Here is a 124,587-nt window from a genome sequence, read left to right as displayed (position 1 = left end):
CACTCTTTTACCATTCAAATCAATGAAAACTGTGATCTCAAAGTGCATTACACGTAGAAAAGTTAGCATTTTTGCTCTGACTTTAAATCAATATTTGAATGAAATTTTCAGCAAAGAGAGGCAGAAGTATGGCAAACAGAAAATGTAAGAGCTGAGAAAACAATTTTATAACAATTTGGCTAAATTAACCCCTTAACTGGCAAGGGCCCTGTGACGGGCCGTTTGTAGTCCCTTTTATATGGCAGGCTAGACCCTCCCATTTTTATTGACACGTCATTCGGCCAATCATGTAACTGGCTGCACCAAATCACCTGACAAAGCTACGTGACGCCCTCTGAGTATTATTGGCTCTGGGAAACCCATTTCTTAACATGATTGGCCGAATGAGGTGTCAGTAAAAATGGGCGGGTCTAGCCTGCCATATAAATGCACTTCATTCGGCCGGCGGACCAGACGCAGCCAGTTAATAGGCTATGAAATGGGTTGTTCAGAGCCAATAATAACCAGAGGGTGTTATGTAGTTGTTTCAGGTGATTTTATTTGCTGCCAGTTAAGGGGTTAACTGACTATTTTTTTTCATTTGTTGATTGCATTGGCCGAGATGGACTGTCGCTTTGACAATAGACATTTTCCTTACGTTATTTAACTACTTTCTGATCAAGAAAACTTGATGAAACTTTAACAGTTTTAAGTTTAAACATAAAATTACACGTCCATATACTTTAAATTGTTGTCCATATGTGCCATCAGTGTTTTGACACGTTAACTTTGGCAAGGTTTTTGAAAAACAACCGTTCAATACGAAAGACTTGACAGAAAGAAAAAATTTGAAAAAGAGGCTGTCCAGAGGGAGCCCCCCTACATTATAGCAAAAAATCACGGAAAATACACACCTTCATTTGATCAGAAACCCGGTTTTTGGCAGACCGCTTCAGCGTATTAGCCGCAGCTACAAACAGGTTAGCGCGGACCGTTTTGCTAGGCTCATGCAGTGATTGTAACATACCTAATTTTTGCATATAATCCAGAAGAGTTACACTTATATATCATCATTTAATGTGTCCCAGAGTGCCGTTTCCTTCCACTAATGGCTTTGCAGAAATCACGTAAAAAGCACACACACACAAATGTATATATATATATATATATATATATATATATATATATATATATATATATATATATATATAATCGAGCTTTTATCGATCAGTTTTCTTTTTTTTTTTTAAGCCTGTCATGTCTGGCAGTTTTCGCACTCAGAATATGATCCGAATACGCTGGTGTACCAAACATATTTGCTTTTCCATGAATAGCTCTTTAAGTTTTTCAATAGGCTACTCTTGTTAGCATGTATTTAGTTTGTATTTTTATTTTATTTTATTTATTTATACCAGGCGTGACAGGCAGAAAGGAAAGGGTATGAAAAGGAGTGAGAAAGAAAAAGAAAAACAAAACAAAGGTGAGAAAAGAATAATCAAAGAATGATATCCACATATCTACACATGCACATACATACGCATACACACATACACACACAATCCTGCTGTTGCTTGCAAGTAATGTGTGTACAGTATGTGCATATCGATCAGTTTTCTATCAATTACTCCATCAATTAATCAAGTAATTGGATAAGATAACTTTTCATATTAACAGTTCATCAGCACATTTTAACTTCCATTGGAATAAATAAAACTACAATTAACAGGAAGAGCCTATAGAAAACTTATAGAGCTCTTCTTGTAAAAGCAAATATGTAAAACTGACAGACATGACAGGCTCTAAAAAATCTCCATTGGAGGCAGTTTAAAGCCAGATTAAATAAATCTATGATGATGGGGTGTATTAATAAAATACAAGATCAACTTTAATGATTCCACAACGGGGACATTTGGATATTACAGCAGCTAAAGTACAGAGAAGGATGAAGTAAAATAAAATAGAAAACACTATTATTAGGATGGCAGGAATCCTTCGTGTCCCCCCGGGTTCGTTGATAAAAGGCAGTAAAGGTCAGACTTTCAGTTTCGTTATTAAAGTTATTAAAACACACTCAGAATACAAAAATAGTAATAATAATAATGCAGATTCATATTTATGTTACAAGCATGCTTGGAGACCACATTAAGCTTTCCTTACCGCTCTCTAAGCGTCTCTCTCTCAGTCTGCCATGTGGTCTGTCTGTGTCTGTCTCCCCCTCAGCTCTTGTACCCCTAAGTTGCTTACCATATAAGGAGTTCTTTCCCTCCAAGGCCTCCTTCTCTATCTGTCCCTGCTTTCCATCAAGCCACACCCTCACTGTCACTGACCTATGCAGCTCTGATCCTACCTTATACTTCATAATATGATTATATAATTCTTAAACATTTCCTTCTGTTCACAGGACAACATACATTTTCTGTAATGAGCATACAATAAAACAAATATCAAAACAGTCCTTATAATATTTTCACCTCTCACTATAAACAAAATTACACACATATACATCTTAACTATATACAGTATAGTATAGAGCAGGGGTATTCAAATAAAATTTAAAGAGGTCCAATCAGAAAAAATTTCATGAGGCCAAGGTCCGGAAGTCCAACATTTAATGTGATTTTATATATATAAATAAAAGTGACTATTGTGTAATAATAAGACAAAAGATACCGTTTCAAAAATTTCAAAAACTGTTCACAAAATTGCAGCATTACGTATTTAATGTGTGTAATATTAAGGAAACACATGAACATCAACAAGGAGAAACATAAAGAACAACATGAACTCCAAAACTGAATAAACTCTCCAACAAACTGCAGCGTCAGTGCAGAACACGTGGTGTAAAACATCAGAACACAGCGAATGTTGGACACAAACAAACTGACCTTTTGAAGGAGTCAAAGCTCAAATCCAGCTGCATCCTGATGTTCTCACCACTTCTGGTTTGGAGCTGCTCGGAGAGCTCGCTTTGCAGCCTCTGTACACAACCTACTTAAGTGGCCGACCATTTACACTTGTGTAGCTGGATTGTGTGTGTTAATTACCTTGTGGTCGCGTGCTGGTGTTTTATATGCGGCTCCCGCTGGGACTTTTTTGGTCCTCGCTCTTTGTGCTCAGTTTTTTGGCTGCAAACATATCTGTCCCTGTTTGTCCACTTTCATCCATTCAGATAGTTCCAGCGTCTCCCTCCAGGAGACAGTTGCTGACATTTGTGAGTCCTTATATTGATGCTTTGATTATTATTCCTGATTGTTATTCTCTCACTGATAAATTCAAACACTGCAGCAAAAAGTAGCCAGAAACGCACAAGGACTGAACAGGTTAATCACAGCCTTGTGGGCCGTGTGGACCCGACCTGTAGTTTGATTTCTCCGGAGGCGCAGGTCAGGTTATGTTGAAGGATCAGTGCAGTTTCTCGGCAGACCGCTGCCATTACTTTGCGGACCGATGTGGTGAACACGCACACGCACACAGTTGCCCGAGGGCGCTCCCAGCTTAAACTGTTAGAGCAGAAAAAAATGATTTCATATCAATCCACAAGGGGTTTAAATAAAATTACGAAAACAAAGGTCATTTTATCTATAATTTCTGTTAGTTAGTTTTGTAAACTCACAATAATGTTTTTTGTTTTTTAATTATAGATTTTTAATATCAGTTAATGAAAATGTTTTTTCAGTTTCAGTTTTCATTTAGTTCGTTTTCGTTAACTATAATAACCCTGTTTGTTACAAAGTTTACCAGCCGGCAGGAACCAGCTTGGTGGTATCACGTGGTATAGCCAAACTCGCATGCAATTGGTCAATGGGTTTCCTTGGACGCTTCACTACTACCGTAAGGACTGTAAAAGCTGCGCCGGTAAACCAGAAAGCGCTCAACAAGATTTTAATTAAGTGGTTATTTCTGTTTTGGTTAGGTTCAGGTCCGCTTGAGACATCATTTCGGTCCGGATCCGGACCGAGGTCCGCGTATTGGTGATGGCTGGTATAGAGACAGTGTGTGGTGTGGAAATGCAAAAAAAAAAACTGCCAGTGTTGGTCTGAGGCGATTCTTTCTTTCTGGTATAACTTTCAGAGCCCTAGAAAACACAGAAGCCTGAAGAAGCAGAAAGTGAAGCTCTGATTGGTCCAGGGGCTTCTGATTCTGCTGCTAACGATACCATACGGGCCTCGACACAGGCTTCATTTGGACCCTTTGGCTCGGTACAGGCCTCAGGGCTTTGGTACAAGACGTAACATCACTGCTCCAGGAATGGAGGCATTTGGAGGCTGAAATCGGCTCTCTGGGACACTTTTTGTAGTGAACTGATGAAAGCTGTGTCTCACATGGAGTGGATGTTAGTCCAACACATCAGACATGAGCTCTGCAGCTGTCAGTTGATGTGAGCATCAATGATTTGTGTTTCCTCTGCAGGTGAAGGTAGAAAGTGTGTGTGAGCTGATGTGAATTGAGCAGCATGGATCAGTGTGAGGACAGAGAGGAGGGAGTCCCTCCCTCTAAAACCACTCTGTGTGGGGAACATGAGAGCCAGACCAAAGCTCAGAGGTGAGATGACCATCTCTAACTGTCCATGACTCTTCTCCATGTCACAGCTCAGCACTCACATCACTGCTGCATCATTATTCACAGGAAAAGACGAGGAACTAAACGTAAACACGAACCAGGACCTGGACCTGGACCTGGACCTGGACCTGGACCTGGACTGGACCCAGCTGTGTGTCCTTAAAGAGTGACGGGTCTAAAGAGGACCTCATTGATTTTAAAGGTCAGCGTGCGTCTGCTGCAGAGAGGTGAGCTGTCAGTAACATGAACTCTTTGATTTAACTGCTTGATGTTGTTGGATAGAAACTGCAGTGCAAACACGTCGTTCCTTCAATCCCATTGAAACTGTCTCTGAAAAACAAGCCTTTGGTTTCTAAAGAGCTGAAAATCCACTTCAGCAAACAGGAAGTGAAACCTGTTCCAGGTGGGCGGTCCCACCACCTGTCAGTCTCAGCAGACATCAGTCAGTTTAAGGCTCAGAGTCCAAACACTCTGTGCAGGAAGTGTTGGACTCTAACAGGAAGTGTGTGAGATGCCTCTGAGGGGCTTTGCTTGGTAAGGAAACACTTCACATCACAAATATTAATGGTGCAGAAAATCCACAGATCTGAGAACAGAAACATGTGAGATTGAGCCGCTCATTAAATGGAGACATTAACCTTCAAATGTGAACATTACAATAGTAGAAACAGATGTGAATCTGGTTTAAATGTGTGTAAACAGCAGCGTGAGTGAACATGAATGAATGAATGTGACTGAGAGTTCAGCTTCGTACCTGCCTGTTCATTTATGAAGCTACGAGGAGTTTTTGGTGCCAGTTTTCCTCCAATAAACTGTGATGATGATTTCAAAGGATTCATATGAAATCAGGGACGGCTGTGCTGGACTTCAGGAGGCGTTCCCAACAAACAGGAAGTAAAGACTGAGCTGAATATTTGCTCTGTAAAATCATTTCTTTGTTGTTGTTCTCTAACAGCACACAGCAGTCTGCTGTTGTGTTGTTGTTGGCACACAAAGCACCTGTGAGTTTACCTGCTGAGGCTCCAACACTAAAGAAGGATGCAGGTGGCCGCACTGATGCCTGTTCATCATTTCACCAACATGAATCTGTGCAGGAAATGTTCTTGTTGCTCTTCTTCTTCTTCCACACGCTCTGATGTGATTGGAGGACGGTCAGCCAATCACAGCTGCAGCAGGTCACATGTTCCACGCAGACACAGATCATGTGGGAGCATCATGTGATCCTAAAGTGTGTGAGTGTCCATCAAAGAGCTTGAGGATAGTTTGACAGTGAGGTTGGAGTTTGCACTGAGCTGACTGCATCACACTCAGAGGGTTTCTAATATCCTGAGAAGATTTCCTGCTCTTTGTGTTTGTTATTGTGAGCTCTGAAATGTCAGAGTCAGCAGGTGGAATCAGGTTTCTCTGATCCCTGATGTGGATCATGGTGACCTGGTTTCTAGTTTCCAGCTCAGAGATCAGCTCAGTGGACAAAGAGACTGTAACTCAGTTCCTGCTGTTAATGTGAACTCACTGAGTGTTTGTGGTTTCCCTCTCAGACTGACTCAGGAGGAAGAGGAGGACAGAGCAGAGCCTGCAGGATCCAGCTGTCCGTCCATGAGGAGTGACCGGTCCAAACATCGACCTCCAAACTTCAGTGATGGACCAACAGAGTAAGAGAACTGTGATGAGCTCCTTCACATGTTTCTGTGTTCCTGATAAATATGAGCTGAAACATCCTCAGATTGTTCCACAAGTCCTGAAGTTTGATTGAAAGAAACCAAAGAAGGAAACAATCTTAGACTCAGTCATTAGTGTTTGAGCAGAGCGATGCTCATATCTGTGGGAGCCTGTTTTTATTGAAAGATCAGAGCTGCTCTGTCTCTCATTCTCATGTCTTTGTGTGCCATCTTTGAGAGTGAGCTGTTAAAGAGTCTGGGGGGGTCACACAGGGACCCAGGGTAACGTCTCAGCAGCTAAAGGCCTGGATCATATTGGGGAGTGTTACTGAGACCACCATCAGGAGAACACTGAGCAGCAGTGGTGTTCATGGCAGGGCTGCACTCCAAAAACACCGCCTACAGCTAAATGTCATGTGGACGAGTCACATGACAGGAAGTGAGGATGAACTGAGCAGAAAGAATCCAGAGTTTGTCTCTCTGTGAAACATGGTGGAGGTGGTTGGGCCTGTTTGCTGTTCCAGAAAGGCTCACCATCATTAATGCAGCAATGAAGTCTCAGTTATAGCAGCAACTCAGAGCAGCTGGATGTGAACTGAGTCTCAGGAGGAAGCAGAGCAGGAAACTGTGAAGGTTGTAGAGGAGGAGGGCAGACATGTCAATCATCTGTCAGAGGGAGCATGTGGGAGGACATGATGACCTCTGAGTGAGGCTAGCCAACAGCTAATGTAGCTCATGCTCACTGCTGTCTGTGTGAGTCTGTAACTGTGCAGCCTGCATGTTGTGTGCTTCTTGAAGGGTTAAGTTGTACTGATACGTTGCAGCCATGTTGTAGCTGACTGACCCAGTTTAGGTAAAAAGCAGGAAGCCTGACCTGTGGACCTGATTGTGTACAGTACCAACTCCTACTGCTGATGAAGAGGAGATGCCACGCTCCTCTGAGAGTCCTGACTCACAGTTTAAACTATTGACCCTCAGTGGCTTTGTAGCAGCTCACAGTCTGATCCAGGTCACATTTTGTGTTGCTCTTATCCAATGAAACCTTTGTGAGTGGTAATGCTTTAATACAGGGATGTGAAATCTCCTGATTGGTTGGTTTGGTCACAGGAGGGGAGAAGTCTGATCCTGGCAGTGACCTTGATGGTAAAAAGGTGTTCCTACACCCAGAGCATCAGACAGCTCTGTGGGGTCTGAACCAGGTAATCATATGGATTCAGCCTCTGTAGTGTAGCTGCCTCTGTCATGACAAACAGCTGAGACTTGAAGCTCTCACATACCTGCATGGTTTACTATCAGGAAACAGCTGAATCAGAGCTAGTTAGCAGCTCTGTAGTCGAGTCCTGAAGGGCAGATGATGAAGTTTGGGAGCTAAAATCATCTCATTGATCTGAGGATGTTGAGCTGAGGAGGAACTAATCACATCTCAGAGGGCTGAGTCTTCCTGAGCTCAGGGGTGCAGCTATATACTTTCTGAGGTGTATGCGGACACACTTTTATTTTATGTCGCATTTTACAGATGCTCAATCACAAACAAAAGAAAATGTATAACAATGTAATAAAATGTAACACTGTGGCACCCAGTGCTCAACAAATTTACTGTAGTGGAAATATGAAGTTATGAAATCGGAACAACAGCCTGGACCCCGGGGACATTTTTCAACATTAAATTGTTACATTTCGTGCCTTTGCACTTGCCCATTTGTCAAGGATGGCATCATATGAAATAGACCGTGCCACTCTGTTTTCAACAGAGATCACTGCTAACTGAGTCAAGCGATCATTGCTCATACTCGAACGAAGGTATGTTTTGATAAGCTTCAGCTTGCTAAAAGATCTCTCGGCAGATGCAGCTGTCAAAGGCGTGGTCAGAATACTCTAAGGGCTACTGTCAAATTTGGAAAAACCAAATCAAGGTTTTCCTGTATGAGGAAATTTAACTTCTCTAGAGCCTTGTAACCCTTCAGTAGACGGCTTGCTGGGTATATTTCTTGAATGATATCTCTGGAAACATCACTGGTAGTCAGGGCGTATGCAGTCACTGACTCCTCCAGCTCAGCTTTTGTCATGTGCTCCATTTTAGTGATGAACTTAAATTTCTCAGACACTGGCTGAAGATTGGAAAACCTCTCAGACAGCTCTTGCAGGATTGTGTCAACAATGACATTGAAAACCATACACCTAAAGTGCCTTTCAGGTTCCTTTTCATGATAAGCAGTGCAGGAATTGTCATCTTGGAACCTCTTTTGCTTCCTAAAACGTTTCTCTTTAAATTTTGGAGAAGCATCCATTTCAATGGCTATCCTGCCTGCAATGTCAAGTGACTTCTGAAATCCCTCTTCTCTGTACTTGAGCAAAAACTCTTTCAGAGAATCGATTAACCTAATGGCAGTGTCCAGTGAGACATCTGCTGTTGTAGTGCCTTGCTTGCAAAGTTGATTTCTTATAACAGGTCACACCAAACTAAGAGGCACACAAGGAACTCCATACTAACAATCTCGTCAGCTAGGGACTTTGCCTCTGAGACAATTTTGCCATCTCCTGTCACTTCTTCAAGCTTTTCAAGTGCATCTAGAATCCCACCAGGTGTCACTCAGAGGCTTCAGTGTGATGTCAACAAACTCTGTGAGAATATCCCACCTCTTCACAGAAGATGAAAAGATGGTGAACAATCTTTGAATAGTGCCAAAGAAGGTTAGACACTCTTTGTTGGATGCAGCTGCATCACATAACAAAAGGTTCAGGCTGTGGCTACAGCAAGGGATGAACAGAGCCTCAGGACATCGCTGCTGTATCAAAGCTTGGACACCCTTGTTTATTCCCCTCATATTGGAGCCATTATCATAACTTTGCCCCCTACAATTAGCCAGGTCCAACCCCAGACCATCCAGCACCCCTGTCAGTGTATCTGTGAGGCCTTTCCCAGTTGTGTCCTTCACAGCAGTGAACCCCACAAAAGACCCAGCAATAGTGACCTCCTTCTTCTCATCTGTATGAATATACCGAATGATAACTGAGGCCTGCTCTTGTTTTGAAATATCGGGTGTGCAGTCCAATTCCACTGCAAAGTACTTGGAGGCTTTGATTTGGGCAGTGATTTTACCTAAAACACATTCTGATATTGAATTTAAAAATTCATTTTGAGTGCACCAAGACAAATATCCGGTGGCTTTTTTTTAAGACAGCCTTTCTAAGATGCTCTGCCAGTGTGACATCATACCTTGCTATGAGCTCAAGGATTCCCAGAAAATTTCCATTTTTAGGATTTCCTAACTGTGCATTTTTCCCCCTCAGTGGCAAGTTTCTCTCTGCAAGGAAGAGTATGCAGTCGATCACTCGAGTCAACACACTTCTCCAGTGTGCCTTTTCTGTGGCCATGGCTCTCTGCAATTCGCTATCAATAGTTTTACCGAGGCGTAAGCGGGATGCCAATTCTTTCCACATCAGATAAGCATTTATGTGAGAACCACTGGTTTCATGGTGCGTCAGAGTTTTTGAAAGGCACTGCCAGTTATTATACCCCACCACAAGGCGTGTGTCAGCAACTTTAGCTTCACCAAATAGCTTACATGCAAAACAATAGACTCTGTTACTACTTTTGGAGTACAGTAACCAATCACGTTCCACTTTCTTCCATTAGACAGTAAATGAAAACAGTATGCTTTGGAAAAACACCTTTCACTCTTATCTGATCTTGGATATGGCCCATCAGAACATTTCTGTGGGCCATTCTCAACCATGTACTGCCTAAATGAGCTCCCTATTTCATGGGGTGAAGGCCATTCAGCTGGATCTTCTGAGTAAGGCCTTGCACCAGCACTCTCTGCTGCATCTGTCTGTTTCTTTCTCTCTTCATCATCATCTGGACCTCTCTGCTCCTCTCCCTCATCTGCAACTCCCTGTTCCACATTCTTCCCTGTGCTGATTGACTTGCCAGGTCTGTCTGCACTAATTTTCCCAAAAAGGACACAGTGAAAAGTAAAATCACAAATTGAAACAATACTGGGTTTTTGTGGCCTCTAATTTAATTATTCCTACCTGATGTCATCACTGGTCTCCTCTATAGCAGATACCATCATCGACCTCATGTCTGTCTCCTTCACACCTTGTCTGTGTTCTTCTCCACTAGGTCACATGGTCAAAAAACCATTACATATTAGATTTAAACTAATTACAGATCTTACAAATGCACTTTTAAAACTAAATTTTTAAATGAATCACATGGGATTAAGTGGCTTTTCCTACACTTCTATTTAATATTAGACCAAGCTGTTGCCTTACCCTGTCTGTCCTGATTCTTTGTCTCTCTTCCTCTCTTCTTTCTCTCCATCCTCACAGCTGAATGACATGAACTTTGTGTTCAGTATTTTTTTAAAATACAGCAGTCAAACCACATATAAAAAACATATTTTAATTTTAAATTATATCCTTTTGGATAACAGTTACTGACAGGATGCTGCATCTAATCTTATCAAAGGCACTTATCAGATACATTACAACAGCATTGTAGTGTTATATTGAGTGAAGACATTTAAACCCAAGTGTTTCACTGCCAAGTTCTTTAATTTATGTTTTATGATTCACCATCTAGAGAAACAAATTATTACAAGTTCTTTTATTTTTCTTGTTATTATCTGTTATATTGTAACTGCTGCACACAGTTGCAGAACAGTGACCTGTTATTTTACAAGTAGTAATTTAAGCTTACCTGATTTAAACCTATTTAAAAGCCTCCTCTTGATACACTGATAACTTACCGACTGTCTTTAAACCATTTTGTAAACCTTTGTTTCATCCCAACTACATTTTTATCCCGCTCTCTCTTCCGTTTTCTGTTTTGGGCACCGGAGAGCTTTCTTCTTTGCCTCTCCATCTCCAACAGTCGCGATCAAGCGCGTTCTCGAACGCACACGCACCTCAGCGCCTTTTGTGTCTGTGTGTGTGTGTGTGTGGTGTGTGTGTGTGTTGTGTTGTGTGTGGTGTGTCGGGGGGACAGGAGGAGGGGAGGTGAAGGAGCACAGGGGCGCCTAATCAGCGCCATGCCTCTGTTATTGATCAATCATATGCACAGCTGTTAAAAATAGAAAATGCCGACTCGAGAAATAATTTCCCCGCATCGCTTTGGCCCCCCCCTTGTTCGGCGCCCCTATGCATTGCATATAGTGCATACCCCCTTTTTGCGCCACTGCCTGAGCTAAATGATTTCCAGCTGTTGATCCTAAAGAGGACCTGTTAGCACTTCATTTGGGCTTTTCCTCATTCATAACTGGGCTTTTGCTCCCAATGATCCTGATTGGAATTCAGCTTTATGTCAAAGGTATTCCATCAAGTGCTCGAGGTTCTGTCTGTAAAACATCAGGTTTCCAACATGAGATTTTGAAGCTTTTGGCTCAGAAGTTGTTGATGCTCAGCAGAGCTCTGAGACTCAAAGCAGCACACTAAGCTGAGCTGTTGGTTCTCAGTGGGATCAGCTGGATGAAGAACATTTACAGCTACAGGGAGTCACTGAGTCACTGTTTCTGTCCAAATATCACTGACTGCATCTTTACCCTGTGCTTGAACTCATTCTTGATGGTTCCTCCACAGAGTGGACCAGCAGAGCTCAGAGGGTCCCAGTGGTCAGTCTGCCCAGCAGCATCAAACACAGCTGGACTCCATATTTCAGGTCTGTACATGTACAACAACTACTGTTACATCTATTCTGCTCACAGTCATCTCCATGCTGCTCTTTGGAGACCAGTGGACTGTCAGTGTGTCCAACATGGATCTGATGTTTGGCTCCATGATTTCAGTCTGATTGGCTCATTCATAAAGTCTGTTCCAGCTGCTGGAGGACAACATCATCACTTTTGTGAAGGACGAGCTGAAGAAGATCCAGAAGATCCTGAGTCCAGATTACCCAGAATGCTTAGAGAGGGAGGATGAAGAGCAGAGGAGGAGCAGCAGAGAGGCATTAGTGAAGATCACAGTGGACTTCCTGAGGAGAATGAAGCAGGAGGAGCTGGCTGAGCGTCTGCAGAGCAGTAAGAGGATTTCTCTAAAGATTGAAGCTGCTGGATGAATGAGACATTTACTGAAGTTTAAAGAGATTAAACAGCATGGATTCAAACAGGCATTCTTTATGGAGATGAAATAGTCACATCTATTTGGTAAAACATTAACCGATGTTCTTTATTCATTCAGAAACGTTTGCTGCAGTTTGTGGACGTGAACTTAAATCTGCGCTGAAGAAGAAGTTCCAGTGTGTGTTTGAGGGCATCGCTAAAGCAGGAAACCCAACCCTCCTGAATCAGATCTACACAGAGCTCTACATCACAGAGGGAGGGGCTGCAGAGGTCAATGAGGAACATGAGGTCAGACAGATTGAAACAGCATCCAGGAAACCAGACAGAGCAGAAACACAATCAGACAAGAAGACATCTTTAAAGGCTCACCTGGAAGAGATGAACCAATCAGAACAGTGCTGACAAAGGGAGTGGCTGGCATTGGGAAAACAGTCCTAACACAGAAATACACCCTCGACTGGGCTGAAGACAAAGCCAACCAGGACATCCAGTTGATGTTTCCATTGACTTTCAGAGAGCTGAATGTGCTGAAAGAGGAAAAGTTCAGCTTGGTGGAACTTGTTCATCACTTCTTCACTGAAACCAAAGAAGCAGGAATCTGCAGCTTTGAACACTTCCAGGTTGTGTTCATCTTTGATGGTCTGGATGAGTGTCGACTTCCTCTGGACTTCCACAAAACTACAATCCTGACTGACCCTAGAAAGTCCACCTCAGTGGATGTGCTGCTGACAAACCTCATCAGGGGGAACCTGCTTCCCTCTGCTCACCTCTGGATAACCACACGACCTGCAGCAGCCAATCAGATCCCTCCTCATTGTGTTAGCAGGGTGACAGAGGTCAGAGGGTTCACTGACCCTCAGAAGGAGGAGTACTTCAGGAAGAGATTCAGAGATGAGGAGCAGGCCAGCAGGATCATCTCCCACATCAAGACTCACGAAGCCTCCACATCATGTGCCACATCCCAGTCTTCTGCTGGATCACTGCTACAGTTCTGGAGGATGTGCTGAAAACCAGAGAGGAGAGGAGAGCTGCCCAAGACCCTGACTGAGATGTACATCCACTTCCTGGTGGTTCAGGCCAAAGTGAAGAAGGTCAAGTATGATGGAGGAGCTGAGACAGATCCACACTGGAGTAAAAGAGCAGGAAGATGATTGAGTCTCTGGGAAAACTGGCTTTGGATCAGCTGCAGAAAGGAAACCTGATCTTCTATGAATCAGACCTGACAGAGTGTGGCATCGATATGAGAGCAGCCTCAGTGTACTCAGGAGTGTTCACACAGATCTTTAAAGAGGAGAGAGGGCTGTACCAGGACAAGGTGTTCTGCTTCATCCATCTGAGTGTTCAGGAGTTTCTGGCTGCTCTTCATGTCCATCTGACCTTCATCAAGTCTGGACTCAATCTGCTGGAAGAACAACAAACAACCTCAAAGGTCAAAATTATTTAAAAACAAAGCTACAAGCTCTCCATCAGAGTGCTGTGAACAAGGCCTTACAGAGTCCAAATGGACACCTGGACTTGTTCCTCCGCTTCCTCCTGGGTCTTTCACTGCAGACCAATCAGAGTCTCCTACGAGGCCTGCTGACACAGACAGGAAGTAGCTCACAGCCAATCAGGAAACAGTCCATACATCAAGAAGAAGCTCAATGAGAATCTGTCTGCAGAGAAAAGCATCAATCTGTTCCACTGTCTGAATGAACTGAATGATGGTTCTCTAGTGGAGGAGATCCAACAGTCCCTGAGATCAGGAAGTCTCTCCACAGATAAACTGTCTCCTGCTCAGTGGTCAGCTCTGGTCTTCATCTTACTGTCATCAGAAGAAGATCTGGATGTGTTTGACCTGCAGAAATACTCTGCTTCAGAGGAGGCTCTGCTGAGGCTGCTGCCAGTGGTCAAAGCCTCCAACAAAGCTCTGTGAGTAAATATGTCATCATCCTTTATTTCTATCATAAACAGTGTGATGGGTGCTGTTCTTTTAAAAACTTAAGAATATGAATTCAATGATCATCAGCTATAATCAAGCTTATGATACTTTTAATGTCCCAAAGCAGCAGAAAGTGTTTGAGACATTTGTGTGTCTAACTCTTATCAAAGTACCATCCAGACCCATAGGTCATTAACTCCCATCATTAATCTCTCAAAAAAAAAACCCATAATAAGAAAAATCTGTGGCATGTTCTGTTCATCCCAAAGGATCCAATCAATGTTCTTTCTGTACTGTTCTCTCTTCAGTTCTCAGTAACTCTGTATCATATACCCAGGCTCTGCAGCTGCTGCTGAACTCAATCTTATTCCTTATGTTGTTTGTAGCTTCATGTTGTCAAATCTCAGTCACTGGTTCATAAAAATGTCCTTGTCCACCCACTCAGTAGTAGATGACCTTCGGTTTGTCAGGCCCTCTGGCAGCTTTACTGGCCTCAGGTTGTTCACAGCAGACTGTAACTACATCTTCTTCTGATGTTGCTAATCCAAGCTCTGGCTTGTGTCCCACCTTCAGTGCAGTCCCTTATTTCCTCTGTAATCTCTGCTATGGCTGCTCTAATTGCATCCAGCATGGAGGACAAACTGGCTCCACTAAGGTTCCTGTTAGTTGTCAGAAAGCATGTCTTACTGTAAGGCTGCCATAACCAGAGTTCCCACAGAATTACATTTGACTCACAGCTTTATCTTTGGGATTTCCTGAGTCAGCATTTCAGCTCATCTCCTTCACAGACACCTTTAACAGTGTTCGTGTTTTTATTTGTGAAGGAAGACACCTCAAACACTTTAATTTAAAATGAAAACATTTAATATATTAAAGAATCAGAAGTTATCAGCATGTACATGGGCCACTGGTTCAGGCAGACACAGACCATCCCAGCAGTCTGGCTGTGGCTCCCCTCCCCACAGAGCAAAGTCTCTCGGCTAAACATAACTATTTTATACACTGTTAAAAAGTGACTGTAGAATTACAGTAATCTACTGGCAGCAGGGTTGCCAGCCAGTTACTGTAATTTTTACAGTAACCTTACTGTAATTTAATTACAGTTTTACTGTAATTTAATTACAATTTGGCTGTAATTTACAATTTTACTGTAATTCTCTTACAGTTTTACTGTAATTTTGTTTTACAATTTTACTGTAATTTCATTACAATTTACTGTGATTTTATCACAATTTTACAGTAATTATATTACATGGTTACTGTTACTTCATTTTTTTCCTGTGATAGAATTACAGTAAAAGTTATTTCATTTTACAGTAGTGTAAGAGGCACCCTAAATATTAATTTCAACAGGAATTAAACTCTGCATACTTTGGCTATTGCTAGCTGTTAAAAGTTAAAATGTCAACTTGCAGTTTGCAATTCACCAAACTCTCAATAAATGTTAGCAATGTTTCTAATTTCAAGCAAATAAAAAAATATATATTTTAAAATTAATTTATTTCATTGTCAATTTAAAACCAACAAACTGAAACATAACAAAACATGACGCTTTGCAAAGGCAACTTTTTACATACAAGTCAAAAAGTATAGAAACCAAAGTGTAAAAATACACTGACATGAACTGACCAAAAAACATTATGAACTGATACATTTTTAAATGCATAACCCCCCATGGTAATATTACATCACATACAAGTTAAATAACCTTTAAAAGAAAAGTTCCAAAGGGTCAAAATCTCTAAAAAACAAACAAACTGTCAAACAACTGGATCCCTTCCTTTTGAAGGAAGGAATCCAGCACTGTCAAATATTGAAGTTACATATTTTTGAACACTTTATAGGAACCCTAACAGTAACATCTTTAACATTTGAGCTAGTTTAAAACTTCGTGAACAGCCAAACCAAACCAACATGAATGAGTGCTGAGTGGGGCTTAGTCCTGAACGCCTCATCAAAGGGTGGCTGGAAGATAAAGAAAGGAAAATGTTTCATTTAACACATGAAATATACACATTTCACATTAAACTACATTTATGTCAGTTAAAGACAGACAGGAAGACGAGGACAGATTTGGTGGACACTTCTCTGACCTTCCCTCATTGTAGCTGTCCTCCTGTCTGTCTGTTAGAAATGGATAGGACAGATACAGAGAGACAGAGAAAGAGAGGGAGAGACAGACACGTCCATGGACAGGAGGACAGATAAAGAAAAAAAGCAAAGAGCACATACAGAGAGCAGTAAATGTGTAATCTTACCATTTTAGAAGTTCCTCTGGTAGTCCATGAAGAGGACAGTGGAGACATGTTTGTTCACTGCTGTCTTTTTCTTTTGCACGAGTCGTCCTGTCATTTTTGATGTTACTTTTCCTTTTGCAGCCTTTGTTCCCCTTTCAGGGTTGAGGCCTGTGAATCACCTAAAACAGATGGAGACATATAGCTCAGTGTTCAAAACCACCCTTTTCTTTACTGTAAGTTACATATTGACCTTTTAGATTAGATGCTTGTGAACTACCAAATATGTTTAACAAAGGCATCACTGAATTAGATCTCACCTTTGAAAAACCTCCAGTGTGCATGCTGCCTCCTCTGGATACTCAAGGTTAAAAACGTAGAAGGTGGCAAAAAGTGCTGCGAGACCAGCCTGGAACGTAGGTTGAACGCCCTCAAACAATTTCACCCTCGATGCTGATCATCCATGATGAAGGGTAATGTTGTCTCCTGAAAAAATAACAATATTAACTGATATTAGAGGGGAGGCAGATACATCCCTGTCTCAGTGACAGAGGGATGTATCTGCCTCCCCTCTGTCTGTAGACCTAGGGATGCAGAGACAGTAAGATGGCAATATCCCACTGTATCTTCCACCCATTTGTCTATAGACAGGGGGATGGGAGATACAGTGAGACACCCTGAAGACTACATTGTGCATATGTTGTACTTACTGAGGGCAATGAGTTGTGGACTTGGCGGCAGGTTGTGTGTCCCTTTAAGACCTGCAGCTGTAGCACACCTCTGTAGCACATCACAACATAAGATTACCTAAGAAAAAACGTTGGATTTGATTTTTCATTCTTCCTCATTTGGTTGCTGAAGGACCTCCAGCTGTTTCCCAGTAAAGGTTTTAAGCTGGTTACAGGTAAAAGCTGCTGCTGCTTTGGACACTAGAATAACGTCTCCTTTCTCTCCACCTGAGCTCAGGTCTCAGTAGCGGCTCCGCCTTTTTCTGCTTGCTGCGCATGTGCAGACAGACTGCAGTAAAACAGCTGCTGCTGTGTTTTAGTTGAAAAACTGGGGGCTGCATGAGTTTAATGCTGTAATGCTTTTTATTCACAAGCATCCTCCAAATTACGTTTCTACTGCAGCTCTATTTTTAGTCGCTAATCAGGGTTTAAAGCATAAAAACCTTTAGACGAGCCCCTCGTACTGAAGGGGGGGTGTTCAGCACCAAACGATGCTAATGCTAATAGCTAACTGTGGTTATAGCAGCCGTCCTGGTGGCTGCAGCTGAAGTAAAGACTGACATTCTCTCACACACACACACACACACACACACACACACACACACACACACACACGCACACAGCACAGAGCAGTGGGGGCGTGGAAAAACTTGTCAGGATGATCCACTCGTGTAAAGCGTGGTTTTTTCCAAATGATGGAAATCCTCCACAGCGACAGTCCTTTAATGTCGCTAACGTGGATGAAATGCTCGCATGGAGACACCTGAGCTGCAGAGTTAAAAACATCGAAGCAACAAATTTGTGTCGAGGATTTTTAATAGAAGAACTATTTGAGTTATTCTTTGCAGCCCTAAAATTTGTATTCAATTCAATTTGTGTCTCAAAATACATGAAGGTTGTTATCTACCTTTCATGTTGGGACTCTTTTTGTTAAATTAGAAGCCTGAAATTTCCATTTGATCTTCATTTTTCCTCTTACTTCTCCTCCGTTCATGCCGGCTGTCATTTCCATTTCTGTAGCCGTGAAATCAAGAGCAGCAGGACCACAGTGAGAACAAATGTGCACATTGTTAATCAAACTGCTCTGTGCTAGATTGTAAACTGTGGTGAAATAATAGCAGCCTCAGCAAGGCGCAGCGCCCGGCGACCAACTGCTAGCTAGAAGACTGTGACAGAAGCGAGAGTAGCTCACCACATCCAATATTTGTTTGCCCACTAACAGACACAAAACTGCAATAAAAATGTTAAAAAAGTACTTACCCGGTGAAAATCCTCCTTGGTCCCGCTCTCTAGCCCGCGAACATTCGCCTCCAGCCGGTAAATATCCCACAATGCAACTGTACATTTAAAATTTACAGCACAGCTATGCACGTGATCCAGCGGTCCAATTAAATTCCATATTCTTTTCAGAGGCATTTCAGTTCACAGCAAAGAGCTGTATTTCCAAACTACAGCCGCCTTACTGTATGATCATGCTGCAGTTTTTACAGCCATTCGTTACAGTGTACTACAAGCACTATCAATTCAAAAACAGATGGAGAGAGCCGTGGTTTAGACTTGGCCTTCTCAGATTGGTTCGTCAGTGGCTGGCTCTCACTGCTCAGATTTCTTCCATCAGTGATAAAGGCCCTGTAAAAGAAACACATCTCCCTGCCCTGATATGTCCCTAATCATGACAGAGCAGTTTGATCCAACTTACTAACAGGACACAGTGACATTTACTCCTGTGCACCTAATGTACATATGGCAAAACCTTCAAAGATAAGATAAACATATTTTCCTCTGAGATTGGGAAAGCCATGAATAAGATAAACATATCTCCTAAAGGTAGTCTGGCTCTATCTGTCTGTCTGCTCTCTGTCTAATCTATTTATTTAATTTCTATTATTTGCTTCAGCCACTATTTAGTTATTTTTTATTCAAACACTATTTTGATCATTTTAATTCAACTACTGATTATACATTATTTGATTCAAGTAATAATTTATCAAGCACTTTTCCACTCAGTCTGAGCACTCAAAGCACTTACACAACACATTTACCTGTAGGTGACCTGCTCTACCTACTGAGCTACAGCCACCCCACCTCACATTAATGAATGAATGAAGGTTCTATTGCCATGTGGGTGAACAGGTTCACACATTGGAAATTGCAGTTAACAGAGCACCCATCCAAGAATATGTCACAGGCTGGCTCACGGCCCGTAACAAAGAATGAGGGGAGGCAAAGGTGTAGGCCAATAAATTAGTTTTATTGAAACTTAAGCAAAACAAAAAGAAAGATAAATATGAGATGTGAGTATGTCATTATGTCCAGTGTATGCAATGTATGAGTGCGTGGACATGTATGTGGAAACCTGAGTGAATATTGCAACTGAAAAACCAGAACAAAAGACAAACCAATATTACTTGGAGGAGCAGAGAGGGCAGAATAATTAGTGGAGCCCTGCTTATATTAGTGAGCCCAGGTGGCTCCAATTACTCAAGGCCCACCTCTGCCTGCAGGAAGCACCGCCCCTGCAGATCAGAGGAGGGGCCGTGACAAATACAACAAACACAAACACGGGGGGACAGGTGTCCGAGGTCATGCAGCCGACTTGCAGCGCTACCTTTAGCAGAACAGAAAGAGATACACTGGGATAGGTAGGTTCAAAAAAATCATCTCGTACTGTATTCATTAAAACACCGTACGAGGTTCCAAAAAACACCTCAGCAAAAGCATATTTGCACATTTAAAGCCAGGATAGCAATATGGTGGGTAAGGTCAGGGTCAGGAGGGGATGCAGACAGAGACGAGAGGGTGGGGGCATTGTGGAGCCCAGATACCAGCTCCTAGCCAAAACAGTTCACTGATAGTGGTGGAAGTTCATCAGCGGCGTGGTACACCAGATCCAGCTTCACAAATCACAGAGAGGGCTGAGGGGGGAGAGCGACCGTCACACATAGGCCTGGAGAGATATGATTGCCAGCCCAAGGCCGGCTAGGGAGCCGAATTCCTGATAATGCAGATGTTGTTTTGGAACAGGCTGCTTGTTTCCCTGTTGGAACAGGTAATGAGGGGAATACTTCCCAAACAGAGACGTCCTGCTGTAATCTTTGTTGCTGTGGATGTTCCTGTTTCCACTGTCATATTCCAGAATCAGGCTCTAAAATGTACAGATGGATCTGAGAGGATTTGATTCCCAATCATGAGACAGAAATCATTTTTGGTAGGTTTACAGTTTGTTTTCAGAATTCCTAAACCAGAAGGTGGAGGAGGTGGAGCTCACAATGACTGCTGCTCTTCAGCAGGCTTCATGAAAGTAGCCAATCAAAAGAAAGTGATACATAAACTTTACACTTTAACAACATTGTTTTTTTGTGTTGTCTCTTGCTCCAGCCTCTGACGGGGCGGTCGCATTCTATCTCTCTCCCTGCCCTCCCTATCTTTCCTGCTTGCTGCTTGCGTGAGAGCGTCTCTTGCACACTGTTCGAATAAGAATAAGATTAATATGGATTTGGCAAACTGGGCCTTCAAGACCATCGATCGAATTTTTTCCACTATGAGATCTGGGAAAGGGGAGCCTGCGTGTCCGAGTGGAACAGACCCGGTTGGATACGTCATCGACTCTTGGAGCTCGTGGAGACCTGTGTGCTTCTCGGCCCTCGAGGTGGAAGACGTGGAAGACGCTTACATGTTTGGCTATCTGGTAGCGGTATCTTTTCTGTTTGGGCTTGGAGGATACCTGATTTACCGAGAAATCAAGAAAACCTGGACGGCAGTTCGACATCTGCAGAGGCTGCCAACCCAGGTGGATGGGCTGACCAGAATGGTACAGACTCAGACTCAAAGCCTGATGAACCTGAGCCGTAGACCTGGGGAGTAGCAGGTGAGAGGGGTTCGATCTGGAGATAAGGTACGGTTCTGCACAGTGAGGACGGTAACTAATGAATTTGGATTATTGGATTTATTGAATGGTTTCCCAGTGAGACTGAAGGCTGTTGAAAAAACAAGCAGCCTGTTCCAAAACAACATCTGCATTATCAGAATTCGGCTCCCTAGCCGGCCTTGGCTGGCAATCATATCTCTCCAAAACTATGTGTGAAGGCCGCTATCCCCCTCAGCCCTCTCTGTGATTTGTGAAGCTGGATCTGGTGTACCAAGGCCGCTGATGAACTTCCATCACTATCAGCGAACTGTTTGGCTGGGAGCTGGCATCTGGGCTCCACAATGCCCCCACCCTCTCGTCTCCGTCTGCATCCCCTCCTGACCCTGACCCTACCCACCATACTGCTATCCCGGCTTTATATGTGCAATATGCTTTTTTGCTGAGGTGTTTTTTGGAACCTCGTAAGGTGTTCTTTATGAACACAGTATGAGATGATTTTTTGAACCTAACTATCCCAATGTATCTCTTTCTGTCTCTCTGCTAAAGGTAGCGCCGTTGTGAAACGGTTGCATGACCTCAGACATCTGCCCCCCCCCCCCCCCCCCCCTGTCTGTGTTATGTTTTGTTTTGGATGGATGTTCTGTTAACTGCAATTTCCCCATTTGTGGGACTAATAAAGGCATTCTTGATTCTTGATTCTTGATTCTTAATTTTCAGATTGAATGTCGATGAACTCTCAGAGAGAGGCTGTGAAGCTCTGTCCTCAGTCCTCAGCTCCCCAGTCCTCTAGCCTGAGAGAGCTGGACCTGAGTATCAACAACCTGCAGGATTCAGCACTGAAGCTTCTGTCTGCAGGACTGCAGAGTCTCACTTACAAACTGAATACTCTGAGGTCAGATCAAGTGATATTTGTTTTTTCTTTTCTCTCAAAATTAACCAGTTAAAGATTTTAGCCATTAAAGTTTAATGTTGTTGTAATCTTCTGAGGAATTAATTAGTCCTTTAAACAGACATGATTAAATATTGATAAATCAACTAACTCCTCACCTCACTGCACCCTAATTGGACTTAAACAGCAGTGTTTGTTTTGGTGTTCATCTTTTATTTTCAGACTGAGTCACTGTAACCTCTCAGAGAGAAACTATGAAGCTCTGTCCTCAGTTCTCAGCTCCCAGTCCTCTAGTCTGAGAGAGCTGGACCTGAGTAACAATGACCTGCAGGATTCAGGAGTGAAGCTTCTGTCTGCTGCAGTGAAGAATCCACACTGGAAACTGGAAACTCTCAGGTCAGCATTCAGACTTTTCCACTGATTCATATTATTGTACAAATGACTAACCTTTAAGGAATTATCAAGGGGATATTTTTAATTTTCCTTTTGATGGATTATTAGAATCTGAATTACTTACAGTTTGCATCCATAACATATAGTTTCCTTTCATACTGGTAGGATAAAATATAATAGTCTAAATAGATGAACAAACTAAATTCAAAGATGCTTCACTAAAAGTATAAAATGTAGAAAAAGGTGAAAAGTTTTAAAGAAATTTGAAGGTATTTCCAAACTAATTTTAAACCTACATTGAAAAACTGAGCTCACAGTAAACAGCTGGAGAGGCTGCAGAGCCTGAAGCAGGTGTAGACACATGACTCAGTGAAGGGGCCAACTACAGTTTGGGCACACAGGTGTACCTAATAAAATGACGTGTGAGTGTGCTGTTGTGTGTCTCTGAGCCCTGGTCAGAGTCGTATTAGCGGTGTTGAAATAAATGCAGTACGAGAGAAACAGACCTGAAAAAGTCAGTTTGAATCCACAAATGAAAAGCAGCTCATTTCTGATTGGTCGCTGTTTTTACCATCAACCCCCTCCCCCACCCACACACCCACACACATACACGCAGACTGGGTGAAAGTGTGTGTCTTGTGTGGCAAATTAAAATAATCAGATATTTGAGGAAGGCTGGGAATTGAACCTGCAACCACACATTAGCAGACTGAAGTGTTAGTAATAGAACCAACACTGCTGGTAGGCTGTGCCATGTACATTCACAACTGGGTGAATGGGTGAATTAGCAGAAAATCCTCCTGACCTGCCCATAAACAACAGCCTGCCACACAAACACTGTGGATCCCACTCAGAAGGTTTTCCCACTGTGAGCACCAGGAGACGTTCCTGAGGCAGGACGTGTGTTTTTATCTCTGTACCACTAAAACTGAGGGAGAAATGGCAGTTTAAAAAGTGCCTCTGTATGTGGCTGTGGCCCCAAAGAGAGGAGAAAAGTTACCATTGGAGTGAATGTGGAGGCTCCTCCTGACACTCTCAGGCTGGGGTGGGTTTGAAGAGGATTTCCAACTTTCTGCATTTATTTCAAATGGCAACAAAAAAGATCATAAAAAGCTAAAATTTAAAAATGATCAAAGTTACAAAAATAAAAGTAATAGCATAATTCTCCAGAAAAAGCTGAACGTTTTGATACCAAAAAGGTTTCTATTGCTCAAAGCATGAGGAAGGAGTTAGACTGAAAAATGCAGAGAAGGATAATAATGTGAATGTTTAACAGCATCATATTAATAATACAAAAATAACTGAAGAACTTTAATTTATCCCAAAGTTGGGAAATCACTGTTCCAGCTGCCAGAACACCAAAAACAACCTAAAATTGACCCTCAGAGGTCGATCATCTTGTTAAAGTGTTGCTGCATCAATATTGTGGCATCATCATTTAGAAGACCTTTATGAAGCATATTTTTACTGTGTTTTACTATTGTATGAAAAAAGCTAAAGCTGTTCACTGCTGGGCACTGATAGAGGAACACAGGAACACCCCAGGTTTCTGTCAGCTCTGTAGCCGGGCTGGCAAAGAGTCACAGCTCTGTTGAGCCCTGTATTCCTTTAGCTTTAAGTAGTAATAACTTCATGAACACCTTCAAAAATAACATTTTAACCATCCGTAAAAACTGGCAGCACAGTGGTGAACTGGTTAGACTGGTTAGCACTGATGATAGGTTTTACTTCCTGTTTGTATTTGTGAGTTTATTTAGTTCCTCACTGCTCCTCTTCCTCTCTTTGCTAAGGTCACTCAGGTTTCTGTGTTTTAGTCATGCTTCCTCTTTTTTTGGTAGGTATCATCTCTGGTCTTAGGTTTAGTTTGACTTCCTCTCCTGTAGTTGTCTAATTATTTTCAGCTGTGTCTCGTTACCTGCTGTGTTCAGTTTCCTGATTACCTCAGGTGTATAAATATCCCGTCCTTCCTCTCAGTCAGTGAGTGCTTCCCAATGATCCATTTTGCTGAGGAGGTTCCTCACTGAGAGAAGTGGCCCAGAAATCTCTGCATGGAGGCCATAATAAGAGCAGTTTGAATTCTCCTGATAGTAAGGAAAGGAGCTTCCATGCTTCCTTTATTGCCTCCTTTAGCATAGGAGACACTGGGACCATCCTTTATAACAGTGTTTCGCAAACTGGGGGGCGGGGTCATGACAGGTGGGGGATGAAGGACCTGGGAGAAAAGTGATGAAGAACAAATGTTGAACCTCAGATTGATTCTCTGTTATTGCAGATGTTGGTTTTGGTCTGATACCAAGTAAATCCAGGGCCAGTATTGGTGATACTGATACAGGCAGCTTATGTTGGGGAGAGCCGTGTGTCAGGATTTATGAGATGAAACACTTTGACAAACACATTTTAATGAGCACTGACTCACTGTCATGTTTCCTCTCCACAATAATGAGTTAACACAATAAAACATCTTTGAGCTTTTTATGGACTCTGAAACTGGACTTTTTTGGAGACCAGGGCCCTGCACTACGAAGCAGCTCAGCATACCCAGGGTCTCTTTGGGGGATCTGGGTTCACTGAGCCTAACACTGGTGATCAGGATAAACCGTGGTTATCAGGTTAAGTTAACCCAGGGTTTCTGCTGCAGGGTCACATGAAAGGGGCGGGGCTGGCAGCATCTAACCAATCTAACAGAGGCTTTTCACAGGTCACATGACTCGTCTTCCACAGACAATGATCCCTATGAGTGCCGCCTGCTCCTGAGACATTATCACATAAATGAGATAAAAAAATCCCAGTAAAGTGGAACACTGCTGTGAAAAAGGACCCAGATTAATGCAGAGCAAATCATTAATGTGCTGATTCAGTGCACAGAGGCTAACATCAACATTTTTTTGCTCTTAATGATTGTATTAGTGAGTGCACTCTGAGTGCTGCTGAACATCAGAGCTGTGAAACTTTAAAGGGCAGCATTGACTGTGACCTCTGACCTCTGTGCTGGGTCTGGGGTCAGTGCCGCTGAGTCACGTGACTGCAGACAGCTAATCAGAGCAGAGCAGGAGGAGGGGGTGGAGCAAAGAAGGCGGTACGGCCAGTGTTTGCACAGGACATGCCTGCTTTCTGATGAAGGGGAGAAACGCTCTGAACTTCCAGGAGACAAACAAACTGAAGCATCGATCTTATCGCGCTAGCATTGATCTGATATGATCGATATTTAGATCGATCCGCACACCACTGTAATTCTGACGGTGGAACAAGGAAATGTTTGCACATACGTGAGCACACAGCGACTAGCCAAACTCTCCACCATCACCGTCTGCTGGGTACATAGAGCAGCTGTACCCCCACTTCACCACGATGGGGACACCCCCACCCTCCAACGTCACTTCGCGTGGGGCATGAAAACATTTGACCCGGTGAAGTGGGGCATGATGGGAAAAGTTTGAGAACCAGTGCTTTATGAAAGGAGAGGAAAATAATTGTGCTTCAATTATTTGTAAATATTTAAATGGAATCCCTTTAAAATGGTTCAGTGTGTTAAATCAGTTTAAAAGAGTCTTTAAATTATATATGGTTCATGTTTACAAGCTTCCTGTTTTATTGTGAAGGGCTCATGATTGTAACAGGAAGTAGTTTTCATGATGAGTGATGCTGCTCTGCTATTGGTTGGAGAAGAAGGAAGTGTGTGTGTGTGTGTGTGTGTGTGTGTGTGTGTGTGTGTGTGTGTGTGTGTGTGTGTGTGTGTGTGTGTGTGAGCTCATTAGCTTGCTGTATGTTAGCATTCATTAGCAGAGTGAATGGACTCATAGCCACTGTTTAGCTCCCTCAGCTGACATTATAGGCTGTAGTTGATGTTACTGATGAGGAAGACTGTGAAGCTCCATCAGCTGGAGCTACAGAGTTACCACGGAGACGGCACCATCTCGGGATCATTCCTCGGCTGACTGAGCGACTCCAGCAGAGATGAGCTGGAGGTGCAGAGACTTGTGCATCAGCAGAGATCTTCATCAGCCTGCTCTCCTCCTCCTCCTGCTCCTCCCAGACTGTAAATGTGCAGCTTCAGCATTATAAGGAGCAGATTTTCTTTTTGCTCCTGGAGTGAAACGGCCGACCAGTTTGTGCCACAGAGCTCCCGAGCATCACTTCAGGCCTGCAGCAGCTTTCATTGGTGTTCCAGTTGGTTTATTGGAAGAATATCTGCTGGCTGGAGTGTGTGTGCAGAGAGAGTGTGGGCCCACCTTTGCTTCATGGAGCCTCATTGAGACTTTTGTCATTGAGCAAACTTAAAGGGACATTTCAGAGAAATTCTAATCTTTCATTTCATTGTTAAACATTTCCAAATCATTTCAGTTCATTGTGTTCTGCAGCTGCTTTGAGTGCTGTTTGCTTCTTCCTCTTATTTCCTGCTAATAAGTTCAGAGGATTTGGTGACTCCGTGTTACACTGAGCATTTGTGAGTGGCTAACTTTGCTGCCCACACTGCACAGTTTGCAGTGCAGCTATTCTAGTGTTCTTCTAGTTCATCTGAAGGGAAGAACAAGACTCAGGACACTAATCTTCTTGGAAGTCCTCGTGTTTCATGAAGGCTGTTTGCTTTAAAGAACCCAGGGCCCTTACCTGCCACAGTGAGCACAGGTGGGCTGCAGGTATCATTGACTTAGTGAGCTTTGTTGTTGTGTTGCAGGATTCTCATTGGTTTGGACTTCAGCTCAGCTGGGATCAGAGATGGATGGAGGGAATAATGTCAGTCCTAGAAATCCTAAACAAGAGCAGGAAAGGCGTTTGAGGATCAGCAGGAACATAGAACATGGGATTTTTCAATAGCACATTGCAGCATTCAGGCATGAATCTAACACACTCACACAGATTGATGGAGAGCTGCATTGTCACAGCTTTGATTGGTCACAGATTGAGCAGAGAGAAGTGGCTCTCTGTGTGCGCACTGCTGAGAAAAAGCAGCTCAGTTCATTTGTGCTCTGTTTCAGTCAGATCAGCATTACTGAGGAGCAGGAAGTGGAGCTCAGCTCTAAACACTCAGCGTGAGGACTGAGTGAAGAGTTTGAGGACAGAGTTTTGGAGCTGCGCTCACAGCTTTGAGCCGTCCATGCAGAGTGCTCATTCTGATAACATGTCCCCTCCTAAAAACACTCCTCTGAGCATCCATCACAACCACAGCAGGTAGAAGATGGCTTTGTTTCTCTCACTGATGTTTGTGGGATTCATTGAAATCTTCTCCTCCTCAAAGTCAAACTCCTCCAAATCCAGATGCCATCAGGACAGCAGCAAAAATCCTGGTGTCCACAACTTTGAGTCCCAAACTGACTCTGAGCCTCTTTAGTGAATCCAGCAGCTTTTGAACTTCCAAAGAAGTCTTTGAGCTGCAGACGTCAGGAAATCTGAGCCCAAATGTTCCTTTTTCTTTCAGATTCCACCTTTGGAATGAAGCTTTTCACAGGCTGCTCTCCTTTAAATGAGCTGCATCAAACAGCAGGGGAAGACACACTGTGCTGAAGGAAGATGTGGGTTTTGTAGTCCATCTTCTGCACATTGTAGTTCCAACACATCCAGCATCACGTTGTTAAGGAGAGACGAGTGTGAAGCGGTTCAGATTCTCAGCGCTCTTCTCTTTTCCTGAGTCCTTATTAATTCTCCTGCCACCTCCCAGCTTAGGAAAAGGAGATAGGAGACACTTTTAGGATGTCCACTTTGTCTCAGGCTCAGTTTGTCCTCCTCAGGTGCTACCTGCCTCTCTGGATCCTCCTTCTAGTTTTTCATGGCTTTTTCTTCTGCACTTTGTTTCCATCAAACTAATCAAAGGTTCAGTCTGCTTCTGCATCTGGATTTGGCTCCTCTCCTCCTCAACACTCCAGGACATGACAGGATACCAAGGCCAGATGTTCTTGTGCAGCACAAACACTTTTTCAAAGCTTTTTCCAAATGTTGAACTTGCTGTGGAAGCAGCTCCCAGTTTGAGTCCAGGAGACAGACCCTCTCTGCTTTAAGATCAGCTTCAAACTTTCCTTTTGGATCAAGCTTCTAGTTGGAGCTGGATCAGGTGACCCTGAAGCCTCCCTTAGTTCTGCTGCTATAGGCTCAGGCTGCTGCTGGACTTCCCATGATGCATTTCTTCTGCACTCCCCTCTTTTCCCTCCTGATGCTTTGATCTGCCACTACTGCAGCTCCTTAACTTTGCTCTTCTCTCTCCTTAGTTTGTGTTTGGTTCTTGTCTCTCTGAGCTCATCTCTGCTCTCTTCTCTTTGCCCTCACACTGAAACCAGTCATGGTCCGAGCTCCTCCTGGAGCCTGTTTTCATTGGAAGCATCTTTCTGTCAGAGGGAGTTCTTCCTTCCCACCATCACCAAGTGCTGCTCACAGTGGATTGTCTGATGGTTGGGGCTTTCTCTCTAAGATTGGAGGCTGTTACCTTACACTGTTACACAACCTGAGATGATGCTGTTGTCTGTTGGCAATTGTCACTTACAAATAAAGCTACATTAAATTGAATGGATGGAAATGGATCGATGTTATTGTATGTGACAAACAGGAAATGATTGCTCACAGATGGATTGTTGTTTTGTGTGTCTGCAGTCTGTCAGGCTGTCTGATCACAGAGGAAGGCTGTACTTCTCTGGCCTCAGCTCTGAGCTCCAACCCCTCCCATCTGAGAGAGCTGGACCTGAGCTACAATCATCCAGGAGACTCAGGAATGAAGCTGCTGTCGGCCGCACTGAAGGATCCACGCTGGAGACTGGACACTCTCAGGTATGGAGAGGATGTCTGATAGAGGAGGAAGAGCTGGAAGCATTTCCTGTGTCCTTCACTCACTTCCTGTTTGTTTCATGCACATGTGACATCAACAATCACACATGCAGGAACATTTTTCCTTTGCTCACAACAAAAACACTCTTGGAAGTGAACAATAAGGGATATTAATGTAGGGGGTCTCCAAGGAGAACGTCTCCAGGAACAAGTTGTAGATATCTCAGGATATTTAACAGTGCAGGATTTTGGGAAAACTCATTTTTCCCTCTGAGCCTGATTCAGATCAGATGAATGTGTGCACAGAGAGGCCGAGGACATATTGATCCAGCTTCCTACAAACACTGGAAGCAGGAAACTGTTAGCCTAGCTTGATCCAAAGAAGAACAAACTGATCAAGTTTCTAATCAGAGCTGTGGTAGAAGCTGACAGCTACAGGGAGATGTTTTCATTTAAAGGCAGCAGCCCTGCACAAATGCATTTCTGCATTTCTTTCAGAGACAAAGGTCACAGTGTGCTTTGAAAAGCCAACACACTATAAAATAATGGAAGTGACAACAATGCAATAAATCAGTGCATTTAGAGAGGAGCCAGGTGCAGATCCAGAGGCAGGAAGGAAGTGAGAAAAAGGAGCGTTTATTGGGCCAAATGCAAAAGTCCAAAATGAGGAAACACAAAGTCCATCAAAGAGAAATCCAAAGCAGGCAGGAAAAGAGGACAGGATATCCACTGGGAGCTACCTGCAAACCAGAGACAGGTGGGAGCAAAGCACAGGTGCAGACGCTGAGAGACGAGCTGATTGGACGGTGTGTCCGTGTCAGGATTGGTGGGCTTTTGGAATTCTTCCTGGATGCTGTTGCTGCTGTCGCTTGTTCTTGGATGAAGGATTACACACTTGGGACTGTGAAGGAACGGTGGGAGGGGTCCTGACCCACAGCCTGGATAGGCCCGCTCTGGTACCCTTACCTGTTTCTGGAAGCTTCTGACCAGGGCCGCTGCTAGGCTCTGAAACATTGGGGGCGGAGCCTAAAAGCTTTTGCTATCCGCCCCTGAGCTCCGCCCCTGAGCTCCACAGAGGAAGTTGTTCTTCTTGGTGTGATTATTCTGCGTGATGTAGTCTCAGATTTCAGAGCCAGTTTTCCATTTTGAGCTCATTTCCAGCTTCAAGTCTTTTAACAACCTTGTGCAGTTTGCAGAACTTCTAAGTTCTCAGCTGGAAGACAAAAGCTGCAAATTCCCTTCAATGAGTCATTTTGAATTGATGTTCAAATGAAGATTCAAATGTTGTTCCAGTGTGAAAACAATGTGTAACTGGAAGATCCTGTGAAGCACTGCTGAAAGACAAAGAGCCCAACACGTGGACATCCTCTGTTCTAACATCATTTCAGCTGTTGGGTTAAATCCTCTTGACTTTTGTGCCTTTCTGACTGTATAAAGGACACTTTGAGACAAAAACAGGAAAACAATCTGATGGTGCTGCAGACTAATCCACAGGATCTGATCTCCTTGATCCGTGGATCATTTTCCTATACTTGTCATATTCAAAGGTCAGACATCTTCAAGTGTGTGTGTGCCTCTGAAGCACAGCTGTGACTCTGTCACTTCTTTTCCTCTACTTAATGATGGAGAAGAAGTTTGATGAGACCAGTGCTGCATTTGAATGCTTTCTTTCTCATCAACAACATCCAGACTGAAAGCTTCAAAGAATGAACTCCAAAGTGTTCAAACAGGCTCCCACTGGCCATCACTGCCTCTGCCTGTAGCCGGGTCAGACCTGCAGCTGCAGGGTTTTGATGCTGATCTGAGAACAGTTCAATGATGCGGTCATCCCTCGTGGTGCTCGCAGCTTCACTTTCATCGGCCCTAAAGGGAAATTAGCCGTGCGGCCGAGCCAGAACAAAAACATGTAGAAAACAGAGACGCAGACGCTCAGAGGAAGACAGGAAATAACCTCTGACCCCCCTCCTCCTTTCAGGGCGGAGCCTGCTGGAGTGCGATGGCTGAGCCCAGGTCTGAGGAAGTGTAAGTGTGTTTTTAATGTGATTGATGAAAACAAAGCAGCACACATTCAACCATCTTCAAACTGTCACATCACTCATTCACATCTCTGATGTCAGGAGTCATCATCAAAGTGTCAATCAATGAACAGATGATGGATCAATAACTGCAGCTGGATTGTGTTTGTTCTCTCCATCAGATTCCTGTCAACTCACAATCGACACAAACACAGTGAACACAAGCTACAACTGTCTGACAACAACAGGAAGGTGACACATGTGGAGGAGGTTCAGTCATATCCTGATCATCCAGACAGGTTTGATGTTTATCCTCAGCTGCTGTGTAGAAATGGTCTGACTGGTCGCTGTTACTGGGAGGTCGAGTGGAGAGGAACGTTTTATATCAGTGAGTTACAGAAGAATCAGAAGGAAAGGAGGCAGTAATGACTGTTGTTTGGAGGAATGATCAGTCCTGGAGTCTGAGGTGCTATGATGGTCGTCCTCAGTTGTCATTCACAATAAGAGAACACATCCATCTCCTCCTCCTCCTCCTCCTCCTCCTCCTCCTCCTCCTCTGTCTCTAACAGAGTAGCAGTGTATGTGGACTGTCCTGCTGGCACTCTGTCCTTCTACAGAGTCTCCTCTAACACTCTGATCCACCTCCACACCTTCAACACCACATTCACTGAACCTCTTTATCCTGGGTTTATGTTCTGGTCTCCTGGTTCCTCAGTGTGTGTGTGCTGAGCTGAGTGTAAAGAGCGTCCTCCTGTTAGAGAAACACTCTGACTGTTGAACAGATAGTTCAGTCTGTACATGTCTGTCTCTTTCACTCACAAACACGTTTTCACATTCATGGATTCAATCAGTTGATGTTTGAAACTGTTCTCAATGATTCCTTGTAAACTTCTTCCTCTTCAGTCCTTTAAAGATGGAAGCTGCCATTATTCCAGGACCCACATGTTGTTTTTCTGTCTTTTTCCACTCAAAGCTTCACAGTGAATATCAGGATGTTGTGTTTCTCTGAAGCTCACTTCACAACCAGCTCCTCTGCATTTTCAACAAGTCTGAGCTCATTCAAATCCATCCAGATCTTTGATTTCTCTTTCTTAATGCCATTTTTCCAACCTCTCCACATGCTCTTACTGTTGGACTCATTTTTGGAAGCTGTGATGGAAGCAGGACAGGAAGGAAGCTGTCAGCAGGAGCACCTTTTCACAATAAGAGCACATTTGCATGCTTTGTGCTTTTGAACTGATCCAATGACAGAAACATGAACTTCCATATTGATCAGATGTTGATGTGCAGCTCTGATGTCACTAACATCTCCTTGAAGTCTTCATTGATGGTGATTTGTGGCCCTCTGCTGGTGAGAAGATGAACTGCATGAAGTGTTTGAAATGAGCTTTTTCTAATTGGACTGCTGACTGCTGTTAACCACACTGAGACCAACACTGATGTCTTCAACACAAACACTGATGTGGATGAACAGTCACTAAAGACTATTAATGTCTATTTGTGTCTTTAACATGTTTGTGTTTGTCACAGAGAAACTCTGGATTGGATTTCTGGATCTTTGCTCTTTTCCCTGCAGTTCGTTCCCACAATGACTCCATGATGGAAATCTCTAATAAACTCATCAAATGAACAGCATGTCTCCCAGTGTTTGTGTGTCCTTTGTGCTCTTCTCCTTGTATCCAGTCTCTGCTGCTGTGTGCTGTGCTGCACTCACTCACAGATCAGAGTACATGTACAGTTATCCCAGCGACACCAGGAGGAGACAAATGTTTGGCTTCATTTACAAACAACAATCTCAGCTATGGATTCAAACAGCAGCAAATATGCAAATGAATCCTATTCAGGCTCCACCTTTGACCTTTTCTTTTCCTTCCAAAGGTCAGAGCACTGGGAAGCGTCATGTTGGCTTTCCAAATCAGAAGCTTGAAGCTGTCAGGGGGAGTCTCAGGGTCAGGGTGCTGTCTCACTGCAGAGTCTTCAGGCTCAATCCTCCTGAGCTCACACACACAATTATTTCTAGATTAGATTTAGCTGATATTTCACAAACAAAGCTCCATTGGAGTGAACAGAGATGAGGCCACTCTGACTGTTGGAGCTCTCTGCAGGTTATTCTAGTGAACCAAAACCAAGCAACTAACAAAGAGTCCAAAACATTTTGCTTCACTGAAATCAATCAAAATGAGCAAAGGAAAAAAGTGGAACTAACTAAAACTCTATAGTTGGTTTACAAACTAAGTTCAAGTCAAACTGTGGATAAAATGAGCTTCGTTTTCCTGTTTGTCACTTCAGCTGGATGGATGTTAGGAACACAGGATATTTGAGCTGCACAAATCATTTGGAAGAACTCAGAGACGTGAAAGCTTCCTGTTACCTGTGGCTTCTTCTGAGTCAAAGCTACATGTCCCAGATGTCTCACACACACTTTTATTAACATTCAGCTGTAGATGTACAGGAGAAACTGCTCAAAAATAAACCACTGGCATATTTAAATAATAATGCTCCTCAAATAAATTCATGCTTTTTTCCTCCATAACAAAAGACTTGCAGCCGTGTGAAGGAAGGGGTGTAAATATGCTGCAACGTAGACACACCATTAATATAACAATCTAAATAGAAATACAGCATCAAGTAGCAAATCACAGCATTAATCTTCACAACAAGGTGAAGGTGTTGGAATAACTGCACAGCAGACAGAAATCAGACTGCATAGCAGAGAAACAACAAAATCACATGCTGATGATTTCCTGGAAAAGAATGTGTGTTTTGGTCTGATGTTTTGTGTCTACAGGATCCAGATGAGTCCGTTAACAGGCGACAGTGAAGGGCACAGAAGAAGGAACTGATAAGCTGCTACATGCTTGCATATTTCAGTAACTGTGTCTAAGTCTGTGTATCAAAGTTGAACTAAGGTAGAGAGCAGGGTCAGACTTGTGTGAAGCTGCACTGACTGCATCAGGCAGCTCCAACAATTCTGAACCAGATTAATCTGTAAACTGTTTGAAATGGTTTTATTAAATTTAATAATTGGATCCTTATTCCTGTTTGTGTCATTGCTGTTTGATAAACGAACACGCAGAAACCTAAAGGCTTAAACAGCAGAGACACACACTTATTTAACTTCCTCCAGCATGTATACAAAGTATGAGATGATTTTTTATGTGTTCACTATTGTTTCTCTTTTTTTAATGGCAGCGCCTCCAGAAGGGGGGGGGGGGGGGGGGGGGGGGGTATGGCCACAGTTCAGCTATCTCCCCATGTTTGTGTGTTTGTCTTCTTGGATGTGTTCTGTTAACTGTAATTTCCCCATTGTGGGATCAATAAAGGTATTCATTCATTCATTACCGTCACACCATCAGGTTTCATCAGTAAGTAGTATAAGACGCCGGCAGTTCACACCTAGGTGTGAAAAAAGCATTGCGCGTGCATGTGAGGTGCGTGTGTGTCCGTGTGTGTTTGCGCTGACGTGTGATAATGACGTACACGTGTCCGATCAAAACAATGGAGCTCATTGTCTCTTTTTTTTTTTATTAAAGCCTTTATTCAAAATTATTTGGCAAACAAACAGCCACATCACTACAAACACAAACAGCATAAATTCATATTACATAATCATCGTTACATTTGTTGTACATTGTTTTTTATATCTTTAAAATATTCCAGGGAAGGGGGGTGTTATTCATCTGTCCAATAGCTTTCCTCCTCCTCAGATCCACGATAATATTTCTAAAAACAACATCACTGTTAATCATTTTTTGTTCAATGACTGACTTGGCCCTTGTTTTCCAAATGTGGGTGTTGATAATGCACATAATTAACCAGAACAACTTTCTTTTGCTGTCGAGCATTTTTTCCTTAAATAATCCATAAATTACAGATCTCTCATTAATATCTACATCAAACCCGACATCAACCATTCTGCTTCTTATTTCTGTTGTTCGCTAACATCCAGGAGGAAATGCTGCAGGGTTTCATCTTCATCACAATTATTAGGACATTTCTTTGTGGTCACATAACAGCTCCACTGTACAATCGCTCTAACAGGAAGTCTGCCAGCAGAAATGAGCCACACAGGATCTTCTGAAATTACTTTTTCATTTACATTTTTAATCATTTGAGAGATTTCATCATTATTTGCATATTTATATTTTATTGGTCCCCCATTGTTCTTTTCATTAATTATATTATAGATTTGCTTTGTACTTGAAGTATTCCAGTTTATATTTAAACAGTTTGCCATAAAATCTCCAAACATGAGTTTATAGAAGGGAACACCAGATCTTTGCTCTTCCTCTCAATTTATTCCACTGATTTTCAGTTCCTTTAATCCAAAATGCTCTTCTGTTCATTGCATTACAGATGTTTTTAATAAAAGGGATTTTAAGTACAATACTCAGATCTGTTGCTCCCAAACCACCATTTCTTTTATTTTTATATATCGTCATTCTTTGTGTTACCTCACGGTTTGTTCCCCATATCAGTTTTAAACACAATTTATTGAGTGTCATGATGACTTTCTGTGGGGGAGGAAACACAGTGGGAAGAAAAAGAAGTTTAGAAATGATGTGGGTTTTAACAATTTTAATGCGTGCTTTATAATTAGTGTTTTTATTTTCCCATTTTAAGACTTCTTCTTTAACCTCGCACTCCTTCTTTGACCAATTTGTGTGGCAACTATCATTACCGGTAATCCATATTCCTAAACCTTTGATTTCATTCCTAACCTGGATGTCTATGGTGGGCCTGTTTAAGCTTCGTCCTATCCACACACCTGCAGTTTTGTCCTTGTTCAGCATGGCTCCAGATGCTGATTCGTACAGTTTGAGGAATCCATTTAATCTCTCTAGTTCTTCTTGATTTTTTATAATTACAGTGACATCATCTGCATAAGCCATGGCAATCACTTTATGTGTCTCATCAAGCATACAACCTTTAAAATGAGGATCTTTATGAATTATTTTTAGTAAAGGACTGATGGCTAATACATATAATGCTGCACTAAAGGCCACCCTTGCTTCACTCCACGGGAAATCTCAAAGGTTCACTCAAGGTCCCGTTAACCTTTATTTGCACTATAGACCTTTTATATAACAGTTGGAGCATTTTAACAAAACCTTCAGGGATCCCATATTTCCTCATCACTGCCCACAGATATGTGTGTGAGACAAAGTCAAAGGCTTTCCTTTGGTCCAGACCGAGGATGTAAAAGTCTGTGTCTTTACTGGCGTATACAACCTCTCTCAAGGTGCACAAGTTATCCCACATTTGACGACCTCTAATGCCACAAGTTTGCTCTTTATCAATTATTTTATCTAATATATCATTGAATCTATTCATTATAATTTTTGCCAATATTTTATAATCGACCTTCATTAAAGTTAGTTGTCTATAATTATTTAAATCACATTTATCCCCTTTCTTATATAATAAACACATAATTCCTTGATAAAAGGAATCACTTAATTTTTCTTTTGCAAACCATCGTTTAGTGCTGAGGTTAAAGGTTAATTACGTCTTCCAGATGTAGTTTATAAAAGTCAGCAGGGAGGCCATCAGGGCCTGGAGATTTATTGATATTTAATTGATTAATGGCCGCTATAACTTCATCCTTCTTAATTTCTCCTATCAATGGAGAAAAGATTGTATCATCAAAGGGGGTGACCACTTCAAGCAAGGATTCAAAGGTTTTTTTAATCCGAGGGTAGTTCTGAAAACATGGACACACAGCTCTCCCTGATACTTTTATCATTTTCTTCATAAAATATTTTACCTGTAAGATCTTTAATAGCTGTGATAAAATTGCTGCTACGCCTCTTCTGACTAGAGGAAATTACATAATTAATGTTACAATTTTCATTACATGAGTTAAAAAACTTAGTTTTAGCCCCTACAAAATTAAACATCAGACTGTAACTTTAAATCACACGCAGACTGCAGGCATGGGGGGGGGGGGGTGTGATGGGGGACTTGTGATGTGGGGTAGCTGCTGATCGTGTGGATGAGGTTTTTCTGAGTTATCTCCTTCAGTCTGTGGGATTTTGCACTGCTTAGAATCCATTTTTGCTTAATCTGTAAACTTTATTGGTACAAAGCTTGTAAAGTGTGTATAAGGACACTGAACCAATAATGTTTTCAGAGCGCTGAATGTTTTATTGGATACATAAACATCACAACCTTGTGTGATGGTATTACTTTCACCTCATAGTTTTAAGTAATATAATTCAGTACAAATGATTTTACTCATAAAACAAAGCCTGGTAGTTAATCCTAACTGTATTCACCGTTTCATAGTAGCTGTGCACGGTGAGTAAACTTTGAGCTTTTCTTTAAAGTGTGCTGCTAGAATATAGTTGCTGCTTTTCTCTCTCTTATACAGCTGCTTTAAACTGAAACCACAATAGGAGTGATATACAAAACTGTGAGATAAACAAAATACTTTGTGTGTCCTACACGTTCACTAGTCCTGCGTGTCCAACATGGAGTTTGTGAAATGCTTGGTGTGATATATGAACATATAAAGTCTTTATGGATCAATCAGCAGTTGAATAGGTGGGTAATTATCTTAAGAATAATGTTGATAACAGCTGTGCTGAAGTACAAAGATGCTTTAACACCTTTAGGGTTTATGAGCAGAGTTGTGTGGGACTTTTTTTTTTCCTTTGAAGCTCAAGGACCCGACTGTAACACACGCTTGAAACACAAAAACATATAATACATTATGTTTTGGTCTTTGTAGCATGGATCATAACTATACGATCCATCGAGTGTCTGATCAATACTCAGACAGGAGACAGTGTGCAGATTTGTGTATAAAAACGCTGCTGTGTCTCATCAGTACTTGCATTACAAACTTTTATTTCAAACATCTTGTTGCAGACTTTGTGCATCAACAAACAGTGATATGATACTATGAAAAAATACTTAAGTCCACTATAGTGATATCAACTAAGGAGATTAAAAATCTCTTATTTTCATGGGTGTTCAGACTAAGATAATCAGCAGCAGAATATAATCATGTAAAACAGAAATACAAACGTCACATAGTTACATGTTTATAGACATAAAATAATTACAATTTTATAACATAAATTAAGTAAATCAAGTACAAACAATGGAATCAGCCAGAAAGTCTGCAGTTTTGATTTAAATGCACACAATGAAGTTAAATCCACAGATGATGCTTCTGGTTTATCACCTGGTCAACAGATGATCGTTTGACTCCGATAACGCTGTCCTCAAATTCAAAAAGCGCAACGTTCATATCTTTGACCTCTCTTAACTCGTGGAGATAAGCCTCCGTTGCCCCCATAAGCCTGTGTGTGTCCGGGTGAAACCTTCCAAATGGAGAATTTGCATCAATATAGGGATAAAATGTCCATTCCAAAATCTTTTTGATAGGTGATCATAATACTTGAAAAAAGTAGTGGCCTCTCTAAAGGAGATATATATATATATATATATATATATATATATATATATATATATATATATATATATATATATATATATATATATATATACTATATATATATATATATATATATATTTCTATTAGGGGTGGGACTTGATTAAAAAAATTAATCGAATTAATTACAAGCTTTGTAATTAATTAATCGAAATTAATCACATTTTAATTGCATTTCAATATTTAACATGATAAATATTGATTTAAGTTTGGTTGATGAATGAATCAATATACATAAGCTTAAACTTCAAAATGTTGATTATTTTCCCACCAGTCTACTACACAGACCAACGAAGGGTGGAAGTGCTCCTGTGATAAACTCCTGAAGTTAAAGTTAAGCATCATAACTGGATAGTTTTATTCAACATTAATGTCTCACTTGTTATAGTTGGAATGAATCATTCTCTCAGCTGTATTCCTTGATGTTGAAATGTGTTATGCTTGTTTTAACAGCTTATTTTGAATTAAAGACTTAAAATTAAACCACAAAAAGGAGAAAAAGTTTGTTCTCCGTTTAACAGCTGCTTTTACACAGCTGTGCTTCACACTCACGTTGCTAGGCGACATGAGCTACGCAGAGGTGACGGCAGCTGATATGAAGGCTAGCCGCTCACTTCCGGCCTTTGTGGTGTTCGTGGGCTGCGAAAGACGTGGGCCCGGGTCCTTCGCAGGATGCAGCCCCTAATTTGGACATTGTGCATCGATATAATCTGTATGTCGGGAACTCGTGCACTGAGAAACGTTCCACGGTGCAAAGTGCGATTAAAATGCGTTAAAATTTTAACGCGTTAAGTTCCCCGTAATTAATTAATCGAAATTAACGCGTTAAAGTCCCAGCCCTAATATATATATATATATATATATATATATATATATTAGGGCTGGGACTTGATTAAAAAATAAATCTAATTAATTAGGGGCTTTGTAATTAATTAATCGAAATTAATCGCATTTTAATCGCATTTCAGTATTTAACATGAGAAATACTGATTTAAGTTTGGTTGATGAATGAATTAATATACATAGCAACCAGGGGCTGGCTGGGGTTAAAGTTCAGCCCGGGAGCTTGGTTTGGAGAGGCAAACCGACAAACCATAATTTTAAGACAAGAGAACTTTATTGCAGGTGTGGACTGCACCTGTTGGCCACGAGAGCTGCAGCTGCTGTGCTTAATTGGGTAAAAAAAAAAAAATCTGATCACTGGCCGTTCGGGAAACCTCCCGATGGCCACCACGCCCCTGTCTGAATGAGTTATATCTGTGTTTAACTTCCACTCAGCGGCGAAAACCAGCGGGAGGCTGAAAATGATGTGACCGCAGTCGGACGTTCTGTCCGGGTAAAGCGAACCTCGATAGCCCGGTCAGCTGACAGCTAGCGAGGCGAGCTGCTGGTAGAACAGCGGCAACGGACACCTCCGAAAACAGTGGAGCACTTTTTACGGTGGCCGGGAGGTGCAAACCAAAATTACAAAATCTGAAACACTTTTACAAGTGGCAAAACAAATTTACATTTTAGAAACAAAATCACATTTTAGAAAACAAATTAACAATACGAGAAACACTTTTACAAGTTCAGAAGAAATTAACATTTCAGAAAACAAATTAACATTTCAGAAAACAAATTAACATCACTCGAAACACTTTTACAAGTGGCAAAATCAACCGGAAAGGGTAGGTACTAATTCCAAGGCTGACCCGGAAGTGATAACGGAAGCGGGCATTTCAACCCAAGCTGGACAGCAGTTCAGTGGCGTTTTGCCCGTTTTGCGGGGCACATATGAGTAGATTAACGCGGTTTTGTTTTCTTGTGGACGGTCCTTAGAGTTTTTAAATGGGACAGAACAGACGGAAGGTCCAGAGGCACAGGGGATATGTCAACAGCCGGATAATGCTAAACAAAGTAAGTGCAGCATAGCGCTCGCTATCTGAAGTAGCCAATACGAATGAAAGCTATTAGTGTCATTGGTTAGCTCATTTTGTTTTTTGAGACAGAGCTTTGTTAATTTCAGCAGAAAAAAACCTTGCCCGTCATATAAACAGTTCCTGGAATACCGAAGCTCGAAGTCCAAAGAGCGTCAGTCTTTTAACTACGGGCCTAGAGGAAGACACCGGGCTAAAGAACAAAAACACGTCCAGGTAAGTTGTATAGTACTGATCGTGTAATCAGTACTGGACTGTCTGATTCGGCTCACTGTGAAACTGTGGTGGCACAAATTAGCTATTGAAGCTATTAGAAACTGCTGATAAATTTATGCACTTTCCTCACAGGTTTTTGAACTCCCAAAGATAAGTCTGAAAATGAAAGGTAAGTAGATTTTTGCATCTAGCCTTTTTCACAGAGAGAGAACCTTTCTAATGATTTATCAACCAAGAGGAATCTGTCATGTACTTGTTTACATTCTTATATGACTATTGTGGTAATCATTTTATTATTTTCATTGTGTTTAAGAGATGCACTGGGACATCAAGCTACAATTCAGCCAGGACAGGTAATGTCATTTTCAGACGTTCATCATATTCTGAAAACTGTGACATGCTGGTCAGATTTACCGATGATGCAGGTGTTTATGAGGAAGGGATTGACACAGGTGGTCCAAGATGAGAATTTTTTAACTCTGCTAATGAAGCACCTGAAAGACCGGCCAATTTTTGATGGACCAGAGGGACATCGGTTCTTGGTCTATAATGCAAATGGTATGCATAGGGTTAGATATGTGCTATACTAATGGATGGTTATTAGTAACAGATATGTGACACAGAATATGTTTTTTTTTTTTTTTTTTTTTTCCCCCCAATATCTTAAAGTAAATAATGTATGTTTTCATTTTACAATATGAATTCATTCACAGCTGTTAGGGAGGATGAATACTTCCTGGCAGGACAGATGATTGCAGTTTCAGTTGTACATGGAGGTCCGGGACCCCATTTCCTGTCAGAAGATCTTGTACAGTATCTTGCTGGCCAGCCTTCATTCAAACCAACAGTTAATTTAATAACTGATGAAGAAATAGGGAAAGCTTTGCGAGAGGTGGGGATAACATAAATCCAGTGTGGTAGGACAGAGTTTAACATAGTTCCTGCACTGTTCAATGATGATGTTTAGTTCCCACACATATACATTTGCAGAATTATGAATTTATGATATTGTAGGGTTACAGCATGCTATATATGTCACTAAATAAAAATGGTCAAGATTAACACATAGTTATTTAATGTGTTGGGTATGTCTCTTTGTCTTTCAGATTGAGAATGCTGCTACATTGGATGCTCTACAAGAATTATCATGAGACACAGCACAATGTTGCAGACAGCAGGCTGTCTTAGACATGTGGCTGCTGTGGACGAAAAGACAGAAATTGTGGCCAACTACCTCCAGTGGTATATTTTTGACCGCAACTCATCTGTAATTGACAGGTAAGATATTTTAATGATGTAATTTTCTTTTTTTTTTTAATGTAGGAATGTTTAGTTTGTAATGCTCCATGGCACGTGTATCTGTTATCAGTCACTGTGACAAACAATTTTGCCTTAGTGTGCAACATCTACATATCTGTGTAACAGTGTGTTCACTTTGTAGATTCAAAGATGGTCTTTCAGCTCTTCAGTTCCTGACTGCACTACAGCAACACCCTACTTTGCTGACCCCTGTCCTGTGCCACTGTGAAAGCGACTGACTGCCTTTGAGCTTGAGAGACTCTTCAAACCTCACTCAGCCCTTCAGGGAGTAATAGGAGACTGAAAGAAAGCCAAACCTTGGCCTGCTGGGCAGACTATCTCCTTGATTGTGAAGGTTTGTAAGGTTTTATTTGTACCTACTTGGAAAACCACGTTAGCCTGGTATATTTGAACATTTATTTCTTTGCAGAAGGCGAGGCTGCTGTGTCTGTGGAAGACATTTTGATGTTTGCAACTGGGCTGACATCACTTCCCCCATCTGGCTTGGAACCACTGCCACAAATAGAGTTCCTGGATGACGTTCCACTCCCAATGGCAAATACATGTTCAAACTTGTTGAAATTACCATTTCTGGATTCATATAGTGTGTTTAAGTCACAAATGGACTTTGGAATTCAAAATAGTCCAGGATTTGGTTGTCTATAAACTATATAGCTAGATAACAATTAGAGTAGTGTTTTTCAAACCTGGTCATCCAGGCACAATGCCCTGCACGTTTTAGATCAGAGATCCTAATCCTGAATAACTGATTAACAGGCTTTTTTTTTTTTTTTAAACTGCAATCATCTGAATCAGGTATGTTAAAGCAGGAAAACTTGGACTCAAAATGTTTTTTGTTCTTTGTTGGTATTATGTGCATTTAAAGGTGCAGTTACTTTTGTTAAAATACTTTAAAATTGCGGTAAGCAAGCATGTCTTTTTTTCCCCTCAGACAGCATTTTGACAATTGTTTTTCATTCATTTATTTCCAAATTTTAAATACTGAAACTGTGGGTGACAAGTTGTGTACATGTTCCACCATCATTACAATAAACTTCCCTTCAATTCATAGCTGAGCAATTTCTTTTATTTTCAGATATAGTTCAGTTGAAGACTGCCACTGTTCTGGCTTCTGTAAATGATTGTGCTCCACTGCAAAGTCCAAGTATTCTTGCATGTTTGGGTCCCCACATGGAGCTCTTGTCAGATGAACGTCAGGAAAGGCATCCAGTTCAGTCATTTGGATTTTAAATCCACAGTCTCTGGAGCCAAACCTATATTACAGAGAAGATATGATTACATTTAAATTTATGATAAAATGGAAAATACCATCTATCACCAAAGTATTACCTGTGTGGTAAGTAGTAGAGCTCATTTGGCACTCCTCCTGGACATGATGCTGTTCTGGAGGGGCGGATCCTGTGACTGTTCCACAGTCTCATACACTCATCCAAGTCCCTCTGAATAACATCACCAAAGCAATATCTCAGCAGACACTGATGCTCGTGACTCCCATTTAAGTATCCAGCTTCTCTAAGGTCTGCAAATAGCTCCATCCAGAACTGACACCTATAAAAATCAGTAATATAGTGTTATAATTTTCATATCCATGTTTAAACGATGGTCACTCAAAATGAATTTAAAGTATGAATACCACTTACCTTCCCTTTCTGAATATGGACCACCAGAACTCAATCCTCTGGTTGGTGTGGATGAGCCATACATGTGGCTGGACGCTCCAGAGTAGTAGTCATTGTGGTGGTGGCGTAGCGTGCACTGAATTGCGGCCATGGTCCCGTTCTCCGTGCCGCAATCGGTTCTCAGTCTCATGGGGATGACACCGAGGTTTCGCACACATGACAGGAAATAGTGAGCGATCACAGATGGGTCATTATTTGTTGCGCCACATATAAGCCACAGTACTTTACGGGAAAATCCATCGATGCACCCTGAAAGTGCCAGACCGAATGGCTTGAGTTTATCATAACCATCCACGTGCCACATATAGTTCGGTCCCATGGAGTGGTAGGTTCTTCTTATAAACCTTCTGCGTGCTCTCCTCTCGCACCCTTGAGGATTAAGCTCCCGGAGCAAATTCATTACATGATCCCTCCTCACTTGCAGATTGTACTTTTGTCTGAGTACCTGCCACATCATGCGGTAGCCAAACAGCTGTCCAGGTCCACGAAGTTCCACTCGTATTGCCCTAGTTATGACGTCGGTAGAGGACAAATCCTTTCTGCGATATAACCCGGCATCATTCAGTTTGCTTTTCAGCGACCTTAAGCTGATGTGTACACCGTGTAAACATGCCATCATGTCTACGATTACAGCGTATGAGTGACCCTCATTAAAATATCGTATGCACTGCTGCAGCATATCTGGTCGTTCTGTCTGTTCTGTGCCGTTTAAAAACTCTAAGGACCGTCCACAAGAAAAACAAAACCGCGTTAATCTACTCATATGTGCCCCGCAAAACGGGCAAAACGCCACTCGACTGCTGTCCATCTTGGGTTGAAATGCCCGCTTCCGTTATCACTTCCGGGTCAGCCTTGGAGTTAGTACCTACCCTTTCCGGTTGATTTTGCCACTTGTAAAAGTGTTTCGAGTGATGTTAATTTGTTTTCTGAAATGTTAATTTGTTTTCTGAAATGTTAATTTCTTCTGAACTTGTAAAAGTGTTTCTCGTATTGTTAATTTGTTTTCTAAAATGTGATTTTGTTTCTAAATGTAAATTTGTTTTGCCACTTGTAAAAGTGTTTCAGATTTTGTAATTTTGATTTGCACCTCCCGGCCACCGTACTTTTTGCAAATAAGCGACATGAATTTGGACGCAGCTCATCACGCTCATCACATTGTGTGTCGATATAATCTGTATGCCTGGAACTCCTGCAGTGAGAAATGTTCCACGGTGCAAAGTGAGATTAAAATGTGTTGAATTTTTTAATTCGTTATTTTCCCTGTAATTAATTAATCGTAATTAACGTGTTAAACTCCCACCCCAATATATATAAAGTCTCAATCACATTAAATAGTTGGACTTCTGGACCTAGGCCTCATAAAATTTTGTCTGACTGGACCTCTTTAAATGTTATTTGCTCTGCTCTAAACGCTTCCTGTAGCTTCAGTGAGAGTCTGGATTCTGGATGAAGGTATTTTGGACCATTCTTCTTCTCTCCAGAACATCTCCAGTTCAGTCAGGTTTGATGGTTTCATGGTCAGCCCGCTTTAAATCCCACCACAGATGTTCAGTAATATTCAGGTCTGGGACTGAGATGGCCGTTCCAGAACGTTGTTCTTGTTCCTCTGCATGAAGGTCTCAGTAGATTCTGAGCAGTGTTTGGGGTCGTTGTCTTGCCTCTGCCTATCTGAGGTTTTTCTTGGCCTGCCACTTCGGGCCTTAACTAGAACTGTGCCTGTGGTCTTCCATTTCCTCACTATGTTCCTCACAGTGGAAACTGACAGCTGAAATCTCTGAGAGCTTTTTGGATCCTTCCTCTAAACCAGGATGTTGAACAATCTTTGTCTTCAGCTCATCTGAGAGTTATTTGAGGCTCCATGTTGCTGCTCTTCAGAGAAGATGCAAAGAGGAGAAACACTTGCAGTTGGCCACCTTAACCCTTTCTCATAATTGGACTCACCTGTGTATGTAGGTCAAAGGTCAATGAGCTTACAGAACAAATTTAGTGTTCCAATAATTAGTGCTAAAGGTATTCAAATCAATAAAACAACAAAGGGTGCCCAAAATTATGCACCTGCCTAATTTAGTTTAAATAATTATTGCACACTTTCTGTAAATCCTATAAACTTCATTTCACTTCTCAAATATCACTGAGTTCATCTGCTGTATGATAGATTTAACTGAAACTGCTCTGAGAAATGTCCAAATGTAAAAGTGAGGATGGAGTTCAGTCTGGTCTCAGCGTCCTTTCAATAATCACTGATCACAGAGCGGGAGGACGGAGGGCTGCGTGGAGTCAGGCCACTTCAGGAGGAGCTGAGCGGGAACTTCCTCCTAGACGGGGCAGCAAAGATCCTGATATGTGTTTAGAGCAGAAGTAACAAAGTACAAATACTTCATTACTGTACTTAAGGAGATTTTTCAGGTATCTGTACTTATTGATTTTTCTGACCACAGTTTACTTTTACTGCTACATTTTTACACAAGTATCTGTACTTTCTACTTCTTCCATGGTTAAAAGGAGCTCGTTACTTTAGCTTTAACTCGTTAGCATTTCCAGTCAGTGCGCCTCAAACATCAACGATCTGAGCCTAAACGGAGGAACAATAACATATAAGAGACAGTCGTACAGGCGTGTCCTCCATCACCGGGCTCATCACATACAAAGACATTAAAGAGGCCAAACCGTATAATTAATGTATCATTTATAGCTATAATGAGGGGTTATAGCGGCCGCACTGAGGGCAGATGTTCATAGTTGTGCTACAGAGGAGCAAAAATAAAGACAGTAACGTGTGTCAGGTAAATGCAACATTTCTAAATGCTCAACAAATATCAGCAAACACACAAAGTGTGTGCAGTTTGTCACACAGTGTGTCTGCGAGCTAAAAGAAGAGCTGCTGTATTTCAGGGAGAGCAAAGAATGAGCGATAACTTCACTCAGATGGAGAAAGATGGAAGAAAGAGGAAGCAGAGAGCAGCAGGTCAGCTGATCACAGCCTGCACACCAACATCATTTATTGCAGCTACAATAGAAAGTTGTGATTCTTCTCCCCATGCAGAGCCACTACAGCTGATCTTAGGGTTCCTCCACCTTCTGAATCCCACTGGAACCCCTGAGGATCCTCATGTTGGTGTTTAGGTGGAGGCACAGTCACCCTCTACTATGGAGGACACAGAGAACAGAGCTGGGTTTAAATTCCCTTTCACAGTTTGTGTCCTACAGAACAGATTCAAGCTGAGTGCATTCATTAGGATTCAAATTTAGATTGAATAATGTTTCTATGCTCATCTTTATATTATTACAATAAGCAAAGCCTCTTCCGCCTTTTGGGAAGTCTGACCACACCTCTGTCCTTCTCATGCCGAAATACAAACAACGGCTCAGGCAGGAACCCCCTGCTGTGAGAGAAGTGACACGGTGGTCTGATCAAACAGAGGCCGCTCTGCAGGGTGCGTTGGATTCAACCGACTGGGACATGTTTCGCAGCAGCGCGGGCGGAGACATCGAGGAGTTTACGGAAACTGTTGTGGGATTTATTGGGAAAGTTGTTGAAGACACTTCACTTAGGAGGACCATCAGGACTTTTCCCAACCAGAAGCCGTGGGTGGATAAATCTGTCCGCGACGCCCTGAGGTCCCGCACCGTTGCCTACAACTCCGGCCTCGCCTCTGGGAACATGGAGGACTACAAGGTTGCATCATACAACGTCCGCAGAGCGGTGAAAGAGGCTAAACATCGCTACGGCCGCAGACTGGAACAGCAACTACAACAGTCTGACTCCAGGGGACTGTGGCAGGGACTACGCACCATCACGGACTACAAAGCACCACACACACACCCGGTGAGTGCCGACGCTTCTCTGGCTGATGAACTCAACAACTTCTTTGCGCGCTTTGAGTCGGGAAGCCGACAGCCCGCTGCGCTCCCGGCCGGAGGGGCGGAGACACTCACTGTGACGGAGCGCGACGTGAGGAGGGCGTTAGACGTGTAAACACCAGGAAAGCGGCTGGACCAGACGGTATTAGTGGACGTGTCCTTAAGACCTGCGCTGACCAGCTGGCACCTGTGTTTACACTGATATTCAACCTCTCACTGAAACTGTGTGTGATTCCCACCTGCTTTAAAAAGTCCATCATAGTCCCTGTCCCAAAGAAACCACACCCCAGCAGCCCCAATGACTTCAGGCCCATAGCGCTCACCTCTGTGGTGATGAAGTGTTTTGAGAGACTCATCAAGACATTCATCACCTCCTCACTGCCCACCACCCTCGACCCACTACAGTTTGCATACCGGCCAGACAGATCCACAGATGACGCCATATCCTTCCTCCTCCACAAGACCCTTTCACACATAGACACTGGTAAGGGGAACTATGTGAGAGTGCTGTTTGTAGATTACAGCTCAGCATTCAACACCATAGTTCCCTCCAGGCTGGTCTCTAAGCTGCTGGACCTGGGCCTGGGCCCATCCCTGTGCAGGTGGGTTCACAGCTTCCTGACCAGCAGACCACAGGTGGTACGAGTGGGTCACCTCACCTCATCCTCCCTCACCCTCAACACTGGATCCCCCCAAGGCTGTGTGCTCAGCCCTCTGCTGTACTCACTGTACACCCATGACTGCGAGGCCACGTCAGAGTCCAACGTCATCATCAAGTTTGCTGACGACACTGCTGTTGTGGGACTAATCTCTCACAATGAGGAGACAGCCTACAGGAGAGAGGTCTCCCGCCTGGAGAACTGGTGCCAGGAGAACCACCTCCTGCTCAACGTCAGCAAAACAAAGGAACTGATCGTGGACTTCAGCAGGAAGCAGCAGAGGGACTACCATCCACTTGTCATCAGTGGTGCTGAGGTGGAAAGAGTGGACACTTTCAAATACCTGGGAGTGACCATCTCACAGGACCTGTCCTGGACTCATCACATAAACATCACTGTGAAGAAGGCCAGACAGCGTCTCTACCTCCTCAGGCGGCTGAGAGACTTCAAGCTCCCACTCAAGGTGCTCAGGAACTTTTACACCTGCACCATCGAGAGCATCATGCGTGGGAGCATCACCACCTGGATGGGAAACTGCACCAAGCAGGACTTCATGGCCCTAAAAAGGGTGGTTCGTTCAGCTGAACGGACCATCAGAACCACCCTCCCCAACCTGCAGGACATTTACACCAAGCAGTGCAGGCTGAGGGCCATGAAGATCCTAAAACAGCCCAGCCACCCTGGACACTCTCTCTTCTCCCTGCTCCCATCAGGCCGGCGTTACCGCTGCCTGAGGGCTAAGACTGAAAGGTTGAAGAAGAGTTTTACCCACAAGCCATCTGTCTGCTCAACTCTGAGCCCTAACTGGACCATTATTGCACAATGTAAATATTATAATTTAAAAAGTGTGTATAGTGTATAGTATTTAGAGTATAGTGTATAGTGTGAATTACTTTTTTTTTATTTTTATTCTTCTTATTTATATGTGTGTGTATATATGGTTGCAGGTACAAAATACATTTCACTGTGCATTGTACTGTGTATAACTGTGCATGTGACAAATAAACACTATCTTATCTTATCTTATCTTATCTTAATATATAATGAGCTTCAGTCAGCTTTACACAACAATATCAGGTAGAAACGTCCTCCAAAGAACTACTTTTACTTTCTTACTCTGAGTACATTTCAGAGCCTGTACTTTTTTACTTTTACTGCAGTAAAGAAGTTGAACCAGTACTTTGACTTTTACCAAAGTATTTTTAACACAAGTACTTGTACTTCTACTTAACTATAGAATGTCAGTACTTTTGCCACCTCTGGTTTAGAGCAGCTGAAACAATCAAAGTTCTCCAAACTCAGATCAGTTCCTGTTTCCTGTTTGATTCCCATCAGCACTGTTTCCTCTCAGAGGGACTGTTTACCTGGACACAACTCACCTGTGCTCATTCCTCATGTTTAATGAGCATCATTTGTTACATTTTAGTGTTTCTGATCTCATAAAGTTACGAGTCCTCTTTAAACCCAGTTCTTGTGGCCCACCTGCACCACCTCCAAGGCCCAGCAGGGGCCGCGGGCCACCCTTTGGGCGTCCCTGGTCTGTAGTATTAATGTGATGAAGCTGAGCTGACTCTGAGGAAGAAGCTGTGCTCTCTTCACAGCTTTGGGATGAACAGAAGTGGCTGTAAAAGTGCAGAGCTGCTGCAGCTGTTCATGGAGGTCTTTCAGAGAGCGAGGCTCTCCTGGAGCTCCTCCTCAGCAGAAGCTCAGAGGTGCTTCTCCTCCTGGAAACAATGAAGACCTGAACAATGATCAGAGTCACAGACTGATGGGCTGAAGTCTGAGAACAGGAAGTCTTCATGCTCTGATTCAGTGTTACAGCCACAGATATCAGAGATGCTCACAGTGAGCTCGTTATATTCACTGACTGACAGATCAGTCACCTTCCACATCAGCATCACAGAGCACAGTGTTACCTGTACAGGTGCTTTTCACAGCATCAGCAGCTACAGATGCTTTATCAGCCATGCTAGCGCCTCCTCCCGGTTAGAAAGAAGCTGTTTCCAGCTCACAGAGTGGATCCATGTTCACAAAGACGCTGTTGCTGTTCCAGCATGCACTGCGCGTCCTGGATGGATTCAAGCCTCTACAACAGGGATCTTCAATTCCAGGCCTCGAGGTCTGGTGTCCTGCAGGTTTTAGATGTGTCCCTGATCCACCACACCTGAATCAAATGGCTGAATTACCTCCTCAGTATGCAGTCAGGTTCTTCAGAGTCCTGCTGATGATTCTATATTTGACTCAGGTGTGTTGAAGCAGAGACACATCTAAAACCTGCAGGACACCAGACCTCGAGGCCTGGATTTGAGGATCCCTGCTGTACAAGCAAGAAGGGGGAAACTGAGGGTAAAAACTACAAGTCCCAGCTTCCTCATTCCTGTCAGCTGGTTTCCTGTAAACGGAGGGAGGAGAAGTGAAAGTGAAAGTGAGTCTGTTAGTCGGTGTTGGAAACTTAGCGCCTTTCTCCGTAGAGTTTGTAGAGTTTGTGGAGTTTTGTGGAGTTCTCCCGGAAAGCCGTCCCCGTGTTGTGTGTCCACGCAGCTCTCCGCAGGTCCGGCACCGAGGGGGACCCCCTTTAGACCGCAGAGAGCCCACAGCGAGTCTGTGACAGAAAGGTTGCAGCAGGCCGTTAGCTGAGCCTCCACTTTCCTTCAGAGAGCAGGAGGAGGAAAGAGGAGCTGAGGCGGGGTGAGTGTAACACAACATTGTTGTTGTTGTCTCTGAGTGTGTGACTGTAGAGGAAGAAGAAGAGTCCCAGCTCAGCAGTGTGAGTCTCTTCTTTGACTTTTACAGCTGCTGCTGCTTCCTTCTATAACAGTGTAGCATCACTCTTTTATTTGCTGTGTCCAAATTCAGGGGCCGCATCCTTCGAAGGCCGCATTTGTAGGCCGATTACGTCACAACGAGGCGACGAAAGGTGTCCAAATTCGAAGGATCCTCCAAATGCGTCCTTCTTTTCTTGAATTTGAAGGATGGGTCCGGTGTATCCTTCGTGGCCTACCATATCCCATGATTCATTGCGCATCAATACGCAAACACAAAAACGGTGGAGAATAGCGGACAAAAAGTTTGAAAAATGACTGTTTCTGTGACACAAAATGAACTTTTAAAATGTTTTCAGGTGAGAATGTAAACGTGTAAACCTCAAATATCAGCTCGTTTTATCAAGATATCGCTTAATTACAAAAAGTGCTCCGCTGTTTTCGGAGCTGTCCGTTGCTGCTGCTCTACCAGCAGCTCGCCTCGCTAGCTGTCAGCTGACCGGGCCATCGAGGCTCGCTGCCAGCACATCCTTTTCAAACCCCCGCTGGCTTTCTCCGCTGAGTGGAAGTTAAGCACAGTTATAATTCAGTCAGATGATCTCTAACGGCTGATGTTTGGTTTGTTTCAGTGTTTCATTTGTTCCTCAGCAAATCAGTTTGCCTGAAATTAAAGTTAAGCATCATAACTGGATAGTTTTATTCAACATTAATGTCTCACTTAATATAGTTGGAAATTAATCATTCACTCAGCTGTATTCCTTGATGTTGAAATGTGTTATGCTTGTTTTAACCAATTATTTTGAATTAAGGATTTAAAATTAAACCACAAAAAGGAGCAAAGGTTTGTTCTCTGTTTAACCAGCTGCTTTTACACAGCTGTGCTTCCACTGTCATACTTGGTAGGCGACATGAGCTACGCAGATGTGAGGACAGGTGACGCAGATACGAAGGTTAGACCGTCCAATTTCACAGCCGCGCACCTCCGGCCTTTGCAGTCTTCGTGGGCCGCGAAGGACCTGGTCTATGGAGGACGGGTCCTTCGAAGGATGCGGCCCCTGAATTTGGACACAGCTATTGTCTCATTTATTCCAGTAAATGAAAACTTTATAGCATACGTCTGACACAGGAACCATATTTCTCATAGAACAGGTGTGTTTGTAGCTTGATGGGACTGAGAGGAGTTATAGTGGGACCCTGAGGTTTGTGCTTCCACTCCAACATCACTGTTTGTGGTTTCCCTCTCAGACCCACTGAAGTCCAGAAGATGATGATGGAGGAAGAGGAGGGCAGAGCAGAGCCTGCAGGATCAGTTTGTCAGAGCAGGTCCAAAGCAGATCCTCCAGGCTTAAGCAAGGAACCTGCAGCCACACTGTGAGAGAACCATTCATTTCTTTAGTGCATTATAAAATGCTTTCTGTCATTGATGTTCTCATCTTGATGCTGTGGTTCATGATCTGATTTTCTCTGTAATAAACACATATAAGAGCATAAAGGCTGTTTAATGGAAACTTTGGTTTGTGTTCCTAATCGAACCCTGAAGGACCTCTGATCCTTCTCACTCAAACAAAGAGCTTCAGCTTCCTGCTGTTTGTGCAAATCAGATGCAGCTGCAGTAACTCTGTTTATCCAGCATGTGTGTCACTCTGTAATTACAGCCACAAACACCAGGTGGCGCTGGTGCTCCTGTGTTGAATGTGTTGTAAAGCTGCAGCAGTGCAGAAGGAGCTGAGCGGCTCATGTTGGAGTCTGAGCTCCTAAATGTTGAACATCAGTTCCTTTAAGTGAGTTAAGGGCAGCAGAAAGGAGAGAACCTGAGTCTGTGCACAGATTATCAGAGCCATGAAAAGATCAGATCAGGCCCGGATCCATTTCCCAGTTCTGGATCCATTTAGAACGGGATCTTTAAAATGACTCATCATCCCAAACTGTACTCAAATATCCAGAATGTGTCAGAGCTGCATTTCTAACCTGAACTGTTAACTCAGTGAAACACCTGTGCTCAGAGAGCCGTCCTCTATCACTGAGGCTGATCTGAGATCAGATTAGAAACATTCCAGCTGTAAATCTCAGGAAGCATTTGTATCCAGTGATGGTAGAAATGATGCAGGTTGTTCCAGCCTATCAGCACCTTAAAGCTTCACTAAACAATACTGAAAAATGAAGTGCTCATAAAGTGTGTGTGAGCTGCTTCTGTTTGCAGTTTATGGCTCCTGGTCAGCTCACAGCTGAGTAATCAGATCTCAGATCAGATGTAAAGTTAGGAAGTGATGTTCTCATTTCTCAGCCCTGTTTTGGATCCTTTCATAGGAGCTCATTTTGTCCCAACATGGTCAGAGGATCATGTGACCAGAGAGAAGTCTGCAGGTAATAGAAGTCACACAGGTGCATCAGTGACTGCAGTGCTCTGTAGGACAGCACCACATATTATTATAATGTTTTTTAAACTCTGCATTTGGCTCGATGGTTTCCACAGCCAAGCTGAAGCTTTCAAACAAACTGCATTTGCATTGATTCTTTGACGTCCCCAAGGCCTCATCCACCTGGGACTGTCTAAATAAGGGACTTCATATCAGCCTTATGATAGCTGCTAACATTCACAGATGTACACACACCTGAAATGAGCAAAGGTAATAAAATGAGTGAGAGTAATGGTTCTGTAATGACTCTGAATAAACCTGTACTCGAGGAAGTTACTGGTTAGAAAACAGGAAGTAAGCAGGTGCAGCTGGACTCCATCCAGTGTGGCCTCAGCAGGAGTGGAGAAAGGGGGGATAGAGTCTGTTAAAGGAATAAAAAGAGATGTTTCTGTGGTAAAGACCTGCTGCTGTGAGCAGACTGATGAGAACAAGGTTGGATTTTAAAAGGAGAAGTCCTGGAGGATTAACCATGGCCAAACAGCTGTGATCTAAACACTGGATTTACCAATCCTTTCTCCTCTGCTCCTTTTTACCGTGTTGGAGTTAAAACCATGGGGGAGCCAGGGCACCGTGGACCGAGTCTCTACTTCATCTGTTTTGTCCTGAGGAAGGAACGTTGTTCTGGCCAGGCAGCACTTCCTGCTTCCTTCTCTCTCTTCACATTTAGTAGAGCTTACCTAGCAACTAATGCAGGGATTTTAATATGACTGAGTTTCCTGCTTTGCCCCGACTACAGTGCTTCAATAAATATCTGATCTGTATTTAATCATTAGTTATTATTCATCTCTGTCTCTCTTCCACAGTGTGTCTTTTGTCCTGTCTCTCCTCTCAGCAGATGACTGCCCCCCCCCTTCCCTTCCCTTCCCTTCCCACTGTCACCAAGTGCTGCTCATAAGGGGTCATTTTGACTGTTGGGTTTTCTCTGTATTATTGTAGGGTCTTTACCTTACAGTATGAAGCACATTGAGGTGACTGTTTGTTGTGATTTGTGCTTATAAATAAAATTGAATTAAACTTTTCTCATATTTATGGTAAGGTTATTTTAATCTCCACAGCTTTTTTGTAGTCGGTGTAAACCAATCACGTGCCTGGAACAGATCCCATGTCAGCCACTCCATCAAATCACAGCTCCTCTCTGGGAGCATCTCTGCTCTCATTTCTCTTTGTGTCCCTGAATGCAGCACAGAGCCTCTTCCAGCAGTTTGCACAGTTACCCTCTCAGTACACTCAGCATAGCGCGGCCAATAACATAAAAACACTGAGTTTGTTCACAGGTTTGGATCACACATGAAATCATAACCATTACTCTGAAACATGTGTTATACTGTCCAGCATTAAGCTTTAGTCTCAGAACGTATCAGTAATCTCTGTAAATTAAAGAGAAATGTTCTCCTGTTTGCAGAGGTCAAAGGTCAGAGTCTGGGTCCTCCAGCTGTCTGTCTATGAGGAGTGACAGGTCCAAAGGAATACCACCAAACTTCAGTCATGGACCCAGAGCAACAATGTAAGAGATCTGAAGTCATTTATTAAGACAATCTAACTCATTCTGAGATATAGAAATATGTTTGTGTTTGTAGAGGTCAAAGGTCATAATCTCTAGTAACCAGGTGTCTGTCTGTGAAGCCTGGCTGGATTTCCATGTGGGATTTTGGGATTTGAAGCTAAACTCTGCTGAAATATTTATGGATGATTTGAGCTGCAGTTTGTTCATATTCGCTCAGTCTGGATCAAACAGTCAACAAGGAGCTGTGGTCCTGCATGAGAAAGGCAGGAGAGGCAGAGAAGGATGTGAGGGTGGAGCAGGACATGGATCAGGTGTGTGGTAGGAGCAACAGATGGGTTGAAGGTGGGGGTGGGATCTGCTCTGAGCTCCTTCTTGTTCACAGTGGTGATGGACAGGCTGATGGATGAGGTCAGCAGGAGTCTCTGTGGATGATGATGTTTGCAGATGACACTGATCTGTAGTGAGAACAGGGAGCAGGTGGAGGAGAGCCTGGAGAGGTGGAGGTATCCTCTGTGGAGTGGGTGGAGATGAGTGTCAGAGGTGATCTGTGACAGAAGGAGAGCAGCCAGAGTGAAAGGGAAGGTTTCCAGGATGGTGGTGAGACCTGCTGTGATGGTTTGGAGATGGAGGCTCTGACACAATGACAGGAGGCAGAGCTGGAGATACTCAGATCTTCACTTGGAGTGAGCAGGATGGATCAGAAATGAGTCCATCAGAGGGACAGCTCAGAGTCAGAGAGGCTGAGATGGTTTGGACATGTGCAGAGGAGGGAGGGTGAAGATACTGAAGATGGAGCTGCAGGCAGGAGGAGGAGAGGAAGACCTCAGAGGAGCTTCATGGATGTAGTGAAGGAGGACATGCAGAGAATTGGAGGGACAGAGGAGGGTGCTGGGATAGGGGGAGATGGAGGCAGAAGATCTGCTGTGGCGCCCCTAAAGGAGCAGCTGGAAGAAGATGATTTAATACTGTACTGTATACTGTATATATAAATACTGAGAATATTTAAGGAAGTTCTTTTTCATCAACTTTCAATACTAAAAACATTTTAAGAAGAATGAATGCAGAATATTAGACTCAGAGGTCAAAGGTCACCTTCCTGATGACTGAAAGCTTTCCAATGAAAGCTGAAAGCTGTGTGTGTGAGTCTGCTGCTCTCCCAGTTTTTAGAGGCCTTCTAAGCTCAGTTCAATGTGAACTAACCCAAACTGAGCTGCAGACAGTGACTGTAACACAGTGAAGGACAGAATCAGCTCTCTGTGATGGAAGGCTTTTACTGTGAAGTCTCTGCAGGAAGTGCTGAGTTTGTATTGATAGCAAACTGCAGGCAGATCACTCAGTGTTCAATCAGACAGGAAAAGCAGTTCATTAGTGCTGCTGAGATCAAAGGAAGCATCACTTTGGTTCCAGCCTGAATGCTGGATTCAAACAGGAAGTAGCTCCACGTTTCCTGTTCTCTGTGACCATCAGAGCTTCTGCACAGTGTCCTCACATCTGGATCTTTGTCAGCAACAGTCACCAAATGATTTTAGTCATAAAGAAATGTGTTCACAGAGAGAAGAAGAGGAGCGGGGTCTGTGTGGAGGAGCGGCCGTCCTGCTGTGCTTCCTGTCAGGACGTCCTGAAGGATCCGGTCTCTACCAGCTGTGGACACTGGTTCTGCAGACAGTGCATCTCCTCATACTGGGACCAGTCTGCTTCATCAGGAGACTCCTCCTGTCCCCAGTGTGGACAAAGTAAGACTGAACATCTGTCTGCTGATGGACTCATTTCTGAAAACTGGACTTCTTGTTGTGTTGTTGACACATTTCAGAGTTTCTTTCTCTTTAGTCTCAGTGTTTTTCTGTCTTTCAGCAGATGCTGGTCTGCAGGAGGTTTTAGAGGAACATAAGATCAGTCTGAGGAGGAGATGTGAACGTGTGACTGAAGGAAGTGATGAAACAGGAAGTGGAACCCTCCTGAACAGGATCTACACTGAGCTCTACATCACAGAGGGACAGAGTGAAGAGGTTCATACCCAACATGAGGTGAGGCAGCTGGAGACAGCTTCCAAGAAGACCCTCTATGACAGACCAATCAGGTGCCACGACATCTTTAAAGCCTTCCCTGACCAACAGAGACCCATCAGAGTGGTTCTGACCAACGGCGTCGCTGGCGTTGGAAAAACCTTCTCAGTGCAGAAGTTCAGTCTGGACTGGGCAGAGGGCTTGGAGAACCAACATGTCAGTGTGGTGATGCTGCTTTCATTCAGGGAGCTGAACCTGATCAGAGATCAGCAGTACAGTCTTCTGGAGCTGCTCCATGTTTTCCATCCAACATTACAGAAGGTCCCAGCAGAGAAGCTCGCTGTCTGGAAGCTTCTGTTCATCTTTGACGGCCTGGATGAAAGCAGACTTTCATTGGATTTCACCAACAGGAAGCTCGTGTCTGATGTCACACAGAAGTCATCAGTCAGCGAGCTGCTGACAAACCTCATCAAGGGGAAGCTGCTTCCCTCGGCTCTCGTCTGGATAACGTCCCGACCTGCAGCAGCCAATCAGATCCCTCCTAGATGTGTGGACAGGCTGACAGAAGTACGAGGCTTCACTGACGCCCAGAAGGAGGAGTACTTCAGGAGGAGATTCAGTGATGAAGAGCTGTCCAGCAGAATCATCTCCCACATGAAGACATCCAGGAGCCTCCACATCATGTGCAGCATCCCAGTCTTCTGCTGGATCACTGCTACAGTTCTGGAGCACATGTTGACCACAGAGCAGAGAGGAGAGCTGCCCAAGACCCTGACTGACATGTACTCACACTTCCTGCTGCTTCAGACAAAGAGGAAGAAGAACAAGTACCATGAGGGACATGAGACAAGTCCACAGGAGCTGACGGAGGCTGACAGGGAAGTTCTTCTGAAGCTGGGGAGGCTGGCGTTTGAACATCTGGAGAAAGGAGACATCATGTTCTACCAAGAAGACCTGGAGCAGTGTGGTCTGGATGTGACAGAGGCCTCGGTGTACTCAGGAGTTTGTACAGAGATCTTCAAGAGAGAGTGTGTGATCTTCCAGAAACCAGTCTACTGCTTTGTTCATCTGAGCATTCAGGAGTTTCTGGCTGCAGTCTACATGTTCCACTGTTTCACCAGCAGGAAGACAGAGGAGCTGGAGAAGTTCCTTTATTCTTATTATTATGGGAACATCTCATGTCTGGATGGTTTCCTGAAGAGAGTCATGCAGAAATCCCTCCAGAGTGAAAATGGCCACCTGGACCTGTTTGTTCGCTTCCTTCATGGCCTCTCTCTGGAGTCCAACCAGAGACTCTTAGGAGGTCTGCTGGGTCAGACAGAGAACAGTCCAGAAACCATCCAGAGAGTCATCAAGAACCTGAAGAAGATGAACAGTGATAAAATCTCTCCTGACAGAGGCATCAACATCTTCCACTGTCTGATGGAGATGAACGACCTCTCATTATTTCAGGATATCCAGGAGTTCCTGAAGTCAGAGAACAGATCAAAGAAGGAACTCTCTGAGATCCAGTGCTCAGCTCTGGCCTTCATGCTGCAGATGTCAGAGGAGGTTCTGGATGAGCTGGACCTGAACAAGTACAACACATCAGATCAGGGACAACTGAGACTGATTCCAGCTGTGAGGAACTGCAGAAAGGCTCGGTGAGTCAAGATGTGCTCATTAAGATCATTAATCAGTAGGGGTGGGAATCTCCAAGCACTCTACGATTCGATTCGATTACGATTCAGAGGACTGCGATTCGATTATAAAACGATTATCGATGCATCTTGGTAGTAGCAATCCATGATGAATCAATTTTATTTCCATTTTAAAACTCCCATTTTATTTTATATTTATATTAAATCAAATGAAAGCAGTATGGCAAGTACAAGGCCACACATTCCAGAGAACTGAACAAAGAAATACAAACTGAAAAAGTGCACCTGTAGCAGCATGTTTGTAGTAAATTAACAGATTTCAGCAAATGCCAACTCTTAACCAACATTATGTGCAAACAACAAACAAATATGTGGTATCAAAACCACAACTTCCACACAAGAGTAGAATTATGTGCTAGTAGCTCTCATACAAAAATAATGCTTGTTGACTTCAGCTTATTTTGAATAACATGGTTCCTCATGTTTGTCGTGTTTCCAAAATATTTGAGCTTTGTTTGACACAACTTGCATATGGTGTAGCTCTTGTAGTGTTGTAGTCAAGACCACCTAACCCGAGACCGAGACAAGACCAAGACCAGAGGGTATCGAGACCGAGACAAGACCAAGACTTTTAGGGTCCGAGACCAGTCGAGACCAAGACCGAAGGGGGGCGAGACCGAGACAAGACCAAGACCAGTGCCTGACACTACATGACACAATAAAATGTGAAAAATGATCAAAATCACTTCTCAAATTGATCTGAAAGATCCACATTCCCATAAAATTACCCTGATATTAAAAACTCACAGCTCAAATAAATATAACCATCTTTATTTAATACTCCTGGGTGACTTCCATCATTTATCACAGAATGTAAAACAATTATTCATAGTTCATCACAATAGTCTTAACTTTTCTCTGCCTTTCATAAACTATGCATAAAGTTGTGTTGTTTTTAAACCAACAACCTTTGTAAAAATGGGTGCTTTTTCAAAACCACATAGCTAAATGTGTAAAACTGAAAAAATGGCAAACACTCATCAACAGTAAGAACTAAAGCCTTTAATCTTATACAGATTAAAGCTGCAGGATGTAACTTTTATAAAAAATCTGGTTTTTACATATTTGTTAAAACTGTCACCATGTCAGACAGTATGAGACCGATAATCTGCGAAAAAAATGGAGCTCCTCCACCTCCTCCCTGAACCGCTCCCAGTCAAAAACAACCAGTCAGAGCCAGGAGGAGGGTCTTAGCACTGTCAATCACTCCTGGTGTATGCTGCTCAATGTAGTTGTGTGCGACACTTCAAGATTTGGTATCGATCCTATGCCAAGTAAACACAGGGCCATTATCACCAATACTGATACCAATACTTTTTAATAATTATGAAGAATTTCCATGAAGTTTAACTGGTTTGAGATTTTTTTCCTTTGGATCATTAATTAGTTAAAACCCAGAATAGAATTGGGCAAAGTTTATATGTAAGTAGAAAATACTTTATCAAAATAAAAGTTATTGTTCTGAAACAATAGAATAAAACAATTTTCCCCATAAATTGATGTCTGGATTTTTTTTTTATAAATGAAGTGTACAAAATCATCACTCAAGAACAAAAGCAAACTTTTTTCCAGGTAGATTTTTCAGAAAGTATAATAAAAAAATTTAATAAAAAATGTCCCTTCATTCACTAATTTTCTACAAATTTTAATTTAAATTTGATTTAAATGTTTCATAGCAAAATCCTTTTTTTTCCCAAATAAAATATGTTATGCGTCACATGACAGTATAACAAAACACTGTGGGGAGGGGAGGAGCAAAGTGCTCTGTGCTGTGACAGGAGCCACACTTAGACAGTCAGCTCGCATCTTTGATGAAACCGCAGCACTGCATACAGGAGAGAAACTGAAGCCAAAGTATCGATCTCATCACACTGATATTGATCAATACCAATACCAACGTTGGCATCCATATTATCGATATCAGGATCAATCTGCCCACCACTAGCTCAATATACTAATGGCGGAGAAACAACTTACTTACTTCTCTGCTGTTACCATTGGTGGTGGCCATGGTAACTTCAGGGTTCTAGCAAGAAATATTTCTCACCCCAGCACTAATGCTAATGCTAATTAGTAAGCTAATACTAACCACCAAATGCCGCTCCCACTTGTTAATTGAGTGATGGGGCCTAAGACATAACCAGAAAGGAGTAATCAGTTTTTTTGGACGTGTAGTTACATTTCTCGAGGTGCATGTCAGGTTTGCTTCAGAGAGGATTTTCAGTTATACACAAAGGATCAATGCAGAACTCTAAATCAGGCCTTATTAGATCGATAGAATGATCATTTTTGCATATAATCCAGAAAAGTTACATTTATACATCAAGCATTTAATGTGTCCCAGAGTGCCGTTTCCTTCCACTGTGTTTGCAGAAATCACATAAAAAAATACACAACAAAAACATAATCCAGATTCCTCGGCTGCTAATAGCATTTCCTACATTTGAATATCAGCCACCATATTGTGAGCATAAACTATCACGTTTTTAATGCAACAATAGGAAGTGACATCATCTTGCTGGGAACTGTAGTTATTTTATTCTTGAAGGCCTCTCATAGCTCTACTGGTGCTGAAAACTAATGTTTGACTATGGCTTTCTGAATACAAGTAGGGCTGCAACTATCAATTATTTTAGTAATCAAGTATTCAGTTGATTACTCCATCAATTAATCAAGTAATTGGATAAGAAATAATTTTTCATTTTAACAATTCATCAGCATATTTTAACTTCCGTACTGCAGATGTTTCTCTGGGTGAAACAAACAGGGTGGATGGAGCAGCTACAAAGTTCTCTGTTCTTCATGTTGCTGATCAGGTGGTTGATAAAAACATTTTGACGGAGCCCCTCTGTACTGAAGGGGGTGGAGGGGGCACCGAACGATTTCTAGTGCTAATGGCAGCCCCCCTTTCCCCAGTACACTGTGGTTATTGATCTGTTCTGGTGGCTACAGCTGACGTAAAGAAAAAAATAACAGCTGACATCCTCTGCAAAACACGCGCACATTCAAACATGCGCACTCACAGCACAGAGAAGTGGGGGCGTGAAAAAACATCTCAGCGATCCACTCGTGTTAAAGGCTCGTTTTTGTTTTTTTTGGAAATGCTCCGCTTACACGGAGACACCTGAGCTGCAGAGCTGAAACAAAACATCAAAGCAAAAATTTGTGTCGAGGATTTTTAATAATCGAATTGCGTTACTCCAAGAATCGTTGCAGCCCTAAAACTTGCATTAAATTTTCAGTTTGTGTATCAAATACATGAAGGTTGGTATTTACCTTTCATGCTGGGATTTTTTTGTTGAATCGGAAGCCTGAAATTTTCCTTTGATCTTCATTTTCCCTCTTACTTCTCTTCGTGTTCATGCCGGTTGTTATTTCGATTTATGCAGCACACGCGTGACCATAGTGAGATCAAACGTGCACATTGTGAATGAAACTGTCCGTGCTCTGTGGTAGATTGCAAACTGGTGAAATGATACAGGCGTAAGCAGCGATAATAGCAGCGACCTAGCCGGGGCGGAGTCTGAGAGGTGCCTTTGAGAGGCAGAGGAGCCCAATCTTTGTTGGATTTGAATCAGTACGTTTTGCATCCAATAAAAGCAAAGATGTTAACAAATAAATTGGACAGTATTCTGGCAATTTAGTGATATTTCCACAGCTGTGGTCTTGACTGGTCTTGAAATAAAGTCCGCAAATGTCCGAGTCCATGACAAGACCGAGACCATCAAAAAGCGGTCTCGAATACTACAACACTAAGCTCTTGTCAATGGATGTTTTCCCTTCGACTTCGTAGAAGCCGAAGTGCTTCCACACACTAGCTTTTAGTGCAGAAGGTGCCGGCTGGATTTGCCGCTCTTCCATCTTGCGTCTTTGTTATGTGCACAGCACAGACTGTCCGGGTGCAACACCTCCGCTCTTCTGAGTTCCGCTTTTTAAGTTCCGCTCATTACGTTCTCAGTTAGCGCTAACGTCTAGACAATCGATTGTTGTCATTTGTGAATCGATTCTGAATCGTCCACGTTGAGCATCGAGATGCATCTAAGAATCGAAAATTTCCCGCACCCCTATTAATCAGAGTAGATTAGTACTTCAGTTCTTCACAGATTCACAGGAATAAATGACCCTCATTAGTTTGAGTTTCTCACTGAAAACATCATTTTATTAAAGTCATTTTGTGTGTGTGTGTGTGTGTGTGTGTGTGTGTGTGTGTGTGTGTGTGTGTGTGTGTGTGTGTGTCTAAGTGTAACTGATGACTTGTGTGTATTTTCAGTGCTTCAAACATTAAAATCTTTATTTACACATTTACAAATCTGAGACACACACAAAAACAGCGTTGCTACAGTAACAGCCTCGTTCTTATTATGAAGGTAAATATGCAGCAAAATGTGAGAACTTGTAGAAAAATGTAACAATGTTCTGCTTCTGCTTTCTCATTGGCTGGTCTCTGCCCCTGGCCCCTCCCCCTGCTCTGCCAGCACATTAATCAGGACTGTTTCTCAATACTTGAGTACTTGGGAAGGTTGAACTTCTCGAGTACTCGAGTATTTTTCCATTGGAACACCTGCAGACTTGATGATATCACAGCTCAGCTCCAGTGTTTCTGTCGCCTTCCAGTTTAAATTTATTGATTAAATTGACTGAATAAATTATTTGAGTTACATGAGGAATTGTTGCACCGCAGAATGGCTGACAGCACGCTGCCACCTCTGGGTCACGTGGACGCCAACAGCTCGGTGGAAAGAAGAAGCTCTGAAGGCTCAAAGGTGGAGAAGTTTCCTCTGATTAAAAAGATGAAGGTGGTCCTAAAAACACTTGAAGTTTGCTCCTCTGAACACACAAGCTCCAGAAGCTGGAAGCTGATCTGTGACTCAGAGGACACCGAAGCAGGTCACATTACAAAGCTCTCTGAAGCTGATAGGAGGGTGGAGGCAGGCCTGGGTAAGATGGAGGATCTAGAGAGAAGGAGGCGGCAGTGCAGCTGAGCTTCCTGAAGGCAGTGAGGGTGATGGTCCTGCTTCTTTCTTCCAAACTTGGTTGATGGAGCTGCTGAAGATCAGCTTCAAAGGAGGAGGAGGAGGAGCAGCTGCTGCCAGTCTGCAGGCTTCGAGTGCTGGTAGAAACAGTGAGCAGCTGTGGCTGTTGGTACGTGGCAGGACCATCAACAGGCCATGAAGCTCCACAGTTTCCAGGAGAACATCTGGATCCTGCAGCTGGTTTCTGCTCTACAGGATATTCCAAGATTGTTCCTCAGCAGCTGGAAGGAAGTGACAGGAAGCAGTGAAACAACAGCTCAAGGAGAGAGGGCTGACCTTTGCCCTGCTGTAGCCAGCCTTCCTCAGGATTAGCATTAGATTAGACAGGCAGGAGAAAGTCTCTGAGCATCCTAAAGGTGTTGCTGCATCCTTGGATAAAGTGCCACATCCTGCTGAGTGAGGGCTTCCCTTCATATTAAACACAACCAGGGATCTGTGTGGAAATGTGAGGTTTGGCACTGAAAGAAAGTGGTGAGCATCAAGTCTGTGATGGTGTAACTGGGACCGGCACAGTTCTGTTTCTGTGGACCTCGATGGTTCCTCATATGCTCACTGCTGACTTTAGATTCCAGTGTTTGTGTGGCAGCAGTTCAGGTGTGTTACAGATGTGAGGCTGGAAAGGTGTTTAGTAGCTGCTCCACCATCTTCCACTCTTTAAGCAGACAGCTCAGTGAGTCCCACTGAGCTTGCAGTTTGGCGTTTAATGCTGTTACCTGAATGATCAGGTGTGGTGTTACCTTCCAGAGCTCAGAGCACCTTCTCCTCCTCACAGAGCTCTTCTCTCTCAGCCTGCAGCCTGACTTGTGCTTCCTGAGTTCCTAAAGTAGCTCTCAGACCCTCTCCTGTGGAAGCAGTATGACAGGAATGAGCTGCAGCTCCCAGTTTGGGCTTTAATGCTGTTACCTGAATGTTCAGAGCACCAACAAATATTTAGCACTCAGACAGTCTGAACCTGCCTCAGCTAGGGCTGCAAATCAAACCTCATTTCATTGGAACATTTGAGCTTCCAGCAGCTCTGGAAGCTCGTTAGTCCGGATCAAACCATCATTGAGCTGCGTTCACTTTTTAATGACGCTCTCGTTTCCTCCTGTTATCAATCCAGAGCAGCTCTTTCCTTCAGAGCAGCAGCTTTGGTTCCTCCATTGAACTCTCCACCTGCTGGGCTGTTGGAGGTCAAGCTCACATGGATTTTTCCACTTGAATCATATTTAAAGTTCAAAGAAATGTGACTCTGATTTCTGCACATGGACAACATGGAAAATCCCTGAGTTGGGATAGAGAGCTGGGATAGTGTCCTTTGGGAAGCTTTGGAATATGGATGCTGTGGATGTACTGCTGCTGCTCTGAACCATTGTTTTTGATCTAAAGGTCAAACAGGGTCATGATGCTTGTTTCTGTTTGTTCCCCTGAAATCAGATCTTCTCTCAGCAGCTCTGAGTCCTTCATCATTGTTGTCCAGTGATGAGTTTGATTCCTGCTCAGCAGCTTTTTCCTGCATGTGCGCGTGAACAGGCGTACCTGACAGCAGCAGGTAGCAAAGAGAGATCATCTTTCCCAGCTGGAACTCTTCACTGAGCTGACCTGGAGTCAGACTCAAAGCAGGAAACAGTCCAAATGTTGGTGCTGACTCTGACTCTGGATCAGCTGTGACTGACAGACTGTGGACATTATGGAGCCTAAATGTGAGGCCATTTTCCTCCTTCATCTGCAGATCTGCAGCCAAACAAAGCTTCTCATTAAAAGTGTGCAGGTCTGAGAGAGCTGCAGACAATCATTGTGTCAAACACAGTAAGCTGAGAGGAGCGGATGCACAGACGTGCAGAGCAGATGTTCATCACATTATGACCTCACTCTGTTTTGTCTTCATATACATTCAGTCTGTGTTTATAATGCACATTTCTGCTTTTACAATAACACACTTCATATTTTCACTAATCGCAGACTGATTCAATGTGGACTCTCAGTGAGTCACTGTGAAGTTGTGGCCTCAGCTCTGAATTCCAACCCCTCCCATCTGACACAGCTGGACATGAGCTGGAATGACCTGCAGGATTCAGGAGTGAAGCTTCTGTGTGCTGGACTGGACAGTCCAAACTGTCGACTGGAGACTCTGAGGTCAGTTCACTGACTGCAGCTGTTGTTGTTTTTCTATATTTCAGATCTTTGATGTTTGAAACTTTCTTTGGTTCCTAAATGTTCAGGATGTGTCTGAAGACAAATGTGAAGAATTATGAGTGCTTTCAGAAATGTTGTCTTTCCAAACAACACTTTTTCCTTTTGGCTCCAAATAGAAGTGACAGACTTGAGCAGTTCATTTAAAGGCTGACAGAAGTGGAGCGGTGACGGGGAGATGTTGGACAGGACAGTTTTTCAGCCTCCACAGGTTCATGTTGTGTGCCATCAGTCAGTGAAGATGAAGTCAGTCCTGATGAGGCTGTAGAGTGTGTGAGGGATGTGAATGGGGCTGTTGAAGATCTGATGATAGCAGATCCAAACAGGCTGCAGAGACTTTGAGCTTCTGTGGAAACAGAGACATGAATGTCAAAGCTAGTAAAGGTGAAGGTAGGAGCTGTGATGATGTTTATGGCTGCTACAGAGACACCACACAGCTGCTGTGCTGCTGAGGTGTGTGTTAAAGCAGAGGAACAAAGAGCAGCCTCACACAGGCCCAAACATGCCAACAAAGCAGGATTCAGGCTCTGTGTGAGCGTTTGACACAGAAGCTGGAGCAGAGAAAGGACTCTGCTGGAAGGACTCCAAGAAGAAGGCTGCTGAGACCAGTCCAAGTGTCTGAGGTGTCCATGGAGCCCAGTCTGACATGTCACTGAGACACTAACATACAGAAGTGATGGTAACATGAAGCAATAGTTTCCATGTTGGAGCAGTTCTCAGTTCAGTCACAGTGTTTAATACAGTTCATGAGTCAGGTCCACATGTTAGACACAGCAGCTGATCACAGATCTGCTTCAGAAAGTTGATCCAATTCAGACAGTTTGGGAGGACCTTGAAAGCAGCGTGAGCAGTTCACTGCCTAACCCCACAGAGCATCAGACTGTCAGTCTGGACTTTTCTTTGTTCCTATTGGCTGTCAGAGAGCCTTCAGACCAATCAGAGGCTGTGGGTCTGTGTATGAAGGATCATTCATGTGCAGCAGTTGGAGAAGGAGAAATGGCAGTTTGGGGTGTTTCCTGCTTTCATGGTCCTGCTTGTGCTGATGAAAATGTTGATTGACGTGTGGATTCGTCCTCCAACAGTCGATTCTGTTCTTGATTATTCAATAACTGTATTGATCAGCTGTGGAAACATCACTGCCTGTTTTATTGTTCACACTAAATCCATGATGGCTTCATGTGGCCATGGCTGGATCTCCAGCTTACAGACCCCTGGGCACAAATGCTTGATGGAGCCTCACCAGCTGGATTTGAATGCTCGACTTTTCTTCCTTCTTCAGTGATGAGACATCAGGACATACAGTGTATACAGCAGAGTTGGAGTCATTATGGAAGCCTCAGTGGGATATGGAAAGGAAGCATCACAGTCCAGCTTCACTGAAGCTTTAAAGGATCTGAAATGAGAAATGAAGCAGCCAGAGCTTTTTCATGGCTGCAGAGGCGGGGCCTGTTTCCTAAAGTCTGCAGCCCCCTCACAGCTTACCAAAGGTCAAAGGTCTCAGCCATCTGGATCTGCTGAATGAAATCAATGAAAAGCATAAAGTGTAACGAGGACGTTCACAGGTACATCGAGCTGAGCAGAGGAAGAAGAAAACCTACAGACTCTGTTAATAAGGAATTTCATTGGACGAAGCTCACAGGAAGTGACGTCAGTGGGAATGTTGGAGCTCCACCAATCAGAGGAGGCGTGGCAGTAGTTTTGTGTGGTGGTTAAAGAGTGCAGTGGGAAACTGTGCTTGAATGAAGGAGGAAAGAGGCGCTCCATCAGAGAGAGCTGCTCGCTCGTGTTCAGGAGGCGGCCCTCTGATGGAGACGCCATCAGCTCCTTTTTAGGAATCATTGATCCCTCTGAGCTCACAGCCTTTTCTGCACTGTGAGCTGGAATCAGGAGAGAGGAGCTGATCACAGCATCAATCAGCTAAACACTGATGAATCTCCAGGCCCTGACGGCCTGCAGCTGACCTTTAGAAACTCTGTCTGTGACATCATCGACCTTTAACCTCAGGTTCTAATGGAGGTTTAAAGACGGCGTTCTGAGCGACTCCTTTTACCGTGGAGTCATGTGCTTATTCTATAACAAAGGAGCTCAGTGTGAGTTACATCATTGTATCCAGTTAACAGTAATGACTGCAGCTGATCAAACATTAGCTCCAATAATAATGAACAGGTTTATTGATGATCTAATTGTGGATAATAAGAACAAACATGTGCAATAAGGGGCTCCAGCTGTGGGACAGTCTGTGCAGTTGCAGAGACATGATTGACAGCAGGAAGACTTGTTTATTGTGGGTTTGGATCAGCAGGAAGCCTTTGATTGGGTCTCACACTCGTGTTTGTGGGCAGTAATGAAGGCGTATGGAAGCCCTGATGGTTTGACTCTAATGGTCCAGTTCCTCTATGAAACATCTCCAGTGCAGCTTCAAGTAAACGCAGCTTTAAGTGAAGCCTTGAACATCTCCTGAGGCGTGAAGCAGGGCTGTCCTCTGAGTGCTGTGTCCTCGCCATCAGTCCTCTATTGGAAACCATCAATAAGGATCAAAGGCGGTCTGATTGGAGACTCTCACAGAGGGGCTGCCCCGGCTCACATTGATGATGTCACTGTGATCCTCAGAAACCAGGAAGAGCTGCACATATTAAATCAGCACTCGGAACGTTCTGAATCTGCATCAGGGGCCAAATGAGAGCAGGACGAGACAGAGGGAGTGTGGATGGGCTCTGATCCCAGTACAGCTGATATTAATATCCAGGTTAAAGAGGAACTGAAAGCTGTGGGTGTCTGGATCAGCAGGAGAGACTGCTGGGAATCAAAGTGGTCCAAGAAAGGAAGTGAAATGAAAGAAGTCTTGAAATGGGAAGGCAAAAACAGTGATTCTAAAGCTGCTGTGAAGATGCTTCAGAGCCACATTGTGTCCAGATTCCTGTTCTTATCAAGTGTGTTTGCACAAAAAATCCATCCTGACTCTGAATAAACTGTGAGCCAAACTGGTCTGGGGGACAAACCGTGAGCTCACACAAAGATCTTTAATGATCAGAGTCAAATAAACGCTGCTTTAGGAGCAGCTGATCTCAGCAGCTGCTAAAAATCCCTTTCACTATAAATCTATCCAATGCAGTGAGCAGAGGAACGCTGTGGATCAGTGGGAATAAAGCTCCCTGCTCCACATTCAAAGACCAGATCCAGTGTCCCTGACTATAAACTCTTCTTTGGAGCTCTGACTGAAGCATGGAAACATTTCAGGATAAAGTGGACGGCCTACAAAGAGCAGCAGTGAAAGCTCATCATCATAAATCCTGAGTAATAACTTCACTCTCATACAGCGTCACTAAAATCACTTTAACCATCAGGGTCATCCTGCTGATCCAACTACAACACTGAGTTTGTACAAACATGTTTCTCCATCATTTTGTTTGCTTTATGAGGAAAATGATTCAAGAACTTTCTGCTAATACACAACATTTCATCATATTTCCTCATCACCCTCTTTGCTCTGACCATTTTAATAACCTTTGACCTCCAATAAAGGCCTCCACAGAGTTTGGCTAAAATAATGACAGCAGATGTTTGTGTGACAGAAGCAAATTTCTGGATGATGTTCTTTCAGTGCTGCTCTTTGTAGACGCTCCCTGAGCGCTCGTCTCACAGCAGCTGCACACAGAGACCAGTGTTGTTGGTCCAGCTCAGAAGACGACTTGTTGGAATGAAGACGAGCTCGGAGTTTGTCTGGTTTAAGGACGCACTGGGAAAAGGTGTTGTTGGAGTTCCAGGATGGGAATTTCTTTCCAGCTTCACCTTTAAAAGTGAAGCCATGAAGGAAAAACACGACTTTTTCAAGTGTTTCTAGTTTTTATTATAAATGTGCGACTTTAATCTGAAAGTTTTTCTCTTGTTGTGTTGGTTTGAAGCTGCATGTTGGCTTCAGCTGTTTGGAGTTTTTCTAAACTTCTCCATCCTGAACCTTCTTCAGCTCTGATTATGAAACACTCAATGATTTCAGACTTTGTCTAATAAACTCACATCTTTGATTCTTTATACAGATTAGAGAGCTGTTTTTTGACAGAGATCAGCTGTGATTATCTGGCAGCAGCTCTGAAGTCCAACCCCTCCCATCTGAGACAGCTGGACCTGAGGAGAAACAAGCTGCAGGATTCAGGAGTGAAGCATCTGTGTGGTTTTCTGGAGAGTCCACGATGTGTTCTTGAAACTCTGAGGTCAGTCTCCATGTTTTAGTTGTGCTGAGATGAATCTGATGTGAAACACTAAACTGCCGACATAAGGCTGATATTATACTGATCCACACTGAGGATCTTCATGGTAAAGTCTGGTTTCTTCTTCTCTGCTTTAGTCCATTGACTGTAGCAGAACAATGTTGACATTTCAAAGCTTCAAAGAAGAGGAAAACTCCTCCACTGGATAATTCACTGTGAAACTCTCAAACACTTCATTCCACCTTAAAGTCTGTCTGACACTGAAATCCAAACCAAAATGGCCATTTGCTTTACAGACAGCAGTCCAACACAAAACAGACACACAACATCCAAAACACAGTCCAACATCCAAATGTCCTCCACTGCCACCATGAATGATGGCAAAGAGAAGGAGGAACACTCTGACACTCAGGGTTAGAATGAGCTTCATAAAGCAGACTGTGAAGATCAAAGCTGCATTGGAGAGCTGACATTCATCAATTAGTGGACACAAGTGGACAGATATCATCTGAAGCACTCCAAAGGCTTTAAATCAGCACATTTCTCTGCATTCTTTCTTCTTTGGAACTTTATTGGTAACTTTGATGAAGGGAACAGCGTGGTACACCTGAACAGGTGAGCAGTCCATCACAGAGAAGCACACACTCTCACATCCACACCTACAGCCAATTTAGAAGCACCAATGAACCTAAGCAGCATTTCATTGGACTGTGGGAGAACATCCAAAGTCCACAGAAAGGCCCAGCTGACCAAGAAGCTCCAACCTTGAACCTTCTTGCTTTAAGGCCATAGTGCTAACCACTTTTCCCAATTTCAGGACAAATCCTGCATTTTCCTGTTCCTGCCTACAGGGCAGCTACACTAACACTTTCTCATCAAACTCTGCCACCTAGTGGAGGAAGTCTCACTGCAATCTGAACATTACAATTAGTTCCTCTAACGTGGAGGTGGTGGGGGCCACAGGACCATCATCACTGAGGGCCATAGGAGACTGAACCTTTGCCTCTGGCACCACAATAGATTCTTTCCATATGCTGGAACTTCCTGTTGTTCCAAGGAGGACTGGAAAATGTCTGAAAATCTCCCCCCACTCAGTTCCTCACCAACACTTCCATCATTTCCCTCCCAAAGCATCAGGACCAGGGCTTTTTCTCTCTGTGATCCCACTGAGAGATTTACACACAAACACCTCATTGTGAAGCTTAGAGCCTACCACCCCTTTCCTAAAATCAGAAGCTCTTCATTGAAATCAATGAGATCAGAGCTGGAATAAAATGAGTCTGACTCTGCTGCTGATTCAGGATCAGATTTATCAAAAAAAAAAATGCCCTTTTGTCCTTGTTCTGCATCCCCACCATGGACTTCATTCCTTTCCAAGCCAGCCTTGAGTGTCCTTTATTCAGCTCATCCTCTGCTTTCCTTTTAGACCTGATTTTAGCTGCTTTATCTCTCTGTGAACAAGTTTCTGTGCCTCAATCTTTGGATTATCTCCCTCATAATGTTGGTTCCTAATTTTATGTGTCTACATGTTCTCCATGTTTTGGCTGACAATTCAAACTCCGTTGTATCCAAAGTTTCCAAAAAATCACTGGGATGAAGAGGTTCCACGGCAGGCTGTTTATTAGACATATTAGTTACAGAAAACACAGACAGTAACATAGTTAAGACTGAGATACACAGACACACAGAGACAGACAAAAATGCAGAAACAGGAAGAGAAGAAGAAGAGGACAGGAAACGGAGGAGCAAACATAAGAGCATGAGACAAAGAGTGGCCATAATCAACCTTTGACCCCTCCTAATTTACATAAAGTCTCAATCCCTGAAACTTGAACCCCAACCAATCACGTGTTGAGGATCTGCCAACTTTTGTCCCACGTGAGCTAAAGAAACATACGTCACCATGGTGCCTCAACATTTACAACAGTTGTAGCAGGTGTCACAGTGATGAATCTTCTTTCAGTTAAAACCTCTGCTATGAAAACACCTCTGTGACAATCCCAACATGGGCTAGAATTTATCTCCTGCTAATCTATGTTACAAAAACACTGGTGGATCTGCAGAACTCCACTTTGGAGCCCACCTGTCATAAGACTTCCTAAAACACAACGTGAGGTCACCAAAATCAGGTGAAGCAGAGATGTTCCTGTAATAGATGTAACAGGCCTTACCTTTACCCCAGTAACCTTAATGTATTCAGTGTTCATTAATCCAGTGTGTGACCAATATACTTTAATACATAATATAAAATAATAAGAATAAATAACAATATACAACTGATAAAAATTCCCAACAATAACAAGACAGCTTCTTTTGAGTGAGAACATGTTTCAGTGATTTCTTAATCCAGGGCTCATTATTGGAGGAAAAAGTTCCTGTTTTCAAAGTGAAGGAACCTGAAAACCACTTTTTAGGTTCCACGTGTTCTTTGATTGGAAAGATTTCACAAAACACATAGGATAAGGAGTCAGTTATTAAATTTAATTAGCCATTTCAAACAGGTTTACAGATCAATCTGGACCAGGATTTGTACCACGGCTCAGGTAAACAGAACCAGGGCATGAAGTCTAACAATGTCTTCTTCAGGTCAGGATTTCATATAGTCAAAGCTTTTCTGTTTGGTTACATCATATGCAAAACAAAACATGCAAGACAAATGATTCCAGGATCTGCATCTTCACGTGACCTTGGAGTTCCTCTTTATGCCCTGTTTGGTCTCCGTCAGTGGCTGACCATTGCCACCCAACAGAGTCCAATTATCTATTATTGATCATCTGTTAGTGATAGAGACATACCCAGAACGAGCACACTGTTCTTGGCTGACCCCAAACATTATGTGCTTCTGTGTGATTAAATAATTATTTTGTTTATTTTCTAATCTAAGACAGATTTCTCAGGCAAATAAATGTAAGGATAGACAGAACGAACATATACCATGAGTGTATTTGCAACTTCATAAAAAAAAATCACTCCCTTTAAAAGGAAGTAGAAATAGATGATCTGAGTCAGAACATGAGCCTTTAAACAGACCCAGTGGGTGCAGTCAGAGCAGTCCCTCAGTTCCAGTATAGAGTCTTTGGTCCAGACTGGAACAGCTGTGTGCTCAGTTTGACCTCTCTTCAGTACTGTGACCTGACAGAGCCAGAGGGGCCATCACATCAGATTTAGAAGCTCCCCTCATGGAGCCAGAACACATGTCCAATACTGAGTCTGTCTTGTTGGACCAACTGGAAGAAATGATTCAAGGACTTAGTCCTAGAACAGAGATTCAAATGTCCAAAATCAAAGTGGCTGCATCGGGCAGATAGTCTGAAAACTCGGCACAGTTTGGATTCCTGTTTGAAGCTGCATCCTGTTGGCTTCAGCTGTTTGGAGTTTTTCTAAAGTTCTCCATTCTGAAACTTCTTCAGCTCTGATTATGAAACACTGAATGATTTCAAACTGTGTCTAATAAACTCACATCCTATATTCTTTATACAGATTGGAGAGCTGTGGTTTGTCAGAGATCAGCTGTGATTATCTGGCAGCAGCTCTGAAGTCCAACCCCTCCCATCTGAGAGAGCTGGACCTGAGGAGAAACAAGCTGCAGGATCCAGATGTGAAGCAGCTGTCTGATCTTAGGGAGAGTCCACACTGCAGACTGGAGGAGCTGGAGTAAGTAGAGGGTTGGAGTGAGTCCATGCTGCTCTCAGCAGTATTGTACTAAACACAGTTAGTATGAAAGCAAAGATCCAGTGTTTCCTGTAAAGCTGCAGCCTTCTCAGCTTTCCTCAGTGAAGCTGTGAGAGGAGGATGGTGACAGGCTTCAGGATTGGACACAAACACTTCCTGTTTGGGCCTTTTTGCTCTAACAAACACTGGCTGACTCTGGGAGCTTTGAGCTCACCATAGTAACAGCTCCTGGAAAGCTCACATGCTCTGATGCAGCATCAGTTCATTGTCAGCAGCCAATCAGCTCTCTGAACAAAGCAGCATGCAGACATTTTCCCAACATGGACCAATGACTGCATTCATTTTCCAGCTTAAAGGAGTGAAGGAAACCGTCTGTAGATGATGAAGAACTTTGTGAGAGCAGATGTTTGGATGGAGTTCCTCCAGTTTACAGCTGGAACCATTACATGAGGGACTGAAACATCTCCTATGAATTGTTGGGGTTGTTGTTGGGCTTCCTAAAGAGCTCAGAGTGGACAGACCAAGGTTATTAGAGTTCATGAGACTCCAAGCTAAAACTAGGAGGGAAAAACATTTGGATGAACTTCAATCCAAATCCAAAGTGAAACAACAATGAGTACTAGTACAGTCCCAGGACTGAAGGCCCTGCTGCTCTTTATACTGGATGTGCTGCATCACTGACTGACAGCTGATGAAGAGTCACTGGAAACACTCATTTATCTCCTCTGCTCTTTCTTCTTCTCTCTGCAGGTGGGAGGATGATGGTAAACAGGATGGTGTGTGTGCTGAGAGAGGAGGAGCTGTGTCCTGATGATCCAGAGAGGTTGAAGCAGCAGCAGCTTGTGTGCAGAGACGCTCTGACTGGGCCATGTTACTGGGAGGTGGAGTGGAGAGGAGAGCTTCATGCAGCAGTGACTGACAGAGGAATGAGAAGAAGTGCAGATGACTGTCAGTGCTGCAGAGTGAACTGCTCTGAGAACAGCTCCACTGTCAGACACAATGTAGAGTCCACCATCATCCCTGTGTGTCCCTGTGGATCTGCCAGAGGATCATCAGTGGATCTGGATGCTCTGCTGCTGCTCTGTCCTTCTACACAGTCTCTGCAGAGTCTCTGTCTGACACTGGCTTCAGCTTTTCAGGCTTCATTCTGGATCACAGTCAGGAGAACATCACCTGGAAAGGCCTCCAACAACATCTCCATCATAGACACAATGTTTTTAGGACTTACACATCAGGTTTTGGTGCTTGGAGATCAAATATATGCCCATCTATAAGTTTCAGTGTTTTCCTTAAAGTAGTTTTTCATCTATTAGCAGAACATTAATATTGATACCAACCATCTGTCTCACCTGCTTCATTTATATAATGCAGTCCATCAGGTCAAAGTGTGAAAATCTGCACACTGGTTTCACATAATAACAGGACACATGTGATCTGAGCACTGCTGTGGGTGAGGGGGGGGATCTATATGTGTGCAGTCATTTAGATAATAAGGACATCTAGTGGTTGAGTGGGAGAACTGCAGCAGGTGGAGGTGTTTCCATCCATCCTGCTGTCTTCCTGTATTGGACAATGATGAATATTGCATTATGATCAGAGAATGATTGAGAGTGTTGGAAATGATGATTGAGGTGAAGATGACATCAATCAATGGAAACTTGTTAAACATCAGTTTTTGTTGGCAGAAAGCTGTGAGAGCGATCTGTTCCAGGAAATCAGTCAGAGTGGATGTTGGAGAAATGAGTTCTGTCACAGTATGATAACATCTTTGGATAATAATGATGATGATGTTACGTGTGTGTGTGCTGCTCATTTAAGCTGACTGTGTGTGTGAGGGAGTGTTTCTATGACCTTATGACCTTTGTACAGAATGTGTTTCTTTGTAACAATGAAACGTAGGACAGAAGTGTGAAGATTTAATTCTGTGACCTTTGACCTGTCTGAGTTTCATGTGTGTACGGTGGTACCTGAAGGTTGATAGAGGTCAGAGGTCATACTAATGTCATGTGTTTAATTACAGCTACAGTAAGGTCCAAAATCAACTTTCCATGTGACTCAGAGACCTTCAGAGACGGCACAAAGCGGAGCATTGAAAGCCGTCAGTGTTTGTGTTACTGCCTTTGTTTATGTGCTGTCCTGTTCATGTGCTCAGGTGTGTGTCTAAGAATGGCTCAGAGCAGAGGACAAACTGAACTTGGACTGATGGACATGCTGCTTTCATTTTCATTAAAAGACCTTTACTGGAGATCTGTGGCCTCTGGTTCTTGATAAGTTCCTGAATTTATCCAACATTTCTGGTCCTTTGAGTTCTGGTCCCAGGATCTTTCCAGCTGTTGCTGTTGCAGCAGCAAACACACTTCTCTAAAAATCATGTAAAAAATGAATGAAATGACACTGCAGCTGACAGCAGCCTCACACTGAAACTTCTGTGGAAGAAGAAACTGCTGGATACATTCTGGAAAATGTCTAATGAATACAAGGCCACTATGAGCAATGACAAACTGTTAAACATGCTAATCAAAAGCACACATTAAGTATTATCGCTCACCTTTGTTTCTGAGAATGTCACTGACATAAAGATTGCATGCTGTCAGCTCTCATGGCAGAAGTTTGTCAGAGAAAAAGCTTTGCAGCACCTTTGAGTTTACCATTCAGTTCTGAAAGAGCAAAGACACAAACTACAATGATGTACGAACCGGATATGTTTGATTGTTGCTGCAGCACTAAACAGGTTTACAGACTGGTAGCTGACAGAGCCTGAAGTATTAAAGAAGCTCCTCTTCCTTAAAAAAAAGATGAGAAAGATTGAGTGCTTCTCTTTGCTGTTTTCAAATCTGCTCCCTCCACTAATAAACAACAACAATGTAAAACATATTAATGAATCAGTAACAAAAAGATGGTGTTGAAAGTAAGTAGTCTGATGCTTCTGGATTAGGGACTCCAAAGCAGCCTGAGCCAAGACCTGACATAGGGTTCTAAACATGGCGCCCTCCGTGGCAGACGTGTTTGCGACGCGCTCCCTACACCAATTGTATTTGTTGTTTATTCTAGTGCTAGTTTGTGTGGCTAATATTCAGTGCTTGTACTCAAGGATCACGTACAGCAGAGAAACACTATTGGACATTGGAAAAGTTTCCCATGGGCTTAGCTTAGACCTTTTGGACCATAGCCTTCTTCTGTGTTTGGATCATGCCAGCTCCAGCCAGCAGGCCGTAACACCACGATCACGCTCAGGCAGGCAGAGCAGCCGACAACGAGCGCATCCAAGACGGAAGCGTGGCAAGAGAGGAGGGCTACATGCTAAACTAAAGGCTAGAGCCACACGACCACCATTGCCTAGCCTTTTGGTAGCTAATGTCCGCTCTCTCGAAAACAAGATGGACGAGCTGAGAGCTAGGACAATAGCTCAGCGGGAGATCAGGGAGTGCTGTGCTCTGATCTTCACGGAAACCTGGATCACTGCAACTACGCCGGACTCGGCCATTCAACTACAGACCCACTCAGTGCACCGCGGAGACCGCACATCTGCCTCGGGTAAAAACAAAGGTGGCGGTGTATGTGTTTATGTCAACAAGCGATGGTGTGTGGACGTTCAGGTGGTGGAGAAACACTGTTGTACTGACATCGAAGTGTTGATGGTGAAGTGCAGACCCTTTTATTTACCGAGGGAGTTCAGTGCTGTGTTAATGCTGGCTGTTTATATCCCGCCGCGAGCCGATCGGACCACAGCACTAGGAGTACTGCACGACATCATCAGCAAACATGAGACCGCCCACCCAGATGCTGTGTTTGTTGTTGCCGGGGATTTTAACAATTGCAGCCTCAGGACTGTTCTCCCTAAGTTCCATCAACATGTGAGCTTTCCCACAAGGAATAACAACATTCTGGATCACGTGTACAGCAATGTGAAGGATGCATACAAGGCTGTGCCCCGCCCACATTTTGGACAGTCCGACCATATTTCTGTGTTCCTCTATCCAAAGTACAGGCAGCTCCTCAAACAAGCCCCCCCAGCAATTAAAAGCATTAAAGTTTGGAGTGAAGAGACTGATCTGCTGCTTCAGAACTGCTTTAATGCCACAAACTGGGATGTGTTTAAGAATGCTGCTCTGAGAGAGGACAGTTCTGTGGATTTAGAGGAATATGCATCAGTGGTTACCAGTTATATCAGCACATGCATTGATAATATTGTCCCCACCAAATGCTGCAAGATATATCCCAACCAGAAACCATGGATGAACTGTGAGGTACGCTCCATGCTGCATGCACGCTCAACTGCATTTGCCTCTGGTGACACGGAGGGCTACAGAAAGACCAGATATGACCTACGTAGATCCATCAGGGAAGCCAAGAGGCAGTACAGACTGAAGCTGGAGGGATATTACAAACACTCTGATTCCCGATGCATGTGGCAGGGCTTGCAACACATCACTGACTTTCAGCAGAGAAACAGCAGGATCACAGCCTGCAACAACGCCCTACCAGATGAGTTGAACCAGTTCTATGCTCGCTTTGACACCCTCAACTCCATCCAACGTAGAGAGATTCTACTACCGGAGGCAACACAGAGCTCTTCACCCACTGTAACATCGACTGAGGTGTGCAAGGCCCTGAGGAGGACCAACCCCCGAAAAGCACCTGGCCCCGACAACATCCCTGGCCGTGCTCTGAGGGTCTGCTCTTCAGAGCTGGCCGAGGTTTTTACAGATATTTTTAATTTGTCCCTCTCCCAATCATCTGTGCCCACATGCTTCAAGTCCACCACTATAGTGCCCCTCCCCAAGAAAACCAACACAACCTCTTTGAATGACTATCGTCCCATTGCACTCACTTCACTTGTAATGAAGTGCTTTGAGAGGATGGTCATGTCCCATATTAAAGGATCCATTCCGGACACATTAGATCCCCTGCAATTTGCATACCGTCAGAACCGTTCAACTGATGATGCTGTTAATGCAGCCATCCATACAGCCCTCTCACACCTTGAAAATAAGGACACTTATGTTCGAATGCTGTTTATAGACTACAGTTCAGCTTTCAACACTGTCATCCCAAGCAGGCTGGTTGAAAAGCTGTTCACCCTCGGACTACCACCCTCCCTCTGCCGCTGGGTCTTGGACTTCCTTACAGACAGACCTCAGGCAGTCAGAGTTGGTACCAGGACATCAGAAACAAAGACAGTGAGCACTGGGACCCCACAAGGCTGTGTGCTTAGTCCTCTCCTGTACACCCTCTTCACCTACGGCTGCATCCCCTCCCAAAGCAACACCTCCATCGTCAAGTTTGCTGACGACACCACCATCATTGGGCTGATTACTGGGGGAGAGGAAGCAGCTTACAGGGAAGAGGTGGCCCAGCTGGTGTCCTGGTGCCAGGAAAATAATCTCTCCTTAAATACAGAGAAGACTAAGGAGATGATTATTGACCCGAGGAAGAGAAGAGACCAGCATGCTCCATTATTCATCAACGGGACTCAGGTGGAGAGAGTGAAGACTTTCAAATTCCTTGGCACCCACATCAGTGAAGACCTCACCTGGACCTACAACACAACACAGACTGTCAAGAAAGCTCAGCAGAGACTCTTCTTCTTAAGGAAACTGAGTAAATTCGGATTATCCCCTAAGCTCCTCAGCAACTTTTACAGATGCACTGTGGAGAGCATCCTGACAAACTCCATCACGGTGTGGTATGGAAACTGCACCAGTCAGGACAGGAAGGCTCTCCAGCGTGTCATCAAAACAGCACAATTCATCTGTGGAGCTGCCTTCCCATCACTACAGGACACTTATAATACCCGGGTAATAAAGAGGGCACACAACATCATCAAGGACCGTACCCACCCACAGCACACACTGTTCACACTCCTGCCGTCTGGCAGACGTTACAGGAGTGTAAAAGCAAGAACAACCAGACTAAAAAACAGTTTCTATCCACAGGCCATCAGGCTACTGAACCACTGACTGATTACCAAACTGTGATTACCTGCCTTTCTTTCATCTGTATATATCTGTATATATTGCACTTGCTTTATTATTTATTTATTTTTATTTTCTACTTTTACTTTCCTAATATACTAGTTCTTAAATTTTATTTTAACTTAGTTGCTTATTTCAATTGTTTGTAAAGCAGTCGCAAGTAAGAATTTCATTGCTCAGCATAACCACAGTGTTTTGCGGTGTACATGACAATAAACTTCTTGAATCTTGAATCTTGAATCATAGATGAACTCTGGGTTTGTTTAAAGCTGAGGACAGTGAATCAGGATTCCCAGAGTCTGACAGCCTCTCCATGATGGGAATATTACTGGAAGTTTCAGCTCACTCTCAGGTGCCAGCAGGTCGAATAAAGCTGCATCCTCGGGTTTGCCACGGAGGATCAAAGGTAGCCAGATTTTGTACAGACAAATATCATTTTATTTTACATTGTCCATAACCCTGGCTCAGTATGATGCAGCTTAATGAAGCACTGAATTCGCAGATATTGAATATAAATGCACTGAAGCTAATCGGGAATTTATTTGTGGCTGAAAATATTCATTTTACTTAACTGGTAACTTAGTGATCCCCAACAGAAGCTCATATTTCTGTCATAACATCGTTTAAATAGTGACTGCTTCCTACGATATCCGCTAACATTTGCACAGAAACTTTAGGCTAGCGCCACAAAGACGTTACAAACCTGCAATAATTTCTACAAATGCATCTCAGAGTTGTGATATTAGTGCTCTCTTACAGCACATTAATATCATTTCAAGTGTTTATTGACACTCACTATCTTATTAATATCGCTATATAAACGCTTGTCCATTTAACTCGTCTTACCTGTAAGCACGGCTACTTCCGCCGGAAGTCAGCGAGCATGGATTCTGTAGTCCTTCATGCGTCTGTCAGTAATCCTTGATTAGAACGATGATAACAACCTTTTCCACCAGCTAGGAGGTGGAGACGGCACCTACTGGCTCTTAACTATGGGCCTGAAAACTGCTAATAACGTTCATTTAATGGACTGATAACATTAGAAGCGGTGACAGAGCTGTGTCTGTTCATTTTTTATACGGCTCATTTCATACAGACTTTCTCCTGCAGCCTTCAAACACGTCCCACTTTGACTCTGTGAGCTGGAGAATGGTGGAACAAAGAGAGGACATGAGAGGAAGATGAGATTCTCTCTAAGGTAAAGACTGCTCAGCAAGTGTCCTTTGATAAACTACTAAATTTAAAGCTTACAGGTAACATTATCATTCATTTTAGAGTTTTAGTCAGATATTGGATCTGTACATGATGTTTCATCTTCTAGAAAGTTTTCTGAAAGCAAATGAAATGATAATTCATGTTATTCAAAGTTTATAGTGGACAGTAAGTGCAGCTAAACTGGGTAGTTTGCAGTGTTGTGGTTCAGTTTACAGTGATGAACTCTGTTGGACTGCTGCAGGGCAGACTGTGGGATCCTCGGTCACTGCTAGGTTAGGTCCTGGTAGCAGCAGAGACATTATGAGAGAGAGACATGGAGCTCAACTCTGAACTGAAACCTCTGACTAAATATTAGAGAGAAAGATGGAGGAAGTATAACTACCAGGGGAGAAGCTGTTAAAATCTGATTTGTGTACAAGAAAACTTTTAGCTGATTTTATCAGATCTGACTGAATATTCTGTGCATGAAGTTTTTATGTCCCGTTGATCTTTGAAATGAAAGTTAATTTAGATAATGCTTCAAAATAACTGTAAGTGCTCCAGTGTGTTTCAATATGGCTGCAAAGTAACAGGACTCACTTCTAGAAGGAGTCATCAGTTTGAATTTAAGCTGATTGTGTTCTTTAGGGACACTTGCAGCCATAACTCCAGAGAGAACACCAGGGACTAGAAATAACAATTAAACATCACAACCAAAAGAAATCCCAAAACAGAACAGACAAAATGAAGCAAAACAAAAACACACGGGGTCCTATGGACCCCGGACCATGACACTTAGAGAATATTCACTAATGCTTTAAATAGTTTTTCCAAACTTTATATTCCCAACCCAAATTGAACAATGAAGAGCTGATAGACGCATTTCTTTCCCACCTTTCTCTTCCCAACGTTACGTTCCCCCTCAAGGGACGGCCCCAGACGTCCCAACCGAAACAAAAAACAAAACAAAACAAAACCAGACCAGGGCGGGAGGAGGGGGAACCGGACGGAGGGACCGAAACAAACCAAACCCGGGAGATAAAACAGAAGTCAAAAACCGTTCAGGGGGTCTGCCAGGGAAGTGACAAGGTCCAAAACAAAACAAAAATACAGGGCAAACCAAAAATCGGCGCCACCAAGCCGGAAAAAACAGTCCAATAAACAGTTCAGGGTACGAGGACAAAGATGGCTGAAGCAGTCCAGGGAACCAAAACAACAAAACACAAACAACCAGAAACAAAAAACACAGGGCCCAAACAAACAGCGTAAGGCCAGAAAACAGTCCATAATGTTCAGGGGGCCGCCCGGGCCAAGGGGCAGAAATCACAGGCCAGGAAAAAGAAGGGTCCTCAGGAGGCCGACCACGCTCCCAGCGACGGCGACGAGACAGGACAGAAGGCCGGCCGCGCTTCCAATGGCAGCGGCGGCGGCGAGACAGGACAGGAGGCCGGCCGCGCTTCCACTGGCAGTGGCGGCGGCGAGACAGGACTGGAGGCCGACCGCGCTCCCAGCGGCGGCGGCGAAGAGACAGGACTGGAGGCCGACCGCGCTCCCAGCGGCGGCGGCGAAGAGACAGGACTGGAGGCCAACCGCGCTCCCAGTGGCGGTGGCGAAGAGACGAGACAGGAGGCTCGGACTGAGCGGGACCCTCCAGCGTGGGCTCTGGATGCGCAGGCTGGGGCTGCTTTGCAGGGCGCGCAGTCGGCTCCTCCGACGGCTGGGGCTGCTTAGGGCATTGTTTGGGTGAGTCCGATGGTGAGGATGAAGGTGACAGGGGAGCTGACTGGGACTCTGACTGGGAGACTAGAGACTCTACAGCAGCCGACGGGAGAGACTGGGGCTGAGACAGGGAAGCTATTGAGACTGATACAAGAGGTGCTGGCAGAAGCTGAGGGGTAGCTGCAGCTGACCAAGACTGAGGGGAGACTGCAACAGCTAACGTTGAAGACTGTGAGGTACCTGGTAGTGCTGACACTGGGGACTCTGACTGCGTGGAAGCTAACTGAGATCTAGGAAGAGCTGACACTGGGGGAGCTGACTGAGCGCGAGGGAGAGCGACTGGAGCAGGAGCTGACTGAGCGCGAGGGAGAGCGACTGGAGCAGGAGCTGACTGAGCGCGAGGGAGAGCGACTGGAGCAGGAGCTGACAGCGAGCGAGGCAGAGCGACTGGAGCAGGAGCTGACAGCGAGCGAGGCAGAGCGCCTGGAGCAGGAGCTGACAGCGAGCGAGGCAGAGCGACTGGAGCAGGAGCTGACAGCGAGCGAGGCAGAGCGCCTGGAGCAGGAGCTGACAGCGAGCGAGGCAGAGCGACTGGAGCAGGAGCTGACAGCGAGCGAGGCAGAGCGCCTGGAGCAGGAGCTGACAGCGAGCGAGGCAGAGCGCCTGGAGCAGGAGCTGACAGCGAGCGAGGCAGAGCGCCTGGAGCAGGAGCTGACAGCGAGCGAGGCAGAGCGACTGGAGCAGGAGCTGACAGCGAGCGAGGCAGAGCGACTGGAGCAGGAGCTGACAGCGAGCGAGGCAGAGCGACTGGAGCAGGAGCTGACAGCGAGCGAGGCAGAGCTACAGGAGCTGACAGCGAGCGAGGGAGTGCTACAGGAGCTGACAGCGAGCGAGGGAGTGCAGCTGGAGCTGACAGCGAGCGAGGGAGTGCAGCTGGAGCTGACAGCGAGCGAGGGAGTGCAGCTGGAGCTGACAGCTGACTGAGACTGGAGGGGAGCTGGAGCTACAGCTGACTGAGACTGGAGGGGAGCTGGAGCTACAGCTGACTGAGACAGAGGAAGAGCTGCTGCTGCTGCCGCTGGTGACGGAGACTGAAGCTGGGGCGGATGCTCTGCTGCTGCAGGCGATGGAGACTGAAGCTGGGGCGGATGCTCTGCTGCTGCAGGCGACGGCTGGAGGTGAAGGGTGGTGATCAAAAAGTCCTTTACTAACCCGTGTAAGGAATCCAGAAGCCAAGGAGAGTTATCAACCAGCCCTTGAAGCTTGGCTGCAATGGCATTCTGGTCTTCCTCACACGGGTCAGACAACAGTTCAAAACACAGAGTGTCCACTCTCCGAATGATTATTCTTTTCTTTTCCTCAAACAGGGCAAGAGCCGCTGAGTCCATAGCTTCACGGTATGATATGGTTTCAGGTTTGTCCATGTGAGCCTTGCTAACAGTTTGTGGTTTAATAGTTCCTTTTGAACCCAAAACAGACTGACTCACTGTGTTGGGGGGCTGAGATACTGGTGGTGCAGACGGCAGGGAACTCTGCGGCGGCGATGGTGGCGATGAAATCCGCGGCTTTATACCGCACGGCGCTGGAGGGGATCCTCTCCACCGCTGCTGGGAGTCTAGCTACCTGCCCTCCGGAACAGGCTGAGGCGGCAGTGAAGAGAGTGAACTGGGTGGCCAGGGACCTTTATATCCCAGGTACCGGGAAAACGCTTCCTCTGGCGTCATCCCACTTGGCTCCGGAGAGAACTCCCTCCGCTGCCGCCGAGAATTCCTCTTCCTCCGTTGTTGCTCTGACTGCGAGAGGAAAGAGGGGCGAGTGAGCGGAGAGGCAGGTGCGGGAGCGGCTGGAGCCAAAAACAGTCCGTCCCCACGATAAACCTGCGGCTTAGGCTGTAGAGGTGAGCGGCGTTGTCGGGGACCCTTCCAATATCCGGGTACCCCCAGAGCCAGGCGAGAGCCGCTGTACACCTCCGTATCTGCGGGGTCCATTCTGGTCGCGTCGTTCTGTCATGTATCGTCTGTGTGGCAGACAGGAAGGAGGACCCCAAATGCAGGACACGTCAGGCACAGGTAAAAGTAACTCTTCTTTTATTTTTAGCTGTTTAACAAAAAGGCCAAACTAGCAGAGCTAGTGGAAAAATACAGAGCAAAAATACGAAGGCGGAACAAGACACACAGCGGGAGACGAATACGGGACCACGACGCGACAACAGGCACTGGAAACACAAGACTTAAAAGCACAGGAGGGCTAATGAGGGAGGTGGAAACAGGTGGTAACACAGGTGACGCTGATAATACTGACGAGACCAGGGGAAGCAAAAATAAACACAAGAGACCGGGACTGGACGACTATCAAAATAAAACAGGAAGTAAGACGATGGAACAGAGACGCAGACCCGACAAAAAATACAGAGAGAACACCAGGGACTAGAAATAACAATTAAACATCACAACCAAAAGAAATCCCAAAACAGAACAGACAAAATGAAGCAAAACAAAAACACACGGGGTCCAAAGGACCCCGGACCATGACACTTAGAGAATATTCACTAATGCTTTAAAAAGTTTTTCCAAACTTTATATTCCCAACCCAAATTGAACAATGAAGAGCTGATAGACACATTTCTTTCCCAACTTTCTCTTCCCAACGTTACAACCGAGCAAAATGAACAAATAAAATCAGAGATAACTGAAGCAGAATTAAGATCAGTTATTGGAAAGCTGAAAGGAGGGAAATCCCCAGGAACAGACGGATTTACTGCTGAATGGTACAGAGAAATGCAAGACCAGTTAGTCCCCATTTTATTAAGAGCTTTCAATTAAGTACTGTAAAAGAAAATAATCCACCCTTCATGGAGAGATGCAATTATTTCACTAATTCCTAAAGAAGGCAAAGATAAGTTGAGATGTGGAAATTACCGCCCAGTAAGTGTACTGAATATTGATTATAAATTATTTACCGTCATAATTTCACAGAGACTGGAAAAAATCTGACCAGAATTAATACATAAGGACCAAACGGGTTTCATCAGACAGAGGCAGACGCAGGACAACATTAGAAAAACCCTGCATATTTTAAGTCATGTAGTCCAACAGAAAATAGAAACCCTTGTACTGAGTCTAGATGCAGAGAAGATGGTCCTTTCTGTATAAAGTGATGTCCAGGTTTGGGTTTCACCGGACCATAATTGATGTAATTGGGGCATTGTACAATAAACCATCTGCTAGGATAAAAATTAACGGCGATCTATCAGACCCCTTTACTTTGGAAAGCGGTACAAGGCAGGGATGCTGTTTCGCCACTCCTCTTCGCCCTCTTCATAGAGCCATTAAGGCAGTGGATGAGGCAGAGGCCTGACATAACAGGAGTCCAGATGACATCTGGGGAACAAAAGTTGTCCTTGTTTGCAGATGATTTACTTTTAACCATAACAAACCTGGCTCAAACACTACCAACGCTTATGGAGACGATTGAAGAATTTGGTTCACTATAGGATAGGATAGGATAAAACTTTATTGGCGTTACACATACAACATACATTGTACATATAACAAAATTGCGTTTGGAACAACCATCCAGAAGAACAGACAAGGCTAACATACAATCAGTCCCCAGAAAAAGGAAACAAACACACATCATGGGCTAGTTAGGTTAAAAAAAAAAAAAAGTCATCTGGTATGGTGCTCATTTTGAGCACCATACCAGATGACTTTTTTTCCCCAAAAAGTGTCCAAAAAACCACCTTAGCAAAGCATATTTGCACATTTAAAGCCAGGATAGCAATATGGTGAGGTAGTGGGGGGACAGGAGGGAATGCAGACGGAGACGAGAGGGTCAGGACATTGTGGAGCCAGATGTCAGCTCCTAGCCAAAACAGTTCGCTGATAGTGATGGAAGTTCATCAGCGGCCGTGGTGATCCAGCTTCACAGCCCAAGGCCGGCTAGGGAGCCGAATTCCTGATAATGCAGATGTTGTTTTGGAACAGGCTGCTTGTTTTTCCAACAGCCTTCAGTCTCACTGGGGAACCCATTCAATAAATCCAATATTCCAAATTCATTAGTTACCGTCCTCACCGTGCAGAAGCCGAACCTTATCTCCAGATCGAACCCCTCTCGCCTGCGAGCACATTCTCAGCTGGACTACCCGTCCGCTTTACGGCTCAGGTCCAACAGGCTTTGAGTCTGAGTTTGTACGGCTCTGCACAGCCCATCCACCTGGGTCTGCAGCTTCGGCAGATGTCGAACTGCTGCCCAGATTTTCTTAATTTCCCGGTAAATCAGGTATCCTCCGAGCCCAAACAGAAGAGATACCGCTACCAAATAGCCGAATATATAGACGTCTTCAACGTCTTCGATTTCCAGAGCTGAGAGGCACACAGGTCTCCACGAGCTCCAAGAATCTATGACGTATCCAACGGGGTCTGTTCTACTCGGACACGCAGACTCCCCTTTCCCTATTCTCATAGTGGAGAAAATTCGATCAATGGTGTTTAGGGCCCAGTTTGCCAGATCCATGTTGCTCTCAATCTTATTCTTATTTGGACAGTGCGTAAGAGATGCTCTTAAAGGAAGCAGGAGAGATGGGGAGGGCAGGGAGAGGGATAGAATGCGACTGTCTCCGTCAGAGAGCAGGAGGAGTAGGTTATAAGATAAACATTACCAAGACTCAGGTTTTAACATTCAATTACAAGCCACAGAACAAATTTAGGAATTTGTACAAATGGAATTAGGAAGCAGAATCCATAAAATATTTAGGAGTCACACTATGCAAGGATTTTTCCAGGACTTTTGATGCTAACTATGGACCCCTAATCTCAAAGCTAAAATCAGACATACAGGGATGGAATTTGATCCCTTTTTTGACTCTATACTCCAGAATAGAGTCAGTAAGGATGAATATTCTTCCACGCTTACTCTATTTATTTCAGCGTTTACCTATTCAGATCACAGATAGGCAATTTGTGGAGTGGGACAGAGTAATATCACAGTATATCTGGCAAGGGAAAAAGGCCAGAGTGAGATACAGAATTCTGCAGTTAAAAAAGGAGAAAGGAGGACTGGGTCTCCCCAATTTACAAGTCTATTACCTCGCAGCTCAGTTAAGACCAGTGATCTGTCTTTGCGCCTCATCTTATGATGCAGGATGGAAAGATATAGAAGGTACAATGGTGGAAGGAATTCCTTTATTATCAGTATTAATGGATAAAGATCTACAAGAGGAGTTGACAAGAACACATGTGCTTTATACACTGCTGGATTCCTGGAAAAAGATAGTTAAATTGTGTAAATTAGATAATCTCAGATGGTCTGCCTTTGATTCAGCTTTTAAGCCAAACAAGAGTGATGGGAGATTTAAAAGCTGGATCCCAAAAGGACTGACCACTTATTATACATTTACCCAGAAGGGGGCGTTTCAGAGTTTTGAGGAACTCCAAAGGTCTAACGGGTTGAGAAAGGATGACTTCTACAGATATCTGCAGGTCAGGACCTGTTTTAATCAAAACTTATGAGAAACTTGGGAAACTGCTGAACCAGGATTTTTTAATGTGTCTCTGTTGAAATCAGATTCATGTACAAAACTTGTTTCGAGACTATATAACGGGATTCTTTTGTCTAAACAAGGTGATAGAGACTATATAAGAAATAAGTGGTTAAAAGAAGGAAAGTTGACTATTTCATCAGAAAGCTGGGAAAGGATTAACAAATTACACTGGATGACCTCGAACTCCAATATATGGAGAGAATTCTGTTGGAAAAACACTGTTCGATACTTTGTAACTCCAGCTCAGCAAAAATATCAAGGCACTAGAGACGCCTGTTGGAGACTCTGTGGGACAAATGAGGCAAACCATCATCATATTTTCTGGGGTTGCCCAGTGATTGAGGTATTTTGGGAGCAGTTATGTGTTCACCTGAATAACATCTTCACTGAGAGAATCCCCTGTGAATGTGAAGCCTTAAACTTTGGAGACATCCCATGCAATAACTGGTCTATGAAAGATTAAAAAACTGTTGTTAACGCTTCTGGCGGCAGGCAAAAAGACTATCACCAGGAAATGGTTAAAACCTGAAGCACCTACAATTGATGAATGGTTTGTAATTGTCCGAGAAATTTACATTCTAGAGAAGGTTTCATTCACTATTAAAGGTCAAAGGGAATCTTTTTCAGGATCTGGTCAAAATGGACAAATTATGTTAATCCCAGTGGATTAAACATGTCTGTTACACGAAAATACTGTCATGTTATATGAGGTATCCCTGTTTTGATCCTGGCATACATACACATTTGACTGTGTTTTCCCTTGACATGATGAGATTGGGAGTCACCCCTCCCAACTTACAGGTTATATCTATATGTTTGGTTATTTTACTTAATCTAGGATTGTAGTTTTGTTTTTCCACCCCCCACCCCACAATAGTGAAGATTCCATAAAAAAAATTCCTGGATTCAGATTGTGATCCAGATCACCGCCAAAATTGAATCACTTCTTCCTCTTGTCATTTCCAACCACTCCACAAAATTTCATCAAAATCTGTTCATAACTTTTGGAGTAATCCTGCTGACAATAAAACAAACAAACAGACAAACAAACCAACGTGACCGAAAACATAACCTCCTTGGCGGAGGTAATAATAACTGCATGCTACTAATTTCTAGAAAAAATGTAACTATGGTAGCATTTTCTTTCACAGCTCCCTCATCAGATCTTTACAGGAGATTCCATCGGAATTCTGTGGAGCCGGATCTCAAGGTTTGTAAGTTTGACCAGAAGAGGATCTTTGTGTGTCTGCAGATTCATTGTGATCCAATGATGGGAATGATTTCAGGCCTGCATGATCACGCTGATGTTTGCACAGAGCAGATAATGAAGAGAATGTTTTTGCACATTGGTAACAGTGAAACAGTTTCTTTGCAGCGTGGTATTGTTTGTGTCGGGAGTATGAAGTGAGATTCCTGAAGCTCTTGTCACACTGGTCACAGCTGTAGTTCCCTTCAGTGTGTGTACTTTCATGACGGTTACGAGTACTTAAATGTGAGAAGCTTTTGTCACAGTGTCTGCACTTGTATGGTTTCTCTCCTGTGTGGACTCGTTTATGCGCTTTAAGTTCACCTGCAGTGATGAAGGATGACCCACACTGGTCACAGAGGTGCTTTTTAACCCCACTGTGGATGAGTTCATGTTGTTTTAATCCACCTGTTGTGGGGAAGCTTCTCCCACATTCTTTGCAGTACTTCAGTTTGTGTCCAGTGTGTCTACGCTGATGTATTTTTAGGTTCTGTTGCTGACTGAAAGTTTTCCCACAAAGGTCACAGAGAAACGCTTTCCCACCACCACAGTGATGACAGGGCTGAGAACTGGATCCATCTGTGTGGCTCTGCTTCTACACAAAGACACAAAGACAGTGTAAGTCCGGGAATCCTTCAACATTTTTATCCTGGACGTCGCCTGGAATAAAGAGCATCTCTGCCAACGTCCAATTACATTTTACTGTTCACATTACAACACTCAGCTTACTGGATACAAGAACTACAATACTACCACCAGAATTCTACAATAATACTCATTTAATACTATGATAACTTTAATGTCATACTAAAATACTACCACTTTAACACTGCAATAATACCACCGTAATACTGCAATATCACTGTCCTACTAATCTGCTACCAACGTAGTGATACAATACTAATGTCACACTATAATAATATAGAATATAGAATGCCTTTATTGTCATTATAGAGGATGTACAATGAGATTGAAGGGTGACTCCTGTTCAGTGCCATGCAATAGAAAGTCAAATTCCCCCCAAAATAGTAAAAGAAAAATATTAATCTAATATAATCCAAAAATATACAGAAAATAAAAGAGTATGTATAAAGTATACAGTGAATCAAATGTATAAAAATATATACAGAATCTAAAATGTATTAAAAATACAGAAAAATAAGAGAATGTATAAAAATATCTACTTTCTAAAAAATAAAATAAAATAAGTATATACATATAATGAAGATGATGAGTATTGCACTTGGTGAATGAATATTTCTCTAGTGAATGAATATTGGATATTACACATTTTAGGAGTGATAAATATGGTTCAGTATGAATAATATAATATTGCACAGAGATGTGGGTGTTGCACAGTTACAGTGGGTGAGTGTGAGAGTTCAGGGTGGTGATTGCTCTGGTGAAGAAACTGTTCTGGAGTCTGTTTGTTCTGGCTTTGATGCTCCTGTAGCTCCTGCCAGAGGGCAGCAGGTCAGAGGTCAAAGCCAGGGTGTGAGCTGTCCTTGATGATGTTCCTGCTCTGCTGATGCAGCGGGAGGTGTAGATGTCCATCAGGGAGGGGAGAGGACAGCCAACGATTCTTGGTGCTGCCTTAACTACCCTCTGAAGCCTGACCCTGTCTGCTTCAGTGCAGCTGCTGCTACCATACTGTGATACAGTACATCAGCAGCTGTAATCCACAAAGAGCATGTGAGCGTAGCTCTGCTGCTGCTCCAAGTGGCTCAACACAGAGTGGAGAGCTACAGCGATGGCGTCCTCTGTGGATCTGTTTGCATGATATGCAAACTGATGGGTGTCGAAAGTGGGGGGAGATGGTCCATGATGTGCTGGAGAACCAGCCTTTCAAAGTACTTCAGGATTACCAGTGTGAGGGCCACAGGGCGGTAATCATTTAGGTTGGTGATGGATGAGGAACTTAACTGTTTCTTTGCTCACTTTGAAACACCTCAGGAACACCCATCTGCTCTGGCCCTGCTCCCCCCACAGGGCTCTAGCTCCACCCCACTCTCTGTCCAGGAGCATGAGGTACAGCGGGTGCTCTTGGGAGTGAACCCCAGGAAGGCTGCTGGACCAGACGGAATACCTGGCAAGGTGATCAGAGCGTGTGCCCACCAGCTCACCCTGATTCTCACCAGGATTTTCAACCTCTCCCTGGCCCAAGCAGTCACCCCCCCGTCTAAAAACAGCCACAATCACCCCCCTGCCCAAAAGGTCATCCATCACCAGCCTTATAATATTAGTGTAATATTACAATAATATTGCAGTACTACATTACCACTACTGTAAATGTGCAATAACATCAGTGTAATATTATAATGTTTATATAAGACCAGAATACCACAGTAATACTACAATACTGATAATGTAATAGTATATTGAAAGGTTCAGATCATTTTATAAAACATGGAACACTTGACTTTATTTGCAGCAAGAGGAACCGTCCTCTGAGCTCTCTTGGAACAAAGAGGAAAAGGTCTCCAAAGGACGGCCTCCTTCACAGCTGTTTTATTTCGCAGTATATAACCCCACCATACTATACAGAGTACATTCATAGAGCTCAGCAAACTGTGGGACTCACTATAAGTGAGCAGTGAGTGATTTTGGACACAGCTGTGTCTGTTCATTTTTCATACGGCTCATTTCATACAGACTTTCTCCTGCAGCCTTCAAACACGTCACACTTTGACTCTGTGAGCTGGAGAACGGTGGAACAAAGAGAGGACATGAGAGGAAGATGAGACTCTCTCTAAGGTAAAGACTGCTCAGCAAGTGTCCTTTGATAAACTACTAATTTAAAGCTTACAGGTAACGTTATCATTCATTTTAGAGTTTTAGTCACATATTGGATCTGTACATGATGTTTCATCTTCTAGAAAGTTTTCTGAAAGCAAAAGAAATGATAATTCATGTTATTCAAAGTTTATAGTGGACAGTAAGTGCAGCTAAACTGGGCAGTTTGCAGTGTTGTGGTTCAGTTTACAGTGATTGTTGGAGGTTTTGTATGTCAAAAAACAGATACCTAAAAGCATAATAACAGACATCCACATCTTGCAAAGCCAATAAAAAGAACTGATTCATGTGCAGTAATGGAGTGTAGATATGGTGTCATTTCTCTGAATGTTTTTCTGATATCATGTCAATCTTAAGTAATTCTTTGTGATTTTTTAAGTTTGTTTGATTTATAATAGTAATCATTATATTTTAGAGAAAAAAAACAATTCTCTTATCTACATATACTATACTTATGATATACTTATGATATACTTGAATCTGTTTTTCTATGAAGTATCTATGTGCATAACCCAAAGGATGCAAAACTGTTAAGAAGTAGGAAAGGGACAGAGATGAGGGGGAGACATAAGTGTGCAGCTGCTACTGCACCTTCTGTGTGTGTGTGTGTGAAGCCAAAGTGCACAGGAAGTCAGAGGTAGCAAGAGGCAGAAAGTTGCTGAGTAGGAAAAAGAGAGGAGACTCATACTGTGCCGATGTATTGCTTTATTCTTTTGTTTTATTGTTTTTATTTTTCTCTTCATTTTTATCATTGTAATCATTATTTGATCTATATGTGATGTGAAAAAAATATATAATTCTTTTATCTACATCTTATATACAAATATCCCATGTAAACCTTTGTGTATGTGCTGACGTAAAAGAGGAAGACGCCTCCCTATAAAGAGAGTCTTTGCAGAGCTGAAGAAGAAGAAGAAGAAGAAGAAGAAGAAGAAGAAGAAGAGGTGGCTTTTGGAGGCTTTGTTGAGTCAGTAAGAAAGGAGTGTATTAGTTAGAGCAGAAGTTCCTGTTTTCATTTTTTGGAACATTGTACCAGCGACTGTCAAGCCTTCTTCATAGTAAGTGCGTTTTATTGTAAGCTTGTTACCTATTTCTTGAATAAATAGGAGAGGAATTAACTCTCTAAAAGGCTTTTTTTGTTGTGTTGAGTTATTCCCGCTGGTTTCTTGTGGTCCTGTGATACTTGAGGGTGAGAGCTTGAAAGGGGTAACTTCAGCCCCAGCTCTAGGGAGGAGAAGAGCTGCTCTCTCTGCTCCACTTTGGGAATAAAGGGGAGAGAGGCTCTGCCCAGGGCTTAAATATTCTATTCAGTGAGCAGAATCACAGTTCCTGGTGAGCGGGTCGCCGCACTCAGCTCACTCGGGAAGAAACATCAGGGGGCTTAATGGTCTGAGAACCCGATAGGGCCCAGGGTCTTGACCAGAAGGTCAGGTGAGCAAGTCGGGGCGCCCCCTGGTAGCAGTTTGCTGTACCCTTGCATTAATCTTTTTGTAATCAGCTCCAAACTTAAGATCAAAAATTACCCTGCGGTCTACAGTGATGAACTCTGTTGGACTGCTGCAGGGCAGACTGTGGGATCCTCGGTCACTGCTAGGTTAGGTCCTGGTAGCAGCAGAGACATTATGAGAGAGAGACATGGAGCTCAACTCTGAGCTGAAACCTCTGACTAAATATTAGAGAGAAAGATGGAGGAAGTATAACTACCAGGGGAGAAGCTGTTAAAATCTGATTTGTGTACAAGAAAACTTTTAGCTGATTTTATCAGATCTGACTGAATATTCTGTGCATGAAGTTTTTATGTCCCGTTGATCTTTGAAATGAAAGTTCATTTAGATAATGCTTCAAAATAACTGTAAGTGCTCCAGTGTGTTTCAATATGGCTGCAAAGTAACAGGACTCACTTCTAGAAGGAGTCATCAGTTTGAATTTAAGCTGACTGTGTTCTTTAGGGACACTTGCAGCCAGAACTCCAGCAGCCATAATGGCAAATGTAACATGGACCTATATATGGTAGGAAGAGGTTACACCACCCAGGAAGCTCCGCCCACACACAGCAACAGGAAACCAGGTGAGTCAAAGACAAACAATGTAAATGGTTTTAAAGGCCCACTTCCAGCTCTGCTGTGGAAACATTAACGTAAACGAGCCAAATATACGACAAAAAGCGGCATCACAAGCAAACAGCAGAGCAGGCAGCCTGTTAAGGACCGACTCCCTGTGACAAATATTTAAACTGTTTGTAGTTTGGCTCTGTTTACTCTGTGCTAACAAAGCTTACAGGTGTTTTTACCTGCAGACAGAAGAATTTGGGCTTCAAAGCAAAGAATTAAATAGAAGTGTTTTGATAATTTGTTCTATGGTTGGATTTTATCATTTATTTTTATGACAATAACATTATTTTTATTCTATATACACCTGACTGAAGAAGGAGCCACTGTAAACCAACATAAAGACCCATATATGCAGAAATAATAATACCATGATATACCAGGAAACTGGTGTATCATAAATAATACAGTGATATAAATGTTTGTCACTACAAAAAGTAATAATTTAGTTTCTTATGATCATAGAAGCAAAAATCATAACTGAACCGTTGTTCCCAACAGTCAGGCTAAAGTTACAAGATCAAAATAAAAACACATACCTCACAGTAACTGCACTTGTAGAGTCTCTCTCTGCTGTGGATCTGTTGGTGTGCTCTCAGGTAACGTGGAAGTTTAAAAGTCTTATCACACAGGTCACATTCATGAGGTCTCTCCTCAGTGTGGGTAAACATGTGTTGTTGTAATTGTTGGTCTGTTCCAAACTTTTTGCCACACTGATCACAGCAGTACACATCATGTCCAGTGTGAATGCGTAGGTGTGTATTTCTGTTCCCTAGCTGACTGAAAGTTTTTCCACAATAGTCACAGCTGTATGCCTTAATTCCAGAGTGGGTAACCTGATGCCTCTTTAAGTGGCTACTGTGAGTGAAAGCTCTGCCACACTGATCACAGCTGTACGGCTTCTCTCCACTGTGGATGAGTTGGTGTGTTTTTAAGTGTCCAGCCAGGCTAAAAGACTTTCCACACAAGTCACAGCTGAACGGCTTCTCTCCAGTGTGGATCACTTGATGTCTTTTTAGGTGAGTCTTCCAGGTAAAATCCTTCCCACACTGATCACAGGTGTATTGTTTTCCTCCCTTCCTTCTGTGAGGTTTGTCAGCCTCCTGACTTCTCGCTCCATGTTGGTCCTGCAGTGACACAGATACAAACAGAGGCAGTGAGTGAAATGCAGTCGTGGAACAAACTTCAAACTCCATTAATATTAGAGTTTTTTTGGAGCCTCCAAAGATCTACTAGGTCTATTACCTCCACCTACTGGTGACAGTAGCACATTACATGCAGCCACGTACAAGGGAAAAGAAGAGGAAACATAAATTTATGTAAAATGATTTCAAAGCATTAATTGGACATCCTGGTTATAAAGAATCATAACATGTCAAAATGCCAAAGGATGGGACAACACTGCAAATGGATGAAAGCCATCCTGGAAACTTGTTTTATCTGTGAGCTAACAGACACATCCTGGTCAAAGATGAATCCAAGATTCCTCACAGGACTACTGCAGGCCACATGAAGGCCATAAAAGGACAGCAAACACACACTTTTTCAAGTACTGTATGCATATATTTTCTAACAAATAACAAAGCAAATATGAGCTCTCTCTCACTGAGTTTCTGATCACACTGACAGACAAACTCCACAGTGTTGAGCTGCAGTTTGTGATGTAGTTGTTGTTCTGCTCTGCAGCCTCTGTGAGTTTGGTGTAGCAGCACATGAAGCAGCTCTCCACCTTCTGCAGCTTCTGCTCAGAGTGACCCTAAAGCTTGAAGCAGATCTTCAGAGCAGAACAAGGACTACTGCCACCAGCTGCAGTCCAACACAGTGGAGTTGGAGTGGGTTGAACCACGGGATGAGAGACTCTGGGGATCACCACAACAGCAACATTTACAGCTACTGGGACAGCATTTCCAAACCAGTAAGAACTGGAATCAAACTGGTTGGAAAACAATGAGATCTAATGAGGAGAGAGTGGAAAAGTGCCATGAAAATATGAAATGTGTAATTATAACAGTGATGAAAATGACATTATAGATCAAATACTGCTCAATGAAAATAATGTATTGTGTGATAAACTGTGGGTTTGATCTGAATCTTGATTATTAATGTCTTTGTTTCAGTGTCCTGTTAAAATGTGACCTTTTTATTTGGTCTGGTTGTAACTTCAGTGCTAACTGGGACCATAATAAACCAAACCAGCAGCAGCTGATGAAGTCACACAGTTTCAATAATAGTGTAACACTGAGATTTTTCTCACCTGTTGTGTTGAACTCATTGTTTCCTCTGTAGAGGCTGAAAATGTTCCTCTGCTGCTCCGTCAGACTCTCCTCCTCCTGATGATCAGCTGCAGGAGAACAGATCTTTATTAGAAGCTACCACACTGCACTGTTTGGGGGGATGAGCCCTTTAAGGCTGATTTGGATTTAGACACTTCAACAGTGAGGCTGGAAAAGGAGGAAGTGTTTCAGAGTGGAGACAGAGGCAGTTTCAAAGTTCAGGTTTAGTAAAGCAGTGAGAGGCTAAACAGGTGAACTGAAAGAAACTCCAAAACCAGTTTTCAGTCAACGACTCTGCTTCTGTCTGGAAAGTTCTCAGTGACCCAACCACAAGCCTAAAGCCCCCCCACTGCACCAGCAGTTCACACCTCACCAACAGCCTGAACAGCTTCTCCTGTAGCTTCAACAATGGGACAGACCTGTTACTCCCCCACCCCAGTCCCACCACCTCCACCATTCATACTACAACAGGGACCTGCTCACCACCTCACAAGTCTCTCCACCCCCCATGACGCCTCTCTCCATAGTTGAGAGAGATGTAGATACTCTTTCAGAGACAGAACCCCCACAAAGCAGCTGGACCAGACTCAGTGTCTCCATCATCTACCACACAGTGGATCCCAGTAGAAAGCAAATATAGAAACAGGAGAACATCTGAATTCACTCTGTGCTAAACATTCATTTGATAGAAGGAACAATTGTAATCATAGTCAGATCTACCTGAGCTTTAATGATGGGGCCTTTGAACTCACACTTTCAACACTTTTTACCAGCTTTCCTTCCTGGCTTTGACTGCTGCAGCTGTGTTTGACACTGGAAGACATTTTTAAATTCTTCTTCACTCTTCATGATTATAGTTTATTCTTTTGGGGGAAATGCAGCTTTAAACCTTCAAATGTTCAAGTCAACCCAACAATACACAAGAAAAATCAATCTGATTGATCACAAGTGGACAAACTTCTGGCTTCTGTAGACAAAATAAAATCCAACATTTAATCCACAACATGATTAAAACATTCTTCTTGTCCCAAATCAGCAAGAGCTGCACATGAAGCACCACAATATGTTTTTATCCTCAGTGATTTCAGATATGAACTCTGTTTACTTTCATCAGTGTTTGTTAACATCTTCCTCTGCATTAGTTTATAGCAGCGACTCATTCAAAGGAGACTTTTTAGGAGTTCACTTCCTCTCATGTGTTCATCCTCAGCAGTTTTCTACTAAGCTACTAAAGTTAGCTCGATGCTTACCTTTAGCTGAGCCCACAGACAGAGATTAACGCTGTTCTCAGGTCAGATCCAGGAGATCAGGGTGCGCGGATCGATCCAAGTATCAATAGTTGGTAGTGATGTTGGGTCGATGCTTTAGTTTGTTTCTCCTCTAAGTTCACTTCTTTTCCTCCAGGAAAAAGCAGCTCTCTCTGCTCCAAACACGCAGCCGCAGTTTGCTCCGCCCCCTTCTTCCTGCTCTGCTGTGGTTTGTTGCTGCGCGGTCACGTGACTCCGCGGCGCTCACAAAATATGTGCCCATCTATAAGTTTCAATGTTTTCCTTAAAGTAGTTTTTCATCTATTAGCAGAACATTAATATTGATACCAACCATCTGTCTCACCTGCTTCATTTATATAATGCAGTCCATCAGGTCACAGTGTGAAAATCTGCACACTGGTTTCACATAATAACAGGACACGTGATCTGAGCACTGCTGTGGGTGAAGGGGTGGGGGGGGGGGGGGGGGGGGGGGGTGCTATATGTTAAGATTAAGATAAGATAAGATAGTGTTTATTTGTCACATGCACAGTTAATTCAATTCAATTCAATTCAATTTTATTTATATAGCGCCAAATCACAACAAACTGTCGCCTCAAGGCGCTTTGTATTGTGGGTAAAGACCCTACAATAATACAGAGAAAACCCAACAGTCAAAACGACCCCCTATGAGCAAGCACTTGGCGACAGTGGAAGGAAAAACTCCCTTTTAACAGGAAGAAACCTCCAGCAGAACCAGGCTCAGGGAGGGGGGGGTCATCTGCTGAGGGGGGGCTGAGGGGAGAGAAAAGACATGCTGTGGAAGAGAGCCAGAGATTAATATCAATTAATGATTAAATGCAGAGTGGAGTATAAACAAAGTAAATAAGGTGAATGAGAAACAGTGCATTATGTGAACCCCCCAGCAGACTAGGCCTATAGCAGCATAACTAAGGGATGGTTCAGGGTCACCTGATCCAGCCCTAACTATAAGCTTTATCATAAAGGAAAGTTTTAAGCCTAATCTTAAAAATAGAGAGGGTGTCTGTCTCCTGAATCCAAGCTGGGAGCTGGTTCCACAGAAGAGGGGCCTGAAAGCTGAAGGCTCTGCCTCCCATTCTACTCTTAAGTATCCTAGGAACCACAAGTAAGCCAGCAGTCTGAGAGCGAAGTGCTCTGTTGGGGTGATATGGTACTATGAGGTCTTTGAGATAAGATGGTGCCTGATTATTCAAGACCTTGTATGTGAGGAGAAGAATTTTAAATTCTATTCTAGATTTAACAGGGAGCCAATGAAGAGAAGCCAATATGGGAGAAATATGCTCTCTCTTTCTAGTCCCTGTCAGTACTCTAGCTGCAGCATTTTGGATCAGCTGAAGGCTTTTCAGAAGCTTTTAGGACAGCCTGATAATAATGAATTACAATAATCCAGCCTAGAAGTAATAAATGCATGAATGAGCTTTTCAGCATCACTCTGAGAAAGGATGTTTCTAATTTTAGAAATATTGCGCAAATGCAAAAAAGCGGTCCTACATATTTGTTTAATATGTGCATTGAAGGACATATCCTGGTCAAAAATGACTCCAAGATTTCTCACAGTGTTACTGGAGGCCAAAGTAATGCCATCCAGAGTAAGTATCTGGTTAGACACCATGTTTCTAAGATTTGTGGGGCCGAGAACAAGAATTTCAGTTTTATCTGAATTTAGAAGCAGGAAATTAGAGGTCATCCAGGCCTTAATATCTTTAAGACATTCCTGCAGTTTAACTAATTGATGTGTGTCATCTGGCTTCATTGATAGGTAAAGCTGAGTATCATCTGCATAACAATGAAAATTGATGCAGTGCTTTCTAATAATACTGCCTAAGGGAAGCATGTATAATGTAAATAAAATTGGTCCTAGCACAGAACCCTGTGGAACTCCATAATTAACCTTACTGTCTGAAGAAGACTCCCCATTTACATGAACAAATTGGAGTCTATGAGATAAATATGATTCAAACCACTGCAGTGCAGTACCTTTAATACCTATAGCAAGCTCTAATCTCTGTAATAAAATGTTATGGTCAACAGTATCAAAGCTGCACTGAGGTCCAACAGGACAAGAACAGAGATGAGTCCACTGTCAGAGGCTGTAAGAAGATCATTGGTAACCTTCACTAATGCTGTTTCTGTACTGTGATGAATTCTGAAACCTGACTGAAACTCTTCAAATAAACCGTTCCTCTGCAGATGATCAGTTAGCTGTTTTACAACTACTCTTTCAAGAATCTTTGAGAGAAAAGGAAGGTTGGAGATTGGCCTATAATTAGCTAAGACAGCTGGGTCAAGTGATGGCTTTTTAAGCAGAGGTTTAATTACAGCCACCTTGAAGGTCTGTGGTACACAGCCAACTAATAAAGACAGATTGATCATTTTTAAGAGTGAAGCATCAATAATTGGAAAGACTTCTTTGAACAGTCTAGTAGGAATGGGATCTAATAAACATGTTGCTGGTTTGGAGGAAGTAACTATTGAAGTTAACTCTGAAAGATCAACTGGAGCCAAAGAGTCTAAACAAATACCAGCAGTGCTGAAAGCAGCCGAACATGAAGAATAATCTTTGAGATGGTTATGAATAATTTTTTCTCTAATGTCTAAAATTTTATTTGTAAAGAAATCCATGAAGTCACTACTAGTTAAAGTGAAAGGAATACTCGGCTCTACAGAGCTCTGACTCTTTGTCAGCCTGGCTACAGTGCTGAAAACAAACCTGGGGTTGTTCTTATTTTCTTCAATTAATGATGAATAGTAAGATGTCCTAGCTTTACGGAGGGCTTTTTTATAGAGCAACAAACTCTTTTTCCAGGCTAAATGAGCATCTTCTAATTTAGTGAGACGCCATTCCCTCTCCAGCTTTCGGGTTATCTGCTTTAAGCTGTGTGTTTGTGAATTATACCACGGAGTCAGGCACTTCTGATTTGAAGCTTTCCTTTTCAGAGGAGCCACAGTATCCAAAGTTATACGCAGTGAGGATGTAAAACTATTGACGAGATAATCAACCTCACTGGGAGCAGAGTTTAGGTAGCTGCTCTGCACTGTGTTGGCACTGAAGAGCATAACAATGAAGGAATTAGATCCTTAAACTTAGTTACAGCACTTTCAGAAAGTCTTCTATTGTAATTAAACTTATTCCCCACTGCTGTGTAATCCATTAAAGTAAATGTAAATGTTACTAAGAAATGATCAGACAGGAGGGGGCTTTCAGGGAATACTGTTAAGTCTTCAGTTTCTATGCCATATGTTAGGACAAGATCCAGAGTATGATTAAAGTGGTGGGTGGGCTCCTTTACATTTTGAGAGAAGCCAATTGAATCTAACAATAGATTAAATGCAGTGTTGAGGCTGTCATTCTCAGCATCTACATGGATGTTGAAATCACCCACTATAATTATTTTATCTGAACTGAGCACTAAATCAGATAAAAAGTCTGAGAAATCAGACAGAAACTCTGAGTAGGGACCAGGTGGACGATAGATAATAACAAATAAAACAGGTTTTTGATTTTCCCAATTAGGATGGACAAGACTAAGAGTCAGGCTTTCAAAAGAATGAAAACTTTGTCTGGGTCTCTGATTAATTAATAAGCTGGAATTGAAGATTGCAGCTAATCCTCCTCCTCGACCTGTGCTTCGAGCATTCTGACAGTTACTGTGACTCGGGGGTGTTGATTCATTTAAACTAACATATTCATCCTGCTGTAACCAGGTTTCTGTAAGGCAGAATAAATCAATACGTTGATCAATTATTAAATCATTTACTAATAGGAACTTGGAAGAGAGAGACCTAATGTTTAACAATCCACATTTAATTGTTTTATTCTTTGGTGCAGTTGATGAAGCTGTATTATTTATTGTTTTTGAATTTTTTTGCTTAAATAGCTTTTTGCTGATTTTAGCTTTGTTTTTTGGTGGTCTGGGAGCAGGCACCGACTCTATGGGGATGGGGTTTTGGGGGGATGGCAGGAGGAGAGAAGCTGCAGAGAGGCGTGTAAGACTGCAACTCTGCTTCCTGGTCTCAACCCTGGGTAGTCAGGTTTTAGGAGGGTTAATAAATTTGGCCAGATTTCTAGAAATGAGAGCTGCTCCATCCAAAGTGGGATGGATGCCGTCTCTCCTAACAAGACCAGGTTTTCCCCAGAAACTTTGCCAGTTATCTATGAAGCCCACGTCATTTTTTGGACACCACTCAGACAGCCAGCGATTCAAGGAGAACATGCGGCTAAACATGTCGCTCCTGGTCTGATTGGGGAGGGGCCCAGAGAAAACACAGTACAATGCACAGTGAAATGTATTTTGTACCTGCAACCATATATACACACACATATAAATAAGAAGAATAAAAATAAAAAAAAAGTAATTCACACTATACACTATACTCTAAATACTATACACTATACACACTTTTATAAATTATAATATTTACATTGTGCAATAATGGTCCAGTTAGGGCTCAGAGTTGAGCAGACGGATGGCTTGTGGGTAAAAACTCTTCTTCAACCTTTCAGTCTTAGTCCTCAGGCAGCGGTAACGCCGGCCTGATGGGAGCAGGGAGAAGAGAGAGTGTCCGGGGTGGCTGGGCTGTTTTAGGATCTTTATGGCCCTCAGCCTGCACTGCTTGGTGTAAATGTCCTGCAGGTTGGGGAGGGTGGTTCTGATGGTCCGTTCAGCTGAACGAACCACCCTTTTTAGGGCCATGAAGTCCTGCTTGGTGCAGTTTCCCATCCAGGTGGTGATGCTCCCACGCATGATGCTCTCGATGGTGCAGGTGTACCTGAGCACCTTGAGTGGGAGCTTGAAGTCTCTCAGCCGCCTGAGGAGGTAGAGACGCTGTCTGGCCTTCTTCACAGTGATGTTTATGTGATGAGTCCAGGACAGGTCCTGTGAGATGGTCACTCCCAGGTATTTGAAAGTGTCCACTCTTTCCACCTCAGCACCACTGATGACAAGTGGATGGTAGTCCCTCTGCTGCTTCCTGCTGAAGTCCACGATCAGTTCCTTTGTTTTGCTGACGTTGAGCAGGAGGTGGTTCTCCTGGCACCAGTTCTCCAGGCGGGAGACCTCTCTCCTGTAGGCTGTCTCCTCATTGTGAGAGATTAGTCCCACAACAGCAGTGTCGTCAGCAAACTTGATGATGACGTTGGACTCTGACGTGGCCTCGCAGTCGTGGGTGTACAGTGAGTACAGCAGAGGGCTGAGCACACAGCCTTGGGGGGATCCAGTGTTGAGGGTGAGGGAGGATGAGGTGAGGTGACCCACTCGTACCACCTGTGGTCTGCTGGTCAGGAAGCTGTGAACCCACCTGCACAGGGATGGGCCCAGGCCCAGGTCCAGCAGCTTAGAGACCAGCCTGGAGGGAACTATGGTGTTGAATGCTGAGCTGTAATCTACAAACAGCACTCTCACATAGTTCCCCTTACCAGTGTCTATGTGTGAAAGGGTCTTGTGGAGGAGGAAGGATATGGCGTCATCTGTGGATCTGTCTGGCCGGTATGCAAACTGTAGTGGGTCGAGGGTGGTGGGCAGTGAGGAGGTGATGAATGTCTTGATGAGTCTCTCAAAACACTTCATCACCACAGAGGTGAGTGCTATGGGCCTGAAGTCATTGGGGCTGCTGGGGTGTGGTTTCTTTGGGACAGGGACTATGATGGACTTTTTAAAGCAGGTGGGAATCACACACAGTTTCAGTGAGAGGTTGAATATCAGTGTAAACACAGGTGCCAGCTGGTCAGCGCAGGTCTTAAGGACACGTCCACTAATACCGTCTGGTCCAGCCGCTTTCCTGGTGTTTACACGTCTAAACGCCCTCCTCACGTCGCGCTCCGTCACAGTGAGTGTCTCCGCCCCTCCGGCCGGGAGCGCAGCGGGCTGTCGGCTTCCCGACTCAAAGCGCGCAAAGAAGATGTTGAGTTCATCAGCCAGAGAAGCGTCGGCACTCACCGGGTGTGTGTGTGGTGCTTTGTAGTCCGTGATGGTGCGTAGTCCCTGCCACAGTCCCCTGGGGTCAGACTGTTGTAGTTGCTGTTCCAGTCTGCGGCCGTAGCGATGTTTTGCCTCTTTCACCGCTCTGCGGACGTTGTATGATGCAACCTTGTAGTCCTCCATGTTCCCAGAGGCGAGGCCGGAGTTGTAGGCAACGGTGCGGGACCTCAGGGCGTCGCGGACAGATTTATCCACCCACGGCTTCTGGTTGGGAAAAGTCCTGATGGTCCTCCTAAGTGAAGTGTCTTCAACAACTTTCCCAATAAATCCCACAACAGTTTCCGTAAACTCCTCGATGTCTCCGCCCGCGCTGCTGCGAAACATGTCCCAGTCGGTTGAATCCAACGCACCCTGCAGAGCGGCCTCTGTTTGATCAGACCACCGTGTCACTTCTCTCACAGCAGGGGGTTCCTGCCTGAGCCGTTGTTTGTATTTCGGCATGAGAAGGACAGAGGTGTGGTCAGACTTCCCAAAAGGCGGAAGAGGCTTTGCTTTGTAGCCATCTTTGAATGGAGAATAGCAGTGGTCTAGGGTCCTCTCTCCTCTGGTGGGGCAGTCGATGTGTTGAATCAATTCCGGTATCACCTTTTTCAAGTTTGCACTGTTAAAGTCCCCGGCTACGATGAGAGCCGCATCACGCTGGTTAGCCTGATAGGTGGAAATCGCCTCATGTAGCTCGGATAGTGCAGTGTTTGTGTCCGCCTGAGGTGGAATATAGACGGCGCTGAAGATGACCGAAGTGAACTCGCGGGGCAGGTAGTGGGGACGGCATTTCAGGGTTAGGAGCTCCAGGTTAGGTGAACATGATTGTTTCAGAAGGACAACATTCCTACTGTCACACCAGTTGTTATTAATCATTAGGCACACACCTCCTCCTCTTGATTTTCCAGACTCACTCGTTCTGTCCGTGCGATGAACACTGAAGAACTCCGACGGCTGTACGGCGTGGTCCGGTATGAGGGGGGTCAGCCATGTCTCCGTGAGACAGATGATGTTGCAGTCCCTTATGTCCCTCTGAAACTGTATCCTGGCCCTGAGTTCGTCCAGCTTGTTATCCAGTGACTGGACATTAGCCAACAGGATGCTCGGCAGTGGCGTTTGGTGCGCTCTGCGCCTCAGCCTCTCTTACGCCGGCTCTTTTCGCTCGGGGCCTTGTCCGTGACCTGGGTCCTTTGTTTGAGCTGGCCCATTGGAAACGCAGTATTTCCTGAGGCCAAGTCGGGTCGGGAGAAAAAGGTGTCAGAATACAGCCAGAGTGCTGTATTCTGATATTAAAAAGAGTCTGTCTGTCATACGTGATATGACACAGAGCAGGCGGAATTATAAAGTCCAAAATTAGAGCTAAACCTAATATAAACAAACAAAGCGTAGGAGCAGGTACGACGGCTGCTGACCTCACCGGCGCCATCTTGTCTACTTTCTACTATACTATACTTGTCTACTATACTATACACTATACACACTTTTATAAATTATAATATTTACATTGTGCAATAATGGTCCAGTTAGGGCTCAGAGTTGAGCAGACGGATGGCTTGTGGGTAAAAACTCTTCTTCAACCTTTCAGTCTTAGCCCTCAGGCAGCGGTAACGCCGGCCTGATGGGAGCAGGGAGAAGAGAGAGTGTCCGGGGTGGCTGGGCTGTTTTAGGATCTTCATGGCCCTCAGCCTGCACTGCTTGGTGTAAATGTCCTGCAGGTTGGGGAGGGTGGTTCTGATGGTCCGTTCAGCTGAACGAACCACCCTTTTTAGGGCCATGAAGTCCTGCTTGGTGCAGTTTCCCATCCAGGTGGTGATGCTCCCACGCATGATGCTCTCGATGGTGCAGGTGTAAAAGTTCCTGAGCACCTTGAGTGGGAGCTTGAAGTCTCTCAGCCGCCTGAGGAGGTAGAGACGCTGTCTGGCCTTCTTCACAGTGATGTTTATGTGATGAGTCCAGGACAGGTCCTGTGAGATGGTCACTCCCAGGTATTTGAAAGTGTCCACTCTTTCCACCTCAGCACCACTGATGACAAGTGGATGGTAGTCCCTCTGCTGCTTCCTGCTGAAGTCCACGATCAGTTCCTTCGTTTTGCTGACGTTGAGCAGGAGGTCGTTCTCCTGGCACCAGTTCTCCAGGCGGGAGACCTCTGTGTGCAGTCATTTAGATAATAAGGACATCTAGTGGTTGAGTGGGAGAACTGCAGCAGGTGGAGGTGTTTCCATCCATCCTGCTGCCTTCCTGTATTGGACAATGATGAATATTGCATTATGATCAGAGAAATGATTGAGAGTGTTGGAAATGATGATTGAGGTGAAGATGACATCAATCAATGGAAACTTGTTAAACATCAGTTTTTGATTTTGCGTATTGTGCGATCTTGTCTCTGTTTTCTATGTTGTGTTGCCAATATTTTAATGGGTTTATCACCAAACTCAAAGTGTTTCTGCTTGATATACAGGAAAGCATTAGAGATTTTTGCTGAAAGTAACTTATTATATTCATATTTTAAAGACATTATTTTTTATACTAGATGGTGTTGGAGCGTTCTCTTCATCCAAATCTTTAATTGATCTAATTCAGAGAGTCTGGCTCTATTTCTCTTTTTCCAGCTGGTTCAAAAGCAATGATAACACCTCTTACAAAGGCTTTAACCCTTTGATGCAAAACATGGGTCAAAAGTGACCTGGCTGAGTTTTTATCTTCTATATCTTTGCAATAAATTCATTTCATCATTCACTATTCAAGGTATTCCTCAATGAACTTGTTTTTGATCATCATCCATCCTTAATTTATTTTGTACTTTGTTACTTTTTGCATAAAAACCCTTTTTGTTATCACAACCCTTCTAATGCACAAAATGGGTCAAAAACGACCTGCATTCATTTTCCAGGTTACTTCATGTATGGCTGAGTGTTTCTATGATATACTTTTGAAATCAATTCATTTCATCATTTACTTTTCCAAATATGCAGTAAATATCTTGTTTTTGTTTAGCACAAATCATCATTTTTATTTTTCCTTTTTTAAGTTATGAACAAGCACAGCTTTTGTAATTCTACATCAAGTTCACGCACATGGGTCAGAAACGACCTGCATGCATTTACTACAGCGTTTGGTGGGAACTGTGAATTGTGCTTGTGTCAGATATTTCACAGCTCAGCACAGCACGCTTTGCCCATCTAATACATGTAAGTATTGATTTTCAATTGTTCGATTGACTGAATTTGGATCCCATGGCAGCGTGACCGTGGTGAGCTCTGTGCAGAAGAAGGGAAAGGCTGCTGTCCTACTGAGCACCATGATGACAAAGCAGCGGATAACAGCAGTCAGAAGAAGAAACCAGAAGTGATCCAGGACTACAATAAAACAATGTGAACACAATGGATCACATGGTTAGCAGCTACACATGTCTGTGGAGAACCAGGAGGTGGCCCACGGTTCTCTGGTACAATATGCTGGATGTTGCTCACTCAGTGCCTACACCAACTTCACAGCACGCTGATTATATGGGTGGTGCGAGTAATGCATATTTATCAAGGAGCTGCGCAAAGAGCTCGTCATGCCACATATGAAGAGGAGCATGGAGGGCACACCCAAACTCCAGAAGCATATTACTGAGGCAATGGGAAGGTGTGGGTTAAAAACCAAACAGCCACTAGGGTTTAATATTTTTCCCGAAAATGACATGAATCAAATCCCGGGAAATGACGAGCCATTTCCCGGGAATCCCGGGAAAAAGTTTATTTATTTTTTTATTTTAATTAGGCCTTCTGTAGCCTGTGTCGGCCTTAACCTATTGTGATATTGTAGAGGTAGCTTTCCAGCTATGTCCTGTTATGCCCAGTAGGGGGTAACGTCGGCTTGATTAATGCAATAAAACCTACATCTCGACATTCGAGTGCTCGAGCTATGCGGTGTTGTATCGTTCCTCAACACTCCCTTAACAAATATAATTAGAATATTCCTCCATTGTACATGGAATTATACCAAGATATTTTACAACTGCTGGTGCAAAACAATACGGTTCATCTCCACAGCATTGATAAAGGCTCAGCCACGCTGTCGTGGCGACATCTGTTGCGCTATATCTCCACCAGTGGAACGCTGTAATAGTCATTGAAAAGTTAACTACCGTACTACACTATAATATGGCATAACACAGGGCCTTGAGTAATGCACCACGACTTGGTCATTGCCATTCTGGCAACAGCAAATTTATAACACCGTGTCTGAGGGTTAAAGTAGGTTCGCTGTGAATCGTCTATTGAAAAACTGGCCAATCATTATAGCCTAAAAAATATACATTTTACTCAACTCCATTTTAAAAGCGAAATATGTTAAAGCAATCTATTTCATGATACTTTCTTCACACATTAGGCCCGTATCCTAATTCATGATTGTTAGTAAGCGGCTGCAAACGAGGAAAAGAAACACTCGAAGTTAAACAGATATTTCTTTATTGTTCAGGGCAGGCATATTTTATAGGCTATATAATGCAATATAACAATATATAATATAAAATTATATAATACAAAATACCTTAGGGTAAACACATTGCCTACGATTTCAACAAACTAAAGAGGAAAAAAGTACAACTGTGTAATACCTCTATTAAAACGCTTGAGATGAAGCTGAAGCCTTAAACGGAGGCTGAACGTGCCTGAAATGAAGAGTAATGCTTTTCGCATTAAACGAACCCTTCTCTCAATATTTCCTTAAATTTAACATTCTGAAGCTTTCTTTTCTTTCTGAAAGTCAAATCGACGCGCACGACTTTTTTCCCGGTTTCCCAGGAAACGGGAAATGGTTCTGATCGCATTTCCCGGGAATCCCGGATCCCGGGATTAAACCCTAACAGCCACCACCCAGCTACAAGAGGACATCAGGAGGGCCAAAGGAAGAGGAAGAGGTGCTCCATCTGCCCAGTTTCAAAGACAGAAAAGCCAGCAGCTGCTGTTCCCAGGGCCCCAGGCCTGTGTGCAAGGAGCACAAACACTTAGTGATCATTTGTGAGGCATGCAAAAATTGAGATGGCAGCTTGTGTTCTAGTGATGTGTTCAATTGTGTTGTATTTTGTTTGGCCACATGTCACCAGTTTACAGTTGTTAAACCACAGATAAAGTTCAGTTCAATAGCTGTTATCTGTTATCAGGATTTATGTGTATGTCTGATAACATGACAAACGTGCTGCAAATATTAAATAAATAACTGTTTGGCTCCATTCACTGCTAAAGTCATTACTTGAAATGAATTTTTATTATATTATTAAGACATTTAAATTGAAATCACACTTGGATGACCCATGTGTAGTAATATAAAAAGTATTTTTGTTCATAAAGTAGGAAATAAAAATAATTAGTTAATGATCTGTGGTAATTAAAAACAAGATATTTAAAGAATACTTGAATATTCAATCATAAAATAAACTGATTTCAACAGACAGAGCAAAGAAAAACTCAGTCAGCATGAAATAACCTGGAAAATGAATGCAGGTCATTTTTGACCCATGTTGTGCGTTAGAAGGGGTGTGCATATGTTGTGCGAGGGTTAAAAGCCTCCCATAGTGCAGCAGGTGCAATTTCCTAATTATCATTGGTTTCAAAATAAAGGCAGATTTGAGTTTTCAAGTATTGATGAAAATCCTTCTCTCCTAGCAACAGAGGGTTCAGCCTCCGTATTGGCTGTGGTTTGATAATATTTTGAATGCTTATAGTGCACGAGACAGGGCCGTGATCTGACATGACAATACTATGATATTTGGTGTTAATAACATAGGGAATTAATTTGGCATCTAGAAGGAAAGAATCAATCCTGGTGTACGAGTTATGTGTGGCTGAAAAGAAAAAATAATCTCTACCAGTAGGGTTTGCAATTCTCCAAACATCAGATAGATTTGAGTTATCGATAAAAGTATTGATAAGACACTGGAGTTATTGCTAACCTGCTTAGTTGAAGAGGATCGGTCAAGATAGGATCCAGCACGCAATTCAAATCTCCTCCAATAATAAGATTCGTTTGGGACATATCTGTATAAGTGCCATCACTTCCTTAAAAAATGATGGATTGTCTGTGTTTGGAGCATATATATATTCAATAAAGTAAAAGATGTAGAAAAAAGCTCCCCAATGATAATCAAATATCGGCCTTCTTTATCAGATATTGTGCTTGTGTGTACAAATGGAGTCCCTTCTTTATCATAATAACTGTACCTGTCATTTTAGCAGGGAAGCATGAATGATACACATCCTGAATCCACCTAGATTTGAACCATGCATAATATTTATCTTTCAAATGAGTCTCCTGCAAAAATATCATATCTGGTGTTAATGATTTAAGATGGGAAAGGACTTTGACCCCTTTAACTGGAATCTTCAATCCTTGCACGTTCCAACTAACAAAAGCTAATTTTCCACCATTCAGTGGATTTTTATGATTCTGGATGAACATATAAAGAGGAAAGTAAACGTGTTATTATCTGGCTCTCATGATAGAGTAGGTGCAGAGCAGCTGCCCCCCACAAAATAAATAACTCAAAAAACAGTTTAACATTAATAAATATATGTCTAGGTGCTTCATCAAACAAGTAGCAGCGCAAACAAACTGCAGGAAGTAAAAAAACCCAACATGAATATACTTCCCTCTCTGTTACTGCTAACCTCTGTTAACCTAGTAACTGTCCATCAGCTCATATAAATAAACAAACGCTCTATATATGCATACACATAGTATATAATTAGAGGGAGTAAAACTCACATTCTGAAATTGTTAATTTCGCATATTTATAACATACCCTTGTTAACACAGGTTATTGTAGATGAGTGAGATGCTTTTCCACGTAGTTAAGAGCCTCTTTGGGATTGGTGAAAGCTTTTCTCACATCAGCATGAGTCACCAGCAGTTTTGCAGGTATACCAGGACATATCTTACGCCAGGCTTCCCACGCAGTAATTCCCTCACCGCTGCAAATGTGGCTCTGCGTTTAGCAATGGAGGGAGGGAAGTCCGGAAAGATGTTTATTTTAAACCCTTTATACATCAAGTCTCTGTTTTGTGTGGCCTTCTGCAATATTTCCTCACGGACATGGAAGTAATGGAGTCCCAAGATAATGGGTCTCGGGGGATCACCTTGTTTTGGGCACTGGCGATTCAGTCTATGTGCTCCATCAATAAGTGGCTTATCTTGAAGGGACAGAGCTTCGGCCAGGAACTGTGAGATAAACTCGGACATCCTGGGTCCCTCTGTGCCTTCTGGAATGTCCGATATTCTGATGTTTCTCCTGGAGCGAGCCTTGAGGTCTTCACATTTTTCATCCAGCTTTTTTAAGTCAGAAGACAAACGTTCCACAGTAGCTTCAAGAGCAACGATGGTGTCGGAATGGCTTGAGGAGCAATTCTGTAACTCCGTCAGGATATTATCATGACTGGTCAGATCAGTTTTTATATCAGAGATTGAAGCCTGGATACTCTGGTTTAAGGATAAGATCTCGCCTCTTATGGTGGTAGAAATCTCCGATATGCGTGTCCAGTGTGGCACATAGCTCAGACTTGATAGAGCCTACCTCAGTTTTTCAGGCTTAACCATCATTGAAAATGCTCCAAAGACGTCATCACAGGTGTCAATGTGCAAGAAAGTGAGTTTGATAGACTCTTTTGAGCATTTTTACAGATTTTGAAGATAATGTTTGACGAGCTATCTTTCAGAGTGTTTCAGAGTGAAAGCTGCACTGCTGAACCATCACTGAGAAAGACTGATGATGTCATAGTTCACAGAGAGGTCATACTAACACCTGCCAGTCTGTGCCAAAGTACTCAAACCACCTGTGAGGTCCTTCAGCAGGTGTGACACACACTTTGAGCAGTACACAGTAACAACAACACCATCACACCCACAGCATCTAAGGGGTGACATATGATAAAAGTACCATCACATCTGCTGCATTACAGTAACAAACATGATGTGTTAACAGGAAGTGTCTGCTAGAAACATCTGAAGATCATCCACAATAATAGGAGCAGTGAATGTTTACATACCTGCAGCCACCTGAGGGCTGACTGTGAGTTAGCAACATTAATGATAATCAGCTGACTCGATGTTTGAATTTAAATCTTTGTGACTTTAAAGATTTGTGTTGTTGGATTTGAATGTGAAAGTTTTACTGCAGCCACTCAACCAGAAAGAAGCAGGAGAGTCACAGGGAGCTACCTCAGTGCAGGTCAAACAAACTGCATCCCTATGAAGGGCTGATCACACAGGACCACTGTGGTCTTGTCTTTGGCTTTAAACTATGTTTTCCTAGTTCATGTAAACAAAGTACAAATATATATATTGTAGTGATTCTGTTAATGTTGGATGGTGTTCTGTGCAGATGTTCTGTGATTTCCACTGTTTTGTTGTGTGTGTGTACGGCAGAGCAAAGAGGCTGGGTCCAGTTGTTGTTTTTTGGGGTGGCTACCCACAGCAACATTGGATTATCAATAAAAGATGCCTGACAGACACTACAATATTTTTGATCCCAAATCTTTGCTTTATATATTTATAACATATTATAATCATATGTATCATTTCTTCATATAATGCCAGTCACTAGTGGTTTTAGGTTTGAACCTTTTTCCAGCTGTTTTCTCTTCAAAAACCTGCCCACAGAAATGATAAACATGTTCAATTAAAATAAAAAAATAATAAATTGGTGTATTTTATTCTAGAATCCACAAAAGCAAAGTTTGGATATTTTCTATTGTTTTATTGTACTGTTGCACTCAATGTGACCCCGTGTCCTATATTGAGATTCACAGCCAGCTAAACTCTCTCTTACATCACTTCCTCCAAGGAACAGGCGCGTGTTGTAGTTGGACAGGATTTAATGTAAAAAAGTGTGAAACTGAAACAATACAAAATACAGAAAAAGTACTCAGTATACAATTATAATATGATCACTTAAATCAAATTAACATCTCCTTTGATATATAAGGCACATTAAAGGGTTCATTCCAATTTAGCGGTCGCACTGCATGAACTCAGATTGGATTCACTAGATTGACACATATAGCATATCAAACATATCAAACTTATTTGAATAATCACACGCATAATATCTTACAAACACATACAACCTTGAAACTTACTCATATTGCCACTCAAAGGGATATGAAGGAGCGGATGGCTTTGGATTGTCAGAGATGCACCATGCTTTCTCTACCTCCTGAGAAAACTACTTCCGTTCACTTCTTCTATTTACAAATCAGCCTAACATAGCGCATTGTGAAAACCTGCGCCCCCCACAGGCTCGGAGAGGCAACAACACAAAAACAGTTCCAACACACTCCCCGCCTGGCATTATTGTAAGAATGCCACTATAATCTATTTAAACATTGAACTAATCTCTTAGAGACAAAAGAAGGATACAATCCGAAATAGGTCTATAGAACATCTTGGTAGTCTTGTCATGCGTAACCTTCACTTCCACTTTCCTCACAACTCCATCTCTGCTTGGAAGGGTCTTCACAATGACTCCCATAGGCCATTCATTTCTTTTTAGTTGCTTGTCTTTTAGAAGGATCACATCCCCTTCCTTCAAGTTTGGTCTGTTGCGCTGCCATTTCTGACGACTCTGGAGCATGTTGAGGTATTCTTTCTGCCATCTGGCCCAGAATGTGTCAGCAAGGGCTTGAACTCTCTTCCACTGATGTTTATACATGTCGGCCATGGTGAAGTCCCCAGGTGGAGTTGGGATTGGACCAAACTTCTGGGTGAGTAGAGTCAAGGGGGTCAGGATCAAAGGGGCCTCTGGATCTGAAGAAACAGGTACCAAGGGCCTCGCATTAACAATAGCCGTGACCTCGGCCATTAATGTTGTCAGGACCTCGTGAGTTAGAGTAGGGTTCCCTGCTTGTAGGAGCATTGAGTCTAGGATGCGTCGTGAGATGCCTATCATACGCTCCCAGGTGCCACCCATGTGAGATGAGTGGGGAGCATTGAACACCCAGGAACACCTCTGTTTGTGTAAGTAGTCCTCCACACTCGTCTCACCAGACTTGGGAGGATCCAGCTTCAGTTCCTTGGAGGCACCAATGAAATTGGTGCCACAGTCTGATCTTAACTGCTTAGCGGGGCCTCTGATTGCAAAAAATCTACGAAGAGCATTGATAAAACTGGATGAGCTCAAAGTTTCAATCACTTCAATATGAATGGCCCTTGTAGACATACAAGTGAACAAGACTGCCCATCTCTTGCTGTTAGCTTGACCACCTTTAGTGCGGCGTGTTGTAACATCCCACGGTCCAAATACATCAAGGCCAACAAAAGAAAATGGCGGACTACTCTGTAAGCGTTCAGCAGGCAAGTCTGCCATAATTTGTTGCTCTGTTCTGCCTCGAAGCTTTCTGCAGGTGACACATTTGTGTATTACACTGCTGATGGATCTCTTAGCACCAACTATCCATAAGCCACTTGCTCTCACCGCTCCCTCAGTGAAGTGTCTCCCTTGGTGCTGGACGGCTTCATGGTGATGTCGAATGAACAGTGTAGCAATGTGATGCTTTCCTGGTATCAGAAGAGGGTTGGCTTCATGACTTGGCAAGTTGGACTCTGCAAGTCGTCCTCCCACACGCAGTAAGTTTTCATGATCAATCATTGGATTAAGTTTATGAAGGGAACTGTTACGTGGTATGTCTCGTTTTGCCATGATACACTTTAATTCCTCTGCGTAAACTTCATGCTGGACACACCTGATGATTGTGTGCTCTGCGTGAGTTAAAGCTTCACCTGTGAGACTAGCCTTACAAAGGTGCCAGCCGCTACAACCACCACCATCTTTGGACTTGAAACTGTGAGAGATGTGATGGAGGTAGGCCACTGCTTTGACGAGGGGAGTCCATTTTGAAAACCTTTCAAAGCGGGATGAACCTAAGGCATCTGGAGCAGTTGTGGTCACAAGCACAGTCACATTCTGTCGAATTTCAACATCTAACTCTGGATCAACAAGTTCAAATGGACCTTTTTCTAGGGAAATGCTCTCATGGTTGAGAAGAAATGCTGGGCCGTACAACCACGAGGTACTAACAAGTTTCTCTGCTGCTACAGACCGGGAGCCATGATCAGCGGGATTGTGCTCTGTTGGTACATATCTCCACTGGTCTGGTAGGGAAGACAGCTTGATCCTCTGTACACGATTGTTTACATATACATGAAATCTTCTGTTTTGATTGTTAATGTATCCCAACACCACTTTACTGTCACTGTAAAACGTTGTCCTGTCAATCTTTATTTTCAGTTCTTCCTTGAGAACCTCCGACATCTCCACAGCAAGCACTGCTGCGCAAAGCTCCAATCGGGGAATGGTGAGCTCTGGCACAGGAGCCAGTTTGGCCTTACCTATGACAAACCCAACTTCGTTGTGCCCATCTTCATGTGTGACCTTCAGGTAGGCCACTGCTGCGATGGCTTTCACCGAGGCATCTGAGAACAGACAAAGCTCGATGAAGGTGGCTTGTGAGATGGAGAACGTTACATAGGTACGAGGAATGTGTAGGGTTGTGAGACTCTGTAGTGAATCGTGCCATCTTCTCCAATCATCATACATGTCTTGTGGCAACGGGCTGTCCCACTCAAGGTTGCTGCTGGAGAGCTGTCTGAGAAGAAGTCTGCCTTTGATGGTTACAGGTGCAAGCAAGCCAAGAGGATCGAACAAGCTGTTTACTGTCGAGAGTACACCACGGCGAGTGAAGGGTTTCTGCTCCTGTGGAACATGAAATGTAAATGTGTCCGATACAGGGTTCCAACTCACTCCTAATCTGCGTTGGACTGGAAGCTCGTCAGTTGTTAAATCGAGATCTTTGATATCTTTGGCCCTATCCTCAGGGGGGAAAGCATTCACAACTTCCACTTTGTTGGAAACAATCTTGTGGAGACGTAGATTTGAGAGGGCAAGCATTTTTTGAGCTCTCTGTAAAATGTCAATAGCCTCAGCTTCGGTTGAGAAGGACTTTAATGCATCGTCCACATAGAAGTCTTTCTCTATGAAGTTTCGGGCGTCAGTTCCGTATTCACTTTCTGCCTCCTTTGCTGCCATTCTCAGCCCATAGATCGCCACTGCTGGGGAGGGACTGTTACCAAAGACGTGCACCCTCATTCGATAGTCTACTACATCTTTGGTGAGGTCGTTGTCTTCATACCACAGGAAGCGAAGGTAATCTCTGTGATCTTCCTGGACTACAAAGCAGTAGAACATTTGTTCGATGTCAGCAGTGATGGCAACAGGTTCTTTCCTGAAGCGAAGCAGCACACCCAAAAGTGTGTTGTTCAGGTCCGGGCCAGAAAGCAGTATGTCGTTGAGGGACACTCCATCAAACCGCGCACTCGAATCAAACACCACACGTATCTTTCCTGGCTTTTGCGGATGGTATACACCAAATATCGGGAGGTACCAGTTCTCTTTGTCTTTGTTGTGAGGTGGTGCAAGTTCTGCATGTTGGTTGTCGAGCATTTTCTGCATGAATTCAACGAAGTGTGCTTTCATTTCTGGTTTCTTGTCAAGCATACGTCGCAGGGACATGAGCCGCTGGTAGGCATAGGACCGGTTGTCAGGAAGTTTGCGTCTGGGGGTTCGAAATGGGAGTGGTGCAACCCAGCTGTTAGTGTCGTCTTTGAAGAATGCCTCCATCTTCTTCAGGAAGATCATGTCTTCAACGGAATGAGCGAGCTGGTTATCTTTATTGGTGCGACAAAACACAGCCTCTCCTAAATTCTCAACTGTGAGCTTTTCGTGTGGGTGAACAGGTAGCAACTTATTGGAAATGGTTTTGGCTCGGCTCAGACTAAAGTCCTCCTTCACACTGAAGCGACTGTTGCAGGGAGTGAGATAGCTTGGGCGGCCATTGTCCAATACATGTGTTTTCAGAGCGTTCACTTCACTTGGCTTGTGAGCGTTGCCAAGACACACCTCCCCGATGATGACCCAGCCCAGGTCAAGCTTCTGTGCAAATGGGTTGTTGTGTTTGCCGTTAATTTGCTCCCTCACCTTGTGAACTCTCAGAAGGTTTCGTCCTATTAGCAACAGTATATCTGCACTTGGGTCGAGAGGCGGTATTTCAGCAGCTATTGCTTTCAAATGGCGGTGGTGTAAAGCAGCTTCTACAGTGGGTATCTCTTCTCTATTGTTGGGGATGGCATTGCACTCTATGAGAGTGGGGAGAGAAAAACTCATTTTTCCATCTAATGACTCAACTATGTAGTCACACGCTCTTCTACCAGTCACTTGTGCTATACCACTACAGGTTCTCAGTGTGTATGGTTCAGTTGGGCTTTGTATATCGAATATGTCAAAAAACTCTGTCTTTGCAAGAGACTGGTTGCTTTGATCGTCGATTATCGCATACATTCTTTTGATGTTGTCTCGCTGACCTTTGGGATAGACTTGCACCAAGCAGATCTTAGAACAGGATTTCCCTGCAATCTCATTTCCACATACCTCTGTACATGTGGCAGTAACATCTGAGTCCTGTGCAGTTGTTTGCTCCCCGCCATGCTCTCTATGGAATGAGGGAGGCTTGGACATCTGTGGAGCAGGGCCAGGGTGAAGAGCTGCCAGGTGTTTCTCACTGTCACACTCTTCACACTTAATCGTGACTGTACAGTCTTTGGCTCGGTGGCTGGTGGTAGCAAGGCAGCGATAGCAGATGTTATTGTCTTTGAGCAGCCTTTTCCTGTCATCAAGCAGCATAGTTCTGAAACCCCTGCATCTTTTAAGTGGGTGGGGTTTGTGATGTATAGGACACTGTCTTTTAATGTCTTCACCTGCTTCTTTGGTCCTGCATCCCTCTGATGCTACGTCTGTCTTGTGCACTGTGACTGATAGCTTTTGGTTGTAGTTACCTGTTGATTTCCCTTTTTTGTAGCTGGATGTGTGATTGGCATGCGAGAGAGTCATTGTGTTGAAAGTTGTGGCGAAGCTTGGGTCATTCCTTGCTTTGGCTTGACCTTTCACAAATTCCACAAAGACTGAGAAGGGTGGGAAGCTAACATGGTGGTCTTCTTTAAACTTTGAACCCACCATTGTCCATTTTTCTTGGAGATGAAAGGGCAGCTTCTCCACTATTGGTCCTACTCCCCTGGCTGTGTCAAGGTAACTTAACCCTGGTAAATATCCATCTAGTTTCGCCGCTTGGAGTTCACACAGCAGATCTGACAGATCACGAAGCTTGTGTGGTTCTTTACTGGAGAGCTTTGGAAAACTTTGTATCCTAGCAAACAGGGAGTTTTCTATTGCCTCTGGTGAGCCATAACATTCTTCTAGTCTTGACCATATCATGTTCAAACCGGCAGGTGGATGCTTTATGTTAACTGCTTTCAGTCTCTTGGCATGTTCAGAAGACTCAGGTCCCAACCACTTTATGAGTAGATTCATTTCTTCACTGGCTGTAAGACCAAGGTCCTTGATGGTGCTCTGAAATGTGGCTTTCCAGCTAAGGTAACTCTCTGGCTTATCATCAAATTCCGACAGTCCTCCAGTTACTAGCTGGCTCTTAGCTAGAAATCTGGCTAGGTCACTCGTTGTGCTGTCAGCATTATTGTGTGGGCTTAGTCCCCGTTGTGGCATAAACGGGTATTGCATCAGTTCCTGTTTGGGACTGCGAGGTGTGTACACTACTGGTTGTTCGCATTGTTCATTTCGATAATTGCTGTCATCATGCTGAAATGTATCTCTATTGTCTTGAGCCAGGTCAGTATAATTGTGCTTATTCACGTACTCACTCACTTTTTCCTCTGGGGTTGTTTGTTGAGCCAAAAATGTCAAGTCTTCCTTTGGTTCCGCTATGCCAAATTGAGCTGCTGCTGCCTCCATCACCCCTGCTTTAGCCACGGCTGCATCAGCTTCCTTTTGGAGATTGAGTACGTCAAGAGACGCTTCTAAACGGGCCTTTTCTATCTTGATGCTCATTTCCTTTTGCGTGTAGGCTAATCTGGCTTTTGCTGCTTGTGCTTCTGCTTGTGCCCGAGCTGCCTCCATACTAGCTCGGGTTGAGGCTGATGACTTACTTGAACATCCTGCTGATGACCTAACGGTAAGTTTCCCCGAAGACTTTGCAGATGCTACTGAGTGAGTGGACCTTGTTTCCTCGTTGCCTTGCTGTTCAGCGTCTGACTTCTCCATGGTCAAGTCGCCTGCCGCTCGTGGACCCTTGTCGAGTGCTATGATTTCACTGTACTGTTGCACTCAATGTGACCCCGTGTCCTATATTGAGATTCACAGCCAGCTAAACTCTCTCTTACATCACTTCCTCCAAGGAACAGGCGCGTGTTGTAGTTGGACAGGATTTAATGTAAAAAAGTGTGAAACTGAAACAATACAAAATACAGAAAAAGTACTCAGTATACAATTATAATATGATCACCTAAATCAAATTAACATCTCCTTTGATATATAAGGCACATTAAAGGGTTCATTCCAATTTAGCGGTCGCACTGCATGAACTCAGATTGGATTCACTAGATTGACACATATAGCATATCAAACATCTCAAACTTATTTGAATAATCACACGCATAATATCTTACAAACACATACAACCTTGAAACTTACTCATATTGCCACTCAAAGGGATATGAAGGAGCGGATGGCTTTGGATTGTCAGAGATGCACCATGCTTTCTCTACCTCCTGAGAAAACTACTTCCGTTCACTTCTTCTATTTACAAATCAGCCTAACATAGCGCATTGTGAAAACCTGCGCCCCCCACAGGCTCGGAGAGGCAACAACACAAAAACAGTTCCAACACATTTATAATAAAAAGAGTTGGACAATAACACCTGCTCATCAAACATTGTGTTACTGTGTGTAACCCAGTCAGAATCAGCTGTAGTGTGTGTACAACAACAACATGTGTATTTATATTTGTGTGTGCAGAGGTGCAGAGTGCAAAGATGGTGGAATAAATAATGGGTGGATAACTTGTTACTGCAGTGGATACATGAACCTGACAGTATATATGTGCAGTGTATAGAGTGCATACAGCACACATCAGAATAATAACTATATCCGGGGAAAATGACAATTATCCAAACACTTGGTTCACTGTCACCATGTTCTGAGCATGTGCAGTCATGAGACCGTGTCCACTGTGTGGGGATGTCAGCATTTAAACTGGAGGGCTTCAGCTGCAGTGACTGTTGTGTCAAACACACACAGTTGTGGTGTGAAGGATCCTCAGTGTGTATCTGCTGCCACACTGAGTCTCAGAGCCTCTGAAGGAAAGGGTGGACACAATTTAGGCTCAGAAAAAAGTCTGAACTATGACCTTTTTCCCCAGTGGGCCTGATCCTCTGCTGTACAGCCGCGCCCGCTGTTTCTCCACAGACTTCCTGAGAATGCCGTTCAGCACTGACTGACCCCCCCATTAGAAACTCCACACAGACACTGTGCAGGCAGCTAGTCCCAGGGTCTGGACTGTTGCAGAGCAGCCTCACACTTTCACAGAGCTGCTCATCTTTAAATATGTTTGATTGTGTGACGAGGGTCAGACTGCGGGTTAGTCCGGTATAGTGTGGGTTAGTCCTGGTTAGTGCGGGTTAGTTCGGGTTAGTGTGGGTTAGTGTGAGTTAGTCCAGGTTAGTGCGGGTTAGTGTGAGTTAATCCTGGTTAGTGTGGATGTGGGTTAGTCTGGGTTAGTGTGGGTTAGTCTGGGTTAATGTGGGTTAGTCTGGGTTAGTGTGGGTTAGTCTGGGTTAATGTGGGTTAGTCTGGGTTAGTGTGGGTTAGTCCTGGTTAGTGCGGGTTCAGTGGTTCACGGGGGGTTTCCTAACCGTTGATGAGGAGCAGCAGTATCTTCCTCCTGCTGTAAGAACTAAAACAAAGTCCCGTTAAAGCTGCTGCTAACGGACCACCCGAGACCCCTAAACGCTCCTTTTAGGCAGGAGCGTCACACAAGGTCCCAGGAGAGGAAACGGGCGGGCTGAGACCCCGATCCGCCCCCTGGAAACCTTTGGACACACGAAGGAGGAAAACAGTTTATTTTCCCAGCTTTTCCCACAGACACACGTTTACACGCTCAAAGAGCTGCAGGTTTATTTCACTGAGTACAGAATCATTTCTTTATGGTGCAGAAAACTGAGCTGTGCTTCAAACTGTCCTTCGTTTTCTAATATTAGCACATCTCAGGACTACGTGTGAGCTTAGGCTCATTCACACTGAGCTCAGATCAAACTGGGCTGACATCCCTGCCTGGAGGCTGGTCTCAGACCAGCAAACCTGCACATCACTAACTCAGGATCTCTGCCTGAATTTACCTGTTGGATGAGCATCATCAGCAGTTGCTGCTGCAGGTGATGCATTCATTCAGAGTGAGCTTCTTCCTGCTGATGAGGAGCAGGAACTGCAGCAGCATCTTCATTTATCCACACAAACACACACTCAACAAATGAATCGTTGACTTTACACAATTGTTTCTTTTCAGCAGCTTCCACATAATTGTATTTTGTTAAAAACATTTAGTAATCTGACTTTATGTCCTTATGTTTAATTAAGATAAAATGAATGAACCAACTACTTCAAATCACCTCAGACTGACAAAAGAGAAGTTAGCTGAACTAACTGTACTTTTTTGTGTTACTCTGACAAAGCACGCACACTTTCACTGAACTTATTTTGCATTTTTTCACTCAACATAAACAAATATTGTTACTATAACGACTAAAATTTGCTTTCCATCAGCTGATAAGCTTTTAATCCAACTCATTTTCCTCTAGTTAACTAAATTCAAGTTTGTCAGCAGGTTCCACACAAATAAAGAAGATAACAAAAGAATTCATTTAACAGCAGAGATCTTAAACAGAACCTTGTTTTAACCAAGTTAACAGCCACAAGAAGATCAGCTGACCAACAATAACAAACTTTCACTTTCAAATGTCTCATATTTGTTCAACATGAAGCCTCAGCAAGGTCACAGAAACACAGTCTGAAAGAATAATTCACAAACTTCAGTCATAAGAACAGTAATGCAGAACATCATGTGATCATTCTGAGGATTCACACTCACAACTTGGAAATGTGTCACAATTAAGAACAAACATTTCACTGAGCTGAAAAATGCAAAACAAATCCTGCAACAATGTATCTAAACTGTCCATCAGTGTGGAGCACTGAAACTATCAGCTGCCATTTGATGACATGTATGATGATGATCATTGATGCTTTTAATCACACCCTCTCATTGAAAGTGTTCCAGCTGCAGTTCTTTGGATTTAAAATGGTAAACATCAGGCAGGGTTTGTACACCTTTTCCAGCATCAAATTCAAGCACCTTTTAAGCACTTTCAAGGTCCATTTTCATGATTTTCCAGCACATTAAGGGGTCATTCATAATTGTCAACATTTTCCAAAGTTTACTCTTTTTCAGACCCCTCCCCAAAAGTGTACAAAGAAAATGTTGATATTTTTTCATGACATTTAATTTCTCCTGGTTCAGTGGTATTTTAATGTAATAGGAAGTATTAAAAACACATCCTGGTTTTGAAAAATTCTGGAAATCTTGGTATTAAATATACTCTTGCCTATCCATTAAAACATTGTACTGCACTGCATGTACGCAAAATGTACATGCAGCCACACTGTACACAGTGGCAGTGGAGCAATTTACAATGGTATGCAAAAGTTCGGGCACCCTTGATCATTTCCATGATTTTCCTTTATAAATCATTGGTTGTTCAGATCAGCAGTTTCAGTTAAATATATCATATAGCAGACAAACACAGAGATATGTGAGAAGTGAAATGAATTTTATAGGATTTACAGAAAGTGTGCAAAAATGATTTAAACAAAATTAGGGAGGTGCATAAGTTTGGTCACCCTTGTGGTTTTATTGATTTGAATACTTTTAGCACTAATTATTGGAACACAAAATTTGTTTTGTAAGCTCATTGACCCTTGACCTACAGGTCACCTACAGGTGAGTCCAATTATGAGAAAGGGTTAAGGTGGCCAACTGCAAGTGTTTCTCCTCTTTGCATCTTCTCTGCAGAGCAGCAACATGGGAGCCTCAGACAACTCTGAGATGAGCTGAAGACAAAGATTGTTCAACATCATGGTTTAGGGGAAGGATCCAAAAAGCTCTCTGAGATTTCAGCTGTCAGTTTCCACTGTGAGGAACATAGTGAGGAAATGGAAGACCACAGGCACAGTTCTAGTTAAGGCCCGGAGTGGCAGGGCAAGAAAAACCTCAGATAGGCAGAGGAGAAGGATGGTGAGGACAGTCATAGTCAACCCACAGAGCAGCTCCAAAGACCTACAACATCATCCTGCTGCAGATGGTGTCTCTGTGCATTGCTCAACTATTCAGAGCACTTTGCACAAGGAGAGGCTGTATGGGAGAGTAATGCAGAAGAAGCCTTTTCTGCACACACACCACAAACAGAGTCACTAAAGCACATTTGGACAAACCAGCTTCATTTTGGAATAAGGTGCTGTGGACTAATGACACTAAAGCTGAGTTATTTGGACATAACAAGGGGCGGTATGAATGGTGGAAAAAGAACACAGCACTCCAAGACAAACACTTGGTACCCACAGTAACATTTGGTGGTGGTCCCATCATGCTGTGGGGCTGTGTGGCCAGTGCAGGTACTGGGAATCTTGTTAAAGTTGAGGGTCGCATGGATCCCAGTCAATATCAGCAGATTCTTGAGAACAATGTTCAAGAATCAGTGACAAAGTTGAAGTTGTGCCGGGGCTGGATACTTCAACAAGACAACGACCCTAAACACTGCTCAGAATCTACTGAGGCGTTTATGCAGAGGAACAAGAACAACGTTCTGGAACGGCCACCTCAGTCCCAGACCTGAATATTATTGAACATCTGTGGTGGGATTTAAAGCGGGCTGTCCATGAAACCATCAAACCTGACTGAACTGGAGATGTTCTGGAGAGAAGAAGAATGGTCCAAAATACCTTCAACCAGAATCCAGACTCTCGTTGGAAGCTATAGGAAACATTTAGAGGCTGTTATTTCTGCAAAAGGAGGATCTACTAAATATTGATGTCATTTTTCTGTTGGGGGGCCCAAACTTATGCACCTGCCTAATTTTGTTTAAATAATTATTGCACACTTTCTGTAAATCCTATAAACTTCATTTCACTTCTCAAATATCACTGCGTTCATCTGCTATATGATAGATTTGACTGAAACTGCTGATCTGAAAAATCAATAATCTATAAAGGAAACTCATGAAGATTATCAGGGGTGCCCAAACTTTTGCAGACCACTGTATTATCTGAATAGCCGGTCTTGTGCCAAAAAGTGATTTCCAGTATTTTCCCCAAAAAATTGATTGCTGGTATTGATATTGTTGTAAATTACTTGCTGACGTATGGTCTGTCAAGCATATCTCGAATATTATCTCTCATGAATGATGTCAACTCATTTTGAGTCATAAATAACACTCCTGTCACATGGTAGAAGCTGCAACTTCTGGCAACACCGGCAGATAGTGTTGCCAACTTAGTGACTTTGTCACTTGGACTTTTCAGACCCCCCTAGTGACTTTTTTTTTTTTGTCCAAAAAGTAACTAGCATCAAATTTAGTGACTTTTCCCAGTGTCATCGGGGACTTTTGAAGAGTTTTAGAGATATGCCGTGTTGTGCCAAAAAGTGATTTCCAGTATTTGCCAAAAAAAATTATTGGTTGTATTTAAATGGCTGTAGATTAATTTTTGGCCTAACATCTGTGAAACATCTGTGTCAAACACATCTCTCGTGAATGATATTATGTCATTCTGAGCGAGAAACAACACTCCTGTCACAGGTAGAAGCTGCAATCACTTCTTGGCAAAGTGCCTTTCATATATTCTTTATTAATGAA

General features: G+C 43.3%; 1 protein-coding gene and 4 long non-coding RNA genes across 7 annotated transcripts; 2 read left to right on the top strand and 3 right to left on the bottom strand.

Moving 5' to 3' along the window:
* Nucleotides 1-4,772: 4,772 nt before the first annotated feature.
* LOC115776949 (NLR family CARD domain-containing protein 3-like) lies at nucleotides 4,773-75,886 on the top strand. Of its 3 annotated transcripts, none has more exons than XM_030724748.1 (9): nucleotides 50,549-50,861; nucleotides 52,181-52,306; nucleotides 54,755-54,856; nucleotides 56,408-56,589; nucleotides 56,711-58,502; nucleotides 65,534-65,707; nucleotides 69,799-69,972; nucleotides 73,450-73,623; nucleotides 74,392-75,886. In XM_030724748.1, exons 2-9 carry the CDS (start codon nucleotides 52,200-52,202, stop codon nucleotides 74,450-74,452), a joined length of 2,766 nt encoding a protein of 921 aa, XP_030580608.1. In that variant the 5' UTR covers nucleotides 50,549-50,861; nucleotides 52,181-52,199; the 3' UTR covers nucleotides 74,453-75,886. The 3 variants fall into 3 exon arrangements, with proteins under 3 accessions (XP_030580609.1, XP_030580608.1, XP_030580607.1); XM_030724747.1 differs by having other exon boundaries at nucleotides 56,708-58,502; XM_030724749.1 differs by lacking the exons at nucleotides 50,549-50,861; nucleotides 52,181-52,306; nucleotides 54,755-54,856 and adding exons at nucleotides 4,773-5,769; nucleotides 6,078-6,191 and having other exon boundaries at nucleotides 56,708-58,502.
* Nucleotides 9,888-11,083, bottom strand: LOC115776990 (uncharacterized). The gene is made up of 4 exons (XR_004019551.1): nucleotides 10,952-11,083; nucleotides 10,476-10,532; nucleotides 10,233-10,314; nucleotides 9,888-10,142 (listed from the first exon to the last, which is right to left on the bottom strand). It is a non-coding gene; the product is annotated as an uncharacterized LOC115776990 (long non-coding RNA).
* On the bottom strand, nucleotides 16,515-18,486 carry LOC115776984 (uncharacterized). The gene is made up of 4 exons (XR_004019545.1): nucleotides 18,403-18,486; nucleotides 17,125-17,221; nucleotides 16,735-16,900; nucleotides 16,515-16,596 (listed from the first exon to the last, which is right to left on the bottom strand). It is a non-coding gene; the product is annotated as an uncharacterized LOC115776984 (long non-coding RNA).
* LOC115776981 (uncharacterized) lies at nucleotides 22,004-31,252 on the top strand. Its single transcript, XR_004019542.1, has 4 exons — nucleotides 22,004-22,295; nucleotides 28,872-29,045; nucleotides 31,018-31,064; nucleotides 31,240-31,252. It is a non-coding gene; the product is annotated as an uncharacterized LOC115776981 (long non-coding RNA).
* On the bottom strand, nucleotides 43,087-43,648 carry LOC115776993 (uncharacterized). The gene is made up of 3 exons (XR_004019555.1): nucleotides 43,615-43,648; nucleotides 43,304-43,522; nucleotides 43,087-43,227 (listed from the first exon to the last, which is right to left on the bottom strand). It is a non-coding gene; the product is annotated as an uncharacterized LOC115776993 (long non-coding RNA).
* Nucleotides 75,887-124,587: the final 48,701 nt, after the last annotated feature.

Source organism: Archocentrus centrarchus, unplaced genomic scaffold (assembly GCF_007364275.1).
Source record: "Archocentrus centrarchus isolate MPI-CPG fArcCen1 unplaced genomic scaffold, fArcCen1 scaffold_41_ctg1, whole genome shotgun sequence".
NCBI classification, from domain to species: Eukaryota; Metazoa; Chordata; class Actinopteri; order Cichliformes; family Cichlidae; genus Archocentrus; species Archocentrus centrarchus.
The sequence above is the reverse complement of the archived record's forward strand: the minus strand, read 5'-3'. Positions and strand labels throughout refer to the sequence as shown.

What these genes read in the sequence shown, in the direction of transcription:
- LOC115776949 (XM_030724747.1), top strand. Translation starts at nt 52,200, where the DNA reads ATGATGATGGAGGAAGAGGAGGGCAGAGCAGAGCCTGCAGGATCAGTT. An exon ending in TGTCGACTGGAGACTCTGAG is followed by an intron (nt 65,708 to 69,798) that starts GTCAGTTCACTG and finishes TTCTTTATACAG; the next exon opens with ATTAGAGAGCTGTTTTTTGA. An exon ending in TGTGTTCTTGAAACTCTGAG is followed by an intron (nt 69,973 to 73,449) that starts GTCAGTCTCCAT and finishes TTCTTTATACAG; the next exon opens with ATTGGAGAGCTGTGGTTTGT.